The sequence below is a fragment of the Rutidosis leptorrhynchoides genome, chromosome 5 (assembly GCF_046630445.1).
Source record: "Rutidosis leptorrhynchoides isolate AG116_Rl617_1_P2 chromosome 5, CSIRO_AGI_Rlap_v1, whole genome shotgun sequence".
Lineage (NCBI taxonomy): Eukaryota > Viridiplantae > Streptophyta > Magnoliopsida > Asterales > Asteraceae > Rutidosis > Rutidosis leptorrhynchoides.
Genome location: NC_092337.1, coordinates 41,937,468 through 42,081,646, shown reverse-complemented (window position 1 = coordinate 42,081,646; position 144,179 = coordinate 41,937,468). Strand labels below are relative to the sequence as shown.

Below are 144,179 nucleotides of genomic sequence, written 5' to 3'. Positions count from 1 at the left end.
CCAGCAATTTCACTCCATGCGACTCGCATGGATTTGTGCCTCTGGCCATGCGAGTCGCATGGCCACCCTGGATTCAGCCAAATTGATTTGTTTTCTTCTTGTCGACGTAATATAATAATAATATATAATATAATATATAATTATATATAATTATATATATATTATATTATATTCTTGTGCATAGTAGACTAGATATTTTTGGTCCGTTACGTCGGGCGTTTCTTCTTGGCTCAGGTCCCGGTTCCGGATTTTCGGACGTCTTCGCGTATTATTTTATATCGTGTACTTTGCGTCTTGTAACTTGTACTCTTGTCATTTTGAGACGTTCCTCATCAATATTTTGAACCTTTTTAGTTGTATCTTGTACTTTTTAGCTCTTTGGACCTTTTTGTCTTCAATTTGTCGAATCTGCCTTTTGTCTTCACTTTTTAATATTTAAACGAATATTGCTTGTAAATTGAACAATACCAACTAAAATCTTGTCTTTCTTGGGGAATAATGCTATAAAATATATGTTCCTTTTTAGCCTTATCAATATCCCCACACTTGAGCGTTGCTTGTCCTCAAGCAATATTGTCTTGAAATACTAGAATCACTTCTTTATTCTTCACACTTTGTACATCAGTGATTTCTATACGGCGGTATAAACAATGGAAGTAACGATATGGTTTACAGTCCCACATGACTATAAAAATTTAGATCCATTAAGGAAATTGGATCTTTATGAAAACATTTGATCTTTTGAAAATTAAATCTAGTTTTTACCCTAGATAAGTTTTCCGGAATAACCCTTTACCGGTGTTTGCAAAATATTTTAGTGGGTTTGGTGGGTTTCAGATTTGAAAATTTTAGCTCAAAACTTGCGGTTTTGTGTCACCCACTTGCTAACCTTGTATTTGGAAAGCAACACGTCCAGTTTACTTGTCCCGTATATTACCTTTCGGTAAACTACCGTCCGGTTGTAAAGGAAAGCGTTGAACAAGCAACTATTAAGGCAATGTCCCGTGACATGCTTTTGATTATGGTCTATAACGTGTCGGACGCAATTACTATCCTTTGTAGGAGCAATAGTAAAGTTCACCCTTATAATTTTTTTTGGTCTGGCACAAGGTCCTGTCTTCGACCATGCTATGCAACCACCGTTCTTACGGTTGACACCCGATTTGGTTCAGGTGACCTAATGAATTCTAGGTGAATTCCTAGGATTTTACGTTCAATGGTAATGAACGTATTGAAAATGGGTTTTCAGAAAACAAATCGGTTTGTATTTTTGATCAAAATATTTTCTCGTTCAAGCTCGAGTTTAGATATCATTGAATTCCATGAGTTTGAATTCTCAATCTTTAAGGTCAATCTCAAGGATTGAGTAATATCAGGCTTAAAAGCTGATTTTTAATCTTTAAGGAGATTATCCTTTCTGGGGATCTGATTCATTAGTCTTATCCAGCTAATTTGCACGGTGCCTCCCCATTGTACGAGATAAATCCTTCTCATGGTTAGGATAAATCTGACCACTTGGCGACCCTGTTTAATGCTGAGGTCCGTGGATTTCCTGCTGATTTTAGTGATGACTTTTCTAGATTTTTCGTCAACCTACAGCTGGTCTGGACGACAACTTCATGACCTAAATCAAGAAGCGCGTGTCTTTTTCGGAAGACTTTACTTCCTTTTAAATGATGGAATTGATTCATCGTGTAGATCCATCTCTTCTTTTCTTTCATCGGGTAAAACAGTTTAGTTTAGTCCAAAGCAAAAGTATTTTCAGTTATTTGTTACAGATATATGTGACATATGTTTAAGATAACTTGGTAAATTTTCCCACACTTGGCTTTTATTTTCCTTTTTATCGTCCTCTATTCCATTTTAAATGAATTTTAACATTTTAGTTTGTTTCTCAATTTATGTCCTTTCCGAGGTAACAATAATTTCGGTGTTAAAACCTAGTTTTATCGTTCATAAATATGTATAAACATGATTTTAATTCATTTATTTGAAAATTTTGAAAAATTTTACTAGAATTGGGTAGTCAGTATATAAGACTAGGGCTGTTCTTTTTTATCAGAGAGCACTAGATTCTAATACAACTACTGCTTTACTAGTATTTTTAATGGTAACCAAGTGTATAAAGTAAAAATTTTTAAAATCCGAAAGAATTTAATCCCTTCCCACACTTAAGATCTTGCAATGCCCTCATTTGCAAGAAATTAGTAACAATTTAAATTATTGAGGGTGATTTGTGTGAAAATGATTAAATTTTACCAAAGTTTCCAAATATATTGGCGTTTGTTTGCTGAATGATAAATGGTGCACATCATTTGTTCATTCCGTCTTGTTGTTATTTCACATATATTTTGCATCTTGTCGTCAAAATTACTTGCTTTTGCTGAACTTAATGCCAGTCTTTGAAAATGCGTTGTTTTACCCTGTTTTGTGCATAAAATAGAATACATACAATACAAATATAATCATACATGTAATTTGAAATGGAACTTTGGCATCCCACTTTCAAACTATTAGAAAAATATTAGTACACAATAATAATAAGAATATCAAACATTACATAAACGTAATAAAATGTTAAGTGTTTAAAATAATAAAAATATAAATTACCAACTTATCTCTACTGATCAGGAGGTGGGTTAGGAGGAAAATTAGGATATGGATCCCAATTCATGTTCGCGTCCGGGTTCCATGGCTGATTATAGGTGAACTGGTATGCTGCGTCATAATCATATGAATCATAGGGTGGTCTCATTTCTGGCTGATGTGCGGGATAGTATGCGGGTCGGGTCGGATAATACATCTCGCCAGGCTGCAACTGGCTTATAATTTGGCGCTGATGATAATCCCATCGGCCATGCTCTCGTTGCCGGGAATGCTCGTAGTCATTCCGACGTTGCCATGCCTCGTACTGCATATGCCTATCATAGTTCGTCATGTATTCATCCTCCATACGAACGCCTAAATCAAGAGCAGTCTCCCGAACAACTCCTATAATGTTGTTCGCCTCCTCCATCTCGTCATCCGAACCTCTTTCTACCTGTCGCTGAGGTCCCTCGTATCGATATACCCGGCCACGTCTCATCAATAATACCCTTGCACCGTGATAAAGGTTTGAACTTATAGTTTCACCTTCGTCCTCTATTTCGTTCATTGGACCCCCTTGGTGCTTATCCACACCTAAATATTCTCCAATGAGAGTAATGAAAATGCCACCACCTATAATACTCCCCGATTTCATCCCCGAAACTACATTAGCGAGATAATAACCAACACAATAGGGAATGTTAACGAAACTCCTCGGGTCTCTAATACACTTGAGGTAGAACAAATCGTTTACGGTCAATTTCTCCTTATTCTTACCCCTTTGTGTAATTGTGTTTGCTAAGAATCTATTAATCACCCGGAGTTCAGCTCTGTCTATATCTAAGTATGTATGATTTCCACTGGCGTGAAATTCATTAAAGTGGGACATACGCCTCCAGACGGCGTTAATATCAAATTCCCTATCTATCCTTTCTCCTTGGGCAATCAGGCTATTACAGTCGGGGCTCAAAAGTTCAGCAGGGGTGTAAATCTGTAAGGCCCTGGCTAAATCTATCATGGACATTCTGTACATGCGTCCACCTAACAGAAATCTAATAAAGTTTCTATCATCTATCCTCCTAACATCACTGTTTAACTTAATAGTACTAAGTAATTCTATACACCATTCCCTATATATGGTTCTACGAATTGAAAATAGGCGCATCCAATCGTTAAACTGAGAATTACCATACCTTTGCACCAATAATTCCCGAATCGGTTCGGCAAGGTCAACTGTTTCCAAAGGTACCCAGTCAATTGCCCTTGGCATTTCAACAACCTTAAAGTAGAGAATGTGCATGTTCTTTTGATAATCTGGATACTCTATCCAACATCGATCAAATCTTAGATTTGGGTGTAACTGATCTTCATTAATGTCTAAGCTCAGAATCATTTGATGTGGAGCGAATTGACGAAACTGATTCATGAATAATTGATCTTGATCGTGATAAGGAATATGTTGCTCCTCATGTTCTTCTTCTTCTTGTTGCATATGTTGTTCTTGTTCATGAAACATTTCCGGTTCGGGCTCTGGTTGTCTGGACGATGATGCACCGTCCGTATCTGTATTTCTCTGCAAAACACATTAAACACAAAATTTGTGCATCCAAATATGCATTAGTGTTAGCAAAATAATAACTTGAAACAATTATGATGACATGTTCAATTCATAACACATTTTATACATATTTTCCTAAAAATAACAATTATATACTTTTACATACGAAAATGTGTACAATGTTTTATCACATTTAAACTCTTAAACATGTCAACAATAATTATTATAACAATTAAACACTTTGTTACATGGCATTCAAATCAAACTAGTGCTCATTTTCATATTTTTGTCAAGTCTACACTTTGTCAAATAAGCATATACGAAAAATGTACATCAAGTTCATAAGCATTTATCTCAAATAACATGCCAAAATAATCACTACTAGCAATGAAACAAGTTTCAAATGGCCTTTATATCAAATTATCCAAGTTCATGAATTTTTAGACTTAAAAAGTCTACTTTAATTCTCAAAAACATGTTTAGGCTCAAAGTTTGGATCAATTAACTACCTAAACATGTTACACTACTTAATTGAGCAACAATTCATGACAAAAATCGGCCATAACCTGTTTATATCAAAAAGCCCCAAATTGCTCAAGAACACAAACCCTAGATTCTTAAAAATTTGAAGTTTTTAGCTTCAATTCATGTTAAATAGCTTCTATCTAGGATATACATGCATAATATAACAACAATTTAGCTCTAATTACACCTAAATTTAACAAAATCAAAATATAAAATTTCTAGCTCAAGAACACAAAAATTCGAATTTAAAGAGATTAGGGGTGAAATCTTTACCTTTCTCCTGAAGGGGTTGAGACTACTGAATCTAGGCATAATTGTTGTGAAGTTTTGCAAGAAATTTGGTGAAAAATGATGAATTTTTGAGAGGGTTTTGGAGTAAGTTCGTGTTTGTGTATGTGTGTTGTGAAAAAGAGCAGCTCGACTGAATAAATTGATCCTGACCAGATTTCTTTATCCATGCGAGTCGCATGGCTTCCTGCCCATCCCCATGCGACTCGCATGGGGGTATTTTCCAGGTATATATATATATATTTTTTTTTTTTTATAAAAACCTTATACTTTTAAAACATAAAATTTAATAAAATTTTAAAAATTTTGTTTCTTTTTAAGACGAGGTTGTTTCGGGACGATGCCCTAGTCCGTCCCTCGACAAAATTTTAAAATTTTGTCATTTTCAAGCGATTGTTTTAAAAGCTTAGATTTTTGGATTTTTTTAATTTTTTTTGGCATACTTTAAATCAAAAAGATTAAAAATAATGATAATAAAAGTTCTCGTCCCTCCCTCGGGTAAAGCAATTTCGGTTCAAAGACCTAGTCTTCAACTTACGACGAATTTTAAAAATCATATTTTTAACTTAATGAGATAAAGTAAATTTTTGTTTTTAAATTCACACAATTATAAAATTCAAAATTAATATTAAAAAAAATCACACCAAACTTAAAATTTGAAATGCATAAAATTAAAAATTCATATTTTAAAAATTCACACTAAACTTAATTTAAAAATTCATAAATGCATATCAAACTTATATTAATTTTTCAAATATTTACAATTTTAAATATATTGTTTTTACAAAGTTTACAATATTAATTTAAGATTTAAATATTAATTTTAAAAACATGGTAAAAATAAAATTAAAAATCTTTTTGTCTTTTTATCCCACTTTAATCAATCAAATATTATCAAAAATATGCGCCCCTCTTTTCGGTAAAGTAATTTCGGTTCCAAGACCTAATTTAACTCATGACGAATTTTTGAAATATTTTGGGTTGATTGTTTAAAGATATTTATACCTTAAGAATAAACGTTAAATTTCGCAGTGATGTAATAAATTTTTGAATGATATCAATAATTTCGGTCGCCAAACCTAATTTTATTTAATACCAATTTAATACTTTTTAGCGAACAAATTAGCGTTTATTAACAAAAGGTTAAAAATAAAAATAAAAATAAAAACTGTACAGACATACCTGTGAAATAGATTTCTTAGTTATATGATCTATTATATTCATAAGATAGTCGGTTTAATTGATTTTCCATGGCTCCAAAGGCGTAACCTCGAGCATTCAGTGTCTTTTCTTCTAAACATATGAACGGTCCGTCTCTGCATAAAGTAACAAATTCGGTATTTGAATAGGTTTGATTATTTGAACATTTACCTCCATGTGACCATTTTCCGCATTTGTGACATCGTTCTAGGTGTCGTGCTCTTCTTTTCGCTGCGGATTTTGATTTTCCTTTACCAAATTGTAACTTATTATCTTCGCATCTGGATTCTTTTCTAACTCCGTCCATTCTTTCTCTGATTACTGATACTATTTCACTCGGTAGTATGTCATTATTACGTTTAGTGATCAAAGCGTGTAGCATTAGACCATGGTTTAGTTCACAGGCAGTCTTCATTACGTAAAAACCTAAAAAAAATAAAATTCAGAATGGGGGGAGAAGACTAGTTCTTTAGGGTCTGCTAGGGAAAGACCATACGTGTTCCATTTTCGAGAGCTACACGAAAACAGACAATCTAACTCTAACAGAAATACATATTATCCTTTAAAGACTTGATTCTCCCCACACTTAGTTAGCTGTGGTGTCGAAATTGTGATTAACTTCGTTGTCGACTTCCATCGGACCATGTATGTAATGTTTAACTCTGTGACCATTAACTTTAAATTCAATCCCATTTGAATTTATTAATTCTATCGTTCCGTATGGGAAAACTCTTTTGACTATGAATGGTCCAGACCATCTTGATTTCAATTTTCCAGGAAATAGCTTGAATCGTGAATTGAAAAGAAGAACTCTGTCTCCTTCTTTAAATTCTTTTGAACTTCTGATTCTTTTATCATGCCATTTCTTCGTTCTTTCTTTATAGATTAACGAATTTTCGTATGCTTCATGTCTTAATTCTTCTAATTCGTTTAGTTGACTTAATCGTAGACGTCCGGCTTCATGTAAATCAAGATTACATGTTTTCAAAGCCCAAAATGCTTTGTGTTCAATTTCTACTGGAAGATGACATGCTTTTCCATAAACAAGTCTAAAAGGTGTGGTTCCAATTGGAGTTTTGTAGGCTGTTCTAAAAGCCCAGAGTGCATCCTCCAATTTAATGGACCATTCCTTCGGATTTGATCCTACGGTTTTCTCTAGAATACGTTTTAAAGCTCGGTTGGTATTTTCAACTTGTCCACTTGTTTGTGGATGATATGCGGTGGAGATTTTATGAGTTACTCCATATCTTTTAAGAACTTTCTCAAGTTGATTATTACAGAAATGAGTACCCCGATCACTTATTAAAGCTTTCGGTGTTCCAAACCTTGCAAAAAGACGTTTTAAAAAGTTGACTACAACTCGTGCATCGTTAGTTGGGAGAGCTTGTGCTTCCGCCCATTTAGATACATAATCAATGGCTACGAGTATATATAGATTATTATGAGATTTTGGAAATGGACCCATAAAGTCAATACCCCAAATGTCAAATACTTCACATACTTGGATGACATTTTGTGGCATTTCATCACGTTGACTTATTTTTCCGGCCCTTTGACATGCATCACAGGATTTGCAAAGAAGGTGTGCGTCTTTGTAAATTGTAGGCCAATAGAATCCAGCTTCATAAACTTTTCTTGCTGTTAGTTGAGGCCCATAATGCCCTCCTGTTGGTCCTGTGTGACAATGGTTTAAAATTTTACTAGCTTCATCTCCAAACACACATCGGCGTATTATTCCATCGGGACAACTTTTAAACAGATGTGGATCTTCCCAGAAATAGTGTTTTATATCACTGAAGAATTTCTTTCGTCTTTGGTATGATAATCCTTTTTCAAGGAATCCACAAACTAAGTAGTTTGCATAGTCTGCAAACCATGGGATTTCTTTATAATCTATCTTCAATAGATATTCATCAGGAAAGTTGTCTTGTATGGCCGATTCATTTAGAACTTCTAATTCGGGATTTTCAAGACGAGAAAGATGATCAGCGGCGAGATTTTCTGCTCCTTTTTTATCTCGGATTTCAATATCAAACTCTTGTAAGAGTAAGATCCAACGGATTAATCTTGGTTTAGCATCTTGTTTTGAAAATAGGTATCTAAGAGCAGAATGGTCGGTATAGACCACCGTTTTTGCTAGAACGAGATATGATCGAAATTTGTCAAAAGCAAAGACAATAGCAAGGAGTTCTTTTTCAGTAGTTGTATAGTTCGTTTGTGCTCCTTGTAATGTCTTACTAGCATAATATATAGGTTGAAATCGTTTTTCAATCCTTTGTCCTAAAACGGCTCCCATTGCAAAATCACTTGCATCGCACATTAGTTCAAATGGTAGATTCCAATTTGGTGTTATCATGATCGGTGCATTAGTGAGTTTTTCTTTAAGAATATTAAAAGATTTGATACACTCATCTGAAAAGATGAATGGCGCATCCTTTTCTAGGAGTTTATTCATAGGAGTGGCAATTTTAGAAAAATCTTTTATGAAACGTCGGTAAAAACCGGCATGCCCTAGAAAACTCCTAACTCCTCTAACATTTGTGGGATGTGGAAGTTTAGCAATTACATCTACTTTAGCTCTATCCACTTCAATTCCTTCTTTTGAAATTTTATGTCCAAGAACGATGCCTTCTTTAACCATGAAATGGCATTTCTCCCAATTAAGTACTAGATTTGATTTTTGGCATCTAATTAGCATTCGTTCCAGATTAACTAGACATGATTTAAATGTATCACCGAAGACTGAAAAGTCATCCATGAAAACTTCCATGCATTCTTCTATCATGTCATGAAAAATCGCCATCATACACCTTTGAAAGGTTGCAGGGGCGTTACAAAGTCCAAATGGCATGCGTTTGTAAGCAAAAGTACCATAAGGGCACGTGAATGTGGTTTTCTCTTGATCTTCGGGTGCTATTGGAATTTGAAAATATCCGGAAAATCCATCTAGAAAACAATAGTAACTATTTCCGGCTAATCTTTCCAACATTTGATCTATGAAAGGTAAGGGAAAGTGATCTTTTCTGGTGGCGTCATTTAATTTTCTATAATCAATACATACACGCCATCCTGTTACAGTCCTAGTAGGAATAAGCTCATTTTTCTCATTTGTAATGACAGTCATGCCACCCTTCTTAGGGACGCATTGAACTGGGCTTACCCATGGACTATCAGAAATTGGATATATCAAACCTGCATCTAGCAGTTTAATAATCTCTTTCTTAACTACATCTTGCATATTAGGATTTAGTCTTCGTTGGCGTTGCACATACGTTTTATGACCTTCTTCCATAAGGATTTTATGTGTGCAATACGAAGGACTTATTCCTTTAATATCATGAATCTTCCATGCAATGGCTGGTTTATGAGCTTTCAACACAGAAATGAGTTGTGATTTCTCATTTTCAGTAAGAGAAGACGATATTATTACAGGTAATTCAGATTCACCATGTAAATAAGCGTATTCCAAATGGTTTGGAAGTGGCTTTAACTCTAATTTCGGAGGTTCTTCTATCGATGATTTATATCGATATCTGTCTTCTTCTTTTAGAATTTGAATTTCTTCTGTTGTTGGTTCATATCCATTAGCTATAAGTGTAGCTAACATTTCAGCTTCATCAATTGGTTCATTACCTTCTCCTAAAGAACATTCTCCTGTCCCTTGTAATTCTGGAAATTCTTCTAATAATTCTGCATGTGCATCTATAGTTTGAATATAATAACATGTATCATCTGCAGATTGTGGTTGTTGCATTGCTTTATCAACTGAAAAGGTAACACTCTCATCCTCTATACTTAGGGTCAGTTTCTTACCGAACACGTCTATCATTGCTTTAGCCGTGTTTAAGAATGGTCTTCCTAATATGAGAGGAACTTGAGAATCTTCTTCCATGTCCAGAACAACAAAGTCTACTGGAAATACTAAAGTACCAACTTTAACTAGCATGTTCTCCATTATCTCTCTAGGATATTTTATTGATCTATCGGCTAGTTGTATGCTTATTCTGGTTGGTTTCAATTCTCCAAGGTCTAGTTTAGCGTATAGTGAATACGGCATTAGATTTATACTAGCACCTAAGTCTGCCAATGCTTCTATTGAACTAAGACTACCCAGAAAACATGGAATTGTGAAACTTCCTGGATCAGATAATTTTTCTGGTATCTTATTCAACAGCACTGCTGAACAATTAGCATTCATAGTAACAGCCGAAAGTTCTTCCATTTTCTTTCTATTCGTGATTAGATCTTTCAAGAATTTAGCATACCTTGGCATTCCTGAAATCACATCAATGAAAGGAAGATTTACATTTATCTGTTTAAACATATCCAAGAATTTGGATTGCTCGGCTTCAAGTTTTTCCTTCTTCATTTTACTCGGATAAGGAAGTGGTGGTTGGTATGGTTTAACATAAGGCTTATCCTTAACTGTGTTATCTTCATTAACCTTTTCAACTACCGGTTCTTTTTCCTTATCTTGATCAGGTTGTGGTTCTTGTGGAGTAGGAATAGTTTCATCAGAAGTTACAGGTATTTCAGGTGGTTTAAGTGTTGTACCACTTCTTGTGGTAATAGCTTTAGCTGTTTCATTCCGGGGGTTAGCATTTGTATCACTAGGTAGACTTCCCGGTTTTCTTTCACCTATTAACCTTGCTAGGTTACTTACTTCTTGTTCTAGATTTTGAATAGAAGCTTGTTGATTTCTAAATGCTTGAGCATTTTGTTCATTGGTTTGTTTTTGAGATGTGAAAAACTGCGTTTGAGTTTCAACTAGCTTCGTCATCATATCTTCTAAATTTGGCTTTTTATCATCGGTTTGTTGTGGTGGTTTGTTTTGAAAATTAGGTCTTTGCTGATTATAAGTATTATTGGATACTTGTTGATTGCTAGGACCTTGTTGGTTGTTGTATGGAATATTTCGTATATAATTCTGGTTTTGATTGTAAATCGGTCTTGGCGGTTGATAATTATTCTGATAATTATTTCCAGGCCTTTGGTTTATGTATGAAATATTCTCTCTTTGTTCCATTGTTAATTCAATACTTAGACAATCTTTTGTCAAATGTGGTCCTCCACACTGCTCACAACTAATTCGTATTGAGTGAATATCTTTAGTCATCTTTTCCATTCGTCTCTCCACAGCATCTATCTTTGCGGAAATGGAATCTAAGTCATGGCTAGAATCGGCTCTAGCTGCTTTAGATGATCTAATGATATCTTTTTCTTGGTGCCACTCATGTGAGTGGGAAGCAGTGTTATCAATAATTTTGTAAGCATCAGTTTCGGTTTTCTTCATAATAGAACCACCAGCTGCTATATCTATATCTTTCCTTGTAGTGATGTCGCATCCTTGGTAGAATATTTGTACTATTTGACAGGTGTCTAAACCATGTTGCGGACATCCTCTTAACAACTTTCCATATCTAGTCCACGCCTCATATAGAGTTTCATTTGGCTTCTGTGTGAACGTAACAATTTCTGCTTGAAGTCTTACGGCTTTAGATGCAGGAAAGAATTGTTTAAGAAATTTGTCAATTAAAACGTCCCATGTATCGATCGCCCCTTCAGGTAACGATTCCAACCAATCTTTGGCTTCTCCCTTTAAAGTCCAGGGAAATAACATGAGATATATCTGTTCATCCTCCACTTCTCGTATTTTAAATAGTGTGCAGATCCTATTAAAGGTAGGTAGATGTTCATTTGGATCTTCCTTCGGTGCACCACTAAATTGGCATTGATTAGTCACCATGTGTAGAATTTGTCCTTTGATTTCATAATCTGGCGCATTAATGTCTGGATGAGTAATTGCGTGACCTTGGCCAGTGCGTTTAGCTCTCATTCGGTCTTCCATACTTAAAGGTTCCAGATTCTCCATAATTGAATTTGTTGAATCGGAATCACTAGATGATTCTGTTTTAATGGTTCGTTCCTCAACAATCTCTGTTTGAATGATTGGTGGTTCCGGAGGAAAGTTTAATGGTTCAGGATCTATGAACCGTTCCTGAATATTCTCTGGATTCTCAATTGTGAGGTCGGGTTCAAAAAATGGATTATCGGAAATTTGAACTGAAGTACTTGGTTGACTGGATGACGATTCTAAAGAAAAATCAACGGCGGTTATATTTGTTAAACGATGTCTTGATCGAGTTACAGGTGGTGAACGTACAAAAGGTGATGAACGTCTTGCTCGGTGCATTCACTGAATATCCTATTAGTTTTTAAAAGGAAAGAAAAATTATAATAAGTTATCCAATCAATAGACTTTTCTGATTTTGCCCACGTTTCGAATAGCCAAAAGATGCAGCAGAGGGGCAGGATTCGTTTGGTCTCAATATAATTGAGGACTGTTTGGCTCCAATAACCCGGTCCACGTACAAATCCAACTATTACTACGAACCAGAAAATTTTGATGTCTATCAATTTAACCACTCAAAATAAATTTTCGTAATTTTAAGAAATTTAGATAAGAAGTAGAAAAAATTCTAAGTCCTAAAAACTAGAATGGCGAGAAATAAGAAAGAAAAAGAGTTCATCGCAAAAGGTCGAAAAAGAAAAAATGGTTGAAAAATAAAAGGTGACGGAAAAATAAAAGAAACTTATAAAAACTTAAAAATACTTGACTAACCTAACCTTATTACTACAACTAACTTAAAATTATAATCGCAAATTGATATTACTAATTGGAATGATAATTGGTACATAGTAAAAAGGTCTAAAAATATTAAAGCTTACAGGAAAAACTAAATCCCAAATGGAAATAACTTAAAAAGAAAATAAAACTTAAAAAGGCGTCGCAAAATTCTAAAGCACCTAAATCTTAGTCTAAAGAAAAAGCACTTAAGGAATTCTACGGCAAAGCCTAAAAATCTAGGAGTAAAAATAACTATAGCAAAAACTAAGTTTAAAAATTAAATATGAGCTAAAAGATACAAATATTACGCTACAACGATTAAAAAGGGACAAAATATTAAAAGTTATAAAAAGTTATAAAAATATTAGATTTTATAAAAATATTATTTTTATATTTTTTTATATTATAGTATTAAGTAAATAAATAATAAAACTTAAACAAAAGTAAAAATAACTAAATAAATTAAAAACTTTAATTATAATAATAATAATAGTTTTAGGGTTTTAAATAATAATAATTAAATAATATACGTAATAAATGCGGAATTAGGGTTTGGATGTGGCCTGGTCAACCCCTTCATGCGAGTCGCATGGAATAAGGGGGTGGTTCATGCGAGTCGCATGGCCACCCTGAACTGGTTCAATTTGTCTGGTTCAAATGACAGGTCACGTAATTTATTTAATATTTATTTTTAAATTTCTGTTTTATATATAATATAAGATATAAATATATAATTTAAATAAAAACTTAATAAATTACTAAAATAAAATACAAATACTTTAATATTTTGTAAATAATAAAGAAAAACTTAAAATACACTTTAAAATATATATTTTTTTTTTTTCGATTTTAAAAGATTTTTTTTTTTACTTTTTTTTTTTTAAAACAAAAATATAAATTTTACAAAAACAAATTATAACTTAAAATTTAAAAATATGGCGTTTCGCTTCGGCGTTCCCCGGCAGCGGCGCCAAAAATACTTGATGTTTTAGCAGAGGGGTACGAAATAGTTTATATTTTACTAGGAAAACACTATTAAATACGATACAATTTTACACAAGATATTTATTTATTTATAGAATGGATATACTTAAACCTTGCTACAACACTTATAGGCAGTGTACCTAATCGTACAGTAGTGTAGTTTTTAGTAAGTCCGGTTCGTTCCACAGGGAAATCTTTAAACAAAGCTCAACGCTATATTAGTTTACTTTTATAAAAATACAAATATATATATAAGTAATATTATTATTATAAAGGGGGTTTTTACCGTTTAATGACCGGTTTGTCGATTTTAAGACTTTAGTCGCAGTTAAAACCTAATGTAAAATATAAAATAAATACAAGACTTAAATTAAAGCTTAAAGTAAATAACGATAATAAAATTGCGAATAAAAATGCGATAAAATAAAATTGCGATAATTAAAAAGTACGATAATTAAAAGTGCGATAAAATAAAATAAATAAAAGTGCGATAATTAGAAGTGCAATTAAATATAAAATAAAGGAAATTAAATATGAAATAAAAGAATTATGCTTATTTAAACTTCCGTAATCATGATGTTTGACGTGTTGATTTTAGTTTTATGCCCATGGGTTAATTGTCCTTTGTCCTGGATTATTCAATATGTCCGTCTGGTTTTTGTCCATAACAGTCCATCAGTCATAAATATAAAGTGCAAGTGTCCTTGTCAAATTATTATTATACCCGAAGATAAATATTCCAACTAATTGGGGATTCGAATTGTAACAAGGTTTTAATACTTTGTTTAATGAATACACCAGGTTATCGACTGCGTGTAAACCAAGGTTTTACTACTTTGTTAACAATTACACCAATTACCCTTGAATGTAATTTCACCCCTGTTTTAATTACTCTAGTGGCTATTAATCCATTCCCGTGTCCGGTTAAATGAACGATTATTCGTACATATAAATACCCCGCCCATCGTGTCCGATCGAGTGTATATGGTAATTTATAGGGACGCCCAATTGTAAATCTTTATATTAACATTAACAAACTTTCATTTAGTTAAACAAATATAAAGCCCATTAATAGCCCATAGTCTAATTTTCACAAGTGTCGTTCTTTTGTCCAAACCCTAATTATGGTACAAAGCCCAATTACCCAATTTTAGTAATTAGCCCAACATCATGATTACTTCGTTTTAAATAAGCATAATAATAACTTAGCTACGAGACATTAATGTAAAAAGGTTGAACATAACTTACAATGATTAAAAATAGCGTAGCGTTACACGGACAGAATTTCGACTTACACCCTTACAACATTCGCTAACATACCCTTATTATTAGAATTATAATTAAAATTAAAATATAAATTATAAATATAAATATAAATTTTACGTATGAAGAGGAAGAAAAAGATGATTAAAACTCGGCAGAAAACTGGCTTTATATAGGACCTGACCAGCAATTTCACTCCATGCGACTCGCATGGATTTGTGCCTCTGGCCATGCGAGTCGCATGGCCACCCTGGATTCAGCCAAATTGATTTGTTTTCTTCTTGCCGACGTAATATAATAATAATATATAATATAATATATAATTATATATAATTATATATATATTATATTATATTCTTGTGCATAGTAGACTAGATATTTTTGGTCCGTTGCGTCGGGCGTTTCTTCTTGGCTCAGGTCCCGGTTCCGGATTTTCGGACGTCTTCGCGTATTATTTTATATCGTGTACTTTGCGTCTTGTAACTTGTACTCTTGTCATTTTGAGACGTTCCTCATCAATATTTTGAACCTTTTTAGTTGTATCTTGTACTTTTTAGCTCTTTGGACCTTTTTGTCTTCAATTTGTCGAATCTGCCTTTTGTCTTCACTTTTTAATATTTAAACGAATATTGCTTGTAAATTGAACAATACCAACTAAAATCTTGTCTTTCTTGGGGAATAATGCTATAAAATATATGTTCCTTTTTAGCCTTATCATAAAACCATGTTGAGAAGGATGCTATCTAAGAATTACTCAAGAAAAACGGTAAATTTCTACACCTAAACACCATTTAATCCGAAATTTGGTGTTCTTGAGCTATTTTTTTTTTCCAATTTGATTTTGATGCTTTTTAGTGTAATTAGGCTTAAATTGTTTATGTATTATGCTTGTATAACCTAGATTGATGCTGTTTAACATGATTAGAAGCCTTAAACTTCAAATTTTGAATAATCTAGGGTTTATGTTCTTGAGCAAATTTGGGGCTTTTTGATATAAACAGGTTATGGCCGATTTTTGTCATGAATTGTTGCTAAATTGAGTAGTGTAACATGTCTAGGTAGTTAAATGATCCAAACTTTGAGCCTAAACATGATTTTGAGAATTAAAGTGGACTTTTTCAAGTCTAAAATTCATGAACTTGATTTTTGAAAGATAATGCCATTTGAGACTTGTTTAATTGCTAGTAATGATTATTTTGACATGTTATTTGAGTTGAATGCTTATGAACTTGGCGAACATTTTCGTATATGCTTATTTGAAAAAGTGTAGATTTGATAAAAATGTGAAAATGAGCTTAAGTTTGATATAAATTGATAATGTCATTATAATTATTTTGATTGATGATTTTGCTGACACTAATGCATATTTGGATGCACAAAAATTGTGTTTGATGTGTTTTGCAGAATGAAAGGGGTGAATCTTCATCCCAAGCCCGCAATGCTCCTGCTGAGAATTTGGAACAACAGGAGGTGGATAACTACTACAAGCAGGAGATACCTCATCCAGTCATGACCTTTTCCGATATGCACTTGGAAGAGTTGCACCCGAACCTGAGATTTGACAGACTTTGGATAGATTATCCAAAATATCAAAGGGGTTTGCATACTCTTCATTCTAAGGTTGTTGAGGTACCGAGGGTCATAGAATGGGGACCCTTAGAAGCTGTAGAATTGGCCGGGCCAATTAGGGAATTACTTGTACAGAGGTATGGTAATTCTTCTTTTAATGACTGGGTGCATTTATTCACCATACGTAGACCTGTATATAAAGTATGGTGTGAAGAATTGTTATGTAGTATAGAGTTGAATGATCGGGTAGCTAGTTTAACCGATCGTTCTTTTATTAGATTTTTGTTAGGCGGTTCGATGCGCCACATGTCTTTACTGGACATGGCTCAGGCTTTACGTATATATACGCCTGAGGAGTTAGCGTCTGCCGATTGTAGAGGATTGATACTAAACGGTAGAAAGATAGATGAAAATTTTGATACACACGGTGTGTGGAGTCAAATGACAAGCCATCACCGTTTCAAAGGGGGAAATTACTCTTATTTGGATATAGATAGAGCCGAATTAAGAGTAATACATAGGTTTTTAGCTAATTCGATTACACAAAGGGGTAAAAACAAAGAAAAGGTAAATGAACAAGATTTGTTTTACCATATGTGTATTCGAGACCCACAAAGCACTGTAAGTATACCATATTGTGTGGGTTATTATTTATCAGCTATGGTTCGGGGGATGCGACCACATAGCATAATAGGAGGTGGTATTTTTATTACTTTGATTGGTGAATATCTCGGTGTGGATATAAGTCGGGGGGGATTATTACTATAAGAGCCGGAACCCCGCGATACTATAGGTTTAAATGTATACCATGGTGCGAAAGTTTTGAAGAGGCGAAATAACGCCGCAGTACGATACCATGGTAGACATCCACAGGTGGAGAGAAACCAGCAGCAAGGTAATGTAGGAGGGGGGAATGAGATGCAAGAAATGCATAGGTTTATAGCTTCTCAGGAATACGAAAATGCTAGACAGAGAGCATTTGAAGATTGGCAAGTTCATCAGAACCAAATCATAGCTCATTGCCAACATATAGGTAGAAACTATATTCCTACACCGAAACCCATCTTCCCTCCTTGGTCTATAGAGATGCAGCCACCATATCCTACGTATGACCCTGCCGAAGCATTCTATAGCACTTATGGTTATGCCTGGAACCCCTATTGGCACCAATATCATCCTTAGTTTACTTATTTTTTTATTTTATTTTGTAATTTGTAATTATTGATACGTTTAATACTTTTGTTAATATTGTAATCATTTTTATATTTATCTAACTTTTATTCTTAGATTTTAATAATTTTTGAATGTGGGGTAATATACCAAACTTCAAAAATATGTATATATGTTTGCAGTTTATCTTATGTACACAACAGGGTAAAACAACGCATTTTCAAAGACTGACATTAAGTTCAGCAAAAGCAACTAATTTTGACGACAAGATGCAAAATATATGTGAAATAACAACAAGACGGAATGAACAAATGATGTGCACCATTTATCATTCAGCAAACAAACGCCAATATATTTGGGAACTTTGGTAAAATTTAATCATTTTCACACAAATCACCCTCAATAATTTAAATTGTTACTGATTTCTTGCAAATGAGGGCATTGCAAGATCTTAAGTGTGGGAAGGGGTTAAATTCTTTCGGATTTTAAAATTTTTATTTTATACACTTGATTACCATTAAAAATACTAGTAAAGCAGTAGTTGTATTAGAATCTAGTGCTCTCTGATAAAAAAGAACAGCCCTAGTCTTATATACTGACTACCCAATTCTAGTAAAAATTTTCAAAATTTTCAATTAAATGAATTCAAAATCATGTTTATACATATTTATGAACGATAAAACTAGGTTTTAACATCGAAATTATTGTTACCTCGGAAAGGACATAAATTAAGAAACAAACTAAAATGTTAAAATTCATTTAAAATGGAATAGAGGACGATAAAAAGGAAAATAAAAGCCAAGTGTGGGAAAATTTACCAAGTTATCTTAAACATATGTCACATATATCTGTAACAAATAACTGAAAATACTTTTGCTTTGGACTAAACTAAACTGTTTTTACCCGATGAAAGAAAAGAAGAGATGGATCTACATGATAAATCAATTCCATCATTAAAAGGAAGTAAAGTCTTCCGAAAAAGACACGCGCTTCTTGATTTAGGTCATGAAGTTGTCGTCCAGACCAGCTGTAGGTTGACGAAAAATCTAGAAAAGTCATCACTAAAATCAGCAGGAAATCCACGGACCTCAGCATTAAACAGGGTCGCCAAGTGGTCGGATTTATCCTAACCATGAGAAGGATTTATCTCGTACAATGGGGGGCACCATGCAAATTAGCTGGATAAGACTAATGAATCAGATCCCCAGAAAGGATAATCTCCTTAAAGATTAAAAATCAGCTTTTAAGACTGATATTACTCAATCCTAGAGATTGACCTTAAAGATTGAGAATTACAAACTCATGGAATTCAATGATATCTAAACTCGAGCTTGAACGAGAAAATATTTTGATCAAAATTACAAACCGATTTGTTTTCTGAAAACCCATTTTCAATGCGTTCATTACCATTGAACGTAAAATCCTAGGAATTCACCTGGAATTCATTAGGTCACCTGAACTAAATCGGGTGTCAACCGTAAGAACGGTAGTTGCATAGCATGGTCGAAGACAGGACCTTGTGCCAGACCGAAAAATTATAAGGGTGAGCTTTACTATTGCTCCTACCAAGGATAGTAATTGCGTCCGACACGTTATAGACCATAATTAAAAGTATGTCAGGGGACATTGCCTTAACAGTTGCTTGTTCAACGCTTTCCTTTACAACCGGACGGTAGTTTGCCGAAAGGTAATATACGGAACAAGTAAACTGGACGTGTTGCTTTCCAAATACAAGGTTAGCAAGTGGGTGACACAAAACCGCAAGTTTTGAGCTAAAATTTTCAAATCTAAAACCCACCAAACCCACAAAAATATTTTGCAAACACCGGTAAAGGGTTATTCCGGAAAACTTATCTAGGGTAAAAACTAGATTTAATTTTCAAAAGATCAAATGTTTTCATAAAGATCCAATTTCCTTAATGGATCTAAATTTTTATAGTCATGTGGGACTGTAAACCATATCGTTACTACCATTGTTTATACCGCCATATAAAAATCACTGATGTACAAAGTGTGAAGAATAAAGAAGTGATTCTAGTATTTCAAGACGATATTGCTTGAGGACAAGCAACGCTCAAGTGTGGGAATATTTGATAATGCTAAAAACGAACATATATTTCATAGCATTATTCCTCAAGAAAGAGAAGCTTTTAGTTGCAATTTACATGAAAACAAAATTACATATCCTTTATATCTAATCCATACACCAACGACCAAAAACACCTACAAACACTTTCATTCTTCAATTTTCTTCATCTAATTGATCTCTCTCAAGTTCTATCTTCAAGTTCTAAGTGTTCTTCATATATTCTACAAGTTCTAGTTACATAAAATCAAGAATACTTTCAAGTTTGCTAGCTCACTTTCAATCTTGTAAGGTGATCATCCAACCTCAAGAAATATTTGTTTCTTACAGTAGGTTATCATTCTAATACAAGGTAATAATCATATTCAAACTTTGATTCAATTTCTATAACTATAACAATCTTATTTCAAGTGATGATCTTACTTGAACTTGTTTTCGTGTCATGATCCTACTTCAAGAACTTTCAAGCCATCCAAGATCCTTTGAAGCTAGATCATTTCTTGTCACTTCCAGTAGGTTTACCTACTAAACTTGAGGTAGTAATGATGTTCATAATATCATTCGATTCATATATATAAAACTATCTTATTCAAAGGTTTAAACTTGTAATCACTAGAACATAGTTTAGTTAATTCTAAACTTGTTCGCAAACAAAAGTTAATCCTTCTAACTTGACTTTTAAAATTAACTAAACACATGTTCTATATCTATATGATATGCTAACTTAATGATTTAAAACCTGGAAACACGAAAAACACCGTAAAACCGGATTTACGCCGTCGTAGTAACACCGCGGGCTGTTTTGGGTTAGTTAATTAAAAACTATGATAAACTTTGATTTAAAAGTTTTTATTCTGAGAAAATGATTTTTATTATGAACATGAAACTATATCCAAAAATTATGGTTAAACTCAAAGTGGAAGTATGTTTTCTAAAATGGTCATCTAGACGTCGTTCTTTCGACTGAAATGACTACCTTTACAAAAACGACTTGTAACTTATTTTTCCGACTATAAACCTATACTTTTTCTGTTTAGATTCATAAAATAGAGTTCAATATGAAACCATAGCAATTTGATTCACTCAAAACGGATTTAAAATGAAGAAGTTATGGGTAAAACAAGATTGGATAATTTTTCTCATTTTAGCTACGTGAAAATTGGTAACAAATCTATTCCAACCATAACTTAATCAACTTGTATTATATATTATGTAATCTTGAGATACCATAGACACGTATACAATGTTTCGACCTATCATGTCGACACATCTATATATATTTCGGAACAACCATAGACACTCTATATGTGAATGTTGGAGTTAGCTATACAGGGTTGAGGTTGATTCCAAAATATATATAGTTTGAGTTGTGATCAATACTGAGATACGTATACACTGGGTCGTGGATTGATTCAAGATAATATTTATCGATTTATTTCTGTACATCTAACTGTGGACAACTAGTTGTAGGTTACTAACGAGGACAGCTGACTTAATAAACTTAAAACATCAAAATATATTAAAAGTGTTGTAAATATATTTTGAACATACTTTAATATACATGTATATATTGTTATAGGTTCGTGAATCAACAGTGGCCAAGTCTTACTTCCCGACGAAGTAAAAATCTGTGAAAGTGAGTTATAGTCCCACTTTTAAAATCTAATATTTTGGGATGAGAATACATGCAGGTTTTATAAATGATTTACAAAATAGACACAAGTACGTGAAACTACATTCTATGGTTGAATTATCGAAATCGAATATGCCCCTTTTTATTAAGTCTGGTAATCTAAGAATTAGGGAACAGACACCCTAATTGACGCGAATCCTAAAGATAGATCTATCGGGCCCAACAAGCCCCATCCAAAGTACCGGATGCTTTAGTACTTCGAAATTTATATCATATCCGAAGGGTGTCCCGGAATGATGGGGATATTCTTATATATGCATCTTGTTAATGTCGGTTACCAGGTGTTCACCATATGAATGATTTTTATCTCTATGTATGGGATGTGTATTGAAATATGAAATCTTGTGGTCTATTGTTACGATTTGATATATATAGGTTAAACCTATAACTCACCAACATTTTTGTTGACGTTTTAAGCATGTCTATTCTCAGGTGATTATTAAGAGCTTCCGCTGTCGCATACTTAAATAAGGACGAGATTTGGAGTCCATGCTTGTATGATATTGTGTAAAAACTGCATTCAAGAAACTTATTTTGTTGAAACATATTTGTATTGTAAACCATTATGTAATGGTCGTGTGTAAACAGGATATTTTAGATTATCATTATTTGATAATCTACGTAAAGCTTTTTAAACCTTTATTGATGAAATAAAGGTTATGGTTTGTTTTAAAATGAATGCAGTCTTTGAAAAACGTCTCATATAGAGGTCAAAACCTCGCAACGAAATCAATTAATATGGAACGTTTTTAATCAATAAGAACGGGACATTTCAGTTGGTATCCGAGCGTTGGTCTTAGAGAACCAGAATTTTGCATTAGTGTGTCTTATCGAGTTTGTTAGGATGCATTAGTGAGTCTGGACTTCGACCGTGTTTACTTGAAAAATGATTGCTTAACAAATTTTGTTGGAAACTATATATTTTTAACATGTGAATATTATGTGATATATTAATCTCTTAACGCGTTTGATATTATGTGATAGATGTCTACCTCTAGAACAAGTCCCATTGACTCACCTAATAATAATGAAGAGTCAAATGTAAATTGGAATGATTCGTGGACTGATTCACAAGTCCCCGAAGAGGAACCAGAAGAAGAGTCGGAACCGGAAGAAGAGTCGGAACCGGAAGAAGAGTCGGAACCGGAAGAAGAATCGGAACCGGATGAAGAAATAGAACCGGTGGGGGAAATAATAAAACGGTTAAGTAAAAGAAAATCCCCAACCAACCGACCAAGGTTAATTATGGTCAATGGTGTTTCCGCCAAGGAAGCAAAATATTGGGAGGATTACCAATTCTCCGATGAATCGGATTCCGACGAGAATTCCGATGATGTTATAGAAATTACCCCAACTGAATTTAAAAAGGCAAAAGAAAATAATAAGGGAAAGGGCATAAAAATAGAGAAATCTAATTCCAACCCCGATGAACTTTATATGTATCGTCAACCCCCGAAGTCCTTAAGTTGTAACAATGACCCGGGAACCTCTAAACCACCAGGTTTTTCTAAACCAATGTGGAAAATAACAGCTAGTATTAGGGGAACATCATATATCCCTAGAAACTTGGCAAAACGAACCAAAACCGAAGAAGAAGAAACAAGCGAGTCGGAATAAGATAGTTGTATTCGTGTGGTGTAATATATGTAATATAGTGTGCTTATGCTTTATGATATATGTAAAAATTGCTTGTATTAATAAGTATTTTTTTATGAATCTAACTCTTGTCTATTTTACAGTATAAAAACACAAAATGGATAGACAACCCAATATTTTAAGAGACCTACCCGGAGACATGATTGATGAAATCTTGTCTAGAGTCGGTCAGAATTCTTCGGCACAACTATTTAAGGCGAGATCAGTTTGTAAGACATTCGAAGAACGTTCCAAGAATGCCTTGGTTTATAAAAGGCTTTCGTTCGAAAGATGGGGGATATCACATTGGGAAATCCATAAGTTACGATGTGTTTACTTTGATGCATATATTGCGGGGAACCCAAATGCTATTTTACGCAATGGGTTAAGAAATTATTTAGACTCAATATATCCGAATATTGGACTTCGTGATTTAGAAAAGGCGGCTAACATGCAACATAAAGAAGCATGTTATGCTTACGGATTAGTAATGTTCGCTTCTCACCAAAGTGAGAACAAGAACATCGGCCTACAACTATTAAAAAAAACATTTCCACAAGTGACGGAGTCGGTAATTGGGGTAAGAAATGAGGTTTTTAGATTGTTACGGGACTGTTGGACATTACGTAACCCTCGTCCCTTTGACGACGTTACAACACACTGTCTTATCAACGACCATAACGGTTATGTTCCACAAGACCAAGGATGGGAAGTAATCCTAGTAAAACCAGAATGCATGACTTGTTTCTGGACGTATGAATTACGTGTCTTTATTGCCTTTGCTGAACGACTTGTGTACTAGCTAGAATTATCTTCACAACCATCTTGTATCAAATTTATTGTGTGCTATATTTCATGCTATATGTAAAATAAGCGGTATTGTAAGTTTGTAAAATATTGTGTAAAAGTTTGAACGCGAAATATTATTATAATCAGTTTTTCATATAGAATTGTAGTAGTTGAATTGTATATTAGCTACTAAGTATGAACTTAACGGGTAGGTACTACCCGAATTTAAACTTATAAAACGCTAATATGAATAAAAAGCTTTTATAAACGAGTTCATATTATGCTACGAAATACTACTAACTACTCTTAATATTCTGTATGATTAACTTGTTCCATTTAACTATTTTGAAGGAAATGGCACCGACTACTCGACACACCGTGAATATGAATGAAGAGGAATTCCGTACTTTTCTAGCTTCAAACATAGCAGCAGTACAGGCTGCGCTACATACCAACAATAACCTTGGATCTAGCAGTACAGGAAATCGTGTAGGATGCACCTACAAAGAATTCACTGCCTGCAAACCTTTGGAATTTGATGGAACCGAATGACCGATCGGATTGAAACGGTGGACCGAGAAGGTCGAATCGGTGTTTGCCATAAGTAAGTGTACTGAAGAGGACAAAGTGAAGTACGCTACGCATACCTTCACAGGTTCTGCGTTAACATGGTGGAATACCTATCTAGAGCAAGTGGGACAAGACGATGCGTACGCACTACCGTGGTCAGCATTCAAGCACTTGATGAACGAAAAGTACCGTCCCAGAACCGAGGTCAATAAGCTCAAGACAGAACTTAGAGGGTTACGAACCCAAGGATTTGATATTACCACGTATGAAAGACGATTCACAAAATTGTGCCTATTGTGTCCGGGAGCATTCGAAGATGAGGAAGAGAAGATCGACGCGTTTGTGAAAGGATTACCGGAAAGAATCCAAGAAGATATAAGTTCACACGAGCCCGCCTCCATACAACAGGCATGTAGAATGGCTCACAAACTAGTGAACCAGATTGAAGAAAGAATTAAAGAACAGACTACTGAAGAGGCCAATGTGAAGCAAGTCAAAAGAAAGTGGGAGGAAAACGGTGATAAGAATCACCAATACAATAACAACAGCAATTATAACAATAATCGCAACAACTATCCTAACAATCGCAACATCAATCGCAACTACAACAAACGGCCCAACAACAACAACAACAACAGCAACCACAACAATCATCTTAACAACAATAATAACCGCAACAACAACAACAACAACAACAATCAGAAGCAGCTATGCCAAAGGTGTGAAAAGTATCACTCGGGGTTCTGCACCAAATTTTGCAACAAGTGTAAAAGAAATGGTCATAGCGCGGCGAAGTGTGATGTCTACGGACCAGGGGTTAACAGAACGAAAGGAACAAATGGTGTCGGAACGAGTAATGGCGGAGCAAGTAGTGTCGGAGCAAGTTATGCCAATGTAGTTTGTTATAAATGTGGAAAATCGGGCCACATTATTAGAAATTGCCCGAACCAGGAGAACACGAATGGACAAGGCCGCGGAAGAGTTTTCAATATTAATGTGGCAGAGGCACAGGAAGACCCGAAGCTTGTTACGGGTACGTTTCTTATTGACAATAAATCTGCTTACGTTTTATTTGATTCGGGTGCGGATAGAAGCTATATGAGTAGAGATTTTTGTGCTAAATTAAGTTGTCCATTGACGCCTTTGGATAGTAAATTTTTACTCGAATTAGCAAATGGTAAATTAATTTCAGCAGATAATATATGTCGGAATCGAGAAATTAAACTGGTTAGCGAAACATTTAAGATTGATTTGATACCAGTAGAGTTAGGGAGTTTTGATGTGATAATCGGTATGGACTGGTTGAAAGAAGTGAAAGCAGAGATTGTTTGTTACAAAAATGCAATTCGCATTATACGAGAAAAAGGAAAACCCTTAATGGTGTACGGAGAAAAGGGCAACACGAAGCTACATCTTATTAGTAATTTGAAGGCACAAAAACTAATAAGAAAAGGTTGCTATGCTGTTCTAGCACACGTCGAGAAAGTACAAACTGAAGAAAAGAGCATCAATGATGTTCCCGTCGCAAAAGAATTTCCCGATGTATTTCCGAAAGAATTACCGGGATTACCCCCACATCGATCCGTTGAATTTCAAATAGATCTTGTACCAGGAGCTGCACCAATAGCTCGTGCTCCTTACAGACTCGCACCCAGCGAGATGAAAGAACTGCAAAGCCAATTACAAGAACTTTTAGAGCGTGGTTTCATTTTACCAAGCACATCACCGTGGGGAGCTCCTGTTTTGTTTGTCAAGAAGAAAGATGGTACATTCAGGTTGTGTATCGACTACCGAGAGTTGAACAAACTTACCATCAAGAACCGCTACCCACTACCGAGAATCGACGACTTATTTGATCAACTACAAGGCTCGTCTGTTTATTCAAAGATTGACTTACGTTCCGGGTATCATCAAATGCGGGTGAAAGAAGATGATATTCCAAAGACTGCTTTCAGAACACGTTACGGTCATTACGAGTTTATGGTCATGCCATTTGGTTTAACTAATGCACCAGCTGTGTTCATGGACCTTATGAACCGAGTGTGTGGACCATACCTTGACAAGTTTGTCATTGTTTTCATTGATGACATACTTATTTACTCAAAGAATGACCAAGAACACGGTGAACATTTGAGAAAGGTGTTAGAAGTATTGAGGAAGGAAGAATTGTACGCTAAGTTTTCAAAATGTGCATTTTGGTTGGAAGAAGTTCAATTCCTCGGTCACATAGTGAACAAAGAAGGTATTAAGGTGGATCCGGCAAAGATAGAAACTGTTGAAAAGTGGGAAACCCCGAAAACTCCGAAACACATACGCCAGTTTTTAGGACTAGCTGGTTACTACAGAAGGTTCATCCAAGACTTTTCCAGAATAGCAAAACCCTTGACTGCATTAACGCATAAAGGGAAGAAATTTGAATGGAATGATGAACAAGAGAAAGCGTTTCAGTTATTGAAGAAAAAGCTAACTACGGCACCTATATTGTCATTGCCTGAAGGGAATGATGATTTTGTGATTTATTGTGACACATCAAAGCAAGGTCTCGGTTGTGTATTAATGCAACGAACGAAGGTGATTGCTTATGCGTCTAGACAATTGAAGATTCACGAACAAAATTATACGACGCATGATTTGGAATTAGGCGCGGTTGTTTTTGCATTAAAGACTTGGAGGCACTACTTATATGGGGTCAAAAGTATTATATATACCGACCACAAAAGTCTTCAACACATATTTAATCAGAAACAACTGAATATGAGGCAGCGTAGGTGGATTGAATTATTGAATGATTACGACTTTGAGATTCGTTACCACCCGGGGAAGGCAAATGTGGTAGCCGATGCCTTGAGCAGGAAGGACAGAGAACCCATTCGAGTAAAATCTATGAATATAATGATTCATAATAACATTACTACTCAAATAAAGGAGGCACAACAAGGAGTTTTAAAAGAGGGAAATTTAAAGGATGAAATACCCAAAGGATCGGAGAAGCATCTTAATATTCGGGAAGACGGAACCCGGTATAGGGCTGAAAGGATTTGGGTACCAAAATTTGGAGATATGAGAGAAATGGTACTTAGAGAAGCTCATAAAACCAGATACTCAATACATCCTGGAACGGGGAAGATGTACAAGGATCTCAAGAAACATTTTTGGTGGCCGGGTATGAAAGCCGATGTTGCTAAATACGTAGGAGAATGTTTGACGTGTTCTAAGGTCAAAGCTGAGCATCAGAAACCATCAGGTCTACTTCAACAACCCGAAATCCCGGAATGGAAATGGGAAAACATTACCATGGATTTCATCACTAAATTGCCAAGGACTGCAAGTGGTTTTGATACTATTTGGGTAATAATTGATCGTCTCACCAAATCAGCACACTTCTTTCCAATAAGAGAAGATGACAAGATGGAGAAGTTAGCACGACTGTATTTGAAGGAAGTCGTCTCCAGACATGGAATACCAATCTCTATTATCTCTGATAGGGATGGTAGATTTATTTCAAGATTCTGGCAGACATTACAGCAAGCATTAGGAACTCGTTTAGACATGAGTACTGCCTATCATCCACAAACTGATGGGCAGAGCGAAAGGACGATACAAACGCTTGAATACATGCTACGAGCATGTGTTATTGATTTCGGAAACAGTTGGGATCGACATCTACCGTTAGCAGAATTTTCCTACAACAACAGCTACCATTCAAGCATTGAGATGGCACCGTTTGAAGCACTTTATGGTAGAAAGTGCAGGTCTCCGGTTTGTTGGAGTGAAGTGGGGGATAGACAGATTACGGGTCCGGAGATTATACAAGAAACTACCGAGAAGATCATCCAAATTCAACAACGGTTGAAAACCGCCCAAAGTCGACAAAAGAGCTACGCTAACATTAAAAGAAAAGATATAGAATTTGAAATTGGAGAGATGGTCATGCTTAAAGTTGCACCTTGGAAAGGCGTTGTTCGATTTGGTAAACGAGGGAAATTAAATCCAAGGTATATTGGACCATTCAAGATTATTGATCGTGTCGGACCAGTAGCTTACCGACTTGAGTTACCTCAACAACTCGCGGCTGTACATAACACTTTCCACGTCTCGAATTTGAAGAAATGTTTTGCTAAAGAAGATCTCACTATTTTGTTAGATGAAATCCAAATCAACGAAAAACTTCAATTCATCGAAGAACCCGTCGAAATAATGGATCGTGAGGTTAAAAGACTTAAGCAAAACAAGATACCAATTGTTAAGGTTCGATGGAATGCTCGTAGAGGACCCGAGTTCACCTGGGAGCGTGAAGATCAGATGAAGAAGAAATACCCGCATCTATTTCCAGAAGATTCGTCAACACCTTCAACAGCTTAAAATTTCGGGACGAAATTTATTTAACGGGTAGGTACTGTAGTGACCCGAACTTTTCCATGTTTATATATATTAATTGAGATTGATATTTACATGATTAAATGTTTCCAACATGTTAAGCAATCAAACTTGTTAAGACTTGATTAATTGAAATATGTTTCATATAGACAATTGACCACCCAAGTTGACCGGTGATTCACGAACGTTAAAACTTGTAAAAACTATATGATGACATATATATGGATATATATATAGTTAACATGATACTATGATAAGTAAACATATCATTAAGTATATTAACAATGAACTACATATGTAAAAACAAGACTACTAACTTAATGATTTTTAAACGAGACATATATGTAACGATTATCGTTGTAAAGACATTTAATGTATATATATCATATTAAGAGATATTCATACATGATAATATAATGATAATATAATAATTTAAAATCTCATTTGATATTATAAACCTTGGGTTAACAACATTTAACAAGATCGTTAACCTAAAGGTTTAAAAACAACACTTACATGTAACGACTAACGATGACTTAACGACTCAGTTAAAATGTATATACATGTAGTGTTTTAATATGTATTTATACACTTTTGAAAGACTTCAATACACTTATCAAAATACTTCTACTTAACAAAAATGCTTACAATTACATCCTCGTTCAGTTTCATCAACAATTCTACTCGTATGCACCCGTATTCGTACTCGTACAATACACAGCTTTTAGATGTATGTACTATTGGTATATACACTCCAATGATCAGCTCTTAGCAGCCCATGTGAGTCACCTAACACATGTGGGAACCATCATTTGGCAACTAGCATGAAATATCTCATAAAATTACAAAAATATGAGTAATCATTCATGACTTATTTACATGAAAACAAAATTACATATCCTTTATATCTAATCCATACACCAACGACCAAAAACACCTACAAACACTTTCATTCTTCAATTTTCTTCATCTAATTGATCTCTCTCAAGTTCTATCTTCAAGTTCTAAGTGTTCTTCATATATTCTACAAGTTCTAGTTACATAAAATCAAGAATACTTTCAAGTTTGCTAGCTCACTTTCAATCTTGTAAGGTGATCATCCAACCTCAAGAAATATTTGTTTCTTACAGTAGGTTATCATTCTAATACAAGGTAATAATCATATTCAAACTTTGATTCAATTTCTATAACTATAACAATCTTATTTCAAGTGATGATCTTACTTGAACTTGTTTTCGTGTCATGATCCTACTTCAAGAACTTTCAAGCCATCCAAGATCCTTTGAAGCTAGATCATTTCTTGTCACTTCCAGTAGGTTTACCTACTAAACTTGAGGTAGTAATGATGTTCATAACATCATTCGATTCATATATATAAAACTATCTTATTCAAAGGTTTAAACTTGTAATCACTAGAACATAGTTTAGTTAATTCTAAACTTGTTCGCAAACAAAAGTTAATCCTTCTAACTTGACTTTTAAAATTAACTAAACACATGTTCTATATCTATATGATATGCTAACTTAATGATTTAAAACCTGGAAACACGAAAAACACCGTAAAACCGGATTTACGCCGTCGTAGTAACACCGCGGGCTGTTTTGGGTTAGTTAATTAAAAACTATGATAAACTTTGATTTAAAAGTTGTTATTCTGAGAAAATGATTTTTATTATGAACATGAAACTATATCCAAAAATTATGGTTAAACTCAAAGTGGAAGTATGTTTTCTAAAATGGTCATCTAGACGTCGTTCTTTCGACTGAAATGACTACCTTTACAAAAACGACTTGTAACTTATTTTTCCGACTATAAACCTATACTTTTTCTGTTTAGATTCATAAAATAGAGTTCAATATGAAACCATAGCAATTTGATTCACTCAAAACGGATTTAAAATGAAGAAGTTATGGGTAAAACAAGATTGGATAATTTTTCTCATTTTAGCTACGTGAAAATTGGTAACAAATCTATTCCAACCATAACTTAATCAACTTGTATTGTATATTATGTAATCTTGAGATACCATAGACACGTATACAATGTTTCGACCTATCATGTCGACACATCTATATATATTTCGGAACAACCATAGACACTCTATATGTGAATGTTGGAGTTAGCTATACAGGGTTGAGGTTGATTCCAAAATATATATAGTTTGAGTTGTGATCAATACTGAGATACGTATACACTGGGTCGTGGATTGATTCAAGATAATATTTATCGATTTATTTCTGTACATCTAACTGTGGACAACTAGTTGTAGGTTACTAACGAGGACAGCTGACTTAATAAACTTAAAACATCAAAATATATTAAAAGTGTTGTAAATATATTTTGAACATACTTTAATATACATGTATATATTGTTATAGGTTCGTGAATCAACAGTGGCCAAGTCTTACTTCCCGACGAAGTAAAAATCTGTGAAAGTGAGTTATAGTCCCACTTTTAAAATCTAATATTTTGGGATGAGAATACATGCAGGTTTTATAAATGATTTACAAAATAGACACAAGTACGTGAAACTACATTCTATGGTTGAATTATCGAAATCGAATATTCCCCTTTTTATTAAGTCTGGTAATCTAAGAATTAGGAAACAGACACCCTAATTGACGCGAATCCTAAAGATAGATCTATCGGGCCCAACAAGCCCCATCCAAAGTACCGGATGCTTTAGTACTTCGAAATTTATATCATATCCGAAGGGTGTCCCGGAATGATGAGGATATTCTTATATATGCATCTTGTTAATGTCGGTTACCAGGTGTTCACCATATGAATGATTTTTATCTCTATGTATGGGATGTGTATTGAAATATGAAATCTTGTGGTCTATTGTTACGATTTGATATATATAGGTTAAACCTATAACTCACCAACATTTTTGTTGACGTTTTAAGCATGTCTATTCTCAGGTGATTATTAAGAGCTTCCGCTGTCGCATACTTAAATAAGGACGAGATTTGGAGTCCATGCTTGTATGATATTGTGTAAAAACTGCATTCAAGAAACTTATTTTGTTGAAACATATTTGTATTGTAAACCATTATGTAATGGTCGTGTGTAAACAGGATATTTTAGATTATCATTATTTGATAATCTACGTAAAGCTTTTTAAACCTTTATTGATGAAATAAAGGTTATGGTTTGTTTTAAAATGAATGCAGTCTTTGAAAAACGTCTCATATAGAGGTCAAAACCTCGCAACGAAATCAATTAATATGGAACGTTTTTAATCAATAAGAACGGGACATTTCAGATGCGGCGCTGGTGGCGGGTGAACGTTGACGATAACCGGCAGAGGTTGAGGGTGATCGGAATACCCGTCGACGGGATCTGTGTTTTTTTTTTCTTTTGATAGAGCAGAGGGAAAGAAAATGGGGAAGAGTGTTGAAGAAGGGTTAGAAAATCGCGAGGAGTGAAGAAGGGTTTTTGATGTGTCACGTGTAAGCTGGAAATGTGGGCCAGGTTGGATGGTAGTAGCCAATAATATGTTGACAAATAGGAGGATGGAGGGTGAGTGAATGGGTGTGTGATAAGTGGCAAAAAGTCACACGGTTTGTAAGGGGTAGGGATGTATATTGTATATGAGTGATGAGTGATTATTTCATTAAATTGTTAATTGTTAATATTAATATTTAATATTAATATTAATTAATTAATTAATTAATTACAACAACAACAAAATTCAATTTCACATGTGAGTGTATGGAGATGTGGAATGTAGACAATAATTTCTCTATCCTACAATCATTTCCAACCGTGTATGTGATATCATAGGCAGATAATGTACTTTTTGATGAAAAATGAGTTTTTGTCTGTGACTGTATTTGACATTCTTTAGTCCAAAATGTCAAATATTTGTAGGGTGATGCGGTAAAATATGACTGAAAATTGAGAAAAAAGGATAAATTAAATAAAAATTATAAAGTTGTCTTGAATTATGATTGGATTACATGAAAATCTCACGCTCACTCACACTTCGTCAATATACTGGCAAATGCTTTCATGTGTTAAAAACTCACGCTCCATTACATGTCGTTTCTTTCCGTCACATAGCTCAAAGTCATCTGGAGCTCATCTCACACGAAAATTTGACGCGATGATATGAATGGTATAAGAGAAGTCATTTTTTCACTCGGAGTGAAACACTCACGGTAGAGAAATGTTCACGGATAATAATTATTAACTAGTCCGGGTCCGGCCCGCACGATGCGGCGGGGACTTTCGGCCTGCGTATTCATATTTAACGTAGCTTTATGTATTTACAGAAGGAAAAACGCTCCATGTGTTAAGCGCTGTTGTTGGTATTGTCGTCTTTACTGTTTTTTAAAATCTGTCCGGTTCGAACGTAGTTAGTTTCGTTTTGTTGATAAAATTATTTTGAGTCTGAAGGTGCTGGCGAACAAAAATAACTCGCGGCGAGCATGAAGAAACGGGATGTCGTTGTTTTTAGCGTTTTTTTAAAAAGTGTCCGTTTCAAACGTACTTTTTATCGTTTCGTTCATAAAATTATTTCGAGTATGACACTCATGTCTAAAAAATTTAACTTGCGCCGAGCGGAAAGATACGGGATGTCGTTTTGTTTAGCGTTTTTTAAGAAGTGTCCGTTTCGCGTATAGTTAGTCCCGTTGGGTTCGTAAGATTTTTTCGAGTTGAACGGTGGTCTCGGAAAAATTTAACTCGCCCCGAGCGAGAAGATAGGGCCCGTTATAAATTTGGGTGGAATTTTTTTTTTTTTTTAATAAAATTATATATTTACACTTTTTACTCCTGAGAAAGTGTAAACTTGAGGGGCCGTTGAGTTGAACGGTGGTCTCGAAAAAATTTAACTCGCCCCGAGCGAGAAGATAGGGCCCGTTATAAATTTGAGTGAATTTTTTTTTTTTTGTTTTAATAAAATTATATATTTACAATTTTTACTCCTGAGAAAATGTAAACTTGAGGGGCTGTTGTGTAAATATAGCCGAAGTTGAGGGACCGGTTGTAATGTGAACGCGAAATCAAAACTACAGTCGATTATAACTAAAGCTACAAATGTTTCCACCACATTTAGTATACAAGGGTTACAAATGTTTCCACCACATATATAGTATATAAGGGTTAATTAAATAATAATTTATTAATTAATTATTAATTATTAGAGTAATTATTATTGTCATGTTTAGCCGCTTTGGTTATTCTGTTAAAATTTTTAAATTTTAGTCACTTCTCATTTCAAGACCAAACGGTGACGGAAACAAACCGGAGAAATCACAACAACACGATTGTAAAAAGGTCGAGTGCATACTGCGGTGATGAATGACAATCTCATACACTCAATCGACCGATCGAATTGAAATAACATCCGACAATGGAAGTCGAACTGAAACAGATATTGACAGATCTTCAAAATCTCAAGACTTCATTGCCGGATCCATCTCATTAAGCTTCCGTCGATCAGGTAACCTTTTTTTATATAATTCAACTAACCATTTTCCTTTAATCGCATGTATTATCTTCAATTGAAGTTGATTTTGTACTAGAAATGTTGCTCAATTCATATCGATGCTTACAAAACCTTTTTAATTATCCACTAATTGCATATATCCATCTAAAATTCGATCATCTCGTGTTGTTTTGTGCTACAGATGTTGCTTAAATCGTATCGTATATATCTTCAATTCGATCAACTTCTGTTGTTTTGTGCTAGAAATGCTACTCGTAATAAATTTGTATCGATGCTTACAAAACCATAATATATACATAAATATTAAATAATCTCTGAATTTTTAGATCTGTTAATCAGCTGATGAATGCTCATCTTGATCTGAAATAAAACATATGTAAACTAGTAACTAGTTAGTTTTGTTACTTGAGCTTGTATCAAGTGTAGCTGATATTACTGTAGTCAATGATACTTAAACTTATGATTCTGAAGTCATATCCATTAATTGACATAGTTGATGAAATTATTGGTAGTTAGATGCATCATTACATTATCTTTTGTTGTTATCGAATAAATGGCTCATACAGGCTTTTGAATTGGGAATTAATGGAAACTCGAATTAAGACATGTAACCGATTAGGAGTTATCAAACATTTTTAAGGTTGAAATGGTACGCGGCAAGTGTACTTTCAGCTTATTGTTGCATATATTTAGTTACTGTATATCAGATTGTTGTAAGTATCAATATTTATATATAGCGGTTACTCGTCAGCATTAACAGGATCATAATTTTGATCATGTGATGCATAGTTAGTTAGTTACATGAATGGAAGTGGACTAAACTTGACGTATGTGAGATGTATATTCATGTCAACGCTTATAAAATCAATCGGAAATGATCGGAAATATTACCTACAAGTTAAAAAACCAATTGATAAATGCAAGTCACTGAATTTGACTATTTCTTGCAACTTTTTCCGGCAACCTAATTTATTTACTATCATCGGAGCTTTACTCCGAATATAACAACGGTGCAAGGCTTCGAAACTTTCATTGCAAGTCTGACAAACAAATCTTTTCATAAAGTGAAAAATGGCACTGGAGTGGATATTGTTTTGAGCTGCGTGGATAATTACGAAGCCAGGATGGTTGTAAATCAGGTCAGACTGGTGCTATCTGAACTTTCCTTCATTGTCCACTTCAATTCTGCATAACTTTTATATATAGATAGCCGTTTTGTGTCTTCCGTTTTTGATGTTTTTACCTGGGGCATGAGGTATCTGGCATGCAGTCCTTTAGGTTGTGTACTTGTGTAATTACTAACTTAATTGGTCTTATTTTTACAGGCTTGCAATGAACTGAATCAAACTTGGATGGAATCTGGTATGTGACTGAATATGTCATTGGTTTGCCTCTTCATATGGAAATATTTCCTGTAATTGATGTAACATGGTTCATAATGTACTCATTTATTCGAAGTTACGACTTCTAAATTGCATATCTTTTGCTTTCTTATTTCAATCCAATTTTGGGCAGGTGTGTCTAACGATGCTGTTTCGGGTCATATACAGTTATTGATTCCTGGGTAAACTGCTTGTTTTGCTTGTGCGCCTCCTCTGGTTAGTGTAAATATATAAACGAACTTTACATGCTCATAAGACTTTGTTGAATTTCGCATCGTATAAGAGTCCAAATTTCACACAAAAGAATTTACACAATGAGGTAGCTAGGTGATGAGATGAACCAATCATTATACAAGTTTCTTTCTCTGTCTTATTTATCTCTTTTTATACTATTGGTTTATTTCATTGTGTGAATATATTGTTTAAAAAATGTATGGTTCAAACACTCCTCTTCTTTAATATAGCGTATACTCATCAGAGTTTAGGGTACTCATTGTAGCCAATATTGGAGGGTATTAATGTTGATTACTTTCCAAGATCAGTTCTTGATGCACCAGAGAACACCTGCTCACAAGTTTAGGTTGTCGCATTGTGGGTTGGTAAGCGTACACTTAAGCGTGAAGGAGTTTGTGCTGCATCTTTGCCTACTATCAAATGTTTTTTGTTTTTAATAGTTCTTGGAGGTCATTATAGGTGGTAATGTGGTATGGTCGTTTGGGTAACAGTGCATACTTTTTATTATATATAGTAAGGATCGAAATGGCTCTGGTTGAGTCGATGTTTATATAATAAGTATTTATGGGTCAAATATCTATAAATATATATATAAAAAAGGCAGTAGTCTATAACAGTGATATTGCTATAATGATTAATGATAAATATGAATATGAGATGATATAGGAAGTTTTTTATGCAGTAAATTACACTTGGGCACTTATAACCTGTTCCCTTTCAAGCTATTCTTTATTTTCTAAATTTTACACGTCTGTCCTGTTAGAGATAAAACATCAACCCGTTACCCGTTATTGATCCTTGCTCCGTTTTGAACTCTGATAATGTTCTCAATTTTTGAAACTATGATTAATCTAACTTTAATTTACATTCTTGTTATAACAAGCCCTTAAAAATTTTCATCTAACAACTTCTCACATTTAATCATTTTCTTTTATTCATACCTTGCAAAATCATTACTGACGAGGACTAGCGGTTAATTGGTACAACCGTACAAATATATTTAGAACGTGAATTCAATTATAATTATAACCTCTATTCCACAAATAATTAACCGGTTTATCTCGTAAACTTCAAACATAAATGGATTACCATTTAGTCGTTATTGTCCTGAATATTTGGCTCCATTACTCGAGTCACCAGCAAGCGTTGACTTATTGGCGACTTGACTATCGCTTAGAACCTAACTTTAACTTCAGACAGGTTTAAAATCCATGGAAATTTGATACTACCATTTTCATGGCGTCATACGTTTTTTTTTATTACTTTTATTATTAGTTTTTTTAACCTACTTATTGACCGGATGTCCATTCGGAAGCAATCTCTCTATCCATAGAACATTTAGAGAGAGGATTTTATATACTCTTGGGGTATTTCATTTTAAGTGGAGAAATGACTTCTCTTTATTCTTAGATAGGGTAAGGATTGACTACATTTTTTATTTTTTTTGGGAAAGGCAAGCCCCCCTCATACCCCACTTATATGGGATTGAGTTTTGTTTGTTGTCTTGAATATATTGGCAAGTCTTCGTTGCCGCAAAATACGTATTTGAAAGTGTGTTTATGTCAAAAAAAACAAATGGTTAGATTAATGCTTTATGTGTCAAATATTATAATTTTCTAATAATAACAGGTGAAACTGGCTAAGTGAGTCAATTGTACCCCAAGCAATATGAGTCGTTTTTTGCCTATTGGGTCACTGATCCCACCTATTGGGTCGCATACAGGCTGAAACCATCTTTGTGTATTTTATCTATGAAAATTGAACTTTTTCCAAACCGTTATGCTCTGGTTTTGGTTGCGATCTGTTGTGAGTAGTTTTAACAAGTCTAGTGGGTAAAAGGAAAAGGTTTTGCCAAAATGAATTTCGTCATATAAATCAAATGGTCTATAAAATTTTCATCGTATGCAAGCATCAAATCTTATCTTTATTGATGTTTTTCATAACGTTACTTGCTATTGCTATTTCATATAATAGCTATTTATGTAATTTAAAGAATAGGCTTCCAAACGCAGATGTGTACAGCAGCCAACGAGTTAAAAAAGAACTGCGGACATGGCAGATGATCTTAAAGATCTTAAAAGGAAACTCGAGGCTCTTAAGGTCGACTAGTCCTTTTTTTTCCCTTGTCAATTCACACATGAGTGATAACCGAAAAGAATTTTGACCAATTTTCGATTTTCATCTAGGAGTACCTGTCCTTCAAGTCGATATAAATTTCACGAACTTTGACCCTCTTTTTGTTTTCGCTATCCTTGTTTAGATTTTGCTCCAAAAACACCTTCCAACATTTTTGTTTTGGATATACAACATTTCCCATCATCTAGGAGGGTGTTTTGGACTGTTTTTACAAAATGGATTTTGCATTTTTATTGTAACGTCTTGAGTCCTAATTTGTGATCTGTCTCAATGTTGATGATTGGATTGAAAAGGAAATCATGGGTGAAGTTGTATATAAACTCTCAATAGTAACTAGTACAAAAATCTTTATTAATGTGTGATTAACTTTATATCTATAAGGATCTAAGTTCAAAGGGTATTCGTCTCTCCCGTATATCATGATTCAATGTTTAGGAACTGTCTCGTGTGAGCTAATTGTTAGAATGTGTAACTCAAGCATGCCTTATAAACCGAAAAGATATAAACAACTCAGTGCCTAAAAGCAAGATAGTAGTTCTGCGTTCTTAAGTTCTCTTTGGATGAAAAAATATAAAGATAGAGTGTGTTTGGACGAAATTAAATGAAGCTGGAGCTTGTGGGTGAAGTTGGAGCTTATGGCTATTTTGAAGCTGGAAGCTGTAGCTTATTGATTTTTGTATGTGTTTAGTAAAGTAGCTGGAGTTTATAGTTGTGAAATGACTCAAAATGACTTATATATAAAATGTAAAGTAATAAAATAAAGGGTATATTAGTAACTTTTCTATTAAAAGCTCTTCTTTTTTCAAGAAGCTATTTGAAAGAGCTTCTTTTTTAGATTTTTTTTCCATAAGCTCTACTTTTGATTGTTTACCAAACAAAGCTTATGACTTGTAGTTTATTAAAATCATAAGCTCGAGCTCCTCTAAACTTCCATAAACTCTCATAAGCTCATCGGCTAAACACACCCATAATGAATAAAAACTAATCACTCAACGTTGAAATAAAATCTAATTGTAATATCTCTACACAAAGCAAAATCTCCTAGAATTGTTATCATTTTGTTGAGGTATCCTAAAGTTCCAAAATCTCCCTTTAGAAGAAACTCGATTCTCTTCACATAAAAACTCCCACGAAAACCATTTCTCAATCATCCGATCAACGTCATGGACCACCACATTGGTCTCATTTCCGGCTCTTGCCAGAGCACCTGCCGTAAAAATAGAACCCATTCTCCCTGGTGACTCGAGCCCATCCCCACCAGGTCCATCCACAACGATCACGTCCCATTTCGTTGTTACCACTTCTTTGGGCAACCCAGTCAGTGCAAGCTTACATTTAGACATGATAGTTTCTATACCCAAACTCACGAAGCAACTTGAGTGTGATCTTTCGTACTTTAGCAACTTGTATGCATCTTTAGCGTATGTTTTGTACTCAATTTTGTAAACCCTGGTAGCGTTTAACACTCCCTTTGTTTTCTTTAAGATTTCGGGTCTGTTTTCTAAAAATACTGTGGTACCACCTCTGTTGATGTTATGTACCTTAAGGTACTCCTCTTCAAGACCGAAAAAAAGAACGTTACAGGGAGATTTTTTAGAAATTATATTGAACAAAAACCGGATCTCCTTTCTGGGGAGTAATTTTTTGATTGGATTTAGAGGGACTTTAGGTGCAGCTTTTGAGGATTCGTAGTTAAATGTATTTATAGCGATTCTATGTGATGAAAAAGATGAAGAACTGACAGTAAGTTTGAGTACTCTGAGAAGGGAGAGAGCTACTAGAACGAAAACAAGAGGAATGATCATTTTCCTTTTTGTAACCATAGTTTCAGTGTACTGGGCATTTTGGGTTTTATGAGTTATGTTAGGTTTTTCTTAACAGCTAAAGGATGATAAAGTGATTCACGGGGGTTATTGAAATTAAAAATGGTGTGTTTGTTGATATGTTCATTTTCAGGATTTAAATTGACTGCTAAGTAATAATTTTGCTTAGGTGGGAAGCATGTTATGTTGTCAACTACTGGGCATGATGTTAAGCTACTCACCAACCTGGTAATTTTGATATTGCATTTCTTATATAAGAAGTTAAGAACAAAAGAGATACACATTTTAAGTTTTTCAACTTCATCGCATCACATTTTTTTATATATGAAAGGGAAAATGTGATGCCTGAACAGGGAAAACTTTATCCGTTTACCAAATACTCCGTAAGAAACATGTGATCAGACTACACATTTTCACTCCCCTAGACTACAACTTATCTTATTGACTAAAACTGTAATCAAGTGTTTTCAAGCTAATAAGTTCATATTTCTGGGTCAGGTTCCTGCTCGAGCTAGCTTTACTCAACATATTTCTTAGTAATTTTTAAACGAGCATAGTTTTGCAAGATAATATCAAGCATTCAAGCTTAACCTAACATCTAAGAATGTAAAACCATCGAGTCAAGCTATTTAGACTCGCTTACAGCCCTGATCTCTTCTCAACAACATGAGCTTAACGGTGATATTAACTCTTGATCCAAACCAAGTTATGGCAACATAAATTTGTAAACTATTTAGCTAAGATGAAAAATCACTGTTGTAATATTGACTTTAATTTACACAGTTGCGAACAAACATTGAAATCCAAAACACAGCAATCCTCATCTGTAGTAATAGTAACGCTAAGAGTAACTATAGAAATGAACATACGATATGTTTAAGCAGATGTCAAGCACACCATTATTCATCTTATTCTCACCTTCATGCCTCAACAACCTTCACGGAACCTGTAATACGCGTCAAACATTCAACATTTTGGTCAGCAAAAATACTACTAAAACTTCAGGAGATAAAAAGTGGAGATATAGAGCAGTATTCACACACACACACACACACACACACACACACAAAGTAGAGTATGAAATTTACATGTAACCAAAATTAAAATTTACCCTATCTATGATCTATCATACAACCTATTTTGGGGAGCAAAAGACTGTTATAGCAAATGTTTTTAACATTCTATTAGTACCTAAGAGCACTCCCAGCGGGAGTCATCCTCAACATGTTTTAATTTCACCCTCACATTACACCAATGGCAGCAACTAGTTCTCATTTAGTCCTCGGATAACCCTCCAGTTCGTGTTATAACTTTTTTGAGAATGAAGTGCATGAATAAGTGGATTGTACTTTTGGCTATGATACTTATAAATTGGTTTAATTAACTAATATAATGGGTCCCCGTTTTATTGACAAAGTATGTCACGGCTTGCAGTGGTTCATTTCTCATTCAATTTTGGGAGCAAGTTTAAAGAGGGTTGACGTGGCGTTAATGTGAATGGTCTAAGCGGTTAAGTACCATCTTAAGTTTACTGCATGCTTTTAAAGGTTATAAAAATCCCTGCTTAAATCACTTAAGCAGCTGCCTTATCACTTCTCTAATAATACAACTTTTGCTACCCAAAAAACTCGTTCCAACCTTATGCATAAACTGCCTGTTCATATTGCTTGAACTCGTGATCATTTACACAACCAGTCATCCCATCAAACACAAAATAAAGACAACAATCTTGCCAATATCTTATAAGAAAATCACTTCGATTAGCAGATGAGTGTCAAACTCTAAATTTTATTCTAAAGAAACTACCATAAACTAAAAGTAACAGCCACCTTATTCAATCATCTATGTCACAACTTGCAAGCAATAGTTTCAATAACTTGTACCCCTTAGTCCTAAAAAAAGTATTCACCTTAATCGATCATTCGTTTCTTATACAAAAAAAAAAAAAATCAGTTAAATTTACGTTGAATATAAGTACAAATCACACATTCATCAAGCATATTTTGAATCAACAAAAATTGCTAAGGGTGCGTTTGATAAAACTGAATGATTAAGCACAAAATGGTTCAGAGATTCTGAATGACAATATCCTGTTTGATAATCATTTTGAAAGAATAATATGATGTAAATTACTTTATTAACATTTGACATGAATAAAAACTAAAATATCATTGTTTAATAAGTGTTTTGATTTTGATATAACTTAAAGAAAATATTACATAAAGCTGATGTGCTTAATGAATAAGAGAGAATTCCTGAATGGTTCAATGCTGAATTCAGCACCATTTATCATTCAGATGTCAGAAACAAACGCGCTGCGCTGAACCGTTCAATAAAGAGGTAAACAAACTCGCTCTAAAGTATCAGTTTTTTTGGGACGGAGGCAGTAGTCTTGTATTCCAATACAATGCTGTACTATTTTTTATTAATTTCTCCATTTTATGTTAAATTACACCGAAATAAATAGACGTACACGATTAACTAGAATTGGTAACAAATTGATAAAACAGAAGTAATACCCTAATTAAGAAGTGCCAACAATGATGTTATTAATAGGAATGAAGATCAATTTAACGAAGAAACCAACGAATCCCATCACAACGAAACCGATGGCAGTACGAGTCGCAACTTTAGTAAATTCTGCACAAATTAATAAGAAATATGGATGCAATTAGGTCAAACAATATACATATAAACATAAACATGCATATGCATAATATAATATATAATATATAATTAGAGAGAATTGTAAAATTGAGATGAAAAACAATAAGTAGAAAACCTTTGCGATCAGGTTTGTGGCATCTTTTGACAAGACGAGCGCTGTCTTTAGCGAAGTCTCTCAGTGGATCGATGACTGAATCAATTGCATCCATTTTTCGATTCCGGAAAATTGTAAAACTGTAATGATGGTGGAATTGTGTAGAACAAGTGTATATTCTGTTATAAAGCTGAATAGCTGATTACGGTTACGGAAGAAAGCTTATTATTGTATTACTGTATATATTATAATTATTAATTATAATTATAATTATAATTATAATTATAATTATAATTATAATTATAATTAAATTAATAAGGGTTAAATTTATAAATACCCTGTATACTTTTATTTTTTTCCAATAAAATCAATCATTTAGCAATTTTTTCTAATTTTAAATTTGACTACAAATATGTCATATGCTTTCATTTTTATTCCGAAATAGGTTATATAAAAAATAATTTGTTCTGATGTATCACCAGCGTCATTCTTCACAAAATTGCCACGTCAGCTCTTTTTTTATTCAGTTAATAAGTTAAATGCATTCATATTAGCACATTTTTTTTCGAACGGCAGAAATTTTATTAAAAAAACTAGCGAAAGCTAGAAAAAATAATACAAAGATTACAAAGAAGATACAAAATTACAAGGAAAATAATTGAGACTGTAACCAAAGATTCCAATTACATCTTGATTTATGGTGTCTCGCAAAAATCCAGTTGAAGCTTGAAACGACAATGCTATCTATCACATGGCATTTTCTGAAGGCTTGATCCTTGAACATAACGTTGTTCCACAGTCTCTAAAGGCTCCAAAGTGTTGTGTAAATGATGGTACTAATAATGAGACGTTTATGTCCTTGAATGGGGACTTCGTATACACAAGCCCACAAGTCTTCTATTGTGGCCCAAGAGGGAAGCAAGATGTTTATCCATTGCATAATCTTTGACCAAATTAACTTAATAATTGTGTCGCAGAGAAGGAACGAGTGAGGTTCTTTTGAAGTGTATAATTTACATTGGAATAAAAGTAATAAATATATATATATATAGCGTATTTATAGCTTTAACCCTATAATTAGCAATAACAATTAACACTAAATATTAAATACTAAATTTATTAGTTATTTTTATTAATTAATATTTATTATGATAGAGAATTAATCAAAATACATTTTTATAAAAGATGGTACAAGAATTTATACTTATTTTTTTAAAAAAATATGTATTTTTACCACCACTTGAACAAACTCGTCGAACACACTCAAATTCACCCGGTTCACACTCAAATTCGCCCAATTCACACTTCACACTTAGACTTGTTATGACCGTCTGTTAAACCCTGTGCATAAGGTCGAAATATTTTCCCTTAGTTCATCAACCTCGTAACCTCCTTGGCTCACAAAATGAGCGAACGATAGTGGTAATAATACATTTTCTTAAAAAAATTATAAATTATTATAACACATTTTAAATAAGTGTATTTTGATTAATTATATATTCAATCACCCTTCATTTTTTATTTTTTATATATAAAAAAGAAAATTTATATTATATCATTTTTTGTTAAAATATCTTAGAGGAGGTACGTTGGACAACATGTAATTTCTGTTACATGTGAATACCGGCCGAGTTAGTTGATACAAAACAGTTTTGTCACAAAAAATATAGAAGTAATTAGTGTGTCAAATTATCTGAGTTGATCCATATCTGAATCAACCAACTCACAAATAGGTTAATGGGTTCAAATTATCACGATTATCTTTTTTTTTTAATTATATTTTGTATGTTATTCTTTATCCATATAAAATAAATGGTTGCAGATGATGACTAACAAGATAGGGGAAACACATGATGAGATAGCAACCACTAGCTCCCGGTGCGACTTCATGAAAAGCAATCAAAGATAAGATCGAAGAGAATGAAACGCACGTAGTGGTTGCATCTTCGGCTGACTCTCGTTTAGAGGAAATTTGACCCTACCCACTTCTTTAGGCTCCCCACCTTAAATGTGCTGGGCTCTACTTCGCAAATGAAATTCATAAAAGCCCGTTGCAACCACCTTTTGAGGAAAGGCAGGGCACACATCACTTTCTTCTTCAATCTCTCATCTGGATAGAGTCCTATTCCTGCCATAACTGGACAATTCTCTTCTTTTTACGGGGCAGGGATAGTCAGGTCTCGAAGGGCCCTCACTCTAAAGGGTTGATGGCAACTATCCTGCTCTGTCAGAGATAATTGGAATGGAATTGGTGTGATTCTCTAGCTCTTTCTTTTGAGAAAATGAATTTCGAATAAAGGAAGGCGGTCGTGATAGGGAAAGGCCTTTCCTTATTACCAAGAAAGATAAAATGGGCCAAATCGCCTGCTAGAGAAGAAGCTCTTAGGGAATCGATCTAGACTAGATGAGATGCCGGTGCCATTAAACTAGCTGCCAGAACGAGTTCTAGAGATGAGGATCCAGGTAGTGAAGTCACCCTCGGGGGAAGAATCATTCCATTCACTTGTGAAACTGCTAAGAAGAATAGTGAAATGCCCCGTCCTAATCCATCTGGACGAAGTCTTCAACAGTTGGTCCCATTGCGAGGTTCTGACCTCTATATGCCATAAACGACTCCATGTAATATGAGCAAATGCACAGCGGAAGATTTCTTTCATACCTGAGAATAAACATGCTTTAAAGTGTCAACCAAAAGGTTGGTGAGTTCATAAGTTTATCATAAAACAATAAAATTCATCATTTTGATAGACCACAAGATTTAAATGCTGCATGGTACAAATGGGCCCGAATTCTATACCCACCTGTAATGTACATGCGATATCTTTTAAATACAGTACACATTTTTCGTGTATGAAATCCTTTTTAATAAATCATAGTTACCGTACACATCTTGTGCACAAAAATAACATACACATAACCTGTGTATAAAATCATTCTCTCGATATATAACATTCACATCAACTGATGGCAATCATCATGTCCACATAATTCAATGGTGGCAATTATCACGTCCACATAATTCAATGGTGGCAATTATCATGTCCACATAATTCAACAGTGGCAATTATCATGTCCACATAATTCAATAATAATCCGCAGAACTTCTGTCTGCACAATAATTCATTCGAGGAATGTTTTGCTTGTGTCTATCTCGTCAAACATTTATAAAAGCATTTCATGTATTCGCAGTTCAAAATATATTTCAAAAGCATTTAATAAAGCAGTTGTAAAAAACAGCGCATGTATTCTCAGTCCCAAAAATGTAAAGAGTAAAAGGGAGCAAATGAACTCACCTAATGTATTTTGTAGTAAAAATACATATGACGATATTGAACAAAAGTAGGGTTGGCTCCGAATTCATGAACCTATATCAAGTATATATATTAACACATATAATCGTAATCGAACAATTTATATATTATTAGTGATATAATTGTTATTTTAATAATTTATGTTTCGTTATTAAATTAATTAGATATATTTATTTTTATATACTTTAAATAGACAATTAATATTTATTACAAAATATTAATATAGTTATATTGTATGTCATAAATATATTTTTATATAGAAAATCTTTATTTGATATATTAATAATACTAATAATAATAATGATAAAAAATAATAATAATAATAATAAAAATATTGTTAATAAAAATGAAAATACTTATAATACTAATAATAATGATAATAAAAATGTTATATGTTAATACTTATATTAATAATAATAATAATTAATAATAATAATAATTAATAATAATAATAGTAATTACTAATAGTAAACAATACTACCTTAAAAAGGATAACAATTATGTCACAGGCAGGGCTCGAACTCAAGAACTCTCGTTTAAACACCTAGACGCTCAACTGCTGAGCCATTACTTTATTTCTGTTTTTAATCGCTTGATAATATATATAATACGTATGGAACTGTTTAACTTATATCATTATCATCAACAAAATTTCTCTTATCACCACCAAATCTCATCATCTATCATTATCATCTCGGATCCTTATAATCTATAATCATTAATACCGCAACACCATCATAATCATACTCGTATCACCTAAACGTTAGCATCACTGAATCATCATCATTAAATCAATTTGGCTCGATGGTTGTTGGGTTAATCGGCCCAATAATAGAAGTAACATAATCATGGCCCGATTGGAAAAAGGAATCATGGCAGCCCCATTTAGTTACTTAATCAAGCCCGTTAATCATAAGTGAACATGTCAGTTTGAGAAGAGTCCATTTTGATTAAAGAAGCAAAAATCGTGTTTTGATATGGAGATAAGGAAATTTCGAACGACATCATCAATACATCACCATTGGGTCATTATCCACTCATCATCAATCGTTATCATCCTTGTCATTCCCCACAATATCATCATTATCAAGTGTGGGTTATAAAGTAAAAAATAATAATGGTAGGACTTAAATGGGGTGTCGGTTTTCAACAGAAGTAAGAAATGCAACAATCGATTAACAATTAAAGGAAGCAGGAACAGACGTCAGAGCAACAGTAATGATCAGAGGTTGATTGCAGGCTGTTGGTTAGTAACAACAACGAAAAAGAAAATGGCAAATTCGATGAAGTAGCAAGTGGGTTTAATGAAGTGGTCGATGATGGATGATCGATGGTTGTCTTGGTCCGTAGCAGAAACTGAATAGCAACACAACAAGTCACAAGTATTCATGTGATGATGGTCTTGGGGTGTTTGAGTATGATGAAAGAGATGGCTGTCGAGCTAAACCAGAAAAACAGTAACACAATCACGGGTTATGGCGGTTTAATGAGTATGATGGCATAGTGATGTGATTTGCTGGAGGTTTGGATCTCGGTGACAGAAACAGGAGGACAAGACAGCGAACTTAACGAGTATAGCAGTAGTTACAGCTAGGTTCGATGGTGTTGTGGTTTGAGTTGCACGAGAAAACAGTAGCATCCTCATCGTTGTTACCGAAACAAAGAAGTATATATGTGGCCTGGTTCGTTGGTGATGGAGGCTGTCACAACAGCAACAAACATGATGGAGTTCAATGTAAATGGTCACGGTGGTGGAGGTGAGGAGGCTTGGGTTCAACAGAAACATAAAATGAGAAAAGATGGTGGATTTTGAGGTTCTTGAATAAGAAGAAAGAAACAAAGGTGATATTGAACCCATGGTGGTTCATGGGTGGCGACGGTTTGGGTGAAGATGGCCGGTGTAGGGTGGTGGAAGGTGGAGTGGAGAAGGAAAAGGGTGGAGTGGTGACGGGGTTCATAAAAATGGTAATGGTTCGATTCAGAAAGTGATTGTTTTTGGAGTTTTGATGGTGAAGGTGATACTTGATAAAATTTAGATGGAGTATTATATATATATGTGGGGAGATTTGCAAATAATATATTACGTATGTAAAAATAAAAATTGATAATCATATCATCTTGTGGACCAATAATAACATACATAAGATTAGTGATTTACAGTTGGTGAGTGTTAAATTGATAGGTGCATGAACTCTGGAATCATGAAAATAAAGTAATAATATTATATTATAATCTAATAATAAAACGCGTATAAGGAGGTTAGCAGCCATATCAATTGGCATTTCCTTACCGACACTAATATCTGGTACTCCGTTATTAATCAGTGGCGGATAAAAGTCTTCAGAAAAATCCCAGATTTTAATATTAATTATTTCAGTCTTTATGGTATAAAATTCGGTCATTAACTATTAAATAAAATTTACATTAATTATTCACTCCCAACCCTAAGTAAAAATATAAAAAGTCTTAAAATTCAACAATTGGTTTCTAAATATATTTTAAATAAGCCTATAATTTATATAACTCATTTTCAGATCCCCGTTTATTTTAAAATTACATTAGTTCGAATTTAACCTTTTGAATGATAAACGAGTGTTATTATTGTTTCCTAAATGAATTCAAAACTATTTATTTTCGAATCACATAAATATATATTAACTAACAATTTAATTATAAATTCAAATCATTAAATCATATAATACTTTATTTAATATCTCTAATTAATGTTATATATATATATATATATATATATATATATATATATATATATATATACCTATATATATATTAATACAAGCAATATATATATATATATATATATATATATATATATATATATATATATATATATATATATATACATATATATATATACATATTTACACGCAATGCGCAATGTTCGTGAATCGTCGAAAATATCCAAAGGTCAATTTCATACATGAACACAGTTTAAAGTTTTTGAGACTTCAATATTACAGACTTTGCTTATCGTGTCGGAATTCTATAAAGATTAAGTTTAAATTTAGTCAGAATTTCTCGGGTCGTCACAAATAGCTTTTCTCTGGCTTGCTTTTCCAAATAGCATTTTGGTCTGCGGTAATGTAATCGGGATTTTCAAAAAAAAAAAAAAAAAAAAAAAATCTATAAAAGCAAGAGATGGAAAGTTTTGTTCTAAATTCTGCCGTGTTCGGTGGACGTTCCCTTAGTTCTGCTCGCCATCAGGATACTTTAGTAAGCCGTTCAACTCGTGCTTCTTATAAGAAGTTTTCCTTCTACGGGGCTTTCTTTTGTGGTTACGATTTCAAATACATACCAAACTTTCAAGAGGAGGAAAATGTTTTATATGGCTGGAAAGTTACTAAACAGTATGATCCGAAGAGGAAATATGTATGGTCGTTATAATGCTGCTGCTGGTGATGGTCTAGGAGATGATGTTTTGAACCAAAATTTTGTTAACGACATGAATGCTTTCCCTTTTGATATTAGTATGAAATCAAAGCGGAACTTGAAAATGGGTATGAAATGAAAATGCCCTTTTTAATCACTTTAAAAAAAGCAGTGTCATTCCATACGACCCTTTCCAAGTTGTTCTTTGCTTTTATACTAACATATAAAGGGAAATCATTCATGTTGGTTAACAAAAATTTGGTCCAAAACGTCATCTTCCGTACCATCCACTTCAGTAACATTATAACGATCGTACATATTTCCTTTCAAATCATACTGTTTAGTAACTTCTGGGCTATATACAACATTTTTCATCACCATTAGATCACATTCTCTCCCTCCTTTTTTATTCTTTTCCTTTATTTTATATAGATAATAAATAACATACAAAATATAACATAAAAAAAAATATGCGTGGTAATCCCATACCTATCGTGACTTGATTGATTCAGATGGAGTTCAACTCAGATACTTTCAAGGACTAATTACTTATTTTTGCGACAAAACTGTATATGTATAAACCAACTCGGCCGGTATCCACAAGTACCAAAAATTACATGTTGCCTATGGATGGCAATGGTCACCCGATCCACCGGATATCCACCTGATTCACCCGTTTCGTGATGGATATGGATGAAAACAAATGGATATAAATACGAACATGGATGAACCTAAATGGATGTGGATGTGGATGAAAAGTTTCATCCATAGATATATCCATTAAAACCTGAAATACATATACAAATACATAAATATAAATATATGTTTACATATTTACTATTACAAATACATTTTCCCGTTAGATTTACATTTTAGTTTTAAACTTAGTAATAGAATACTCTATGATATATTAGAATACAACTTATAATAGAATTCTCCGTTGAAAATGCACTTTAATCTAGTTTCAAAATAAATGACTACATAAACATTAAATTTACTAACCTATCTATAACCCTCACAGTAGCATGTTAAAGAGACCGAGAGGAGAAAATTTAACACACAAGAAATAATTACTCTAAGCGAAAGTGAAGATATGAAAATATAAAATACCATTTTTATAGAGCCAACGAATTTCAATGTTCACACTAAACTCGTGGTAATGACCCTAACAACTTTTATGAACACGTCTATGTTGTTTGTTATATATATATATATATATATATATATATATATATATATATATATATATATATATATATATATATATATATATATATATATATATATATATATATGGGAAGGATCCCCTGAGAACTCAATCTCAGTGAGAACTCTGAGAACTCTCACGCGGGCGAACAAAAACCATGCAATTCGAACAAAAACTTCCGGGCTATATAATCGATTGATTTGACCTTCATAACATTCAAAAAATTAAAACGTATTCTTCCCCAAATCAAAAAGGATTAAAAGCACAACAATATTTTAGATCAAAACCTTCAAAGCTCAGATCTGAGTTCAAAACCTTCAAAGGTCGAACAATTTTTGTGTTCGAACAAAATTGAATTAAAACATCAATTGATTGATTTCAATGTTATTTCATGATTTCGTTACACTCGTAACAGTAACAGAAGGATAAAGAAAGAAGATAAGTTCATTATTATTTTTAATTTGAAGATGCAAGCTGTTGCATCTTTTTTTGTTCGAACTCATATTGTAGAACAAAAATTGTTCGACCAGACCCTTATTTGTTCGACCGTCCTAATTTTTGTTCGAATTTGTCATGTAGAACATGATGCACAACATAAACGTAGAACAAAAGTAAATTCTTGCATCTTTCAAAAATGTTCGAATTCAAAGAAAAATGTTCGACTATCCTTGTACATAGATGCATAGAGATGCATCTTAAAAAAAAAAGACAAAATTCAAAAAAAAAAAAAAAAATAACAAAATCACAAAAGATATATAGGATAAACAATAACATACCTGAATTGCACTGAATAGGTGACATGTGTCTATTTCTTCGCTCACAACTTTTGCACTCTTACGCTTCGATTTTGAAAATTGAGTAAAGTTGTTCAAAGTAGGAATATAATTGTAATTGTATTTGCTTGAATATTCAGTTTTGCATATCTCAGTTCTTGTTACATTTGGATGGAAGACTTCTTATACAAAAGAAGCTAAACGGCTATATGCCTAAATCACGGAAGAAGTATTCTACTTTTTGGAAAGTAAAAAAAAAAGCTGCTTTTGGATGTTAATGGGACATGATGAGTTGTAAACTCTGATCCCTAAAAGTAATTTTAATTTCTAACACTCCCCCGCAAGTTGAATAGTGGGGTTTCCGATGTTCAACTTGGAGAGTATTTCTCTAAAAAGTCTTCCGTTGACTGACTTGGTTAAGATATCTGCTAGTTGGTCTTCTGATCGGACGTGAGGTAAAGATATGATCTCGGCTTCTAATTTTTCCTTAATGAAGTGTCTGTCAATTTCTATATGTTTGGTTCGATCGTGTTGAACTGGATTTTCTGAAATCGCAATTGCTGCTTCGTTGTCACACATGATTTTGATCGAAGTATTAGGAGGAAAACCAATTTCTGTCAAAAGTTTCTTGATCCATAAGGCCTCGGTTACACCTCGTGAAATCCCCCGAAATTCAGCTTCAGCACTAGATAGGGCGACAACCTTTTGTTTCTTGCTTCTCCAAGTAACCAAATTTCCTCCAACAAAGGCAAAGTATCCGGATGTTGATTTTCTATCTCCCTTTTCTCCTCCGTAACCCGAATCGGTGAATATTTGTGTTTCTAGATGATTATTTTTCTTGAACAGGACTCCATCTTCTGCAGTGCCTTTTAGATACTTGATAATCCTCCATACTGCATCCATGTGGTGTTGTTGGGGTTGATGCATGAATTGACTAACAACTCCAACAGCATGTGATATATCTGGACGAGTGTGAGCTAGATAGATAAGTTTTCCCACGATCCTTTGATATTGACTTCGATCCGCTGCTTTGGCATCATCTTCTATATATAACCTTAGGTTTGGAATCATAGGAGTATCTGCGGGTTTGCAGTTGACCATTCCTGTTTCAGCAAGAAGGTCAAGTATATATTTCTTTTGACATATAAAAATCCCTCTTTTTGAACGTAAAACTTCGATTCCTAGAAAGTATTTAAGACCTCCTAGATCTTTCATTTCAAATTCTTTAAAAAGGTTAATTTTTAAGTTTGTAATTTTCTCTTGATCATTTCCTGTGATAATCATGTCGTCAACATAAATAATGAGACATGTGATAAGGTTCCCTCTTTTTTTTTAAAAATAAAGTATGGTCGGAATTACTTTGTTTAAAACCATAATTTTTCATAGCAATAGTAAAACGCCCAAACCAAGCCCGAGGGGATTGTTTTAAACCATAAAGAGATTTTTTAAGATGACAAACTTCCCTTTCTTTGAATTCTGATGTGAAACCGGGAGGACCTTCCATATAGACTTCTTCTTTGAGTTCTCCATGTAGGAAGGCATTTTTAACATCAAATTGGTGGAGTGGCCAGTCTTTGTTTGCGGCAACGGAGAAAAGGATTCTAATAGTGTCAATTTTTGCAACTGGTGAGAAAGTTTCTGAGTAATCAACGCCATAGGTTTGAGTGTACCCTTTGGCAACAAGCCGCGCTTTATATCTTTCGATGGATCCATCGGCTTTGTGTTTGATTGTGAATACCCATCGACATCCTACCGGTTTCTTTGATTCTGGAAGGACACATTTTACCCAAGTATTATTTACCTTGAGAGCCTCCATTTCATCTTCCATTGCTTTCCTCCAGTATGTTGATTTTAGAGCTTGTTCAACCGTTGCTGGGATTTCTTCAGAGTATAATGCGAAAGTGAACTTTGTTGCTTCTTTTGATAAATTTCCTCTAGCAATATTTGCCATTGGATATCTTGATTTTGAGACTGTTCTCTCAGGAGAGTATCTTCTGGGAGGAATCCCTCGGTTGATTCTTGGAGGAAGAACATATTGTTCCCGTTCTTGCTGTTGTGTTTCATTTTGTTGTGGTGTTTCGTTTTCAGGATATACTTGATCGCTATTTTCCTGTAAAATCTCTTCTAAATCCTCATGATTAGTTATATCAGGAGATTCGGTATTTACCTCTGTATGGTTGGGAAGATTATTAACCGTAGTACTGACTGGAGGAGGACTTTGTGGAGTGGTATGATGAGTCACTTCTTCAGATGATGGAATATCTAGCCAACTCACTGCGTCACCAGAGTCTGTCTCCCCCTGACTTGTGTGTTGGGTATAGAAGTATTCAGTCTCCAAAAAATCACAGTTCATTGTAGTGTACATGTGTTTCCTTTTTGGACTATAGCATCTATACCCCTTTTGATTTACCCCGTATCCCACAAATACACATTTTTCAGCACACGCATCTAATTTGGTTCGTTCTATTTTAGGAATGTGAACAAAAACCGTGCACCCAAATATTCGAGGTCTTAGGGTGAGATTAGATGGGGGTTTATAAAATTTAGTTAAGGTTTCAAGAGGGTTCTTAAGTTCTAAAGCTCTAGTTGGTAGTCTATTTACAAGATAGGTTGCGGTGGCAAGAGCTTCAGGCCAAAAAGACCTTGGAACATTAGATTCAATCATTAAAGCACGGGTTATTTCTAATAAAATACGATTTTTCCTTTCAGCTACCCCGTTTTGTTGAGGTGTGTGTGGACACGTAGTTTGATGAATAATACCCCTTTCTTCACAAAAAAGTTTCATTTGACTGTTGACAAATTCACCACCATTATCGGATCTTAAAACCTGTATTTTACTTTAGAATTGTGTTTGAACCATGTTGGAAAAAGTAGTAAATTTATCAAACACCTCGGATTTGTTAGTTAAAAAATATGTCCAAGTCATACGAGTACAGTCATCAATAAATAAAAGAAAATATCGAAAACTGTGCCCTCCATTAACCCTTGCGGGTCCCCATACATCGGAGTGAACTAAAGCAAAGGGACGTTCAGTCTTTGTATTACTAGTTTTAAACGAGTTTTGATGGCTTTTGGCCAAAATACAAGTTTCACACTCAATACTATTATTTGAAGAAAATAAATTAGGAAATAAAATGTGCAAATATCCAGCAGACGGATGACCAAGACGTCTATGCCACAACCATGCTTGTCTATCGGGAGTCCCGTGAGCTAGCATGATCCTACCATCTTTAGTGACCTCATCCACATAATACAGACCATCCCGTTCAGTACCACGCCCAATTATCTCCCCCGTTCTGATGTCCTGTAAGATACAGAATGTAGGGTGTAATAAGACGGTACAATTAAGTTCTTTTGTCACGTGACTAACAGACAGTAATTTATGGGAGAGATCGGGAACATAAAGGCAGTTTTTTAAATTTAAATTTGGTGAGATTTCAACTGTTCCCCCGCCCTTGACTTGTATAATACTGCCATTAGCGGTTTTAATTTTGGTTTTGTTTGGTTTCGTATTTATAATAATATCATTTTTATTAAAAGTCATAGTATCGGTGGCACCACAATCGATAATCCACTCATTACTTTTTGTTTTATTTGAAACAATGTTAATTGACGAAACGTTATTTTTAATTTTAAAATCTTTAGTTTTATTGAAAAAAGGTTTTATTTGTTTATTACCAACTATATTATTACAGGGACTATTTGTGTCAATAAATAAATTTGGGGAATTAAATTCGGTGGTGGGTGTTGAGTTCGTGACCGACACTCCTAACCCATCATACTCATCGACATATTTATCCCCACCCACTTTATTCAATTTGTTGGGTATGATTTTTAGGGATTTAATCCCTAATCCCAATCCCCTGTTACCTTCACCGGATGATGATGATGATGATGATGGTGGCTCGGCTGTGAATAAACCGAAACCACCTTGAGTGGTGGTGCCGGTTTCGTTATCCTCCTGTTTTCCCTTGGTTGTAGCCGTCGTTACCATCGAGGCTTTTCCCTTTCTGTGTCTATCAGCCCACCAATCGGGATATCCAATAACCTTGAAGCATTGTTCTCTGGTATGTCGTTTCATACCACACTTTGTACATTCAAGGTTGTCTTTATCTCGGGATGATGACGTGTAGTCTGACCGACGCTGATTTCTTGATAGCAAACCATGGCTGTCGAAATCCTTGGATTTTGATGCCGGTGCTACCAAGCCAGTGGCGATGCCGGATTGGGTAAGGACATCTGTTTTATTGTTAAATATATATTGGTGTGCATTTTCTTTTCGAATGGCAGCATAAGCCCTTTCGACAGTGGGTAAGGGATCGATTCTTAGTAGCTCACGTTTGATATTGTCATGTTTATAATCTAAAGCATTTAAGAATTGGAAAAGCTTTTGTTCTGACCTGATGTTATTATATTTGACAATATCATTCGGATGTTCCATGGGATTTGGATCCCTTATTTCGATTTCACCCCAGATTCCTTGTAATTTCAACCACAGTTCTTCAGTTGATTTACCTTCTTGCCTGATATTGTTGGCTTTAACATGTAAATCAAAGGTTTGGAGTTTGTCTTTACCAGAACTGTAGGTTGTGATGAGGGCATTCCATAAGGTTTTTGCTGTTGGAAACTGGGTCAGATTGCTTGCAATTTGTGGCTCTATGTTTTGAATAATCCATGAAAATACCACCAAGTCTTCCTGGTTCCACTTCTGGTTGTTGGTTTCTGGTGGATCTTCGGTTAAATGATTGAGGAGGGCCTCGGATTTACCTCCGATGGCAACCTTGATCATACGAGACCATAATGAATAATTTGAGTTGTTAAGGGTAACACTGATTTTTAAAGAATCATGATGCCTTTGTGATTGATTTTCATTGTTGGTTTGGAGAATTCTAGCCAATTGGCTAGTTAATTCTGTAATGAGTTGAGTTTGGCTGTCATGTTCTGCCATGATAACCACTCAAACGAAAAAAATAGGCAAATGATTTAAATTGCTGTGATTGAATGATTTAGATCATCAACACAAGCTCTGATGCCATGTTCAAAGTAGGAATATAATTGTAATTGTATTTGCTTGAATATTCAGTTTTGCATATCTCAGTTCTTGTTACATTTGGATGGAAGACTTCTTATACAAAAGAAGCTAAACGGCTATATGCCTAAATCACGGAAGAAGTATTCCACTTTTTGGAAAGTAAAAAAAAAGCTGCTTTTGGATGTTAATGGGACATGATGAGTTGTAAACTCTGATCCCTAAAAGTAATTTTAATTTCTAACAAAAGTAAGTGGAAACAAAAAGTTTTGTTGAAGCAGGAATCGGATGAAACAATTAGAAATGAAGTTTGATTTAATCCAATTTTATCAATTGTTCTCAATTCGATCTGACATAGCATGAGTTACTCCAGAGACCTCCATGGCTTGAGTGTGCGAACACATATGAACACGAGATAAAATTATGAAAATATGTAATTCTAGATCGAATCTAAAGGTTTGCAAACATTAGGATTCATGTAAGGATCATGAATCTGATAGCAATTCGTATTTAGAATCATCACGTGTAGATTTCAAATTTGTGAGTTCATGATGAACTTGAGAAGTCATGAACAGTAGCATGAATAAGATGATTCTATTTTGATTTGCTGATTTTGAATATGAGGATGGATGTAATAATTGATTTAAAGCGGCATAGAAAAAAGATATGAGTATGGATAAGAAGAAAATAGAAGTTGAGAGAATTAGGGACTGAGAAAATTTGATGATTTGGGGAATTTTTGTGTGGTTCTCAACTTGCATATGAAAAATTGTTCGACCATAGCCAAAAATGTTCGCCCGCCGATTTTTTTTGTTCGCCCACCAGAGTTCTCACGGTTCTCAATCCAAAAAAGTTCGCATTTTATCCCTCTACTATATATATATATATATATATATATATATATATATATATATATATATATATATAGTCAAAAGTTTAAACGAGAACTAAAAAAAGGGCGAGAACTGTGAGAACTATTAAATTACAAGGATTTTCACATGTGAGTAACTTGAATCGGATATAAATATGGATGTAGAGTAAAAGTGAAAAAAAAAAGTTTGAAAAAACCTTTAATTTAACTATATAATCATGTATATAATTTCTTGTTCACATGTGCAGGTGTGTTTGCGAACTTGCGAACATATTTCTATAATTCACAATTGAACATGTAATCTGTGGTTGTGAACATTTGTTTTGCAATTGTATGAACATTAGATAACAATAACAATTATATGTAATTTATTGAATATACATGCATATAAATCATGTACTTAAAAGGTTCTCGTAGTTTTCACTTTTTTGTGGTTCTTATTTAAACCTGCCCTTATATATATATTGTGATGACCAGTCCAAATTCATTTAGACGAATACATCATTCATCGATTTCACAGTGAGGTACTGACCTCTACATGATACGTTTTGTAAACATTGAATTCTTTTGAAAAGGCACACCATAAATGAATATCAAATTCTAAGGTTTTTGACATTTGATGATTTCTACATATAGACAATCACCGTAAATAATAGTTTACAATACTACATCCGTTGACAATGCAGTCAAAATAAGATACATGGTGATGATTTTGTGAATGCAACGTTTTCTCGAATAAAGCATGTATGACTCCATGCACATAGCTTGTATAACATATAAGCAAACAGCGGAAGACTTCTAGGAACCTGAGAATAAACATGCTTAAAAGTTTCAACACAAAGGTTGGTGAGTTCATAGTTTTAATGTTGCACATAATCTGTATATAAAGGTGGATCACAAGATTTCAGTTGTTTAATCCAGAAACGTTTATCAAAATATTCTACGAAATTGAGCACCCTGGTAACTAAACTTTAACGTTATTATAAGTACACATGTTTTAACATACATGCAACCAACATGTACAATACACGCAATCCAACGTGTATTAACCTCAAATAGCATATGTCTGTTTTATAGTTCAGGCTAGGGTTTCTATACCTGGAACAGACGGGGATGTCAAGCCCTATGGATCCATATATAACTACTCGCGCCCACCAGTTCTTATAACCGGCAGTTACTAGTTACCAAAGCTAAGGGATTTTCGGTTCAAACTCGGTGTAGAATTTAGTATGTACTTGTATCCATTGCGTTTAAAATAAAGTGCATGTATTCTCAGCCCAAAAATATAGATTGCAAAAGCAATTAAAAAAGGAGCAAATGAAACTCACCTTAGCAGCACATAAGGTCATTCACCGAATGTGGCCGAAATTCAGAATGCAAAATAACCGTAGATCTCAACCTAGAGAACATATTTTGGTCAATACATGTCTAACAAGCTAGGTCAGGTCATAGTGTATCACAATCCTAATGCTTGTAGTGACCCGAACTTTTCCATGTTTATATATATTAATTGAGATTGATATTTACATGACTAAATGTTTCCAACGTGTTAAGCAATCAAACTTGTTAAGACTTGATTAAATGAAATAAGTTTCATATAGACAACTGATCACCCAAGTTGACCGGCGATTCACGAACGTTACAAATTTGTAAAAACTACATGTTGTGGTATATATAGACATATATATATGGTTGACATGAGATTATGATGAGTAAGTATCTCACTAAGTATATTAACAATGTGTGATATACATAAGAAATGAGATTACTAAGTTAAGAAACTCAAAATGATATATATAACGATTATCGTTATGATAACGTCTACTAAATACATATGTATCATATTAAGATATTGATACACTATATTTAACATGATAAAATGATATTTAAATATATCATTAAGTGTGTTAACAATAAACTACATATGTAAAAACAAGACTACTAACTCAAGAATTACGAAACAAGACTTATATGTAACGATTATCGTTGTAACGATATTTTAATGTATATATCATATTAAGAGATATTCATACATCATAATATCATGATAATATAATAATTTAACATCTCATTTTATATAATAAACATTGGGTTAACAACATTAATTGAGATCGTTAACTTAAAGGTTTCAAAACAACACTTACATGTAACGACTAACGAAGACTTAACGACTCCATTAGAATGTATATACATGTTGTGTTTTGATATGTATTCTTACACTTTTTAAAGACTTCAAGACACATATCAAAGTACTTCTACTTAACAAAAATGCTTACAATTACATCCTCGTTCAGTTTCATCAACAATTCTACTCGTATGCACCCGTATTCGTACTCGTACAATACACAGCTTTTAGATGTATGTACTATTGGTATATACACTCCAATGATCAGCTCTTAGCAGCCCATGTGAGTCACCTAACACATGTGGGAACCATCATTTGGCAACTAGCATGAAATATCTCATAAAATTACAAAAATATTAGTAATCATTCATGACTTATTTACATGAAAACAAAATTACATATCCTTTATATCTAATCCATATACCAACGACCAAAAACACCTACAAACACTTTCATTCTTCAATTTTCTTCATATAATTGATCTCTCTCAAGTTCCATCTTCAAGTTCTAAGTGTTCTTCATAAATTCCATAAGTATAGTTTCATAAAAATCAAGAATACTTCCAAGTTTGCAAGTCTACTTCCAAGCTTTCTAATCCATTTCAAGTAATCATCTAAGATCAAGGAACCTTTGTTATTTAAAGTAGGTTATCTTTCTAATTCAAGGTAATATTCATATTCAAACTTTGATTCAATTTCTACAACTATAACAATCTTATTTCGAGTGAAAATCTTACTTGGACTGTTTTCGTGTCATGATTTTGCTTCAAGAACTTTCAAGCCATCCAAGGATCCTTTGAAGCTAGATCCATTTTTCTAATTTCCAGTAGTTTTATTCAGAAAACTTGAGGTAGTAATGATGTTCATAACATCATTTTATTCATACATATAAAGCTATCTTATTCGAAGGTTTAAACTTGTAATCACTAGAACATAATTTAGTTAATTCTAAACTTGTTCGCAAACAAAAGTTAATCCTTCTAACTTAACTTTTAAAATCAAATAAACACATGTTCTATATCTATATGATATGCTAACTTAATGATTTAAAACCTGAAAACACGATGAACACCATAAAATCGGATATACGCCGTCGTAGTGAAACCGGGGGCTGTTTTGGTTTGGATAATTAAAAACTATGATAAACTTTGATTTAAAAGTTGTTCTTCTGGGAAAATGATTTTTCATATGAACATGAAACTATATCCAAAAATCTTGGTTAAACTCAAAGTGAAAGTATGTTTTTCAAAATGGTCATCAAGATGTCGTTCTTTCGACGGTAATGACTACCTCTTTAGTAATTGACATGTAACTTAAATTTCCGACTATAAACCTGTACTTTTTCTGTTGGTATTCTTAAATTAGAGTTCAATATTAAACCATAGCAGTTTGATTCACTCAAAACGGATTTAAAATGAAGAAGTTATGGGTAAAACAAGAATGGATATTTTTGATATTTTTAGCTACGGGAAATGTTTAACAAATCTATACAAATCATATCCTAGCTAACTTATATTGTATTATACATGTATTCTAATATATTATGTAATCTTGGGATACCATAGACACGTATGCAAATGTTTTGACATATCATATCGACCCATTTATATATATTATTTGGAACAACCATAGACACTCTATATGCAGTAATGTTGGAGTTAGTTATACAGGGTTGAGGTTGATTCCAAAAATATATATACTTTGAGTTGTGATCTAGCCTGAGATGTGTATACACTGGGTCGTGGATTGATTCACGATAATATATATCGATTTATTTCTGTACATCTAACTGTGGACAACTAGTTGTAGGTTACTAACGAGGACAGCTGATTTAATACACTCAAATCTTTAAAACATAATAAATATGGTTGTAATTATATTTTGATCATACTTTGATATATATGTACATATTTGTATAGGTTCGTGAATCGATCCGTGGCCAAGTCTTATTTCCGAGGAAGAAAATATCTGTGAAAGTGAGTTATAGTCCCACTTTTAAAATCTAATATTTTTGGGATGAGAATACATGCAGGTTTTATAAATGATTTACAAAATAGACACAAGTACGCGAAACTACATTCTATGGTTGAATTATCGAAATCGAATATGCCCCTTTTTATTAAGTCTGGTAATCTAAGAATTAGGGAACAGGCACCCTAATTGACGCGAATCCTAAAGATAGATCTATTGGGCCTAACAAACCCCATCCAAAGTACCGGATGCTTTAGTACTTCGAAATTTATATCATATCCGAAGGGTGTCCCGGAATGATGGGGATATTCTTATATATGCATTTTGTTAATGTCGGTTACCAGGTGTTCACCATATGAATGATTTTTATCTCTATGTATGGGATGTGTATTGAAATATGAAATCTTGTGGTCTATTGTTACGATTTGATATATATAGGTTAAACCTATAACTCACCAACATTTTTGTTGACGTTTAAAGCATGTTTATTCTCAGGTGAATACTAAGAGCTTCCGCTGTTGCATACTAAAATAAGGACAAGATTTGGAGTCCATGTTTTTATGATATTTTGTAAAAACTGCATTCAAGATACATATGTTGATGTAATATATTTCTATTGTAAACCATTATGTAATGGTCGTGTGTAAACAGTATATTTTAGATTATCATTATTTGATAATCTATGTAATGTTTTTAAAACCTTTATTGATAAAATAAAGGTTATGGTTGTTTTAAAAATGAATGCAGTCTTTGAAAAACGTCTCATATAGAGGTCAAAACCTCGCAACGAAATCAATTAATATGGAACGTTTATAATCAATATGAACGGGACATTTCAGTTGGTATCCGAGCGTTGGTCTTAGAGAACAGAAAATTTGCATTAGTGTGTCTTATCGAGTTTGTTAGGATGCATTAGTGAGTCTGGTCTTCGACCGTGTTTTCTTTAAAAATGATTGCTTAACATTTTTGTTGGAAACTATATATTATTAACATGTAAATATTATGTGATATATTAATCTCTTAACATGTTTGATATTGTGTGATAGATGTCTACCTCTAGCACAAATCCCATTGACTCACCTAATAATAACGAAGAGTCGAATATATATTGGCAAGATTCACAAGTTCCCGAAGAACCGGAAGAAGAGGAAACGGAATCGGAAGAAGAGGAACCGGAAGAAGAGGAACCCGAAGAAGAGAAACCGGAAGAAGAAGAGGTTCCGGAGGGGGGAATAGTAGGAACCACAGAAAACCGGTCAAATAAAATAAAATCCTCAACCAATGGACCAAAGTTAATAATGGTCAATGGTGTTTCCGCTAAGAAAGCAAAATATTGGGAAAATTACCAATTTTTCGATGAATCGGATCCTGATGAGGATTCCGATGATGTTATAGAAATTACCCCGACCCAATTTAATGAGGTAAAAGAAAATAATAAGGAAAAGGCATCAAAATAGAGAAATCTGATTCCGACCCCGATGAACTTTATATGTACCGTCAACACCCGTATTTTCAATATCGTGACAATAACACGGGAACCTCTAAACCACCAGGTTTTTCTAAACCAATGTGGAAAACGACGACTCGTATTAGAGGAACATCATATATCCCTAGAAGATTAGGAAAAAGAACCAAGTTCGAAGAAGAAGAAACCAGTGATTCAGATTAGAGGGGTGTGAGCATGTTGTGTAATAAATGTATTGTAGTGTGCTTGTACTTTTATGTTCTATGTAAAAATTGCTTGTATTGTTTGTTATTACGAATCTAATCCTTGTCTATTTTACAGTATAAAAACAAAATGGACGTTAATGGTAGACAACCGAATATTTTAGAAGACCTACCAGAGGATATGATTAAGGAAATCTTGTCTAGAGTCGGTCAGAATTCATCAGCACATTTAGTTATGGCGAAATTAACTTGTCAAACATTTGAAAGACTTTCCAGAAATGCCTTAGTTTATAAAAGGCTTTCCTTTGATAGGTGGGGTATATCACATTGGGGAGACTTTAAGTTACGCCGTGTTTTCTTTAAAGCGTTAAATGCGGGGAACCCAAATGCAATTTTACGCTACGGGTTAAGAACCTATTTTGACTCAAAATATCCCAACATAGGATTTCGTAAATTAGAAAGAGCTTCTAACATGCAACATAAAGAAGCATGTTATGCTTACGGGTTAGTGATGTTCGCTTCTTACCAAAGTGAGAAAAAGAACATCGGATTGCAGCTTTTAAATAAAACTTTCCCACAAGTGACGGATTCAGTAGTTGGGGTGAGAAACAAGGTTTTTAGATTATTACGGGGCTGTTGGACATTACGAAACCCTCGTCCTTTTGACGACATTACAACATGTTGCCTAGCCAATGGTCATAACGGTTATTTTCCACAAGACCAAGGATGGGAAGTCGTCTTAGTAAAACCAGAATGCATAACTTGTTTCTCGACTTATGAATTACGTGTATTTATTTCCTTTACTGAACAACTTGCGTATTAACTAGATTTATCTTCAAAAACTGTCCTGTATCATAGTGTACTATATTTCATGTTATATGTAATATAGCGAAGTTGTAAGTTTGAAGAATATTTGTATGTGATATATTATTATAATCAGTTTTTCATATGGAATTGTAGTAGTTGAATTGTATATTAGCTACTAAGTATGAACTTAACGGGTAGGTAGTACCCTAATTTTAAACTTATAAAACGCTAATATGAAGAAAAAGCTTTTATAAATGAGTTCATATTATGCTACGAGATACTATTGACTACTCTTAATATTCTGTATAATTAACTTGTTTCATTTGACTATTTTAAAGGAAATGACACCGACTACTTGACACACCTTGAATATGAGCGAAGAGGAATTTCGTGCCTTTCTTGCTTCAAACATAGCCGCAGTACAGGCGTCGCTACATACCAACAATAACTCTGAATCTAGCAATACAGCTAACGGCTCAAGAAATCATGTAGGATGCTCCTACAAGGAATTCACTGTCTGCAAACCTTCAGAATTTGATGGGACTGAAGGACCAATCGGATTGAAACGGTGGACCGAGAAAGTTGAATCGGTGTTTGCCATAAGTAAGTGTGCTGAAGGAGACAAAGTGAGGTACGCTACGCATACCTTCACATGTATTGCGTTAACATGGTGGAATACCTATCTAGAGCAAGTGGGACAAGATGCTGCTTACGCGCTACCGTGGTCAGCATTCAAGCACTTGATGAACGAGAAGTACCGTCCCAGAACCGAGGTCAATAAGCTCAAGTCAGAACTTAGAGGGTTACGAACACAGGGATTCGATATTACTTCGTACGAAAGACGATTCATAGAATTGTGCCTATTGTGTCCGAGAGCGTTCGAAGATGAGGAAGAGAAGATCGAAGCGTTTGTGAAAGGGTTACCGGAGAGAATCCAAGAAAATATAAGTTCACACGAGCCTGCCTCTATACAAAAGGCATGTAATATGGCTCACAAACTAGTGAACCAGATTGATGGAAAAATTAAAGAACAGGCGGCCGAAGAGGCCAACGTGAAGCTAGTCAAAAGAAAGTGGGAGGAAAATGGTGATAAGAGTCACCAAAACAACAACAACTATCCCAACAATCGCAACATCAATCGCAACTACAACAAACGGCACAACAACAACAACAACTACAACAATCATCCCAACAACAATAACAACCGCAACAACAACAACAACAACAACAATCAGAAGCAGCTATGCCAAAGGTGTGAAAAGTATCACTCGGGGTTCTGCACCAAATTTTGCAACAAGTGTAAAATAAATGGTCATAGCGCGGCGAAGTGTGAGGTCTACGGACCAGGGGTTAACAGAACGAAAGGAACAAATGGTGTCAGAACGAGTAATGGCGGAGCAAGTAGTGTCGGAGCAAGTTATGCCAATGTAGTTTGTTATAAATGTGGAAAACCGGGCCACATTATTAGAAATTTCCCGAACCAGGAGAACACGAATGGACAAGGCCGCGGAAGAGTTTTCAATATTAATACGGCAGAGGCACAGGAAGACCCGGAGCTTGTTACGGGTACGTTTCTTATTGACAATAAATCTGCTTACGTTTTATTTGATTCGGGTGTAGATAGAAGCTATATGAGTAGAGATTTTTATGCTAAATTAAGTTGTCCATTGACGCCGTTGGATAGTAAATTTTTACTCGAATTAGCAAACGGTAAATTAATTTCAGCAGATTATATATGCCGGAATCGAGAAATTAAACTGGGTAGCGAAATATTTAAGATTGATTTGATACCAGTAGAGTTAGGGAGTTTTGATGTAATAGTTGGCATGGACTGGCTGAAGGAGATGAAAGCAGAGATCGTATGTTACAAAAATGCAATTCGCATTGTACGAGAAGAAGGAGAACCTTTAATGGTGTACGGAGAAAAGGGCAACACGAAGCTACATCTTATTAGTAATTTGAAGGCACAAAAACTAATAAGAAAAGGTCGCTATGCTGTTCTAGCACACGTCGAGAAAGTACAAACTGAAGAAAAGAGCATCAATGATGTTCCCGTCGCAAAAGAATTTTCCGATGTATTTCCGAAAGAATTACCGGGACTATCTCCACATCGATCTGTTGAATTTCAAATAGATCTTGTACCAGGAGCTGCACCAATAGCTCGTGCTCGTTACAGACTCACACCCAGCGAGATGAAAGACCTGCTAAGCCAACTGCAAGAACTATTAGAACGTGGTTTCATTCGACCAAGCACATCACCATGGGGAGCTCCCATTTTGTTTGTCAAGAAGAAGGATGGTATATTTAGGTTGTGTATTGACTACAGAGAGTTGAATAAACTTACCATCAAAAACCGTTATCCACTGCCGAGAATTGATGACTTATTTGATCAACTACAAGGCTCGTCGGTTTATTTGAAAATCGATTTACGTTCTGGATATCATCAAATGCGAGTAAAGGAGGATGATATTCCAAAAACTGCTTTTAGGACGCGTTATGGTCATTACGAGTTTATGGTTATGCCGTTTGGATTGACTAACGCACCAGCTGTGTTCATGGACCTTATGAACCGAGTGTGTGGGCCATATCTTGACAAGTTTGTCATTGTTTTCATCGATGACATACTTATTTACTCAAAGAATGATCAAGAGCACGAAGAACATTTGAGAAAAGTGCTAGAAGTATTGAGGAAAGAAAAACTGTACGCTAAGTTTTCAAAATGTGCATTTTGGTTGGAAGAAGTTCAATTCCTCGGTCACATAGTGAACAAAGAAGGTATCCAGGTGGACTCGGCAAAGATCGAAACCGTTGAAAAGTGGGAAACCCCAAAAACTCCGAAGCATATACGTCAATTTTTAGGATTGGCTGGTTACTACAGAAGATTCATCCAAGATTTCTCCAAAATAGCAAAACCCTTGACTGCATTAACGCATAAAGGGAAGAAATTTGAATGGAAGGATGAATAAAAGAAGGTGTGACGATCGCTCCAAATCCATATGGACGCATACGTCATTAATCAATTTCATTGCGAGGTATTTGACCTCTATATGATACGTTTTATAAACATTGCATTCTTTGGAAAAGGTATACCATAATGAATATTTAAATCCAAGGTTTTCGACATCTGATGATTTCTACATATAGACAATCACCGTAAATAATAGTTTACAATAATACTTCTGTTGACAATTGTGACGACCCGAAAATTTCCGGCCAAATTTAAACCTAACCTTTATATGTTTCCGACACGATAAGCAGAATTTGTAATGTTGAATCTCAAAAATTTTGGAACTACATTCATGTAATCAATTACCCTTTGACCGTGTTTGACGATTCACGAACAATTATGTGTATATAGATATGTATATATAATATATAATAACTGAAAACATTAACAAAGTATTTGATATATATGATACTTTACATGAACGTATTTGTTTCGATATATTTATCGACAGAATTAAGAGATAATATAAAATGATTGAATTATCAGATACATTATGATATGATTACGGGCCAATGTTATGAGGTCCACTGTGATTTAAGAAATCTATTCTTTTTGACAATATTCGGAAAATGGTAAAGTGATCTATAAGTAAGAACGTGGAGTGTAAATAACTTAGATGTTGCATATCGACAAGTTAAGTAACTCGACATTTTTCATTAAGATGATTTCATACGTTTATTAAACCTTTGAATTTTATCCCATGCTTCACCAACAGACTGTAATTTAAAAACTTGAAACCTATTATGAATATATATAATTCTACTTTTCTAAAATGTTTTATTTTTTTTTTTTTTTTTTTTTTTTTTTTTTTTTTTTTTTTGAAAGGCAATGTTAGTGGTTAGCTCACGAAGTTAATTCACGAAAATCCCCCCCCCCCCCCCGAGACTCGAACCCTGGTCTCCTCGAACACCATGTTAACATGGTGACCAATGAGGCAAAGCCCCATTGGCTTCTAAAATGTTTTATGATATAACGATTTAAATTAATATTAAATATATTTATACGCGTATTATATGTACATAGTTTTATACTTTTACTATACTTTAACTTTACCTTTACTTTACTTTTACTTTACTTTAACTTTAATAATTCACTTTAATAATTCATACTTTAATAATTCACTTTAATAATTCATACTTTAATAATTCATACTTTAATAATTCACTTTAATAATTTAAAAATCTATTATAAATAGAATTCAATAGGTTTTATTATTTCATAGAAACTTGAAAATATATTTCTCTAAACTCTCTCAATCGAATTACATATATATATTTACTTAGTATTATTTCAAGATATTATTAGTATACATAAAATACTACGACGGAGTTATATTCAGACGATTTCAAAATAAGTTTTCAAACGGGATAGAGCTAAGGAAATTATGGGTTATAGCTATGGAGGTTATGGATATTGTTCGAGGGTATTGCTCGTGAGGTCAACCTAACTTTTATCATTTTCGTTGCGTCTACGTACTTTCCTGCAATATTGAATCACAATATTGATACGTGAGCATTCATATCTTATCTTTTATATATTAATAGTGTATCCCTGACTAGTGCTCGAGTATATATGATTATGCATGTTTGTATGCTTAGTTTCGTCGTTAAATAGTTTATGATAAATCACGAATTTGATACATATGCTACTAAGATAAGGTATATGATATGCATGTCGTTGAAAAGCTAAAGAAAAATTAATAACTTTTCATTTAGAAATCGTGTGGGTTCGATGAACGGATTAAAAGATATGGTCAACTGAATTATTATTAATTTTAATATTATTATTAAAACGATTATTATAATTGTTATCAGTTGATGTTATTACTAAAATTATTTTTATTACTAAAAATTAATATTTTTATTGAAACTATCATTTTATTATTTTTATCATTATTATTATTATCAATATTATTTAATCAAATAAATATGTGTACAAAGATATTTTTACCACACGTAATATAATTACATTAATAATACATACCACTATATTTTTATGATATTAAGTGAATTTTATAAATTTTATTACTTGAGATATATAAAAGTATATTTTTATCATATATGAATTTAAATATAAATTTTTATTTATTAATAAATGACTTGTATTATTTAGTATAATAAGATCTGATAAATATATTTAAATATATAAAACGACTATATATAAGTTATATAATAAATATGTATAGATTTTGGAAGTCATTTTGGATCAAGTTGACTTTTGTTGACTTTTGCAGGTCGGTCTCGAGCATTAGGATTGTGATACACTACGACCTGACCTAAATTGTTAGACAGATATTGACCAACATATAAATATATATATACTTAATATAGGTTCATGAATCTGAGACAAACCCTGCACTTGTTCAGTGCCGTCATATACATAATTGCTACGAAATACAGTATTGTGAGTTTCATTTGCTCCCTTTTTAATTGCTTTTGCAATATATATTTTTGGGCTGAGAATACATGCGCTGTTTTATAAATGTTTTACGAAATAGACACAAGTACTAAAACTAATTCTACGTGGGTTTAAACCAGAAATATACCCTTAGCTTAGTAACATTAAACTACTTGTCTATGTACGGTAGGCGCGAATCCTAAAGATAGATCTATTGGGCCTGACAAACCCCATCCTTACTATGGGATGCTTTAGCACTTCGAGGTTATATTAAACACACCTGATCTGGTGTACTTCAGAGGGTAAAACATGAACGTTAAGGCTTGTTACCGGGTGCCTACAACTTATAGAATACTTTTATACACTTGCGAGTGTACATATATTTATAAACGGAAATCTTGTGGTCTATTAATATATTGAAATGATTGATATGATAAACCTATGAACTCACCAACCTTTTGGTTGACACTTTTAAGCATGTTTATTCTCAGGTATTAAAGAAATCTTCCGCTGTGCATTAGCTCATTTTAAGGATATTACCTGGAGTCATTCATGACATACTTTGAAAGACGTTGCATTCGAGTCGTTGAGTTCATCAAGATTAATATTAAGTCAATTATAGTTGGATGTAATATGAAATGGTATGCATGCCGTCAATTTTTGATGTAAAGAAAGTTTGTCTTTTAAAAACGAATGCAATGTTTGTAAAACGTATCATATAGAGGTCAAATACCTCGCGATGTAATCAACTATTGTGAATCGTTTATAATGTATATGAACGGATCCTTTCAGTTGGTATCAGAGCGGTGGTCTTAGCGAACCAGGTCTTGCATTAGTGTGTCTAACTGATAGTTGTTAAGATGCATTAGTGAGTCTGGACTTCGACCGTGTCTGCATGTCAAAAGTTTTGTTTATCATTTTTAGTCAGAAATCATCTACTTACCATCCTTAGGAAATTACCTGCTTATCATTCTTAGTCTAAACACGTCTTGCTGCATTGATTGCATGAATAGTGTATAGACAAAATTCATATCTTAGCGTATCTGCTAAATCATATCTTATCGTATCTATTACCGTAAACTTTGCCTGACATATTCCGTAAATTCCTCCGTAATCTATGAAATCTTTTGATCTATATATATATATAGATATTCTATGTAGTTAGAATACCACCCGATAGCCGGAAAATCATTTCGTATCAAAAAAATCCTTTATCAAATCGTACGAAATGGAATTCGTCATCAGTTCAAGTTCCTCGGATTCCGAAATGGAATCCCACTCAAGCTCCGAAAGTAGTGTGACTGGAATGGATCAACCAATCAGCCATCATCTATTCTGGATGAATTGGGGATGGGTTCGTAGCCTCCTTAAACATTGAAGACAAGAAGAAGGCGATCCTTTCCATCCACCACATTGCCCTCTTGGCAATGAACCTGAAGCACTTACCGGCGAACCTGTCCGAAACACCATTTTCTCTCTCATTTCCAGAGTATCTCGTCATGATTATATACTACACCAAATTCTAGATCTTATTTATCCGCTCGTCCGAACCGACAATCACCCCGGTGTAATAGAAGAAGTCAACGAGCTTCGCGCTCGGGTAGTGGCTTTGGAGAATATGGTGCAAAGGTTACAAACACCAGCAGCAGCACCAACAGCATAACCAGTACCACCATCAACAACATCAACAGTACCATTACCACCACCAACAACAACAACATCGCAAACCTCAACTTCACAATCTGTCCCACGAGCATCGACGTCATACGCCATGTAGATACCAAGGAATACCACAACGATGAAGTACTGATTCATAACTTCAATGGGAAAACATTCTACGACGATTATGTAATTTCTAAAGTTTAGAAATTATCTATGCTAGCCTTAACCATAAATCAAATAAGTTTAATTTAATATTAACTCATTAAATCTATATTATATCTGAAGAAATATACACATATATATTTCCATAAAGACTGTAATAAAATTCTTTTGTACAAAATATTAATTGTGAAATTTTTTTTAACGGGTAGGTAATACCCGAGAGATATATAAATTCACAATTAATATGTTACATTCTTCGAATCTGATTCAACAAATCATCCATTATACTCCCTACTTTCATAACAATATACATTCTTTTATAGAAATCAAAACAACCATACTCATTCAAAATCTAATTACATATTCTGATTTTGAAATCTAAGAATTCAATTCAAGATATAACCGAAATCATCACTCTTATATTTCTATATCTTTCAAAACTATACTTTGACTTCAAAACTGTCCTAGAACCTCATTTCTATTCATGGAACTCACAAAAATATTTGTATCATTCAAAATCTTAGAACATCATATGTATATTAACAATTACAATATGTGTTCAAACACTTCGAAATTATTAAAGACATGCGAGATGATGATCCAACCACACATTACCCACTGCCATGCACCTGAAAAGCTCTCAAAACTAAAGTTATAGTTTAACACGTATCCGTGTCAGATCCTTTGATATTTATTACCAAATATAATTTTTCAATCTCTTTCCAAAATAGACGGTTTTGTCATAGCTTCAACAAATCACCTTCATTTGTTTATACGAATAAACCTTATTATAACAATTACCCCTTCATCATTGTTACCGGAGAACCTTTCATATCTCGCCACATTAGCAGTAAACTTATCAAAAACTTCATTAACCTTTGACTTAAGCCTCTCCGAAAAGCCACTATACTTATTCATTAAAACCCCATCATGTACTCACCTACATCCTGTAACAATAATTATCACACCAACTACTGGGAATTAGCAATCAGTATTTTGAATTTCGCGACAATTTTACGTCAAAAGTTATATGTATACATATAACGTCTATCTCCTAGACTTACATACTTCGAATGTGAATTTTCTGAAAAACATCCCAAACTATGAAATAGTTCTCCGAAATTGGAAAAATGCTGATGAAGCAGCAAAAACTGTAAACGACTTTAACAGTCAAAAGTTTGATGATAAAGAATAGTATGGTGGTAAAGCTGAGAAAAAAAGAAGGTTTGAAACTGAAAAACGGATTGAGCAGACCATGAAGGAGGCTGTGGACAAATCACAAAGACTAAACCTACCTTCAAAGGATCTAAATGATTCAGAGTCTACTGAAATAGTTAGCAAACACCTTACTTCTTATTCTAAACCTTCACAGACAAATCTTCTTCATCATCCATCTATGTTAAGAATTCTAAGATATTATCGTATCTTTTATTATAAATATCTTCGATATTCCTGAAGATATTTTCACAACTATTCTTATCCAAAATCTTCTATCTATTCGTAATATCTGTGTTACAACATAAAAAGAAACTGTGTTAGTTTCTAAATTCTGAAGAAGAAAAAATTCGAATTTAAAATAGGAATGTTTTTGAAGTAGTATTGGGAACTGAAGCATGAGTTAGTATAATATAATGACACTTGATCAATGTGATTATATTACAGTAAGTCATACTGAGTTTCTAATGGAACGTGATGATTCACAGAACATACCGTCATCATGTACTATTTACACGACTCTTACATTCTACCCAATTTCCAAACATATTAAGAACATATCATCTTGATAGCTCTATATTTTTGGATATTCTGGTAATTTGCCAAATCAAGATCGTGCCATTACGATTTTCTTCTTGGAACATTAACTATGTTCATCCAAAAATTCATATCTACAAATTCTGGACCATTATCCGCTTGACTTAAGGTCGGGAAGAGAAAACGAAAGCATGAAGCTCCGAAATATAATGGAGAATATAAAGCCCGATAACAACCCCGAAATTACAAACCTTGTATATCAATGCGTATAGCAATATAAAGACACGGGAGGATGAAAAACACAATAACCCCAAGGTAATGGTAGAAGAAAATAACTTCCTCCGGTGGTAGATGAAAAAGAAGAATGACAGATATGAAAGTTAAGAGTATATCAAGAATCAATACTGGATGAAGCATATTAACGAATGCTTTAAAGTATGAATTGGGGAGAAAGACTAGAAGGTGTGAGCTGTGGAAATAAAGAAACGAAGGGGCGGATTTATAGTAAAATATCAGACAGAGAAATCGAGACAGATTATCGCATTTAATCAAATAAGATCCTGATTTCCTTAATCGCCAAAGAACCAAATCTTATTGCAAAGATTTTCTTTAAATTCCATGAATTCCGGAAATCAATCATAACTACGTCATCGGTTAAAACGAATATACGTTTACTCATTTCACTCTCTTGTGATAGCTTCACTTATACTCTTCGCGTAATCAAATTGTTTTATCTATATTACTCAATGATGATAAAACTCTATTTATCAACTCATATTCGTCATGAAAATATTTTTAAAGTTAGCCATGACGACCTCGATCAAATTTCGGGACGAAATTTCTTTAACGGGTAGGTACTGTGACGACTCGGAAATTTCTGACCAAATTTAAACCTAACCTTTATATGTTTCCGACACGATAAGCAGAATTTGTAATGTTGAATCTCAAAAAGTTTGGAACTACATTCATGTAATCAATTACCCTTTGACCGTGTTTGACGATTCATGAACAATTATGTGTATATAGATATGTATATATAATATATAATAACTGAAAACATTAACAAAGTATTTGATATATATGATACTTTACATGAACGTATTTGTTTCGATATATTTATCGACATAATTAAGAGATAATATCAAATAATTGAATTATCAGATACATTATGATATGATTACGGGCCAATGTTATGAGGTCCACTGTGATTTAAGAAATCTATTCTTTTTGACAATATTCGGAAAATGGTAAAGTGATCTATAAGTAAGAACGTGGAGTGTAAATAACTTAGATATTGGATATCGACAAGTTAAGTAACTCGACATTTTTCATTAAGATGATTTCATACGTTTATTAAACCTTTGGATTTTATCCCATGCTTCACTAACAGACTGTAATTTAAAAACTTGAAACCTATTATGAATATATATAATTCTACTTTTCTAAAATGTTTTATTATATAACGATTTAAATTAATATTAAATATATTTATACGCGTATTATACGTACATAGTTTTATACTTTTACTATACTTTAACTTTACCTTTACTTTACTTTTACTTTACTTTTACTTTACTTTAACTTTAATAATTTACTTTAATAATTCACTTTAATAATTCATACTTTAATAATTCACTTTAATAATTCATACTTTAATAATTCACTTTAATAATTTAAAAATCTATTATAAATAGAATTCAATAGGTTTTATTATTTCATAGAAACTTGAAAATATATTTCTCTAAACTCTCTCAATCGAATTACATATATATATTTACTTAGTATTATTTCAAGATATTATTAGTATACATAAAATACTACGACGGAGTTATATTCAGACGATTTCAAAATAAGTTTTCAAACGGGATAGAGCTAAGGAAATTATGGGTTATAGCTATGGAGGTTATGGATATTGTTCGAGGGTATTTCTCGTGAGGTCAACCTAACTTTTATCATTTTCGTTGCGTCTACGTACTTTCCTGCAATATTGAATCACAATATTGATACGTGAGCATTCATATCTTATCTTTTATATATTAATAGTGTATCCCTGACTAGTGCTCGAGTATATATGATTATGCATGTTTGTATGCTTAGTTTCATCATTAAATAGTTTATGATAAATCACGAATTTGATACATATGCTACTGAGATAAGGTATATGATATGCATGTCGTTGAAAAGCTAAAGAAAAATTAATAACTTTTCATTTAGAAATCGTGTGGGTTCGATGAACGAATTAAAAGATATGGTCAACTGAATTATTATTAATTTTAATATTATTATTAAAACGATTATTATAATTGTTATCAGTTGATGTTATTACTAAAATTATTTTTATTACTAAAAATTAATATTTTTATTGAAACTATCATTTTATTATTTTTATCATTATTATTATTATCAATATTATTTAATCAAATAAATATGCGTACAAAGATATTTTTACCACACGTAATATAATTACATTAATAATACATACCACTATATTTTTATGACATTAAGTGAATTTTATAAATTTTATTACTTGAGATATATAAAAGTATATTTTTATCATATATGAATTTAAATATAAATTTTTATTTATTAATAAATGACTTGTATTATTTAGTATAATAAGATCTGATAAATATATTTAAATATATAAAACGACTATATATAAGTTATATAATAAACATGTATAGATTTTGGAAGTCATTTTGGGTCAAGTTGACTTTTGTTGACTTTTGCATGTCGGTCTCGAGCATTAGGATTGTGATACACTACGACCTGACCTAAATTGTTAGACAGATATTGACCAACATATAAATATATATATACTTAATATAGGTTCATGAATCCGAGACAAACCCTGCACTTGTTCAGTGCCGTCATATACATAATTGCTACGAAATACAATATTGTGAGTTTCATTTGCTCCCTTTTTAATTGCTTTTGCAATATATATTTTTGGGCTGAGAATACATGCGCTGTTTTATAAATGTTTTACGAAATAGACACAAGTACTAAAACTAATTCTACGTGGGTTTAAACCAGAAATATACCCTTAGCTTGGTAACATTAAACTACTTGTCTATGTACGGTAGGCGCGAATCCTAAAGATAGATCTATTGGGCCTGACAAATCCCATCCTGACTATGGGATGCTTTAGTACTTCGAGGTTATATTAAACACACCTGATCTGGTGTACTTCAGAGGGTAAAACATGAACGGTAAGGCTTGTTACCGGGTGCCTACAACTTATAGAATACTTTTATACACTTGCGAGTGTACATATATTTATAAACAGAAATCTTGTGGTCTATTAATATATTGAAATGATTGATATGATAAACCTATGAACTCACCAACCTTTTGGTTGACACTTTTAAGCATGTTTATTCTCAGGTATTAAAGAAATCTTCCGCTGTGCATTAGCTCATTTTAAGGATATTACCTGGAGTCATTCATGACATACTTTGAAAGATGTTGCATTCGAGTCGTTGAGTTCATCAAGATTAATATTAAGTCAATTATAGTTGGATGTAATATGAAATGGTATGCATGCCGTCAATTTTTGATGTAAAGAAAGTTTGTCTTTTAAAAACGAATGCAATGTTTGTAAAACGTATCATATAGAGGTCAAATACCTCGCGATGTAATCAACTATTGTGAATCGTTTATAATGTATATGAACGGATCCTTTCAACAATGCAGTCAAAATAGATACATGATGATGGTTTTGTGAATGCAACGTTTTCTTGAATAAAGCATGTATGACTCCATGCACAAATCTTGTCTAACATATAAGCAAACAGCGGAAGACTTCTAGGGAACCTGAGAATAAACATGCTAACAAGTGTCAACATAAAGGTTGGTGAGTTCATAGTTTTAATGTTTCGCATAATCTGTGTATAAAGGTGGATCACAATATTTTAGTTGTTTCATCCAGAAACGTTTATCAAAGTATTCTAAGATATTGAGCACCCTGGTAACTAAACTTAACGTATATATAATTTATACCCTTTGTATAATCATCTTAATAATATATGCAAACCAACGTGTACGTTTCTCAAATAGCATACGTCCGTTAAAAGGCTAGTGCTCTAGCTCGAACGGGGATATCAAGCCCTATGGATCCATATACTACTACTCGCGCCCACCAGTTCTTATAACTGGCAGTTACTAGTTACCAAACTGTAACGACCCGTCAAAATCGCTATTGACGCGGCACGTTAATCATTGATTCCACAGTGAGGTTTTGACCTCTATATGATACGTTTTGATAAAATATTGCATTCATTAAAATAAGTGACTTTCTAAACATAGAAAGTTATAAACATGTGGGCGAGTGCTTAGGTATAAGCAAAACCCCAAAATACATAAGTCTTTAATTTACAGGTTGACATCACAGTCCAATTATTTATTACACAACGCAGTTTTATTTTGAATGCAATAAACTTTGTACAAAGCATGAGAGACTCCATGCAGGCAACAAGCACATCACAACAGAAGCATTCTAAGGACCTGAGAATAAAACATGCTAAAAAGTCAACACGAATGTTGGTGAGTTATAGGTTTAATTGCTCGAGTCATAAACATATATAAAGATAGACCACAAGATTTCATCAAAAGTTTATCAATAGATTCTACGTAACAGGGCACCCTGGTAACTAAACTTAATGCTATAGTGATAATTACCCCATTCGTTTTAATACACGCAAACTAACGTGTCTTAAACTCAAATAACATACGTCCGTTAAAAGGCTAGTGCTCTAGCTCGGACGGGGATGTCAAGCCCTATGGATCCATATACAATTATTCGCGCCCACCAGTCCATATCCTATGTACTGGCAGCTACTAGTTACCAAAGCTAAGGGATTTTCGGTTTAACTCAGTGTAGAATTTAGTATGTACTTGTGTCTTATCGCGTTTAAAATAAATTGCATATATTCTCAGCCCAAAAATATTTAAAGTATTTAAAAAGGGAGACTATAAACTCACAGTTCAATATTGAGACTCAATATTGTAGGCAAATTGCGTAGACGTAATGATGGTAGACGACTGTATGGTTGGCCTTGGATTCAAGAACAATACCCCGAACAATACCCAATATTTCCTTAGCTTAAAGTGGTTTAAAACCCGAATTAAAACACCCTCGAATATACTTTATTATTATTAAACTTAAATTTAAAATTATAATTATAATTTAAATATAAATTTTTATTACTGAAGAAAAAATATGTGATAATTCGTCGAGCAAAACAGGCGTATTTATATTACTTTTCCGTTTACTGTAGCTCATGCGATCGCATGAGTTTTCAGTGTTTTTGCCATGCGATCGCATGGCCGCCTTTTCTGTTTTTGTTTGCTAGTTCGTCGACATCAAATAGTGTTACTGTAGCAAATAGTGTTTTACTGTAGCAAATAATCTGCTCAATCGGATGCTCCCTTGTCCATTTGGTGTTATGAACAGGTGAGCTGGTTGTAGAACACACAGCATCTTGATCATCAGCTGGTTCAGATGAGTGAGCAGCAACAGAAGGTTGCTGATCAATATCAGTAGAATCAGTACCAGCTTGTGATCTCTCAGAACCAGCAGACCTAGGCTCATAGTGTTTTACAGCAACAAATAGTGTTTACTGTAGCAAATCACTGTAGCAAAGTCGTTTTCACTGTAGCACTGTAGCAAAATACGGTTTCACTGTAGCAAATAGGGTTTTACTGTAGGAAAGTCGTTTTTACTTGTACATATATATATACATACATATAATTGTTCATGAATCGTCGAGAGTAGTCAAAGGTAATTGTATATATGAAACAGTTCTAAAATTTTGAGACTCAATCTAACAGACTTTGTTTAACGTGCCAAAATAATAAATCATATAGAGAATTGGTTTAAATTAGTCGAAATTTTTCGGGTCATCACAGTACCTCCCCGTTAAAGAAAATTTCGTCCCGAAATTTTGAGTAGTACCTGTTTCATGAGCGATATCAGTGAACAAGTGTGGATACTTTTTCTTCATTTGATCTTCACGTTCCTAAGTAAACTCGGGTCCTCGTCTTGCGTTCCAACGAATCCTAACTATCGGTATTTTGCTTTGTTTTAATTGTTTGACCTCACGGTCCATGATTTCAACAGGTTCTTCGACAAAATGGAGTTTATCATTAATTCGTATTTCGTCAAGAGGAATTACGACATCCTCTTCAGCTAAACATTTCTTCAAATTTGACACGTGAAATGTGTCGTGAACACTACTAAGTTCTTGCGGTAGCTTTAATTGATAAGCAACTGCTCCAATTCTTTCGGTGATTTCAAAGGGCCCTACGTACCTAGGACTTAACTTTCCTGGTTTACCAAATCGTACAACGCCTTTCCAGGGTGACACTTTCAACATGACTTTGTCGCCCACTTGAAATTCTAGCGGTTTTCTTCTTACATCAGCATAACTCTTTTGGCGACTCATGGCCGTTTTCAATCGCTGTTGTATTTGAATGATCTTTTCGGTGGTTTCGTGAATAATTTCTGGTCCAGTAAGTTGTCTTTCTCCTACTTCACTCCAACATATAGGAGATCTGCACTTTCTACCGTAAAGTGCTTCAAATGGCTCTGCGTTGATGCTCGTATGATAGCTGTTATTGTATGAAAATTCTGCCAACGGTAAGTGTCGATCCCAACTGGTTCCAAAGTCAATCACGCTTGCCCGTAACATGTCTTCCAATGTTTGTATTGTTCTTTCACTTTGACCATCTGTCTGTGGGTGATAAGCGGTGCTCATATCTAATCGAGTTCCCAAGGTTTTTTTGTAATGACTGCCAGAAACGTGATGTGAATCGGGTATCGCGATCAGATATGATAGAGATGGGTACACCATGCCTGGAAACTACTTCCTTCAAATATAGGCGTGCTAATTTCTCCATACTGTCTGTCTCCTTTATTGGTAGAAAGTGAGCTGATTTAGTTAGACGATCAACTATCACCCAAATAGTATCATGACTACTTGCAGTCCTTGGCAATTTCGTAATGAAATCCATAGTTATTCTTTCCCATTTCCACTGCGGAATTTCTGGTTATTGCAGTAATCCTGACGGCTTTTGGTGCTCAGCTTTGACCTTTGCACACGTCAAACATTTGCTTACATAAGTAGCAATTTCTGTCTTCATATTAGGCCACCAATAAAACTTCTTGAGATCGTGGTACATTTTCCCGTTTCCTGGGTGAATTGAGTACCTCGTTTTGTGTGCTTCATCTAGTACTAGTTGCCTTAGATTAACATATTTTGGTACCCATATCCTATCAGCAAAATACAGGGTTCCATCGGCTTTTACCTCAAGCTGTTTTTCTAACCCTCTGCTCATTTCGCCTTTTTCATTTTCTTCTTTTAAAGCTTCTAACTGTGCTGCTTGAATTTGCTTTATGAGATCGGTACGAATTGTAATATTCAAAGCTCGGACCCTAAGAGGTTTTACTCTTTCTTTTCGACTTAGGGCATCAGCTACAACATTAGCCTTTCCGGGGTGGTAACGGATTTCACAATCGTAATCGTTTAACAACTCTACCCAGCGACGTTGTCTCATATTGAGTTGTTTTTGATCAAAAATATGCTGAAGACTCTTATGGTCAGTGTACACTGTACACTTGGTGCCATATAGATAGTGTCTCCATATTTTGAGTGCAAAAACTACAGCTCCAAGTTCCAAATCGTGTGTTGTATAGTTCTTTTCATGAATTTTTAGTTGTCGTGAGGCATATGCGATAACTTTTGTGCGTTGCATTAATACACATCCTAAACCTTGGCGCGAAGCGTCACAATAGATCACGAAATCATCATTTCCTTCTGGTAATGACAAAATGGGTGCAGACGTTAACTTCTTCTTTAACAACTGGAATGAGGATTCCTGTTCCGTGGACCAATCATACTTCTTTCCCTTTTGAGTCAATGAAGTTAAGGGTTTGGCGATTCTAGAGAAATCTTGAATGAATCTTCGGTAGTAACCAGCAAGACCTAAGAATTGGCGGATTTGTGTTGGAGTCTTCGGTGTTTCCCATTTACTAATGGCTTCGATCTTGGCAGGGTCAACTTTAATTCCATGTTTACTGACAACATGTCCCAAAAATTGTACTTCTTGTAACCAGAAATCACACTTCGAAAATTTTGCGTACAATTCTTCTTTCTTGAGTATCTCTAGTACCAATCTTAAGTGTTGCTCATGTTCTTCCTTGTTCTTCGAGTAAATCAATATGTCATCGATAAAAACAATGACAAATTTGTCTAAATACGGTCTACAGATGCAATTCATTAGATCCATGAATACTGCTGGAGCATTAGTCAATCCAAAAGGCATGACTAGAAACTCATAGTGACCGTAACGGGTTCTGAACGCGGTTTTAGGAACATCTTCTTCCTTCACTCTCAGTTGATGATATCCGGAGCGTAGATCAATCTTAGAATAAACACTTGATCCTTGCAATTGATCAAACAAATCATCAATCCTCAGTAATGGGTACCGATTCTTGATCGTTAATTTGTTTAATTCTCGGTAATCTATGCACATTCTCATAGATCCATCCTTCTTCTTGACGAACAGAATGGGAGCACCCCAAGGTGAAAAACTAGGACGAATAAATCCACGGTCCGATAATTCTTGCAACTGGTCTTGTAATTCTTGCATTTCTGAAGGTGCAAGTCTATATGGAGATCGGGCTACAGGTGCAGCTCCTGGTATGAGATCAATCTGGAATTCTACACATCTGTGTGGAGGTAGCCCAGGTAATTCTTCTGGAAATACTCCGGGATATTCTCTTACAACCGGCATGTCATTAATGTTTCTTTCTTCAGTATCGATCTTCTTTACATGTGCCAGAATAGCATAACAACCTTTTCTTATAAGTTTCTGGGCCTTCATACAGCTGATAAAGTTCAGCTTTGAGTTGCTCTTCTCCCCATAAATCATTAATGACGTTTCATCCTTACGAGGGATGCGGATTGCTTTCTCAGCGCAAACAACTTCCGCTCTTGTTTTGGACATCCAGTCCATGCCAACGATTAAGTCAAAACTTCCTAATTCTACGGGTATCAAATCGATTTTGAAGGTTTCACCAGCGAGATTCATTTCGCAACCATGGCAAATTTTATCGGCTTTTATCAGTTTACCATTAGCTAATTCAATAGTATATTTATCGTCTAAAGGTAATGATGCACATTTTAGTTTAAAACTAAAGTCTTTACACATATAACTTCTATCAGCACCCGTATCAAACATAATAGAAGCTAGTTGATTATTAACGGTAAACGTACCCGTGACAAGATTAGGATCCTCACGTGCTTTACTGGCACTAACATTAAATGCCCTCCCACGTGCGGGTTCTTTGTTCTTCTCCTTATCAGGGCATTGATTTATAAAGTGACCAGACTTCCCGCATCCAAAACATTTCTTGACATCGGTCAGTTTTGTCTTTACTTCAGAAACGGTGGCATAACAATCTTTCGCCACATGTCCTTTCTTGTTGCACTTATCACAGACCACTTGACAATAACCTGCATGATGTGTGTAACATCTTTTGCAGAACGGATGGGGTCCCTTATAGTTTGGACTTGCAGTTGCCCCATCTTGTTTACCTTTAAAAGTTTCTTGTTTCTTCAGGTGAGTACTTTTGCCCTTATAGTCTTCCCATTTCCTCTTTCCTTCAGTTGTCTTGACTTCGGTAATTGGTGCCTTAATCGAACTCTCTGTGATCTGGTCCATGAGTTGGTGTGCCATTGTCATGGCTTCCTGCATCGTATTCGGTTTGGACGATGTAACATTTCCTTTGATATTGATCGATAAACCGTCAATATACATTTCTATCTTTCGTTTCTCATTTGGCACCAATTCGGGGCACAACAAGGCTAGTTCCATGAAACGCTTTTCATAGTTATTGAGATTCGCGCCGATAACCTTCAGATTACGTAACTCAGATTCCATTTTTCTGATCTCGTTTCGAGGACAGTACTCCTCGATTAGCATCTTTTTCAGTTCTTCCCAACAGATATCATATGTCGTATCTATTCCTTCTGCTTTAGCATAATTGTTCCACCAAGTAAGTGCACCATCTTGCAACGTGCATGAAGCATACTTTGACTTGTCTCCGTTCGCACAATTACTGATTTTGAAAACGGACTCCATCTTTTCAAACCATCGGGTTAGACCGACTGGTCCCTCAGTTCCACTAAACGTCTGTGGTTTGCATCCTTGAAAAGTTTTGTATGAGCATCCGTTTCGTGAATTTGTGTTTACGGCTGCTGCTTTGGCTGCTGCTTCGGCTGTTGCTTTTGCTGCTTCGGTTGCAGTAATTCTTTCATTCACACGTTTCTCGACTAGTTGCTCAAACTCGGCATCCGACATTTGAGACATGTTTCTTCAATAAACACAACAGATATAATTTAATTTAATCATATAGAATATTATAGGTAAAATGAGTTGTCAATAGTTAATCGTAGCATATTAATAATATGAACCGATTATTATAAAAGCCTTTTCTTCTTATTAGCATTTTATAATTATTTCTAGGGTATTACCTACCCGTTAAGTTCATACATAATAGCTAGTACAAGGAATTAACTACTAAAATCCTAATAATATTCCACTATGAAAAATTATAGAGAGTTACTACATTATTATGTAATAATAATAATAAGAAGTAGTAATAATACAAATAATCATTCCATGCATTTATTATTAATAAACAAAAATAATAAAATACCATACAATACTGATATTTTACATATGCTTATTTTACATAACAAGATAGAGTAGCACACATAAGCAATAAAATAGCGCATGGAAGATTTATGGTTGCGAGGTCGTTCATTCAGAACTATCAGAAACTTCTTCCCATTTGGTTCTCTCTGCCAATTGTTTGTGTGCACATGGTCCGACAGACATTCTGGCAGTGTATTTTATTTTTAGTTGGGGTTTTGAGGTACCCGTTGCCTCAGTGGGTTTAATACAATAAGGGTGGTTACGGATCGAATGGTCCTGTTCTTTTTTAATAATTAAGGACATTTTATTATTGTGGTTGTTTTTATTATCTATAGCAAGTTGAAATTTCTCCTTAGTGATCTCTTTTATTTCATTAGCGAAATCCTCCTCCTTACTGATCTCGTCTGATGACGAACTGTCTGAGTCATGTGTAGGAGAATATGATGACGAACTGCAAGAATATGTACCGGTGGTCATGAACCGAAATCTGCCAGGCGTAATCGGCACAACCCGCCCGTCGGCGGTATATCTGGACCAATGTCCATATTTGTTTAGAAATGGACGATCCTCTTTTACTCCAGGGATCATGGGTCCATGCCAACGATACTGTGGCTCCGGAAAACTAAAGCTGGGTGGAGCTGGAACCTCCTCTGGGTTTACCGGGAGTTGAGATTCCCCGGCTAACACAATTTCTTCTTTAATAGGTATTGGAACGCCCTTTTCAGTTGTGGATAGAATAGATTCAGTGTCCGATTCCGAGTCGTACAAAATGATAGGATTAGAAGAAGTCATCTATCACATAATTGAAACAACAATTACGTTAGCATATAAATATATCACATATAATGTTTTTGACCAAATAATAAGCAAAAATCAGGAAAAACAGATATGGTCATAGTCCAGACTCACTAATGCATCCTAACAATTACCAGTTAAACACAATAATGTAATTTCTGGTTCCCTATGACCTCAGGCTCTGATACCAACTGTAACGACCCGTCAAAATCGCTATTGACGCGGCACGTTAATCATTGATTCCACAGTGAGGTTTTGACCTCTATATGATACGTTTTGATAAAATATTGCATTCATTAAAATAAGTGACTTTCTAAACATAGAAAGTTATAAACATGTGGGCGAGTGTTTAGGTATAAGCAAAACCCCGAAATACATAAGTCTTTAATTTACAGGTTGACATCACAGTCCAATTATTTATTACACAACGCAGTTTTATTTTGAATGCAATAAACGTTGTACAAAGCATGAGAGACTCCATGCAGGCAACAAGCACATCACAGCGGAAGCATTCTAAGGACCTGAGAATAAAACATGCTAAAAAGTCAACACGAATGTTGGTGAGTTATAGGTTTAATTGCTCGAGTCATAAACATATATAAAGATAGACCACAAGATTTCATCAAAAGTTTATCAATAGATTCTACGTAACAGAGCACCCTGGTAACTAAACTTAACGCTATAGTGATAATTACCCCATTCGTTTTAATATACGCAAACCAACGTGTCTTAAACTCAAATAACATACGTCCGTTAAAAGGCTAGTGCTCTAGCTCGGACGGGGATGTCAAGCCCTATGGATCCATATACAATTATTCGCGCCCACCAGTCCATATCCTATGTACTGGCAGCTACTAGTTACCAAAGCTAAGGGATTTTCGGTTTAACTCAGTGTAGAATTTAGTATGTACTTGTGTCTTATCGCGTTTAAAATAAATTGCATATATTCTCAGCCCAAAAATATTTAAAGTATTTAAAAAGGGAGACTATAAACTCACAGTTCAATATTGAGACTCAATATTGTAGGCAAATTGCGTAGACGTAATGATGGTAGACGACTGTATGGTTGGCCTTGAATTCAAGAACAATACCCCGAACAATACCCAATATTTCCTTAGCTTAAAGTGGTTTAAAACCCGAATTAAAACACCCTCGAATATACTTTATTATTATTAAACTTAAATTTAAAATTATAATTATAATTTAAATATAAATTTTTATTACTGAAGAAAAAATATGTGATAATTCGTCGAGCAAAACATGCGTATTTATATTACTTTTTCGTTTACTGTAGCTCATGCGATCGCATGAGTTTTCAGTGTTTTTGCCATGCGATCGCATGGGCGCCTTTTCTGTTTTTGTTTGCTAGTTCGTCGACATCAAATAGTGTTACTGTAGCAAATAGTGTTTTACTGTAGCAAATAATCTGCTCAATCGGATGCTCCCTTGTCCATTTGGTGTTATGAACAGGTGAGCTGGTTGTAGAACACACAGCATCTTGATCATCAGCTGGTTCAGATGAGTGAGCAGCAACAGAAGGTTGCTGATCAATATCAGTAGAATCAGTACCAGCTTGTGATCTCTCAGAACCAGCAGACCTAGGCTCATAGTGTTTTACAGCAACAAATAGTGTTTACTGTAGCAAATCACTGTAGCAAAGTCGTTTTCACTGTAGCACTGTAGCAAAATACGGTTTCACTGTAGCAAATAGGGTTTTACTGTAGGAAAGTCGTTTTTACTTGTACATATATATATACATACATATAATTATTCATGAATCGTCAAGAGTAGTCAAAGGTAATTGTATATATGAAACAGTTCTAAAATTTTGAGACTCAATCTAACAGACTTTGTTTAACGTGCCAAAATAATAAATCATATAGAGAATTGGTTTAAATTAGTCGAAATTTTTCGGGTCATCACACAAAGCTAAGGGATTTTCGGTTCAAACTCAGTGTAGAATTAAGTATGTACTTGTATCCATTGCGTTTAAAATAAAGTGCATGTATTCTCAGCCCAAAAATATAGATTGCAAAAGCAATTAAAAAGGGAGCAAATGAAACTCACCTTAGCAGCATATAAAGTCGTTCATCAAAATGTGACCGAAACTCGAATTACCAAATAACCGTAGATCTCAACCTAGAGAACATATGTTGGTCAATAAATGTCTATCAAGCTAGGTCAGGTCATAGTGTATCACAATCCTAATGCTCGAGATCGAGATACAAAAGTTATCCAAAGTCGTTTCGAAAAGTCAATTTTGACAATAGTTCAACAAAACAAGACGTACCTTATATAAGGATTCATTTACTCGGTTGGTAATATTCAAAAATTCAATTTATCAATCTTACAAACAAGTTTTTTAAATATTAATTGCAGATTCAAAAGCAATTCCAATTAACGTCAATTATAATTCAGTTGATCATATCTTTTAATCCGTTCATCGAAACTATTCGATATCTAAATGAAAAGTTATTGATTTTTCGCCAGCTTTTCAAAAACATGTATATCATATACGTTTTACCAGTAATATATGTATTTAATTCGTGATCTATTATAAACTGTTTAACGACAAAATTTAGCATACACGTATGTATAAATATATATACTCGAGCACTAGACATGGATACACAATTAATATATAAAAGATAAAATATGAGTGCTTACGTATCAATATTGAGATTCAATATTGTAGGAAAGTACGTAGACGTAACGGAGATGATAAACACTAGGTTTGATTCATAAATATACCCCCGAACATTACCCATAATTTTCTTAGCTCTATCCCGCTTGAAAACCCATTTTGAAAGTGACACGCTCAAGACCTCGTCGTAGTATTTTATGTATAATATTAATACTACTAATAATAATAAGATTAATAATAATATTAATCTTAATAATAATAATAATAATAATAATAATAATAATAATAATAATAAATACGGAGTAAAAACGAATATATGTCTGTGTGTGTTGAGCAAACTGGCCAATTTATAGAATGTTTCTAAATTCTGACTGCCATGCGATCGCATGGGTTTTATGCCTATTTCTCATGCGGTCGCATGGCCCCAAAATCCAGCTTACAATTTTTTTGTTTTCTTGTTTGTCGACATATTATTATATATATATAATATATATATAATTTATATTAATTATATATATATTATATTATATTCATGTACATAGTTGACTTTTAATTTTAGGTCCGTTGACTCGTACGTTGATACTCGACTCGTGTACCACTTTCGGTTTTTCGAACGTACTTTCGTACGTTTAGAAAACTAGCCATTTACGTTACGCGACGTGTACCCTTATTAATAATTTGACTTACTCATCAATAAATTACCTTATAAAAAATGTAACTCATAAAATTGAGCGTTGTGGTCATTTGCTTCTATAAATCAGTGACTCGTTGTTTATCAAAATATATTATTTTAAATCAGGACGTTTTTTTTAACTAAGTTAATATTATATTTTTGTAAATATATATATATATATATATATATATATATATATATATATATATATATATATATATATATAAAATATTTATACGTATATTTTCCAGTCCAATTATAATGGTTCGTGAATCATCAGGGTTTGATCAAGGTTAAATGAATGTATGAATACAGTTTACACTTCTTGAGATTCAACTTAACAAACTTTGCTTATCGTGTCGGAATAATATAAAGATAAAGTTTAAATTTGGTCAGAAATTTCCGGGTTGTCACAGTACCTACCCGTTAAAGAAATTTCGTCCCGAAATTTGATTGAGATGGTCATGGCTGACAATAAATACGTTTTCATGATGCATGCGAGCTGAAAATTAAAGTTTTATCATCAGCGAGTAATATAGATAAAACAATTTGGTTACGCGAAGAGTATAAATGAAGTTATCACAAAGGAGTGAAATGAGTAGGTAAAGTTTCGTCATATCTTTTGACGTAGACAGGTTGATTTCCAGAGTTCAATAGATTTGGAGAAGGTCTTAGTAATAAGATTTGATTCTTCGAAAAATCAAGAAAATTAGGATCCGCTTTAAATGCGATCATCTGTTTTGATTACTCTGTCGAATATTTCACTATAAATCCACCCCCTTCGTTTCCTTACTTTTACCATTCCTATACTCAATTTCCAAATTCAAAAGATTGTGAAAATGCTTAATCCAGTTCTGATCCTTGTCCTTATCCTTACTATCGCAATAATTATTCTCCTTTTCCAACTTTCGCCAGAGGAATCTGTTTACTTCTACTTTGCCCTTGGAGTTATAGTGCTTTTAATTCTCCCGTGTCTTTATGTTGCGATAAACATTGATATACACGGTTTGTAATTTATGTGTTGTTATCGGGATTTATATTCTCCCTTATATTTCAAAGTTCCTACTTCTGTGTTCTATAATTATTGTCATTCTCAGTTAATGCTCTCTTTTATTTGCTGCGATTTATACCCCAATTTCTATTTCGGAGTTTTGTCCCATCGTTTCTTCTTCTTGTGATTAAGTATTGCTTGTAATGCTCCAGAATTCGTAGATATGAATTTCGGAATGAACATTGTTAATGTTCTAAGAAGAAAATGGAAATGGCACGATCTTGATTTGTTAAATTACCAGAATACCCTGGAAAAGACCGAATCATCAAGAAAAAGTATTTTCTTGATATATTTAGAGATTAAATAGAATGAAAGAGTTATGTAACATGGTTCATGATGAGGGTGTGATCTGTGAACCTTTATCACGTTCCATTAGAAACTCAGCATGACTTACTGTAATATAATCACGTTGATCAAGTGTCATTATATTATACTAACTCATGCTTCAGTTCCCAACATTACTTCAAAACATCTATATTTTTTTTTTCGAATTTTTTAGATTTTAGAAACTAAAATAGTTTCTTTTATGATGTAACACAGATAGTGCAAAGAGATGAATGATTTCCGATAAGAATAGGTATGAAGATATCTCCAGAAATATCGAGGATATTTATAATGAAAGATACGATGATATCTTAGAATTTCTAATATCAGAGGATGATGCGGAAAATCTATCTGTGAAGGTTTAGAATAAGAAGTAAGGTTCTTACTAATGGTTTTAGCAGTCACTAAATCATTTGAATTCTTTGAAGGCAGGTTCAGTCTTTGTGATTTATCCACAGCCTCTTTCATATTTTACTCAGTCCGTTTTTCAGTTCCAAACCTTCTCTTTTTCTCAGCTTTACCACCATACTATTCTTTATCATCAAACTTTTGACTGTTAAGGTCGTTTACAGTTTTTGCTGCTTCATCAGCATTTTTCCAATTTCATAGAACTAGTTCATAGTTTGGGATGTTTTTCAGAAACTTCACATTCGAAGTATGTAAGTCTAGAAGATAGATGTTATCTATATATAACTGTTGTCGTAGAAAATGCTGCGAGATTCAAAATACTGATTGCTAATTCCCGGTTGTTGGTATGGCAATTATTGTTACAAGATGTGGATGAGTACATGATAGGGTTTCAATGAGTATAAGGATTTTTCGAAAGGTCAAGGATTAATAAAGTTGTTGGTAAATTTATTGCTAATGTGGTGGAACATGAAAGGTTCCCTAGTAACAAGAACGTATATGTCAAGGTTATAATAATGTTAATCTGAAAAGTCGAAGTTGACTGGTTGAAAGTGTGGTAAAACTGGATACTTTGAAAAGGGGATTGCAATATTATTTTCAGTAATAACAATGCTAAAGGATCTTTCACATTTTTGAAGTCAAAGTATAGCTTTGAAAGATGTAGAGATCTAAGAATGATGTCACCCGTTAAATCTTGACTTGGATTCTGATCCGTCAATATCAGAATATGTAATTGAATTTATATGGAAACGATTGTATATCGTTGTGAGCGTAGTTAATAATTTTTTTGAATCAAAGTTGAAGAATGTACAGTATAACATATTAATTGTAAACTTATATATTTCCCAGGAATTACCTACCCGTTAAAGATTTCACAAGTAATATTTTGTACAAAAGAATTTTCATTACAGTCATTATAAAAATATATCTATGTATATTTCTTCAGATGTAATACAGATTTAATGAGTTAATATCATATTAAGCTCATTTGATTTTTGGCTTGACTTAGAAATGATTAATCTCTAAAACATTAAAGATTACATAATCTTTGCGGAGTTTTTCACTAATGAAATCAACACTTCATTATTTATTCTTATTGATATTCCTCGGTGAAGGATGTTGGTGCTCATGGAACTCTTGCTAACTTCGCAAGGTACGAATGATGTTTTCTAGAAAGTTTCGAATACATCGAAGATGAAAGTATACAATCAAACATATAATTGAATAATATACTTAGTTTATTATGAAATGGAATTCATTGAGTTGAAACAGAGATTGTAGTTAACGATGGTTAAGTCGTTAACGAAGGATGTACATCATAGCATATTAGTAATATGAATTAACCGAGTAGTACCTACCAGTTAAGATTCACATGTAATAGCTTAGTACGAAAAGATTTATTTTGATTTCAAAATTCATATATATTAAATATACATAAAATTTCTTCAAAGGAAATGAGTTAATACTTCATCGGTTATTGTTGCTGGTATTTCTTGGTAACTACGGTGCATATGACGTTGATGCTCGAGGTACATATTGTGATGTTGAGGTGTGGGATGCGGATGTTGTTGTTGGTGGTGGTGATGGTACTGTTGGTGTTGTTGATGGTGGTACTGTTGCTGCCGGTGCTGCTGCTGGTGCTTGTAACCTTTGCACCACATTCTCCAAAGCCACTACCCGAGCGCGAAGCTCGTTGACTTCTTCTATTACACCAGGATGATTGTTGGTTGGAACGAGCTGATGAATAAGATCCAGAATCTGAGATAGTATATAATCATGACGAGATACTCTGGAAATGAGAGAGAAAATGGTGCTTCGGATAGGTTCACCGGTAAGTGCTTCAGGTTCTTCGCCAAGAGGGTAATGTGGTGGATGGAAGGGATCACCTTCTTCTTGTCTCCAATGACTACGTAGGCTACGAACCCATCCCCAATTCATCCAGAATAGATGATGGCTAATTGGTTGATCCATTCCGGTTACACTGTCTTCGGAGTTCAGGTGAATATCCATATCGGAATAGCTGTCGAAGTTTAAGGAATTTGAACTTGATACGTGATCCATCTTGTATAATTAGAGGGATGATTTTTGATATGAAATAGATTATAGAATTTAGATTGGTACTCTTCAACACATAATTTACATATGTATATATAATACCAAAATCCCGTAAATTACGGAGAAATTTTTGAAAGATATCAGGAAAAGTTTACAGTAACAGATATGCTAAGATATGAATTTTGTCGGTACACTATCTATGCAGTAAATGCAGTAAGACGTGTCTAGACTTAGGAATGATAAGCATGTAATTTCCGACAAGAAATGATAAGCAAAACTTTTAACATGCAGACACGGTCGAAGTCCAGACTTACTAATGCATCTTAACAACTATCAGTTAGACACACTCATGTAAGACCTGGTTCGCTAGGACCAACGCTCTGATACCAACTGTGACGATCGCTCCAAATCCATATGGACGAATACGTCATTCATCGATTTCATTGCGAGGTATTTGACCTCTATATGATACGATTTATAAACATTGCATTCTTTGGAAAAGGTATACCATAATGAATATTTAAATCCAAGGTTTTCGACATCTGATGATTTCTACATATAGACAATCACTGTAAATAATAGTTTACAATAATACTTCCGTTGACAATGCAGTCAAAATAGATACATGATGATGGTTTTGTGAATGCAACGTTTTCTTGAATAAAGCATGTATGACCCCATGCACAAATCTTGTCTAACATATAAGCAAACAGCGAAAGACTTCTAGGGAACCTGAGAATAAACATGCTAACAAGTTTCAACACAAAGGTTGGTGAGTTCATAGTTTTAATGTTTCGCATAATCTGTGTATAAAGGTGGATCACAAGATTTTAGTTGTTTCATCCAGAAACGTTTATCAAAGTATTCTACGAAATTGAGCACCCTGGTAACTAAACTTAACGTATATATAATTTATACCCTTTGTATAATCATCTTAATAATACACGCAAACCAACGTGTACGCTTCTCAAATAGCATACGTCCGTTAAAAGGCTAGTGCTCTAGCTCAGACGGGGATATCAAGCCCTATGGATCCATATACTACTACTCGCACCCACCAGTTCTTATAACTGGCAGTTACTAGTTACCAAAGCTAAGAGATTTTCGGTTCAAACTCAGTGTAGAATTAAGTATGTACTTGTATCCATTGCGTTTAAAATAAAGTGCATGTATTCTCAGTCCAAAAATATAGATTGCAAAAGCAATTAAAAAGGGAGCAAATGAAACTCACCTTAGCAGCATATAAAGTCGTTCATCAAAATGTGACCGAAACTCGGATTACCAAATAACCGTAGATCTCAACCTAGAGAACATATGTTGGTCAATAAATGTCTATCAAGCTAGGTCAAGTCATAGTGTATCACAATCCTAATGCTCGAGATCGACATACAAAAGTTATCCAAAGTCATTTCGAAAAGTCAATTTTGACAATAGTTCAACAAAACAAGACGTGCCTTATATAAGGATTCATTTACTCGGTTGGTAATATTCAAAAATCCAATTTATCAATCTTACAAACAAGTTATTTAAATATTAATTACAGATTCAAAAGCAATTCCAATTAACGTCAATTATAATTTAGTTGATCATATCTTTTAATCCGTTCATCGAAACTATTCGATATCTAAATGAAAAGTTATTGATTTTTTGTCAGCTTTTCAAAAACATGTATATCATATACCTTTTACCAGTAATATATATATTTAATTCGTGATCTATTATAAACTATTTAACGACGAAATTTAGCATACACGTATGTATAAATATATATACTCGAGCACTAGACATGGATACACAATTAATATATAAAAGATAAAATATGAGTGCTTATCTATCAATATTGAGATTCAATATTGTAGAAAAGTACGTAGACGTAACGGAGATGATAAACACTAGGTTTGATTCATAAATATACCCCCGAACATTACCCATAATTTCCTTAGCTCTATCCCGCTTGAAAACCCATTTTGAAAGTGACACGCTCAAGACCTCGTCGTAGTATTTTATGTATAATATTAATACTACTAATAATAATAAGATTAATAATAATATTAATCTTAATAATAATAATAATAATAATAATAAATACGGAGTAAAAATGAATATATGTCTGTGTGTGTTGAGCAAACTGACCAATTTATAGAATGTTTCTGAATTCTGACTGCCATGCGATCGCATGGGTTTTATGCCTATTTCTCATGCGGTCGCATGGCCCCAAAATCCAGCTCACAATTTTTTTGTTTTCTTGTTTGTCGACATATTATTATATATATATATATATATATATAATATATATAATTTATATTAATTATATTTATATTATATTATATTCATGTACATAGTTGACTTGTAATTTTAGGTCCGTTGACTCGTACGTTGATACTCGACTCGTGTACCACTTTCAGTTTTTCGAACGTACTTTCGTACGTTTAGAAAACTAGCCTTTTACGTTACGTGACGTGTACCCTTATTAATAATTTGACTTACTCATCAATAAATTACCTTATAAAAATGTAACTTATAAAATTGAGCGTTGTGGTCATTTGCTTCTATAAATCAGTGACTCGTTGTTTATCAAAATATATTATTTTAAATCATGACGTTTTTTTTTAAACTAAGTTAATATTATATTTTTGTAAACATATATATATATATATATATATATATATATATATATACGTATATTTTCCAATCCAATTATAATGGTTCGTGAATCGTCAGGGTATGGTCAAGGTTAAATGAATGTATGAATACAGTTTACACTTCTTGAGATTCAACTTAACAAACTTTGCTTATCGTGTCAGAATAATATAAAGATAAAGTTTAAATTTGGTCAGAAATTTCCGGGTTGTCACAGAAGGCGTTTCAGTTATTGAAGAAAAAGCTAACTACGGCACCTATATTGTCATTGCCTGAAGGGAATGATGATTTTGTGATTTATTGTGACACATCAAAGCAAGGTCTCGATTGTGTATTAATGCAACGAACGAAGGTGATTGCTTATGTGTCTAGACAATTGAAGATTCACGAGCAAAATTATACAACTCACGATTTGGAATTGGGTGCTGTTGTTTTTGCATTAAAGACTTGGAGGCATTATTTATATGGGATCAAAATTATTATATATACCGACCACAAAAGCCTCCAACATATATTTAATCAGAAGCAACTGAATATGAGACAACGCAGGTGGATTGAACTGTTGAATGATTATGATTTTGAGATTCGATACCACCCGGGGAAGGAGAATGTAGTAGCCGACGCTTTGAGTAGAAAGGACAGAGAACCTATACGGGTAAAAGCTATGAATATATTTATTCGTACCAACCTTACTACTCAAATAAAGGAGGCGCAACAGGGGGTTGTAAAAGAAGGAAAGTTGAAGAATGAGATACCCAAAGGATCAGAGAAACATCATAATATTCGGGGAGACAGAACCCGATATAGGGCTGATAGAATTTGGGTACCAAGGTTTGGAGATGTGAGGGAAATGGTACTTAAAGAAGCACATAAAACTAGATATTCAATACATCCCGGAGCGGGGAAGATGTATAAAGATCTCAAGAAACACTTTTGGTGGCCGGGTATGAAAGCCGATATTGCTAAATATGTAGGAGAATGTTTGACGTGTTCTAAGGTCAAAGCTGAACATCAGAAACCATCAGGTCTACTACAACAACCTGAAATCCTGGAATGGAAATGGGAAAACATTACCATGGATTTCATTACTAAATTGCCAAGGACTGCAAGTGGTTATGATACTATTTGGGTAATAGTTGATCGTCTCACCAAGTCAGCACACTTCCTGCCAATGAGAGAAGATGACAAAATGGAGAAGTTGGCGCGATTGTATTTGAAGGAGGTTGTCTCCGGACATGGAATACCCGTCTCTATTATCTCTGATAGGGATGGTAGATTTATTTCAAGGTTCTGGCAGACGTTGCAACAAGCATTGGGGACTCGTCTAGACATGAGTACTGCCTATCATCTACAAACTGATGGGCAGAGCGAAAGGACGATACAAACACTTGAAGACATGCTACGAGCATGTGTTATTGATTTCAGAAACAGTTGGGATCGACACCTACCGTTAGCAGAATTTTCCTACAACAACAGTTATCATTCTAGTATTGAGATGACGCCGTTTGAGGCACTTTATGGTAGAAAGTACAGGTCTCCGATTTGTTGGAATGAAGTGGGGGATAGACAGGTTACGGGTTCGGAGATAATACAAGAAACTACCGAGAAAATCATCCAAATTCAACAACGATTGAAAACCGCCCAGAGTCGACAAAAGAGCTACGCGGACAGTAAAAGAAAAGATATAGAGTTTGAAATTGGAGAAATGGTCATGCTTAAGGTTTCACCTTGGAAAGGCGTTGTTCAATTTGGTAAACGGGGGAAACTAAATCCAAGGTACATTGGACCATTCAAGATTATAGATCATGTCGGACCAGTAGCTTACCAACTAGAGCTACCTCAACAACTCGCGGCTGTACATAACACTTTCCACGTCTCGAATTTGAAGAAATGTTTTACTAAAGAAGATCTCACTATTCCGTTGGACGAAATCCAAATCAATGAAAAACTTCAATTCATTGAAGAACCCGTCGAAATAATGGATCGTGAGGTTAAGAGACTTAAGCAAAACAAGATACCGATTGTTAAGGTTCGATGGAATGCTCGTAGAGGACCCGAGTTCACTCTGGGAGCGTGAAGATCAAATGAAGAAGAAATACCCGCATCTATTTCCAGAAGATTCGTCAACACCTTCAACAGCTTCTCGGGACGAAATTTATTTAACTGGTAGGTACTGTAGTGACCCGAACTTTTCCATGTTTATATATATTAATTGAGATTGATATTTACCTGACTAAATGTTTTCAACGTGTTAAGCAATCAAACTTGTTAAGACTTGATTAAATGAAATAAGTTTCATATAGACAATTGATCACCCAAGTTGACCGGCGATTCACGAACGTTACAAATTTGTAAAAACTACATGTTGTGGTATATATAGACATATATATGGTTGACATGATATTATGATGAGTAAGTATCTCACTAAGTATATTAACAATGTGTGATATACATAATAAATGAGATTACTAAGTTAAGAAACTCGAAATGATATATATAACGATTATCGTTATGATAACGTCTACTAAATACATATGTATCATATTAAGATATTGATACACTATATTTAACATGATAAAATGATATTTAAATATATTATTAAGTGTGTTAACAATGAACTACATATGTAAAAACAAGACTACTAACTCAAGAATTATGAAACGAGACTTATATGTAACGATTATCGTTGTAATGATATTTTAATGTATATATCATATTAAGAGATATTCATACATCATAATATCATGATAATATAATAATTTAACATCTTATTTGATATAATAAACATTGGATTAACAACATTAATTGAGATCGTTAACTTAAAGGTTTCAAAACAACACTTACATGTAACGACTAACGAAGACTTAACGACTCCATTAGAATGTATATACATGTTGTGTTTTGATATGTATTCTTACACTTTTGAAAGAATTCAAGACATATATCAAAGTAATTCTACTTAACAAAAATGCTTACAATTACATCCTCGTTCAGTTTCATCAACAATTCTACTCGTATGCACCCGTATTCGTACTCGTACAATACACAGCTTTTAGATGTATGTACTATTGGTATATACACTCCAATGATCAGCTCTTAGCAGCCCATGTGAGTCACCTAACACATGTAGGAACCATCATTTGGCAACTAGCATGAAATATCTCATAAAATTACAAAAATATTAGTAATCATTCATGACTTATTTACATGAAAACAAAATTACATATCCTTTATATCTAATCCATATACCAACGACCAAAAACACCTACAAACACTTTAATTCTTTAATTTTCTTCATATAATTGATCTCTCTCAAGTTCCATCTTCAAATTCTAAGTGTTCTTCATAAATTCCATAAGTATAGTTTCATAAAAATCAAGAATACTTCCAAGTTTGCAAGTCTACTTCCAAGCTTTCTAATCCATTTCAAGTAATCATCTAAGATCAAGGAACCTTTGTTATTTAAAGTAGGTTATCTTTCTAATTCAAGGTAATATTCATATTCAAACTTTGATTCAATTTCTACAACTATAACAATCTTATTTCGAGTGAAAATCTTACTTGAACTGTTTTCGTGTCATGATTCTGCTTCAAGAACTTTCAAGCCATCCAAGGATCCTTTGAAGCTAGATCCATTTTTCTCATTTCCAGTAGTTTTATCCAGAAAACTTGAGGTAGTAATGATGTTCATAACATCATTCGATTCATACATATAAAGCTATCTTATTCGAAGGTTTAAACTTGTAATCACTAGAACATAGTTTAGTTAATTCTAAACTTATTCGCAAACAAAAGTTAATCCTTCTAACTTGACTTTTAAAATCAACTAAACACATGTTCTATATCTATATGATATGCTAACTTAATGATTTAAAACCTGAAAACACGATGAACACCATAAAATCGGATATACGCCGTCGTAGTGAAACCGGGGGCTGTTTTGGTTTGGATAATTAAAAACTATGATAAACTTTGATTTAAAAGTTGTTATTCTGGGAAAATGATTTTTCATATGAACATGAAACTATATCCAAAAATCTTGGTTAAACTCAAAGTGAAAGTATGTTTTTCAAAATGGTCATCAAGATGTCGTTCTTTCGACGGTAATGACTACCTCTTTAGTAATTGACATGTAACTTAAATTTCCGACTATAAACCTATACTTTTTATGTTGGGATTCTTAAATTAGAGTTCAATATGAAACCATAGCAATTTTATTCACTCAAAACGGATTTAAAATGAAGAAGTTATGGGTAAAACAAGAATGGATATTTTTGATATTTTTAGCTACGGGAAATGTTTAACAAATCTATACAAATCATATCCTAGATAACTTATATTGTATTATACATGTATTCTAATATATTATGTAATCTTGGGATACCATAGACACGTATGCAAATGTTTTGACATATCATATCGACCCATGTATATATATTATTTGGAACAACCATAGACACTCTATATGCAGTAATGTTGGAGTTAGCTATACAGGGTTGAGGTTGATTCCAAAAATATATATACTTTGAGTTGTGATCTAGCCTGAGACGTGTATACAATGGGTCGTGGATTGATTCAAGATAATATATATCGATTTATTTCTGTACATCTAACTGTGGACAACTAGTTGTAGGTTACTAACGAGGACAACTGACTTAATACACTCAAATCTTTAAAACATAATAAAAATGGTTGTAATTATATTTTGATCATACTTTGATATATATGTACATATTTGTATAGGTTCGTGAATCGATCCGTGGCCAAGTCTTATTTCCGAGGAAGAAAATATCTGTGAAAGTGAGTTATAGTCCCACTTTTAAAATCTAATATTTTTGGGATGAGAATACATGCAGGTTTTATAAATAATTTACAAAATAGACACAAGTACGTGAAACTACATTCTATGGTTGAATTATCGAAATCGAATATGCCCCTTTTTATTAAGTCTGGTAATATAAGAATTAGGGAACAGACACCCTAATTGACGCGAATCCTAAAGATAGATCTATTGGGCCTAACAAACCCCATCCAAAGTACCGGATGCTTTAGTACTTCGAAATTTATATCATATCCAAAGGGTGTCCCGGAATGATGGGGATATTCTGATATATGCATCTTGTTAATGTCGGTTACCAGGTGTTCACCATATGAATGATTTTTATCTCTATGTATGGGATGTGTATTGAAATATGAAATCTTGTGGTCTATTGTTACGATTTGACATATATAGGTTAAACCTATAACTCACCAACATTTTTGTTGACGTTTAAAGCATGTTTATTCTCAGGTGAATACTAAGAGCTTCCGATGTTGCATACTAAAATAAGAACAAGATTTGGAGTCCATGTTTGTATGATATTGTGTAAAAACTGCATTCAAGATACATATGTCGATGTAATATATTTCTATTGTAAACCATTATGTAATGGTCGTGTGTAAACAGTATATTTTAGATTATCATTATTTGATAATCTACGTAATGTTTTTAAAACCTTTATTGATAAAATAAAGGTTATGATTGTTTTAAAAATGAATGCAGTCTTTGAAAAACGTCTCATATAGAGGTCAAAACCTCGCAACGAAATCAATTAATATGGAATGTTTATAATCAATATGAACGGGACATTTCAATGCTCGAGACCGACATGCAGAAGTTAACAAAAGTCATCTCAAAAGTCAACCTGACCAAATATGATCTTTAAATCTATACATGTTTATTAACATAGTATAAGTCTTGATAATTGAACGAATTTATAGTTTATCAACCTCAAAATATTATTTATTTCAGGAGCTATATTATATTTGAATTATCATGGCAATCGAACATGATTTATTATTTCACATAGTTTTCCAATACTTGTAAAATCAGATTATAGTGTTTATAAAGCTTTAAAACATGATAAAACAGTCAACTTTGACAATTGTTCAACAAGACAAAACGTGCCTTATATAAAAATTCATTTACTCGATTAGTAATATCTAAAAATCCAATTTATCAATCTCATAGACAAGTTGTTTAAATATTAATTTACAGTTTCAAACACAATTTCAATTAACGTTAACCATAATTCAGTTGACTATATCTTTTAATCCGTTCATCGAAATCACGCGATTTCTAAATGAAAAGTTATTAATTTTTTGCCAGCTTTCCAATAACATGCATATCACATAACTTATATCAGTAGTATATGTATTAAATTCGCGATTCTTCATAAAACTATCTAACGACAAAATTTAGCATACAAGCATGTATAAACATATATACTCGAGCACTAGACATGGATACACTATTAATATATAAAAGATAAGATATGAATGCTCACATATCAATATTGTGATTCAATATTGTAGGAAAGTACGTAGACGCAACGTAGATGATAAACACTAGGTTTGACTTGCGAACAATACCCACGAACATTACCCATAACCTCCATAGCGCCTATAACCCATAGTTTCCTTAGCTTTGACTCATTCGAAAACTCGGTTTGAAATCATTTGGACATGACCTCGTCGTAGTATTTTATGTATAATACTAATAAAAATAACATTAATACTATTGATAATAATAATAAGATTAATAATATTATTAATCTTAATAATAATAATAATAATAATTATTATTATTATTATTATTATATATATATATATATATATATATATATATATATATATATATATATATATATATATATATATATATATATATATATATATATATATATATATATATTTTAGAGAGCAGAAGAGAAATAAGAGAATAGAGTGTGAAGAAATCGGCCAAACTGATCGAGCTTTATACACTTTTGCTGAATTCAAACCTCATGTGATCGCATAGGCGGAGCTACTCATAAGGTAAGGTGGGCACGTGACACCATCGAACTTTCCAGGAGTCCACATCCCTATGGCTCACGTAGTGTAAAAACTTTGAAAATTCAATGAGTGACCCCACAATTTAATAAGTGACCTTGCATACTTTTGGCTATTTATTACTCTTTTCACCTAAACCCCTAAAATTATCTTTATATTTCAAAAAACCCACTTAAACTTTTTAAATTTGCTTGTCTAATTATAATTTTACATTTAGGAAGATCGTATCTTTTATTTACTTAAGAAATATTGAAACAAATTATTATTAAGTAATATGATGTATTTTAAAAGAAACAAAAAACTAAGCATATTTACAATATTTAAATGAGCCTGCAATTTTATGAGATGTAATTTTTCTGACTTATGAATCAACTTATCATACTTTATGTGTATTTACTTATTTTTTTGACTTAGTTAACTTTAAATAGTTCCAACTTAAGCGAGATTTTCGATCGTGCTAGATTGATATTGAAACTAAAAAACACCGTTCATATCGTTTTGTTTATCGGTTATAAAAGTTCGCTTAGGTTTGGCCCATTGCAAACGCAACGAACAACTGAGAAGTGTGACACGGTATATTACGGTTTTAATTTGTGACACCATCCCTCTAAAATTCTGGCTTCGCCTCTGTGCGATCGCATGAGTCTGAAGGCATAATGTCATGCGATCGCATGGCCAGCTGGCACGCACCCAATATGTTTTGTTTTCTTGTTTGTCGACATATTATTATATATATAATATATATATATAATTTATATTAATTATATATATATATATATATATATATATTCATGTGCATAGTTGACTTGTAATTTTAGGTCCGATAATATGTACGTTGACGCTTGACTAATGCCCCGGTTCCGGTTTTTCGAACGTCCTTTCGTATGCTTAGAAAACTTGTACTTTACGTTTCGTGACTCGTACCTTTGCCAAAATATAGACTTACATTACCAATAACTATGTTACCCGAAGTGTATCTTGAACGTTCGAGTGTTTTGGTCATTTGCTTCTATAAATTAACGTCTTAATATATAATAATATTATTTTAAATCAAAACGTTTTATATCTAAGTTAATATTATATTTTATAACATTTGTAAAATATACATACATTTTCATTTTGAAATAGTGTTTTCATGTAGCAAAATGATTTTTACTGTAGCAAATAGTGGTTTTCGAAAACACTGTAGCTTTTCGGGTACTGTAGCAATTCGAAAATACTGTAGCAAATTAGTGTTTTACTTGTTCATCTTAAACGTTTTAGTTAACTTATCTAAATATCAATCGAATCAATAAACGAATGTTACTATCGTTTACTAAATAACTTGAAATTATATATATGTATGTATCTTTATTTAATATACATAAATCAGTTTTTAAATACACATTGTAAGTTATTTATAATTAATTTTAATAATTAATATTCCAACTTATTGTATATATATATATATATATATATATATATATATATATATATATATATATATACATGTATATATATATATATATACATGTATATATATATATATATACATGTATGTATATATATATATGTATATATATATATGTATATACATGTATGTGTATATATATATATATATATATGTGTATATATATATGTATATATATATATATATATATATATATATATATATATATATATATATATATATATATATATATATATATGTATATATGTGTATATATATATGTGTGTATTTATAATTAATTTTAAAAATTTTGAGAATCAATATTATAGACTTTGCTTATCTTGTCAAAATCATATAAAGATTAAGTTTTAAATTTGGTCGGAAATTTCTGGATCGTCAATTGAAATAATTATAACTTCAATTGACAAATAATAAATAAAACAACAAACATGAGTCCATAAAAAGTTTTTTAAATCGACCATTAAGAATAATATTTTATGTACATCTCTAATTGTATATGTTTTTAGTACAAAGTAATTTCGTTATGTCAAAATCTCAAACGAAGGAGAGCAGTTATACATCTAAATATGTATAAGATTATCAAATAACCATTTTAACTTCAATTGACAAATATGAGCTCATGCGTTTATATAATACATCTAAATATGTATAAGATTATCAAATAACCATTTTAATGAAATTTGTATAACACATTAAGTTATGAAATTTAATGATTCATTAGACGGAAATAACTGATAAACTGACACGTGGCAGAAATAATGGAGGAGTTGACACATTGTAAGAATTGATCAGGAGTTGACACGTAGAATTATTATCACGCGCTTTATAATATATATATATATATATATATATATATATATATATATATATATATATATATATATATATATATATATATATATATATATATATATGATCTAGAGAGAACCAAGGGTATGAGAGAACTCAGAAAACTCACAGACTGAACTCAATCTACGTGTAAATTGAGCTCAAATTGTATGCAAATTGAGCTTAATTTGTGTGCAGATTGAGCTTAATCTATGAATTCTATGGGTTCTCTTTCACTCTTAGTTTTCTCTGGATCCCTTCACTATATATATATATATATATATATATATATATATATATATATATATATATATATATATATATATATATAGTAGAGGGATTAAATGAGAACTTTTTTTGTGTGCAAACTAAAAAATACACTGAAAATCGAGTAAAAAAGGAAAATTCGAGCAAAAAAAGGGAAATTCGAGCAAAAATGGGACACGGCCGAACAAAAAAAAAGAAATTCGAGCAAAAAATGAGACAAGGGCGAACAAAAAAAAAATGATATTCGAACAAAAAAACGGTGGACGAACAATTTTGTGTTCTACATTTTTGATATTCGAACAAAAAAATGTAGAACACACGGGTAGTCGAACAAAAATGATGATATTCGAACAAAAATGTGTTTTACATTTTGAAATTCGAACAAAATTTTTTTTTTTTTTGCTCGACTATGAATTTTTTTTGTTCGTCCGTGTTTTTGATTTTTGCTCGATTTTCTTTTTTTGCTCGCCCGTGCACCTTTTTTGCTCGAATTTCAGCGTACTTAGTGTGTACTTAGAGTGTTTTTGGAGTTCCTAGAGTTCTCACACTAAAAAAGTTCTCACCGGATCCTCTCCCTATATATATATATATATATATATATATATATATATATATATATATATATATATATATAGACATAATTGATGAAATGGTCCATGTAGTTTGTACTAAAATGCAGATTAATCCATGTAGTTTTCTACTGATATGGTCCTCCTAGTTTGTCAATCTTACTGATGTAATCCCTTCTACCAATGGAAAATGTCATTTTATGTTGTCTCATTCCTCCCCCTTTATCTTTATCCCCTCAAAAAATCAAAACAAACCCTAATTATTTCATTTTCTTCACACTTTAATAACATGGTAAATCAAACCCACTAAAATGAAACAGAATCAAAACTCTTAAAATTAATATCAAAACCAAATCTAACCTCAAACTAAAACTAAAAATACAAACGCAATTTGATACAAACACGTTGGAAATTATTAAACAAAAATACAAACCTAATTTCATACAAATACATAGAAATTAATCTCAACCTTCATTAGATATAAAACATCTCTGCTGAAAGCCTGAAATAGTTCATGGTGAACAAACATCTTAATCAAAACCATGGTGAACAAAACTGAACATGAAGAAAATCATTAAGAAAACTCCAATGGTTTCAAGTTTCAACCTACGGTGGTTTCAACAATCACCCAAAGCGACCATCTCTTTTAAAAAACTTTCGTCGGAATATAAATTCCACCTAAATCTGTCTTTGCGAACCTGTGTTTACTATGGTGTTTGTGAATTAGTCTCAACATCAATTTTTGGAGATACGATCTTCGCCGAAGCAGTGAGAGAAAAAAGAAAACAAAGATGATGTTCGTCGGAAGGAGTTTGTTCGTTAAAGGGAGGTTGTTCAAATAGAGATGATGTTCGTCGGGTAAGAGAAACGGCCGAAACAACGAGAACTGAAATCTTGAAGTTCACTTGTTATTTCAGTGACCCTAGCAACACATTCTGACGTTAGCAGTGGCAGTGGTGGTTGAAACCACAAGAGGTGTTTTGACATTGGTGGTGTGGCTTTAGGGGTGACATCGGTGTTGGTGGTTGTTGACGTCAGTAGTGTGAAGAAAAAGGAGAAATAAGGGGCAAGGAAGAAATAAGGGGATTTGGGGTTTGCAATTTAGTACTGCACTTGTTTAGGGTGGTAGTTTGGAGTACAGGGGTTTAATAAATAAAAGGGAGAAAAAGAGAAATAGGGAGAAAAGGAGTAGAAAATGACTAAAACACCCTCGTGTGCCCATCGTGTGCTTCTTACATGCATCCATTTAACATGCATCCATTTAACATTCATCCATTTAGACGTCTCTTAGAAATAGACTGACAAACCACGAGGACAAATCAATAAAAAAAACACAGGGTCTAAATCAGCATTTTGGTACAAACAACAGGGACCATTTCAGCAATAATGTCATAAAGATACTAAATACTTCATTTTTCATATATCTCATTCTCAGTATAAGTCACAACAAAACCACATAATCCTTTAACATAAGACCTGTTTAGTTAGTAACATAAGATGCAACTTTAGCTCTCTAACCAACAGACCATAAAACATATCCTAGCCGTTTGACAGAAGCTGCGGTTCATGCTTTTAGATTCAAGCCATGCCTCCACTTGTGGCTGTGCGGATTATCTGAAACAAGGCTGCAAAAGAAAAACATAATTAGGTTAAAAGATTAGGCAACAAAAAAGAACCATTTATTAAGTCTAACCCCAACGAAGAGAATTTGGTGAGACATTTAATTTGATCTATTTAAACAAGAGTAAAACTTATGATCCCAATCCTAATTAAAACCCTAGGCCTTTGCCTTCATATGGGTCCATCCGTCCATATAAGTAAACTAGTACAGATTACAATGTGATCATGACATTTAGTCCAAGTAACAACCATTTAAAACTGTAACTAGCATATGTTTGAAAGGCAATTTACTGTAAACAACATGCACATACTAAAACTGCTTTGGGCAAAGTCTAAAAAAGAGAAGAACTTACAGGATCCTATCACAACAAATATGAAGAAACCGAGGACTATAGGTCCCACAGGGTAAGAGTCCTTTTTCTTTGTTGTGGTTTCAGGCACGGAACCACGTTTCTTGATGTTCTTCTCAAACCTCTCCACCTTTCTATCAGCTAAACGTTTGGAAGTTGTCTACATATACCCCAGCACATGATAATTCAGTTATCAATCAACAAAAAAAATCCCATTTAAAAGAAAATAAATAAAAGATTATGAACTTCAAATACTAAAAACGAAATAAACGTGCATCTCAGAACTTTCAATGCCTTTAAATTCTTTATCAACACACGTACATAACTACATAATCAACCTGCCTACCTGGAAAAGCACATTGGATAACCTAATTTTGGATTTTCACATGACTAGTGTTTTGAAAAGCATATCCCATATGCAAGTGGAAAATATTGTGCTTTCCCTTCATAAGTTAAATTGTCACAAATATCGACATCCGAAAAATAAATGTACAAAAGTAAGCCATTATATTAAATTGTTTGTATCAAATAGTTACACAGCATAAATCAGCAATCTTGGTGCTAACAAAGGTGAAAACTTGATTTAAAATCAGCATGAATTGCATGCTTTCCTGAGATAAAAGCAAACATAGTCAAGAATACAAATTGATCTTAGTATAAAAAGGGGACCAGTACACCTTTCTCCTTTAAGTTAATTAGCATAAAGCATTAGAATTTTCAAGAATTATTCTTAGTATATTGAATTCATGATGTGACATGATTAAAAAATGAAATAAAGCCCTCTATTCTATCCTTAAATTTGATAATCCTAAAATGTAATATTCATAAAAGTTCAGTATATGAGTATATCCTCAATAGAGCTCATTGTTTTTTATTTAAAAAAAAAGTCAATCAATTATATTTTTATTTCCATTTATTCAATTTATTACTAACAATTCATGATTAACTTCAATTTAACTCTAAAAGCAGAATAAAAAATTGGATACTAAGGTTCAATTTCAGATGTCACATGCTACCAAAAAAATACATATTAACAAAATGCATTATCACAGTGCAAAAGATATACTCAATACCTATATAAAAACCCTAACATAAATTACAAAAACCGTAAATTGAAATCATAATTTTATGAACAGATCAGATCTAACCAAAATTCACATGCAGATCATTCAAATTCAAATTCATTGAATGAAAGCCCTAACTCGACCAGATACAGTTACTGATTCCAAAACTATAAAAAAAAGGTTGTAGATCGAAATCGAAATTAACGTCATAAGAAAGAAAAAAAAAAAACAATTTAATAAAAATGAGGTAAGAATTGATTACCATTGTAGCTTTCGTGGATCTGATCTATAAAATTACGATCGATTGGGGGATAAATTAGAGAGAATTTAAGAAGTGCTTGATTATGGTTTGAGAAACCAGCGCCTGTTATTTGGAAATGGGAGCAAACATATACGGTGGACCTGCGTATTATACTTTGCATCTACTATGCAAAGAGCTGCAAACGACAGCGTATTGATGAAAATTGTTTTTATAATAATTTAAAGAAATACCCTTATTTATATGTCATTTTAGGTCTTTTAAAAATTGTTCCGTGAACTATTTTCCCGATTTTTAATACTTTTGTCATAGTGATGCAGAGACGGATCTTGAACGACTTTAGTGGGAGGGTCAAACTTATTTCAAAACTTATATAATATAAGAAAGATTCTAAAATCTTGGAGGGGCTATTATATTAATATTTATATTTTAGATCATAAAAAATAAAATTTACACTAACATTTACACTAAGAGAACAAATTTTTGAGGGGCCACTGTCCACCCCTGCCACCTCAAAGATCCGTCTCTGTAGTGATGTCTATTTTGTTGATGAGAGTTAGAGTACAAGGTGTCCGTGTCCATTTCGGTGTCTATTTTTCAGTGTCGAAAATGGAAGTCGAAATTGACTGACAGTGATATTGGTGGAGGTGTCCACAATATCCATTTCAGTGTCCATTTTATTATTTTTATATAATTTATTAATACTTTTTTATTATTAATTATTGCTTTTTATAGATTCTAAAAAAGAAAAAAGAAAAAAAAAACAAAATAAAAAAACCACAAAAACCACACCTGCAAAAACCACATCTTCTTCTTCTCTATTTTCACATCTTCTTCTCCCCTATTTTTCAATTTCCCAAACATGCAAAAACCACAAATTACCAGCACAAATAATAATTAAAACAACAAAAAAGAAAAAAAGAAAGAAAAAAAAAAGAGGCAACGGTCGTTTTTTTCACCGTCGCCTACGCAACAGTGTCGACCGACGGTGGGATCGACGGTGACGCGGTGTCGACCGACGGTGGTTGTCGGCGTCGATTTTGGACCGACGGCGAGAATTTTATTCGGACACCGAGAGCTCTTATGTTCCTGCCACGAATAACTTGTGTTATCCTTTCTATAGGAAAGGTAGAAGAAAAGAAACATAGAAACGAATAGGATCTAATTTCTATATTATTATTACTGGTTGTCAACTTTTCATATATGTTTAGGTTGCGCTAAAAAAAATGTTTAAAGCAATTACAAATATGTGAAATTATGTGTGTGGACGTGTAGTTCATCAATATGGATGCATCTGTTAATTTGTTAACTAAATCAAATGTTTGTCTTTGTAAAAATAATGAATCAATTAATTCGTTCCTAATTTGATCGGTAAAATATATGATTAACAGTGTTGTCTAATGATTTTAACTGAAGTTGAACGATGGAACATTGAGTATAACGAATAGAACCTTAAGTGGTTTATTTGTATTTTCTATCAATTAGGTGAATCTCTTAGAAAAAACAAATAAGATAAAAAAATAAATAAATTGTTATAATTCAGTAGGCTTATAACTACCTTTAGTGGTTCTTGACTGTAGAAGGTATATAGAGATAGAGATACTGTAAAACGGAGAAAACAAAGGCTGAACAAACGGTATGAGTAATTGGTTTTTTATTTATAGAAAAATGTACAATGAGAGTTTGGTGGCATTTGGAATCTAGAGAGAGAGAGTGTTTTTTGTTAACCAAAAAATACATACAATAAACTCTAACTCAACACACCTATTTATACTCAAAAAAATATACTATGCAATATCTATAATAATAATAAAATTATCATCCAATTATTACTTTTATAACACTCCCCTTTGGATGATAATTTTATTAGTGAATAACTAGTACTGCCTCGTTAAAAACCTTGCTAAAGAAAACCCTTTGGGATAAAACTTTAGCTAAGGGAAAAAGAGTGCAGCATAGAGTTGACTCCCCCTCAAGTAGGCAACGCCTGAGTTGTTACATCTTCTGAACATGCCTCATGCCAATATTATGAACGTGTGTTCTGAAAATAGCAGTTGGAAGTGCTTTGGTGAAAAGGTCAGCAGAGTTTTTGCTGGACTGAACATATCTCATTTCAATCTGGTTGTCCTTAATGAGATTTTGAGTGTATGAGAAGAATCTAGGGGGTATGTGTTTTGTTCGGTCACTTTTGATATACCCTTCTTTCATCTGTGTTATGCAAGCTACATTATCTTCATAGATAGTTGTTGAACTTTTATTGCGTTCTAGTCCACAAGAATCAGTAATGAGTTGTGTCATTGATCTCAACCAAAAACATTCCCGACTGGCTTCATGTAATGCAATTACTTCGGCATGATTTGATGATGTTGCAACAAGTGTTTGTTTTTGAGAACGCCATGATATTGCGGTACCTCCATTTAGGAATACATATCCATTTTGAGATTTAGCTTTATGTGGATCAGATAAATAACCTGCATCTGCATAACCAACCAAATCTTGTTTTGATTCGTTAGAATAAAATAATCCTAAATCAGTAGTTCCTCGAAGGTATCGAAATATGTGTTTGATCCCATTCCAGTGTCTTTTGGTAGGAGCTGAGCTGAACCTTGCCAACAAATTAACTGCAAAAGAAATGTCAGGTCTTGTACAATTTGTAAGATACATAAGAGCTCCAATTGCACTAAGATATGGTACTTCTGGTCCCAGGATATCTTCATGATCTTCACAGGGACGAAATGGATCAGTGTCAACATTAAGTGATCTAACAACCATAGGAGTACTTAATGGTTTTGCCTTGTCCATATTAAAACGTTTTAAAATCTTTTCAGTATATGTTGTTTGATGTACAAGTAAACCATTAGGCATATGTTCAATTTGTAAACCAAGGCAATACTTGGTTTTTCCGAGATCTTTCATTTCAAATTCTTTCTTTAGAAGTTGAATGGCTTCATGGATCTCTTTATTTGTACCTATGATATTAAGATCATCAACATAAACAGCTATGATCACATATCCGGATGTTGTTTTCTTAATGAAAACACATGGGCAAATAAGATTATTGGTATACCCTTTGCTTATCAAGTAATCACTTAATCGTTTATACCACATGCGACCCGATTGTTTCAACCCATATAAAGACCTTTGTAACTTGATTGAGTACATTTCTTTGGGTTTTGCATTGGTTGCTTCTGATACCTTAAATCCTTCAGGTATCTTCATATATATATCACTATCAAGTGATCCATAAAGATAAGCAGTCACAACATCCATGAGATGCATTTCTAAATTTTCAGAAACTGCCAGGCTGATTAAGTATCTAAAAGTAATTGCATCCATAACAGGAGAATAAGTTTCCTCATAATCAATTCCCGGTCTTTGAGAAAAACCTTGAGCTACAAGTCTAGCTTTATACCTTGTAACTTCATTTTTCTCATTTCTTTTTCGCACAAAAACCCATCTATATCCCACAGGTTTCACATCTTTAGGTGTGAGAATGATAGATCCGAAAACTTTTCTATTATTGAGTGATTCAAATTCAGCTCGTATTGCTCCTTTCCAATGATCCCAATCATGTCTATTTTGACATTCCATGACAGATTTTGGTTCTGGATCATCATCATCATTCATGATGTCATATGCAACATTATATGAAAATATCTCATCAAGATTTTTCATTTCATTTCGGTTCCATAATATTTTTGAATGTGCGTAATTGATTGAAAATTCCGTATTGACATCATCAATCTCCTCTGCAGAAGGAGTATTGATTTGTAGTTCTTCTTGAACACTTTCTTTTACCTCATTATCAGCTGATTTTCTTTTCCGAGGATTTTTATCTTTGGAACCAATTGGTCTCCCACGTTTCTGGCGTGGCAAAGACTCAAGAATAACATTATTGCCAGTTTTTGGAATTTCAATTCGAGCTGTAGCATTTGCTGCTGGTATATATGATTTAGTCACTCTTTTTGTATCTGTAAATGCATCAGGCAATTTATTTGCAAGTTCTTGCATATGCATTATTTTTTGAACTTCGATCTCGCATTCTTTTGTGCGAGGATCAAGATACATTAATTGAGGTTCACACCATGAAACATCATTTTCTTTATTTTTTATTTCTCCCCCTAATCTAGGGAATAATGTTTCATTAAAGTGACAATCAGCAAAACGTGCTGTAAAAACATCACCCGTCATGGGTTCAATATATCTTATTATTGAAGATGTTTCATATCCAACATATATTCCCATCCTTCTTTGAGGACCCATTTTAGTGCGTTGTGGTGGTGCGATAGGGACATAAACCGCACAACCAAATGTTCTAAGGTGGGAAATATTTGGCTGATGACCAAAAGCAAGTTGCAAAGGAGAATATGTATGACTTGCGCTTGGTCTAATGCGAATCAATGATGCAGCATGCAAAATTGCATGGCCCCATACAGATACTGGGAGTTTTGTTCGCATTATCAATGGTCTAGCTATTAGCTGCAATCGTTTAATTAATGATTCAGCTAAACCATTTTGTGTATGCACATGGGCAACGGGATGTTCAACAATAATCCCAATAGACATGCAAAAGTTATTAAATGCTTGAGACGTAAACTCACCGGCATTATCTAGTCTCACCCTTTTAATAGTATAATCAGGGAAATGTGCTCTCAATTTAATAATTTGAGCAAGAAATTTTGCAAATGCCATATTTCGACTTGATAATAGACAAACATGAGACCATCTACTAGATGCGTCTATTAGAACCATAAAATATCTAAATGGTCCACATGGTGGATGAATTGGTCCACATATATCACCTTGAATTCTTTCAAAAAACATTGGTGATTCTTTTTCAACCTTAAGAGGTGATGGTCTTATTATCAACTTTCCAAGTGAGCATGATGTACATGGGATAAGTGCATCATGAGGGATCCTTTGATCCGCCAATAGATGTCCATGTGTATTTTGTATTATTCTTTTCATCATTGTTGATCCTGGGTGACCTAATCTCTCATGCCACAAACTGATCATTACAGGATCACATAATTTTTCTTTAACTACCACATTTACTTCAGGTACATTTATATGTGTATAATGTAAACCAGAATGAAGTCTTGGTAGTTTTTCAATTACACGATTCTTATCAGTGATACTTAAATATTTTTCATTTTCTGTTGTCACTGACTGATAATCATATCCATTTTGGTATATGTCAGAGAAACTTAACAAATTTCTCTTTGACATGGGAGAAAATAAGGCATTATTTATCAGAAAATTCGTACCATTTGGTAACATGAATTTTGCCTTTCCCATTCCTTTTATTAAGTCCACAGGACCTGATATAGTATGTATAGTTCCTTCCGTTGCTTTCAAGTCTGTGAAATATTTTTTAGATTTGAGTATGGTGTGAGTGGCACCACTGTCTGCAATACAAATATCTCCACCATTTGACTGATTTTTTACTCCAGCAGTATACATCATGAACTTCAAAAAAAATATGAGAAACAAATAATGAGTATATAATTCATCAATATATTACATTCAAAACATGTTACAAACGATAGCACATAATAATGAAATATGTAGTAAACTAGATATGGTGCAGATTGAAAATCTACAACCATTTATTTAACGAGAACATATAATAGGATATATATATATATATATATATATATATATATATATATATATATATATATATATATATATATATATATATATATATATATATATATATATATATATATATATATATATAGATATTAGAAATTTATTCATTAAAGTAGTCACAAGTTGGCTCAGTGATTTTTGTATCAAGGTCATCCACAAGATTTGCTTCTTTTCCTTTTCCCTTTAGGGATTCTTGATACCGATTAACAGAATGCTGATTTGTTCGGCAGTTTTTAGACCAGTGGCCAATTTTACCACATCGGTAACAAGAATCTTCAACATTCTTTGAAGAGCCTTCTTCAACATTGTGATTTGTGGGATTGTATGGTGTTTGGATTTTATAATTTTGTGGATTATTATTTCTTTGTCCACAACCACGACCGCCACGACCACGACCACCACCACGACCATTACCATAAGGGTGATTTCGAACATAGTTATGATTTTTATTATTGTTATGGTAATTTCCATGATGATGGTTTTGGCCAATATGGCTACGACCTCTTCCACGCCCTCGTCCATGTGCATTTCTTCTTTTATTATTATTATTATTATTATTGTTAATAGCATTAGCTTCAGGAAATGCTAGCGCACCGGTAGGACGAGATTCTTGATTTTTCATCAGTAATTCTTTATTAACTTCTGCAACTAAGAGATAAGTTTGAAGTTTGGAAAAAATTTTATAATTCTGCAATCTTAAATTTTCTTGCACAGTTATATTTGCAGAATGCATTGTGGAGAAAGTTTTCTCCATCATATCAGCATCACTTATTTCTTGACCACAGAATTGAAGCTTTGAACGGATCTTGAACATGGCCGAGCTGTATTCACTTACCTTTTTGAAATCTTGGAACCTTAGATTTCTCCATTCTTCCCTCGCAGCTGGAAGTAATATTTCCTTTTGATTATCGAATCTACTCTTGATACTTTCCCATAAAACATGTGGATCTTTGATAGTGAGAAACATATGTTTTAAGGTGGTATCAATATGTTTGCGAATAAAAGCAATTGATTTTAATTTATCTTGATCGGAACAAGTATTATTTTCTTTTAAAGTTTCTAGAATACCCAATGATCCAAGATTTATTTCTACGTCCATAACCCATGATGTGTAGTTTGTTCCCGATACGTCTAAGGCATCAAACTCAAGCTTTGATAAGTTTGACATTTTCTATTTTCAGAAAGATGAACAACATAAATCATAATCATAATCATAATCATAATATTTTTTTTTTTCGTAGATGAATAACAACATGCAATTAGAATTAGTTTAGATTCATAAGTAGTAAACAAAGGAATAATGGTATGATTACAAATAATAAAATCATAAGGGAATATAGGTTCATATTATATTATATTATTAATGATATTATTATAATATATATTAAGTTATAATATATATTATTATAATATATTTTTCTTATTTTAACCTTTAAGATTTACTTTTAATAAAAATACAAACTACTTTTCTTATTTTAACTTTTAAGATTTACTTTTAATAAAAATACAAACTACTTTTTTTATTTTAACTTTTAAGATTTACTTTTAATAAAAATACAAACTATTTTTTTTTCTATTTTAACTTTTAAGATTTACTTTTAATAAAAATACAAACTACTTTTTTTATTTTAACTTTTAAGATTTACTTTTAATAAAAATACAAACTATTTTTTTTATTTTAACTTTTAAGATTATAAATTTAAGAATAAACATTAGTATGCATGAAATAAATAATGATTAATTGCATAAGTAATCATAAATGTTAGATAACATATAAAGACCCCATCGTATTCGTATTGATCGAAATTAATCTCGACCCATGGTACCGTGTTGTCAAATGACGTGTTGCGTACATAAAGTACCGTGTTGTCAAATGACGTGTTGCGTACAATCATGAGGTCTTATTAACATAAATATAAAATATAAATGTTAGTGAAGTTAATAAGAGTTAGATTACAGAAAATATAATTCAGGTGGTATAACCGACCATATATAACTTAAATAACATAAATATAAATGTTAGTGAACATAACTGTAAATGTTAGTATACATAAATAAATGTTAGATAACATAAATGTAAATGTTAGTATACATAAATAAATGTTAGATAACATAAATGTAAATTAGGCGACAGTGTCGACCATATATCATTTAGGTGGTATAACCGACCATATATTAGTTAGGTGGCAGAGCCAACCATATTTAGTATAAATGTTGAGATAATCGTGCTGATAACGTGTTTATAATTCAGTAGGCTTATAACTACCTTTAGTGGTTCTTGACTGTAGAAGGTATATAGAGATAGAGATACTGTAAAACGGAGAAAACAAAGGCTGAACAAAAGGTATGAGTAATTGGTTTTTTATTTATAGAAAAATGTACAATGAGAGTTTGGTGGCATTTAGAATCTAGAGAGAGAGAGTGTTTTTTGTTAACCAAAAAATACATACAATAAACTCTAACTTAAATAAATTTTTAAAAGAGAAGTGTGGGTTAAAAAAATATAAGAACATTATCGTGTAGGACTAGAAATGCATGTCAAGTAATAGTCAATGGCCAACTTTAGTAATCAACGACCACTTCTATCTTGAAATATATCATGACTTCATGCTAACGTCTAAATTTGACAAGTTGTTGGTCCAACTAATCTTATTCAACCACCAACTTTTCATTGTTATTTGGTAATATCAACTTATATGACTAGACAACTAGTAGTTGTTGAACCAAAACATCTATTATTACTCTCGAATCACACTAATCGGTTGATTATCTAGATGGCAAATGTGCACAGTTCAACATGTTTTAGCTGTAAAAGTCATACAAAAATCATCCAAAAATGGATCTCTCAATAAGTATCCATCTCTTAATCCAACTAATGGTGCGTTTGTTTACATCTTAATTGATTCAGCGCTAAATGTTGAACCATTCAACCAGTGGCGGATCTTGAACTTTACTACTGAGAGGGCGAAAATATTCCAATGTATTTTGGAAGGGCTAGTTATAATATTCTGGAAGGGCTAATATATAAAAGTTTTATTTTTTAAACCTGTATAATATTAAATTTCTACTAATAACGCAAAATACTGGGAGGGCTGGCACCCTTCCACGCCTCCCTTGAAGGTCCGCCTCTGCATTCAACATTCAATGCATTTGTTTCTGACCTCTGAATGACAAATAGTGTTGAACAGTTCAGTATTCAGTTCTGAACTATGAAGTCTCTATTGGTCTTATTCTTATTGTGCGCCTTGTGAAACTATCTCTTAATTATTAAACACCTAAATATTATGTATCAGGCGCTTTAATTTTATCAAGAACACTTATTATACAACAATGTTGTAGTTTTTATTCATTCCAAGTAATTTTACATCATTCACATTACTCGTTCAAAATGATTATCAAACAGGTTATTTTTATTCAGAAGCAACTTCATTCATTTGAATCATTCAGATTATGAATCATTCAACGCTAAATTATTTTATTTTATGAAACGCACCTTAAGCTTGCTTGCAAATATCAACTACAGGGTTGGGTTTATACAGAGATGACCAACTTATCATTCTAACAGCAACCACAAACTATTATCTTCTTTCTGATTACACTACGCATAGCAACACAAGTATCATGTCATTATTTGCATAAACTACACCCAACACATGGCCGCGATCCAATATTTCTCCAACCTCCTTTTTCTTCCTCCCAACCCACCATAAAGAAAGTCTTCGCGCAATTGAATTTCAGCTGCAATAATGATACACAAAGTTATTTGCTTTTCATGTAAAATGAGCTATTCACACAAGATCATGTCAAAGAATAATTATGAAAAGCAAACAACACGATGTAGTGCCATCCTTTACTCCATATTCATGCATTCTATACATTCATTTGGGGTAAATATAAAATTACCTTGCATTAAGCAAATATGATCTGATTAACTAATTTTCTTGAATATTGCAATAATCACTTTGTAATAAACACTTATCTTAATCTTAATCTTAATCTTAATCTTAATCTTATATCTTACAATAATCCTAAAGCAAATACATAGTTTCTACTCGTACAGAAAAATGAAGATTTCCTGAAAATAACTTCACATTTTCGAAGAGTCCCATATAAGAAAACAGAGATCTGTTAAGCAACATCACTTTTAAAACAACACCATAAGCAAAAATACAGGAAACTATAAAACATAACTTCACATTAGAACAAATAAGATGAATACATTCAAGAAAACAAACTTTCAGTAGTTATATCAAGTCAAGATATACAGCTCACATACGTTCAAATTTTGTACAGAAAGATAGAAACTTTAGAACAATACCACTAAAAAGTTCAAACTTTGACTATCACATATCAAGGTACCTCATGCTCATCAGAACAATGGCATTAACGGTAGCTCACAAAAGGTTCAAATTATGATTAGTTTAGAGGGAAAAATATCAAATTATATAAAAAACCCAATAATAAAAAGAGATTGATAGGCACACTAGAAACATAAACTTTTGCCTTACAAATCAACACAACAATGTAACTGAAAAAATTCACTTGTTAATTGGTATCCAGAAAAAAGATAAATTTGAAAACAACCCCTAAGAGAAAAAAGCCAAATTTAAACCTACATTATTCCCCAACAACCGAAATTCTGCAAAATTTGATATAAAATAAGGTTTTCACTTTTAACCAACAAAAAGGCAACAACTTTATCCAAAAGTAGTGATATTTCCAAATTCACTTTTGATAGATCCACACTTGTTTTACACTATTTTCCAGTAATACCCTTAAATAAATTCAAACATAAAAATTGTGCAACCCATCATTTAAGGGTATATTAGGTATTTCGTGTGGATCTATCAAATTAGTGAGTGGATATATCAACAATCTCCAAAATAATGCTAAAAAAGACAATCTTACCCTTGTCCGTCAATACTATCACCAGTCCCAAACGACCCATGATCATCTCTGGTCTGCCACTCCTGAGACGGCGGTCCATACGTTCCGATAACATCCACCTTCATATGTTTTAGCCTTTCGCTTGACCCGCCTGTTTGGTACCTCAAGGTCCTATGAACAAAGCTATATCTATCATGCTTGACCATTGGCTACTAATACAAGACCAACATCTTTGATGGTAATTACAGCTTCAATGAAACCTGCAACAACAACAACGGAAAAAAAAAACACTGAGATACTGAAATAAAGCCCATCAACCATTTTATCGGCCTAAAAGCCCTCAACAATAAAATAATAAAACAAACTTTGGGTATTAACAGTGATTAGTGATTTAATCGAAGTTAAAGAAAAATGACAACCACGAGGACGATCGGTAATTGGTGATAAATAAATCAATAGTTAGATAAGCCTCTCAGACCAAAGCAGAAGTAAAAATTGTTCATATATCTAGAAACTAAGAACAGAAAAGTTACCCAAAATATTCGGTCAGGTTTACTCAAGAATTTCAAGAGGTGGCAGTTCCAACCCATTTCAAGATAAACGTATGATTTGGGTAATGTTTTATCCCTAATGGATCCAGCGGGATAACTTCAGAGAGAATTGAAAGTCATCGGTTGAAAGTCACCTTAGTGTATTCAAAATGTATAACCTGAAACATCATTATATTTCAAGAATTATATCATTGATGTAATGTATGTTATTACAAATTTAAAACATTAATTATTTATAAAACTCAGAAAGGTAAGTTATGCGGGTTGGTTCAGCCCAACCCGCCCATTTAGCCATCTCCAAGAATTTCTTTTCATACTTGGGTATCCCATACCATTGACTTTCACCGAAGGTCAATTCTGAACATCTTGAGAATCCTGAAACAAGTTTAAATTAGCATGATATAAAACCAAATGTAAGCATAAACCAAAAGGAATAAAATGTTATAAGTTATTTCGTTTACCTGAAAAGCTGAATATGGAGTTATCTTCTTTGTCTTGATCTATATCAATTTTTTTGGCATTTTACTACTCCATATGTGCAATTTAATGCATCCTACACTTCCAATTTTTTAACATTTAATGATTTAATGATAGTCTTTTTATTTATTCTTAAGCTTGCTTCCTTTACATTTTAAAGGTATGACCTTAAGTTTGAAACACGCACATAAAATGCAATATGAAAGATTAATAAAAGGTTTAGAATATAGGCTAGTTGGTCAATAGAATTTAATATCTAAAATTTATGCAATTGTATAAATGGGCCATTATCTTAGGGATAGAAATTATGGCCCAACTATCTAAGAATGTGGCTAAAAAGCTTTAAAGGAATGGGTCAAAATTATTTTTAGCACCATGAACCTTCTAATATAATTCTTTTAAGTCATATCATTGATTGATTGATATTAAATTAAGACAAAATTACGCCATTAGTCCTTAATGTTTGTCCAAAGTTTCATGGATGAACCTAAAGTATTTTTTTGACGTGGATGACCCTAATGTTTAAAAGAGTTTCGTCGTTGGTCCATGAATAACAGACGTTATTTCCTTATCGTTAGTGTGCATCACGTGAGATGCACACGAGGGCTTTTAGTCATTTTACGTAACATACATTATTTACCCATTTTTAGTGTGCATCACGTAAGTGTGCATCGTTAATTCCCCATCTTAAGTCCATTCATGAAACTTTGGGTAAACATTAAGGACCAATGGCGTAATTTGTCTAAAATTAATAATATAATTGGACTCTAGACCACTACCTATTTTCAGTGAAAATACAAAGAAGAATGAGAAGTGTTACAAGTCAACCAACACAATTTTTTTCAACCATAGCAAATAGTAATACGCATGTACCCGTTACCCGACCTGCCCATTTTGACACCTCCATATTTTGTCTAGAAGTTCCATTCCATTCAGCATTTCTATTTATCAAGGAATTTTTGTTAACCAAAGAAATAATCAGAACCATAAATTTACCTGATAAAATATGAGAAAATATGGAACAATTCATAATTTGCCCAGATACTACTCTTTTTATGTCACTTTCCATCTAAATTTTGTAAATAAGGAGACCTTTATTAACAATTGGTAATTGGTAAGAGGTAATAACTGAGTTTCTCAAAAAGACTCCATATCTAAAATTTCTTTACAAAGATCTGTGGCCCACATCTTAATTGTATTCATAAAAGCTATGAACATAATGTATCAGAAGTTCAGAACCAAGATGGTCATATCTTCAAAATTTCCTTTTACTGATCAAATAGAAGTCGTATGAAACTATTTCTAAATCGAGCCCAGCAATCATCAAATACATAAAAAGGCTACAAATCGAATCAGGAATATTCAAGCAACCAATAGTCTCTCGTGTTATATCACATAAAGTCATAATGCAGCAAGCAGTAGAACAAAGGCAAGTAATAATATGATTATAAAGCTCATAGCAAGCAACCAAACCGGTGCATATTAGTAGTATATCTTTCCTAATTATTGTTTTTTGTCATTATCAAACATCTTTTATATACTCTGCATGTATTTTTCTATCTTTCATTGTAGGTTTCATAGTTACTATAAAGGAAAATAACAGATTGAATATGAACTTGTAACATAAGAAGCTAAGTATTGATGTCAACATATCATTTCACATGCAGGTTCCTATAAAACAAGCAGGAACAGAAAGTATGACATTCAAATGTAAGTCAAAGCGACAAAAGTCATCATCTGTAAAACTATCGCTTTTTCATGTATATAACATGTCTGCAGTTAGGGAAAAAAAACAAAAGAACGAAAAAAAAAGTTTTTACGGTAAGCAAAAAGTTAAGATAACCTTAACATGCTCAACCTGCCACAAAACTAGCTCCTTATAACATCTTCATGTTGCAGACATGGTTGAGTCCAAAATTGAAAATCTAACTTCCAACGCTATTCCGCATCTATCTGCTACCAACTTCTAAGTCATTAAAGTTTCGCCTTTTTCCTAGAATATGTTATAATCCCATTATTCTTGGTTCCCTTGGAATTTTCAACCTCTACTGAAATTACGTTCGGTTCGATTGTGGTCTGAAGGAGCTCTGATGGCAGTGCAGCAGGATCAAGCTCCAAGCACCCTTTCGGAACATTAACAGCTTCTTCATCTGTGAGCATATAAAACGGTACTTGATGAGACAATCGAAACATCTCCTCTTTAGGAATCATCTTCACTTTCGCCACGTCAGCATGTTGATAAAATAACGACTTAAAGCCGGAAACTTTAACCAACGGAGCTACCATTACCCCTTTTTCCTCATTATGATCATAATCATCAACGATAACCACCATGTCATATTTATGTATCGTTTCATCTGGAGTAAGCTCGTTCCATTTCGAAGACCAGTTCCTGTAAAGGGCCCACACATCACCTTTTCGAGGATAGATTTTAATAACCCCCTTTTTAGCCTTCGTCCAGTGAACTTTGTGCGAAAAAGAATTAAGTGACATATTAATTTCATGTTTTCCAACTCTATAATCTCCACTGGTTTTTGGAAACCCTGATGCAACCCAATTCACCGGTCCAATTTCAGCATTACTCTTCGAATTCAGCCAACTTATCTGCATCTTAAACGGTTTTACCGATATAACGTTATGAATCATTGCATAATATCGAGGCATACCGTCATCTTCGTCATAAGCAGCCCATATTTGGTTTTGAGCAAACGAACGTTCCGTTCTGTCCATATCAAAATCATGAAAATCGGGATCGGGAACACTCATTAATACTGATTCGGTGTCCTTTACGTCAACTTCATCTGCGTTTGTAGCATTTTCTAAATGCATATTTACATCTGTAAATTTGCTACTATTTACAACAATTTCTTCAGCAGTTATATTGGTTTTGCCGATTTTGGTTAGCTCGCCTTCTATTTTAATACCTTCATTTATCATACCTTCATTTATCGAAGCTTTATTATCTGCATTCCATTCGTCCAATTTCTTGCTAATTTCTTTCCTTGCTTTTGCCATCAACATATTACGAATTTCAGCTTGTGACAATTCCCTTGTACTATTTTTACGCTTACGATCTGTACAAACATTAACCGCAGAAGACTGTTCAGATACACGTTTTCTTTTAGCGATCAGTTCAGCTACTTTCGCTTCATGTCGGCTTTTGAACTGTCCGCTGATGTTAACAGACGCAGTGTTTAAAGACGTCCCCTGTTGAACGTTCACCTGATGGTTCGTTTTGTGATTCTGCTTGTTCGGGTGCAACGTTGAATGATTATTTGTGGGTGGACCCGGCTTCTCCGTAGCCCAAAACGGCTCACGACAACTAGGGCAAAGAATCTTATGGTTTAGGTACATTGTCGCGTACTCAAAGTGCATTCTGCATTTTGGACATGAAGTCCAAAATGTACTAACGTTTGGTGGCCGAGGGTTCGAGGTTTTCGTTTTCTGAGTTATATTAACAGGTTGATAAACGGGCCTCGGATTCCGTTTCTGGTCGTAAACTTTTCGTTTAGTTTTATCAGACAGTAACGTCCATGCTTCAGAAACGAGCTTAAAAGCACCTTCGGCTCCAACCGATTTATTTTTATCCGGATGAAGAGACAGAGCCAGTTTCCTATAACTCCTCCTAATTGTCTCGGTATCGCTTGTGGGTCCCACACCAAGAACACCATACCAATCTAATTCACCATTAATCTTCTTCTCTGAAGAAATGTAGACATCGAGAATTATCAACAGCTGTGAAAGACCTTCAAGACCAGAAAATAGCTTCTCGGCTTTTTGTGCGAACTTTTTTGCTCCCATGAAATCTTTTTCTAATAGCTGCGCCTCAGATATCTCTTTAGCCCGAAGAGCTTCATCTTTATTACATTCCATATTAACAATATCAACAATGTTTCATACCCAACCTCTGATTAGGCAAAGCCCTAAAATCGAAAAGAAACGGTACTATAAATTTATGCAACATCAATAAAAAAACATTATTTCAAAAGCGACAACGAAGACAAGCGTATTGCACACAAAGCAAGATTATGATCGACAACGCATGGTATGATTACGAAAGTAGACCTACATACAAACCAACATCCTATTTATAATCTCTATTTTGACGCCCTAACAAAAAAAAAAACACAAAATAGCCTATTGGAACTACCAAAGGGGATTACCAAAAAACATCGATATCAAAGCAATAATGTGTGAACGTCACAAATGAATCTAGTATACAGTTTCCATATGCAAGTCAGTACGTGAATCATCCAAACAGTAACGGCCATTAACGTAACAGCTCAATCACAAAAGATCCAAGTTTATTTGTATGATGAAACCAGTGTCAATAACTGTACACTAATATAATATCCTCATATAGATTCAAAACAGTAACGTGTTATTCGGAGTATAAAACTAATTTGAATTCATAACTAAGAGCATGCATGAACTTCCACAACTTTTCACTAAATTTGGGAAAAAATATCAATAATGTAAACTTGTAAATTGTAAAATTAGCTTCATTGATCATCAATTCATACATCACTATAATCATCTCAATCCATTCAACAGTGATTACTAACACTCATAAACCTAAATCAGCAAAAACCTAACACAATAAATTGTATTAAATTAAAATTGTAATCAAAATATCGAGATTTTTATTCTTAAACCCTAGAATGTACACAAACAATAAACATAGAATATTCAAACAGCATTAAACAATCAGCATTACAAATCAAGCAAAAAATCAAACGAACACAGATACACAGTATGTGAATATAAAATCTGCATCATAAATGATAATCATGCATATGCATATAGAGAAACATATACAACAAAAAATAAAAACTGATTGAGAATATATTACCTAAGATACTGAAGCAATCTAATCGCAAAATCGCCGACTAATCTGATATTTATTTTTGTGTTTGTAATTGTTTCTGATTAATGTGGATCATGCAAGATAAAATAAGTTTTCCCCTAAATTTTATATAAATACCTAAATGAATACACGATAGATAATATTCCGTATTATTTCTGTATAATTTATTATTTTTTTAATAACAATTAACAATTAATTAACAATAAGCAAAATCATTTATATGTTGCGAAATTGTGCAGTATAACTATCTGCCTATGTGGCATGTTGGTGAAAGAAAAATCATCAAGAGGTGTGTGTGTGTTTTGCTTTTGAAATTTTATTTATAATTTGAAAATTACAAGTAGTCTTTATACGCGTATTATTTATAGTATTAACATTAATAATTAACATATTTACCATTAGACAAAAATTATGAATAGTATCAGGGGTGTTTTCGCCTTTTCACCTTTTTTTTTCCCTTTTCCCTTCTTTCTTTCAAGTAACACCACACAAGCCCCCCACTTTGTTCAAAAATTAAAATCGACCCTATGAATAGTATTATAACAACCCTCACATTTTCATACTTGAATTGACTAATTTGCCCCTAGGGTTGTTATCCATACTTAATATACGATTAAATTCGATGTTGATTAAATATTTTTTTTTTGTCGACACGTTTTGTTAACCAAAGTTTATACTAATTATATAAAATAACTTTAGTTAATATTAATATTAATGTGTATTATATATAAAACTATATGTAACATAATTATTAATTAAATGATAAGTTATTTTAATCATTATTTATATTTTTAGCTTATAAAAAAAAGAAATAAGATTTTCTTTTCCTTCTTTTTATTTCATTTTTTCTTTCGGTTTACATAAAATAATATATAAATCGGATTAAATAGTTATAAATCATTAAAATTAGTAAAAATAATTTTTACAGATTCTATTAATCACATATAAGCTATTAAATTCAAAATATTAATATATATGTTATGCTATATATTTATTTTTATTTTTGTTTCGGTTAGTATATATATACTATAAATCAATAAAAATTAGTATATGTACTTAAAAACTGGAAAAAATATTTTCATAACTTTAAATTAACATAAAAAGAATATTAGAATTGAAATCAAAATTTATTTACTATTTTATACTATTTTATATATATATATTCTATATTTTAATCAAAACCGCTATATATATATATATATATATATATATATATATATATATATATATATATATATATATATATATATATATATATATATATAGATAAAATAGATATAAATGATATAAAATATTAAGATCAGTAAGGATTGTATAAAAATTAGTTGGAACTGTTAAGGAACATGTGAAAATGATTTTTAGAATTTTTGGAATATTATTTATATTTAATTACGAATTACTTATTAATTAAACACAAAAACTATGAAAAATTCGTAATAAAATATTAAACAGTAATAAAAATAATTATAATTTTTTTTTGAGATTATTATACTTTTATAAACAAGCGAAAATTATAAAAATTAAATAAATGGGTCGATTATTATTTAAATAGAATTTACTTTTTCATTATTCTAAACCGAGAGAAATAATAAAGAAAATATAAAATAAATACAAACGAGTATTAAATCTATTTTTATAAAATTTTTATATGATTAGTAGCATCACTAGATACTGTAAAAAAATATAAAAATTAATTTTAAATTGTTTTTTCTATTTATTTAATTATAGGCCGATTAGAATGGTTAAATAATTAGAAAACATTAAATAAATAATATTTTGATATAAAATTTGATTTAATAATTTTTATAACATTTTTACAGAATATAAAACCTGTAAAAAATATAAAATTATTTATTTAGGTCGATTTGATATTTATTACCTAATTAATTTTGATTTAATCTAAACCGAGAACATATGCAAAGAAAAATAGAAATAAATATAAAAACTTGGAAAAATTATTTTTGTAAATGTTTCTACTGATTCATATGCCTAACTAGAGTTATAAAAATTATGAACTTAATTTTTAGGTGACTAATGGAATTAATCAACAAATTAAATCGTATATGTATATAATTCGGCTAAACTAATTAAATACATATAAATACATTAATATTATATTGTTACTATTATTATAAAACATCAAAATAATACTTATAATAACTAATTAATTCCTTTCCCTATTATACATACATATACTTTATTAATTCATAAAATACAATAATATATATATAATAATAAACCTAAACGTATATACACTTAAATAAAGATAATCGAATTATTAATACGATAACAATAAACTTATTAATATCATATTATTAATACATAAACATGTCGTATTTCTATACGCACATAATGAGTGAAGGTTATGATCAAAAGATAACGTATGACTTATACGAACTCGCCGCTATTTACGGTAAAGTGGATGATGTCTGGGTTGCCATAATGGAAATAAGGTTTTGGATTAAACGAAAGGTTGTAGACTTATAGTCTAACTGAAAGTTCCTGACCCCCGGTTACATCTGGTCATCCCGACTTACTTAATAGCAACGAAGTTTGGACAAAGTTGTACAACGTCTTAATGTAGAGGATTATAACCCAAACTTTCTAAAACTATAAACCTGCTTTAAATGGAAACTTTTCAAAAGTAGAAACTCTTACTATAAATTGTCACTATTAATATAATCCTTATATTAATAAACATACTTTTTGTCTGTTAGAACATAACTTACTAAACGTTATATCTCTAGGTTGAGATCTCCGTTACTTACTTCCATCATTTCTTTTCTTTGTGGATTATCTTCAACTGCTATTTAAGGTGAACTTCATAGCCCCACTTTTTACTATTTCATAACTGTTTACAACTTGGGGTGAGACACGTGCCTGCTTTATAACTGTTTTACGCTTAGACACAAGTACTAAATTGTTAACTATGCTGTCATGCTTTGATTCATGCTAAATCCATACCGTAATATCGTTAATTGCTACGTTTAAATGCAAACTTAATTATTGTGAGTAGGCCTATTGAGAGTAACGTCTCTAACCATTCGACTTTTGGTCTTTGGTTACATAATAATGATTCCATGACACTGACAGTACAAGGTGTCATAGGGTAAACTTGTTTAGTAGCGATATTACAAACTGCAGCAACACTTTTAGATTGATATTTCTATATCAATCAACTTTAAACTAAATTTTGTGATCTATCATTATTATCAAAATTATTGTTTATGATAAACCTATGAACTCACCAACCTTTTGGTTGACACTTTTAAGCATGTTTTGTCTCAGGTACTTATATATTATGCTTCCGCTGTAGAACTTTGATGTACTTAGAAGTCAAGCCATGCACTGGGACCAGAGTTAACATCTGCGTCAATGTCGATTTTGACGGGGTGTTACAGTTGGTATCAGAGCGGTGGTTGTAGGGAACTAGGCAGTCTTAATGTGGATAACCCAGATTAATAGGGTGCATTAAAGTCTAGTCTACAGCCTGACCTATAACTTTAAGATATTATTACTTGCATTATACATATACATATCTCTTATTCTGTAACTCCGGGAGGAAACTCCCATTGTGATTCAAAATATTCTATAACTCACGCGAGTTATCTTTATAAACCTACCTTGGTTAAGGGAACCAAGGGATGTCACTCATGATTTCTGAGATTCTTGACATTCCTATGTCATCTATCATGGTTTTGTGTATTACATATGTATTACATGAAATGTTATCTATGATTTTTGAAATTTCTATGTTTGTTACTACTCATACTCAAACGTATATAACTCTCTATTATATTACGTATCTATGTGCCCTTATGCCTTTGTGCATTGGTTTGCGAACCGAAAAATGTCATTATTGACTCATAAAGATTCTCGATAACTCAAAGACATTATAATGTCATCACTATTCATATTCATTACTTTTAAATTTTTGTTTTCTCGTTATTTATGATCATTGAACTTTCTTGACGGGTGGCGTCTACGAAACTCTAGGATGGAAGGGTTTGGATTACCGATTTAAAGGATCCTATAGCTCAAGCCTCTAGACCTGAATAGGCCATTACGAATTGAAAGTCTTTAATCAAAAGTTTATCTGATTACACACTTATCATTTTTTTTCTCGACACGTCATACTGCAATTATTGCATACACGGTGTATAGATGAATCATATCTTATCATATCTATTATAGTGGATCTTATTTGGCGATATCCGCAATTTCCTCCATAATTTAAAAAATCCTTGTATTATATATATCTATGCATATTATGCATTGAGAATACATCAAACTATCATTTCCTATTACCAATCTTTTCATACCCAAAAATCTTTTCTGTGATCAAGTAAGATGGCATCTACGAATAGACCAAGTTCCTCTAGCTCCGAAGACAGCGTGACGGGAGCGCACCAACCGATCAACTACCGTGATTTCTTTAGAAAATGGGGATGGGTTCGCGAAATACTCACCCTATGGAGAAATGAAGAAGGTACTCCATATCACGAGCCGAACTTACCACCTAACGTCGGAGTACTCGATTCGCTTACCGGCGAACCTGTTCGCAACACTGTTTTCACTCTTTTCGCAAGGATTTTCCGCCTCGAAGGTCGACTCGATGTAGTTAAAGACAGTATTCGTCCTCTACTCCCGAATTCTAATCATATAGGATTATTAGAAGAAGTTAGAAGACTTCGAACTAAATATCAAGAATTGACAAACCTTACGGAAGAATGGGTAGAACTAATTCATAGACTTGAGCGTAAAGTAGAAACCCTGGAGGTGACGGTGTTCGATTTGGAATCTAGGCTCGCACCTACTACGCATGTACCACCATCAATACCAACAGCATCAGCAACACCACTAGCACCAGCATCATTCCCATCACCACAAGCTCCGTAAGCACCACAGACACTGAAGAGTACTGAGAATGATGAATTATGAAATATTAATTCATTACTTTCGGTTCACGATTAAAAGATATATGTATATATATATATTTATGTGTATCTCGAAATCGTAATAAAAAAAATCTTTTCATACTAAGCTATTATGCGAGAATCTTAACTGGTAGGTACTACTTGATTAATTCATATCACTAATATGCTATGATATACATCCTTCGTTAATGACTTAACAATCTTTATCTATAATCTCTGTTTCAACTCAATAAATTCCATTTCATAATAAACCAATGTATTATTCGAATACATGTTTGATTGTATACTTTCATTTTCGATGTACTCGAAACTTTTTAGAAAACATCATTCGTGCCTTGCGAAGTTCACAAGATTCCCTGAGCACCAACATCATACACCGAGGAATATCAATAACAATGAACGATGAAGTATTGATTCATAACTTCAATAAAGAAATATTCATCGACGATTATGTAATCTCTAAAGTTTTGGAGATTATTTATTCTCGTTTCAACCATAAATCAAATGAGTTTAATATTATATTAACTCATTAAATCCATGATTACATCTGAAGGAAAATATATATGTACGTATATTATCATAAAGATTGTAATTAAATATTCTGTTGTACAAACTGTTGTACAAACTGTTGATGGTGAAAATATTTTAACGGGTAGGTAATACCCGAGAAATATTTAAGTTCACAATTAGTAGGATACACCGTACATTCTTCAATTTTGATTCATAAATCGTTAACTATACTCACTGCCTTCACAGTGATCCACAATCATTTTCATACAAATTCAATTACATATTCTGATTTTACAAATCAGAATCCAAGTCAAGATTTTACAGGAGACATCACCCTTAGATCTCTACATCTTTCAAAATCATACTTTAAATTCAAACTATACTAGAACATCACTTTTATTCACAAAACTCATAAAGATATTCGTATCATTCAAGATTCACGACGATTTCATCATACGGATATTGACGATGACAACCTGCATTTAAATCCTTCAAAATTCTTGAAAACACCTCAACTAAGGAATAATCGAAACAATGAACCATTCACACAATACATACGAAGAATATATGCATATAGTTATGCACCTGGAGAACACTTGGAACCTAAGTAAAAGTTTAACACGTATCCGTGTCAGATCCTTTGGCATTTATTATTACTGAAAATAACTTTGCAATTCCTTTCCAAAATAGCCAATTTTGTCACACCTCCAGCAAAATTAATTTCGAATTTTCATTCGGATTAGCCTTATTATAATCTTGATATATACGTTGCCCTGTATGTCATTGTTACCGGGGAACCTTTTATATTCCACCACATTATCAGCCGATGTACCAGCAACTTCGTTACTCTTTGGCGAAAAGCCTCTCCAAAAAATCATTATATGTACTCATTGAAACCCCATCATCTACTCATTTGCATCTTGTAACGATAATTGCCATACCAATTACCAAGAATCGGCAATCAGTATTTCGAATCTCGCAGCGTTTCTACATCAACAATTATATGTATACATATAACATTTATCTCTTAGAATTATGATCTTCCATTTGGAAATTCTGAAAAGCACCCCAAACTACGAATTAGTTCTCCGAATTTTTGAAAAATTGCTGATGAAGCAACAAAAACTGTAAATGACCTTAACAGTCGAAAGTTTGATGATAAAGAATAATGTGTTGGCAAAGCTCAGAAAAAGAGAAGGTTTGGAACTGGAAAACGGATTAAACAAAATATGAAGAAGGCTGTGGACAAATCACAAAGACTAAACCTGCCTTCAAAGAATCCAAATGATTCAGTATCTACTGAAGTCATTAACGAATACCTTGCTCCTGACTCTAAACCTTTACGGATAAATCTTCTTCATCATCCTTCGATATTAGAAATTCTAAGATATCATCGTATCTTTCATTATAAATATCCTCGATATTTCTGAAGATATTTTCATAACTATTCTTATCTGAAATCATTTATCTCCTCGCGTTATCTGTATTACATCATAAAGGAAACTATTTAGTTTCTATATTCTGTAAACCTTCGAGTTTAAATTTGAATGTTTTTGAAGTAGTGTTGGGAATTGAAGCATGAGTTAGTATAATATAATGACACTTGATCAACGTGATTATATTACAGTAAGTCATGCTGAGTTTCTAATGGAACATGATAATTCACAGATCACACCGTCATCATGTGCTATGTTACACGACTCTTATATTCTACCTAATCGCTAAACATATCAAGAACATATTTTCTTGATAGTTCTATCTTTTACTTTGACTTCTGGTAATTTAACAAATCAAGATTGTCCTATTACAATTTCTTTCTAAGAACATTAGCTATGTTCGTTCGAAATTCATACCTACGAATTCTGGACCATTACTTGTTGTACTTAAAGTCGAGAAGTAAAAACAAAAGCATGAAGCTTCGAAATAGAAATAGGAGTATAAATCACAGCAAATGGGAGAGAGCATTAACTGTGAATAACGATACGGAAGCATGGAGCTCCGAAATATAAGGGAAAATATAAAACCCGATAACAACACATAAATTACAAACTGCGTATATCAATACATATAGCAACATAAATACACGGGAGAATTAAAAACACTATAACCCCAAGGTAATAGTAGAAGTAAACAGATTCCTCCGTTGGTAGATGAAAAAGAAGAATGACAGAAGCGATAGCCAGAAAATTATCCAGGATAAGAACTGGATTGAGCATTTTCACAATCTTTGAAAGTATGAATTGAGGAAGAAAGTATATAGGAGTAGTGAAAATAATGAAACGGAAGGGGTTAATTTATATTGGAAATATCGAACATAGTAATCGAGGCAGATTACAAATTTAATCAAAGAAAATCCCAATTTCCTTAATTATCAGAGAATCAAATCTTATACAGATTACGAAGATTTTCTTTAAATCACTTGAATTTCGAAAATCAACCGTGACTACGTCAAAAGTTAAAACAAATCTTTATTTTCCTCATTTCACTTTTTACGATAGCTTCACTCATACTCTTCACGTAATCGAATTGTTTTATTACTCAATAGTGATAAAGCTCTATTTTCCAACTCATATCCGTCATGAAAACATACTTATTGTCAACCATGACGATCTCTGTCAAATTTCGAGACGAAATTTCATTAACGGGTAGGTACTATAACAACCCTCACATTTTCATACTTGAATTGACTAATTTGCCCCTAGGGTTGTTATCCATACTTAATATACGATTAAATTCGATGTTGATTAAATATTTATTTTTTTTGTCGACACGTTTTGTTAACTAAAGTTTATACTAATTATATAAAATAACTTTAGTTAATATTAATATTAATGTGTATTATATATAAAACTATATGTAACATAATTATTAATTAAATGATAAGTTATTTTAATCATTATTTATATTTTTAGCTTATAAAAAAAAGATTTTCTTTTATAAATTAAATAATGAGCCCATGAATTTTGACTAAATATTTTCAAAACAAAAACTTATTAAAAATATTTTTAACATGTTTTTATTTATTTGTCAAAATTGGCACCTTTATTTTATTATATTTTTTTTCTTTTCACCAACCATTTTTACCTATAAATACCAACCTAAAACTAATATATTTTTTCACACAACCCCTAAATCTTTCTCTCCAAATTTTGAAGAAATTTGAGGTACTTTCTTTTCCTTCTTTTTATTTCATTTTTTCTTTCGGTTTACATAAAATAATATATAAATCGGATTAAATAGTTATAAATCATTAAAATTAGTAAAAATAATTTTTACAGATTCTATTAATCACATATAAGCTATTAAAGTTGAAATATTAATTTATATGTTGTGCTATATATTTATTTTTATTTTTGTTTCGGTTAGTATATATATACTATAAATTAATAAAAATTAGTATATGTACTTAAAAACTGGAAAAAATATTTTCATAACCTTAAATTAACATAAAAAGAATATTAGAATTGAAATCAAAATTTATTTACTATTATTTATATATATATATTCTATATTTTAATCAAAACCGCTATATATATATATATATATATATATATATATATATATATATATATATATATATATATATATATATATATATATATATATATAAAATAGATATAAATGATATAAAATATTAAGATCAGTAAGGATTGTATAAAAATTAGTTGAAACTGTTAAGGAACATGTGAAAATGATTTTTAGAATTTTTGGAATATTATTTATATTTAATTACAAATTACTTATTAATTAAACACAAAAACTATAAAAAAATCGTAATAAAATATTAAACAGTAATAAAAATAATTATAATTTTTTTTTGAGATTATTATACTTTTATAAACAAGTAAAAATTATAAAAATTAAATAAATGGGTCGATTATTATTTAAATAGAATTTACTTTTGCATTATTCTAAACTGAGAGAAATAATAAAGAAAATATAAAATAAATACAAACGTGTATTAAATATATTTTTATAAAAATTTTTATATGATTAGTAGCATCACTAGATACTGTAAAAAAATATAAAAATTAATTTTAAATGGTTTTTCCTATTTATTTAATTATAGGCCGATTAGAATGGTTAAATAATTAGAAAATATTAAATAAATAATATTTTGATATAAAATTTGATTTAATAATTTTTATAACATTTTTACAGAATATAAAACCTGTAAAAAAATATAAAATTATTTATTTAGGTCGATTTGATATTTATTACCTAATTAATTTTGATTTAATCTAAACCGAGAACATATGCAAAGAAAAATGGAAATAAATATAAAAACTTGGAAAAATTATTTTTGTAAATGTTTCTACTGATTCATATGCCTAACTAGAGTTATAAAAATTATGAACTTAATTTTTAGGTGACTAATGGAATTAATCAACAAATTAAATCGTATATGTATATAATTCGGCTAAACTAATTAAATACATATAAATACATTAATATTATATTGTTACTATTATTATAAAACATCAAAATAATACTTATAATAACTAATTAATTCCTTTCCCTATTATACATACATATACTTTATTAATTCATAAAATACAATAATATATATATAATAATAAACCTAAACTTATATACACTTAAATAAATAATAAAGATAATCGAATTATTAATACGATAACAATAAACTTATTAATATCATATTATTAATACATAAACATGTCGTATTTCTATACGCACATAATGGGTGAAGGTTATGATCAAAAGATAACGTATGACTTATACGAACTCACCGCTATTTACGGTAAAGTGGATGATGTCTAGGTTGCCATAATGGGAATAAGGTTTTGGATTAAACGAAAGGTTGTAGACTTATAGTCCAACTGAAAGTTCCTGACCCCCGGTTACATCTGGTCATCCCGACTTACTTAATAACAACGAAGTTTGGACAAAGTTGTACAACGTCTTAATGTAGAGGATTATAACCCAAACTTTCTAAAACTATAAACCTGCTTTAAATGGAAACTTTTTAAAAGTAGAAACTCTTACTATAAATTGTCACTATTAATATAATCCTTACATTAATAAACATACTTTTTGTCTGTTAGAACATAACTTACTAAACGTTATATCTCTAGGTTGAGATATCCGTTACTTACTTCCGTCATTTCTTTTCTTTGTGGATTATCTTCAACTGCTATTTAAGGTGAACTTCATAGCCCCACTTTTTACTATTTCATAACTGTTTACAACTTGGGTTGAGACACATGTTTGCTTTATAACTGTTTTATGCTTAGACACAAGTACTAAATTGTTAACTATGCTGTCATGCTTTGATTCATGCTAAATCCCTACCGTAATATCGTTAATTGCTACGTTTATATGCAAACTTAATTATTGTGAGTAGGCCTATTGAGAGTAACGTCTCTAACCATTCGACCGTTGGTCTTTGGTTACATAATAATGATTCCACTGAAATGTCCCGTTCTTATTGATTAAAAACGTTCCATATTAATTGATTTCGTTGCGAGGTTTTGACCTCTATATGAGACGTTTTTCAAAGACTGCATTCATTTTTAAAACAAACCATAACCTTTATTTCATAAATAAAGGTTTAAAATGCTTTACGTAGATTATCAAATAATGATAATCTAAAATATCCTGTTTACACACGACCATTACATAATGGTTTACAATACAAATATGTTACATCGAAATCAGTTTCTTGAATGCAGTTTTTACACAATATCATACAAACATGGACTCCAAATCTTGTCCTTATGTTAGTATGCAACAGCGGAAGCTCTTAATATTCACCTGAGAATAAACATGCTTTAAACGTCAACAAAAATGTTGGTGAGTTATAGGTTTAACCTATATATATCAAATCGTAACAATAGACCACAAGATTTCATATTTCAATACACATCCCATACATAGAGATAAAAATCATTCATATGGTGAACACCTGGTAACCGACAATAACAAGATGCATATATAAGAATATCCCCATCATTCCGGGACACCCTTCGGATATGATATAAATTTCGAAGTACTAAAGCATCCGGTACTTTGGATGGGGTTTGTTAGGCCCAATAGATCTATCTTTAGGATTCGCGTCAATTAGGGTGTCTGTTCCCTAATTCTTAGATTACCAGACTTAATAAAAAGGGGCATATTCGATTTCGATAATTCAACCATAGAATGTAGTTTCACGTACTTGTGTCTATTTTGTAAATCATTTATAAAACCTGCATGTATTCTCATCCCAAAAATATTAGATTTTAAAAGTGGGACTATAACTCACTTTCACAGATTTTTACTTCGTCGGGAAGTAAGACTTGGCCACTGTTGATTCACGAACCTATAACAATATATACATATATATTAAAGTATGTTCAAAATATATTTACAACACTTTTAATATATTTTGATGTTTTAAGTTTATTAAGTCAGCTGTCCTCGTTAGTAACCTATAACTAGTTGTCCACAGTTAGATGTACAAAAAATAAATCGATAAATATTATCTTGAATCAATCCACGACCCAGTGTATACGTATCTCAGTATTGATCACAACTCAAACTATATATATTTTGGAATCAACCTCAACCCTGTATAGCTAACTCCAACATTCACATATAGAGTGTCTATGGTTGTTCCGAAATATATATAGATGTGTCGACATGATAGGTCGAAACATTGTATACGTGTCTATGGTATCTCAAGATTACATAATATACAATACAAGTTGATTAAGTTATGGTTGGAATAGATTTGTTACCAATTTTCACGTAGCTAAAATGAGAAAAATTATCCAATCTTGTTTTACCCATAACTTCTTCATTTTAAATCCGTTTTGAGTGAATCAAATTGCTATGGTTTCATATTGAACTCTATTTTATGAATCTAAACAGAAAAAGTATAGGTTTATAGTCGGAAAAATAAGTTACAAGTCGTTTTTGTAAAGGTAGTCATTTCAGTCGAAAGAACGACGTCTAGATGACCATTTTAGAAAACATACTTCCACTTTGAGTTTAACCATAATTTTTGGATATAGTTTCATGTTCATAATAAAAATCATTTTCTCAGAATAACAACTTTTAAATCAAAGTTTATCATAGTTTTTAATTAACTAACCCAAAACAGCCCGCGGTGTTACTACGACGGCGTAAATCCGGTTTTACGGTGTTTTTCGTGTTTCCAGGTTTTAAATCATTAAGTTAGCATATCATATAGATATAGAACATGTGTTTAGTTGATTTTAAAAGTCAAGTTAGAAGGATTAACTTTTGTTTGCGAACAAGTTTAGAATTAACTAAACTATGTTCTAGTGATTACAAGTTTAAACCTTCGAATAAGATAGCTTTATATGTATGAATCGAATGATGTTATGAACATCATTACTACCTTAATTTCCTTGGATAAACCTACTGGAAAAGAGAAAAATGGATCTAGCTTCAATGGATCCTTGGATGGCTCGAAGTTCTTGAAGCAGAATCATGACACGAAAACAAGTTCAAGTAAGATCATCACTTGAAATAAGATTGTTATAGTTATAGAAATTGAACCAAAATTTGAATATGATTATTACCTTGTATTAGAATGATAACCTACTGTAAGAAACAAAGATTTCTTGAGGTTGGATGATCACCTTACAAGATTGGAAGTGAGCTAGCAAACTTGAAAGTATTCTTGATTTTATGAAACTAGAACTTTTGGAATTTATGAAGAACACTTAGAACTTGAAGATAGAACTTGAGAGAGATCAATTAGATGAATAAAATTGAAGAATGAAAGTGTTTGTAGGTGTTTTTGGTCGTTGGTGTATGGATTAGATATAAAGGATATGTTATTTTGTTTTCATGTAAATAAGTCATGAATGATTACTCATATTTTTGTAATTTTATGAGATATTTCATGCTAGTTGCCAAATGATGGTTCCCACATGTGTTAGGTGACTCACATGGGCTGCTAAGAGCTGATCATTGGAGTGTATATACCAATAGTACATACATCTAAAAGCTGTGTATTGTACGAGTACGAATACGGGTGCATACGAGTAGAATTGTTGATGAAACTGAACGAGGATGTAATTGTAAGCATTTTTGTTAAGTAGAAGTATTTTGATAAGTGTCTTGAAGTCTTTCAAAAGTGTATGAATACATATTAAAACACTACATGTATATACATTTTAACTGAGTCGTTAAGTCATCGTTAGTCGTTACATGTAAATGTTGTTTTGAAACCTTTAGGTTAACGATCTTGTTAAATGTTGTTAACCCAATGTTTATAATATCAAAAGAGATTTTAAATTATTATATTATCATGATATTATGATGTATGAATATCTCTTAATATGATATATATACATTAAATGTCGTTACAACGATAATCGTTACATATATGTCTCGTTTCAAAATCATTAAGTTAGTAGTCTTGTTTTTACATATGTAGTTCATTGTTAATATACTTAATGATATGTTTACTTATCATAATATCATGTTAACTATATATATAACCATATATATGTCATCATATAGTTTTTACAAGTTTTAACGTTCGTGAATCACCGGTCAACTTGGGTGGTCAATTGTCTATATGAAACCTATTTCAATTAATCAAGTCTTAACAAGTTTGATTGCTTAACATTTTGGAAACATTTAATCATGTAAATATCAATCTCAATTAATATATATAAACATGGAAAAGTTCGGGTCACTACAGTACCTACCCGTTAAATAAATTTCGTCCCGAAATTTTAAGCTGTTGAAGGTGTTGACGAATCTTCTGGAAATAGATGCGGGTATTTCTTCTTCATCTGATCTTCACGCTCCCAGGTGAACTCGGGTCCTCTACGAGCATTCCATCGAACCTTAACAATTGGTATCTTGTTTTGCTTAAGTCTTTTAACCTCACGATCCATTATTTCGACGGGTTCTTCGATGAATTGAAGTTTTTCGTTGATTTGGATTTCATCTAATGGAATAGTGAGATCTTCTTTAGCAAAACATTTCTTTAAATTCGAGACGTGGAAAGTGTTATGTACAGCCGCGAGTTGTTGAGGTAACTCTAGTCGGTAAGCTACTGGTCCGACACGATCAATAATCTTGAATGGTCCAATATACCTTGGATTTAATTTCCCTCGTTTACCAAATCGAACAACGCCTTTCCAAGGTGCAACTTTAAGCATGACCATCTCTCCAATTTCAAATTCTATATCTTTTCTTTTAATGTCAGCGTAGCTCTTTTGTCGACTTTGGGCGGTTTTCAACCGTTGTTGAATTTGGATGATCTTCTCGGTAGTTTCTTGTATAATCTCTGGACCCTTAATCTGTCTATCCCCCACTTCACTCCAACAAATCGGAGACCTGCACTTTCTACCATAAAGTGCTTCAAATGGCGCCATCTCAATGCTTGAATGGTAGCTGTTGTTGTAGGAAAATTCTGCTAATGGTAGATGTCGATCCCAACTGTTTCCGAAATCAATAACACATGCTCGTAGCATGTCTTCAAGCATTTGTATCGTCCTTTCGCTCTGCCCATCAGTTTGTGGATGATAGGCAGTACTCATGTCTAGACGAGTTCCTAATGCTTGCTGTAATGTCTGCCAGAATCTTGAAATAAATCTGCCATCCCTATCAGAGATAATAGAGATTGGTATTCCATGTCTGGAGACGACTTCCTTCAAATACAGTCGTGCTAACTTCTCCATCTTGTCATCTTCTCTTATTGGTAGGAAGTGTGTTGATTTGGTGAGACGATCAACTATTACCCAAATAGTATCAAAACCACTTGCAGTCCTTGGCAATTTAGTGATGAAATCCATTGTAATGTTTTCCCATTTCCATTCCGGGATTTCGGGTTGTTGAAGTAGACCTGATGGTTTTTGATGCTCAGCTTTGACCTTAGAACACGTCAAACATTCTCCTACATATTTAGCAACATCGGCTTTCATACCCGGCCACCAAAAATGTTTCTTGAGATCCTTGTACATCTTTCCCGTTCCAGGATGTATTGAGTATCTGGTTTTATGAGCTTCTCTAAGTACCATTTCTCTCATATCTCCAAATTTTGGTACCCAAATCCTTTCAGCCCTATACCGGGTTCCGTCTTCCCGAATATTAAGATGCTTCTCCGATCCTTTGGGTATTTCATCCTTTAAATTTCCCTCTTTTAAAACTCGTTGTTGCGCCTCCTTTATTTGAGTAGTAAGGTTATTATGAATCATTATATTCATAGATTTTACTCGAATGGGTTCTCTGTCCTTCCTGCTCAAGGCATCGGCTACCACATTTGCCTTCCCCGGGTGGTAACGAATCTCAAAGTCGTAATCATTCAATAATTCAATCCACCTACGCTGCCTCATATTCAGTTATTTCTGATTAAATATGTGTTGAAGACTTTTGTGGTCGGTATATATAATACTTTTGACCCCATATAAGTAGTGCCTCCAAGTCTTTAATGCAAAAACAACCGCGCCTAATTCCAAATCATGCGTCGTATAATTTTGTTCGTGAATCTTCAATTGTCTAGACGCATAAGCAATCACCTTCGTTCGTTGCATTAATACACAACCGAGACCTTGCTTTGATGCATCACAATAAATCACAAAATCATCATTCCCTTCAGGCAATGACAATATAGGTGCCGTAGTTAGCTTTTTCTTCAATAACTGAAACGCTTTCTCTTGTTCATCATTCCATTCAAATTTCTTCCCTTTATGCGTTAATGCAGTCAAGGGTTTTGCTATTCTGGAAAAGTCTTGGATGAACCTTCTGTAGTAACCAGCTAGTCCTAAAAACTGGCGTACGTGTTTCGGAGTTTTCGGGGTTTCCCACTTTTCAACAGTTTCTATCTTTGCTGGATCCACCTTAATACCTTCTTTGTTCACTATGTGACCGAGGAATTGAACTTCTTCCAACCAAAATGCACACTTTGAAAACTTAGCGTACAATTCTTCCTTCCTCAATACTTCTAACACCTTTCTCAAATGTTCACCGTGTTCTTGGTCATTCTTTGAGTAAATAAGTATGTCATCAATGAAAACAATGACAAACTTGTCAAGGTATGGTCCACACACTCTGTTCATAAGGTCCATGAACACAGCTGGTGCATTAGTTAAACCAAATGGCATGACCATAAACTCGTAATGACCGTAACGTGTTCTGAAAGCAGTCTTTGGAATATCATCTTCTTTCACCCGCATTTGATGATACCCGGAACGTAAGTCAATCTTTGAATAAACAGACGAGCCTTGTAGTTGATCAAATAAGTCGTCGATTCTCGGTAGTGGGTAGCGGTTCTTGATGGTAAGTTTGTTCAACTCTCGGTAGTCGATACACAACCTGAATGTACCATCTTTCTTCTTGACAAACAAAACAGGAGCTCCCCACGGTGATGTGCTTGGTCGAATGAAACCACGCTCTAAAAGTTCTTGTAATTGGCTTTGCAGTTCTTTCATCTCGCTGGGTGCAAGTCTGTAAGGAGCACGAGCTATTGGTGCAGCACCTGGTACAAGATCTATTTGAAATTCAACGGATCGATGTGGGGGTAATCCCGGTAATTCTTTCAGAAATACATCGGGAAATTCTTTTGCAATGGGAACATCATTGATGCTCTTTTCTTCAGTTTGTACTTTCTCGACGTGTGCTAGAACAGCATAGCAACCTTTTCTTATTAGTTTTTGTGCCTTCAAATTACTAATAAGATGTAGCTTCGTGTTGCCCTTTTCTCCGTACACCATTAAGGGTTTTCCTTTTTCTCGTATAATGCGGATTGCATTTTTGTAACAAACGATCTCCGCTTTCACTTCTTTCAACCAGTCCATACCGATTATCACATCAAAACTCCCTAACTCTACTGGTATCAAATCAATCTTAAATGTTTCGCTAACCAGTTTAATTTCTCGATTCCGACATATATTATCTGCTGAAATTAATTTACCATTTGCTAATTCGAGTAAAAATTTACTATCCAAAGGCGTCAATGGACAACTTAATTTAGCACAAAAATCTCTACTCATATAGCTTCTATCCGCACCCGAATCAAATAAAACGTAAGCAGATTTATTGTCAATAAGAAACGTACCCGTAACAAGCTCCGGGTCTTCCTGTGCCTCTACCGCATTAATATTGAAAACTCTTCCACGGCCTTGTCCATTCGTGTTCTCCTGGTTCGGGCAATTTCTAATAATGTGGCCTGGTTTTCCACATTTATAACAAACTACATTGGCATAACTTGCTCCGACACTACTTGCTCCGCCATTACTCGTTCCGACACCATTTGTTCCTTTCGTTCTATTAACCCCTGGTCCGTAGACCTCACACTTCGCCGCGCTATGACCATTTCTTTTACACTTGTTGCAAAATTTGGTGCAGAACCCCGAGTGATTCTTTTCACACCTTTGGCATAGCTGCTTCTGATTGTTGTTGTTGTTGCGGTTATTATTGTTGTTGGGATGATTGTTGTAGTTGCTGTTGTTGTTGTTGTTGTTGTTGGGCCGTTTGTTGTAGTTGCGATTGATGTTGCGATTGTTGGGATAATTGTTGCGATTATTGTTGTAATTACTGTTGTTGTTGTATTGGTGATTCTTATCACTGTTTTCCTCCCACTTTCTTTTGACTTGCTTCACATTGGCCTCTTCAGCAGTCTGTTCTTTAATTCTTTCTTCAATCTGGTTCACTAGTTTGTGAGCCATTCTACATGCCTGTTGTATGGAGGCGGGCTCGTGTGAACTTATATCTTCTTGGATTCTTTCCGGTAATCCTTTCACAAACGCGTCGATCTTCTCTTCCTCATCTTCGAATGCTCCCAGACACAATAGGCACAATTCTGTGAATCGTCTTTCGTACGTGGTAATATCAAATCCTTGGGTTCGTAACCCTCTAAGTTCTGTCTTGAGCTTATTGACCTCGGTTCTGGGACGGTACTTCTCGTTCATCAAGTGCTTGAATGCTGACCACGGTAGTGCGTACGCATCATCTTGTCCCACTTGCTCTAGATAGGTATTCCACCATGTTAACGCAGAACCTGTGAAGGTATGCGTAGCATACTTCACTTTGTCCTCTTCAGTACACTTACTTATGGCAAACACCGATTCAACCTTCTCGGTCCACCGTTTCAATCCGATCGGTCCTTCGGTTCCATCAAATTCCAAAGGTTTGCAGGCAGTGAATTCTTTGTAGGTGCATCCTACACGATTTCCTGTACTGCTAGATCCAAGGTTATTGTTGGTATGTAGCGCAGCCTGTACTGCGGCTATGTTTGAAGCTAGAAAAGTACGGAATTCCTCTTCATTCATATTCACGGTGTGTCGAGTAGTCGGTGCCATTTCCTTCAAAATAGTTAAATGGAACAAGTTAATCATACAGAATATTAAGAGTAGTTAATAGTATTTCGTAGCATAATATGAACTCATTTATAAAAGCTTTTTCTTCATATTAGCGTTTTATAAGTTTAAATTCGGGTAGTACCTACCCGTTAAGTTCATACTTAGTAGCTAATATACAATTCAACTACTACAATTCTATATGAAAAACTGATTATAATAATATTTCGCGTTCAAACTTTTATACAATATTTTACAAACTTACAATACCGCTTATTTTACATAAAGCATGAAATATAGCACACAATAACTTTGATACAATATAGTTGTGAAGACAATTCTAGCTAGTACACAAGTCGTTCAGCAAAGGCAATAAAGACACGTAATTCATACGTCCAGAAACAAGTCATGCATTCTGGTTTTACTAGGACTACTTCCCATCCTTGGTCTTGTGCAACATAACCGTTATGGCCGTTGATAAGACAGCGTGTTGTAACGTCATTGATAATGCTAAAAACGAACATATATTTCATAGCATTATTCCTCAAGAAAGACAAGCTTTTAGTTGCAATTGTTCTATTTACAAGTGATATTCGTTTAAATAATAAAAGGTGAAGACAAAAGACAGATTCGACGATTTGAAGACGCAAACGACCAAAAAGCTCAAAAGTACAAAAGACAATCAAAAAGGTTCCAATTATTGATAAGAAACGTCTCGAAATTACAAAAGTACAAGATTCAAAACGCAAAGTACAAGATATTAAATTGTACGCGAGGACGTTCGAAAATCCGGAACCGGGACCAAAGTCAACTCTTAACGCTCGACGCAACGGACTAAAAATTACAAGTTAACTATGTATATAAATATAATATAATATATAATTAATTATATTAATTATATATATATATTATATATATATATTAAAAACCGTCGGCAGCAAGAAACTCCAAGGGTGTGAGCTGTAAATACATCTCCGCGACTCGCGGAGTTTTAAGGGCATTTTGCCGCGAGTCGCGGAGCCTCAATTTTCAACTCTGGCTATAAAGCCAACCGAATTCTGATCAAATTTCATATCTTTTTCTTCCTCTTCATACGTAAAACTTATATATATATATATATATAATTTATATTTTAATTTTAATTTTAATTCTAATAATAAGGGTATGTTAGCGAATGTTGTAAGGGTGTAAGTCGAAATTCTGTCCGTGTAACGCTACGCTATTTTTAATCATTGTAAGTTATGTTCAACCTTTTTATATTAATGTCTCGTAGCTAAGTTATTATTATGCTTATTTAAAACGAAGTAATCATGATGTTGGGCTAATTACTAAAATTGGGTAATTGGGTTTTGTACCATAATTGGGGTTTGGATAAAAGAACGACACTTGTGGAAATTAGATTATGGGCTATTAATGAGCTTTATATTTGTTTAACTAAATGAAAGTTTGTTAATGTTAATATAAAGATTTACAATTGGGCGTCCCTATAAATTACCATATACACTCGATCGGACACGATGGGAGGGGTATTTATATGTACGAATAATCGTTCATTTAACCGGACACGGGAATGGAT

General features: G+C 33.0%; 5 protein-coding genes and 2 long non-coding RNA genes across 9 annotated transcripts; 1 reads left to right on the top strand and 6 right to left on the bottom strand.

Annotated features, from left to right (window-relative positions):
• Positions 1-34,171: 34,171 nt before the first annotated feature.
• Positions 34,172-36,520, top strand: LOC139850678 (ubiquitin-like modifier-activating enzyme 5). Of its 2 annotated transcripts, none has more exons than XM_071840235.1 (4): positions 34,172-34,374; positions 35,446-35,519; positions 35,706-35,742; positions 35,896-36,520. In XM_071840235.1, the coding sequence occupies exons 1-4, from the start codon at positions 34,233-34,235 to the stop codon at positions 35,946-35,948; spliced, it is 306 nt and encodes a 101-aa protein (XP_071696336.1). In that variant the 5' UTR covers positions 34,172-34,232; the 3' UTR covers positions 35,949-36,520. The 2 variants fall into 2 exon arrangements, with proteins under 2 accessions (XP_071696336.1, XP_071696337.1); XM_071840236.1 differs by having other exon boundaries at positions 35,706-35,794.
• A 2,634-nt stretch (positions 36,521-39,154) lies between these two features.
• Positions 39,155-39,955, bottom strand: LOC139848556 (arabinogalactan O-methyltransferase 2-like). Its single transcript, XM_071838283.1, has one exon. The coding sequence runs from the start codon at positions 39,953-39,955 to the stop codon at positions 39,155-39,157; it is 801 nt and encodes a 266-aa protein (XP_071694384.1).
• A 738-nt stretch (positions 39,956-40,693) lies between these two features.
• Positions 40,694-42,909, bottom strand: LOC139848046 (protein transport protein Sec61 subunit gamma-1). The gene is made up of 3 exons (XM_071837782.1): positions 42,738-42,909; positions 42,475-42,595; positions 40,694-40,901 (listed from the first exon to the last, which is right to left on the bottom strand). The coding sequence occupies exons 1-2, from the start codon at positions 42,829-42,831 to the stop codon at positions 42,480-42,482; spliced, it is 210 nt and encodes a 69-aa protein (XP_071693883.1). The 5' UTR covers positions 42,832-42,909; the 3' UTR covers positions 40,694-40,901; positions 42,475-42,479.
• Positions 42,910-57,976: 15,067 nt separating this feature from the next.
• LOC139847043 (uncharacterized) lies at positions 57,977-100,675 on the bottom strand. Its single transcript, XR_011759276.1, has 3 exons — positions 100,483-100,675; positions 58,623-58,693; positions 57,977-58,100 (listed from the first exon to the last, which is right to left on the bottom strand). It is a non-coding gene; the product is annotated as an uncharacterized lncRNA (long non-coding RNA).
• Positions 100,676-105,527: 4,852 nt separating this feature from the next.
• Positions 105,528-107,570, bottom strand: LOC139849722 (uncharacterized). Its single transcript, XM_071839350.1, has 3 exons — positions 107,437-107,570; positions 106,114-106,270; positions 105,528-105,765 (listed from the first exon to the last, which is right to left on the bottom strand). The coding sequence occupies exons 1-3, from the start codon at positions 107,437-107,439 to the stop codon at positions 105,719-105,721; spliced, it is 207 nt and encodes a 68-aa protein (XP_071695451.1). The 5' UTR covers positions 107,440-107,570; the 3' UTR covers positions 105,528-105,718.
• Positions 107,571-116,586: 9,016 nt separating this feature from the next.
• LOC139850417 (uncharacterized) lies at positions 116,587-120,307 on the bottom strand. 2 transcript variants are annotated; one of them, XR_011760026.1, is made up of 4 exons: positions 118,859-120,307; positions 118,509-118,684; positions 117,997-118,235; positions 116,587-116,826 (listed from the first exon to the last, which is right to left on the bottom strand). It is a non-coding gene; the product is annotated as an uncharacterized lncRNA (long non-coding RNA). The 2 variants fall into 2 exon arrangements; XR_011760025.1 differs by having other exon boundaries at positions 118,509-120,307.
• Positions 120,308-120,727: 420 nt separating this feature from the next.
• Positions 120,728-123,929, bottom strand: LOC139848147 (uncharacterized). Its single transcript, XM_071837879.1, has 2 exons — positions 123,856-123,929; positions 120,728-122,926 (listed from the first exon to the last, which is right to left on the bottom strand). The coding sequence occupies exon 2, from the start codon at positions 122,874-122,876 to the stop codon at positions 120,978-120,980; it is 1,899 nt and encodes a 632-aa protein (XP_071693980.1). The 5' UTR covers positions 122,877-122,926; positions 123,856-123,929; the 3' UTR covers positions 120,728-120,977.
• Between the last annotated feature and the right edge of the window lie 20,250 nt (positions 123,930-144,179).

Bases quoted from the DNA above. Each gene is read 5' to 3' on its own strand.
- LOC139850678 (XM_071840235.1), top strand. From the start codon at position 34,233: ATGACAATCTCATACACTCAATCGACCGATCGAATTGAAATAACATCC. The intron at 35,520-35,705 runs GTCAGACTGGTG...TTATTTTTACAG, and splicing joins CCAGGATGGTTGTAAATCAG to GCTTGCAATGAACTGAATCA. The intron at 35,743-35,895 runs GTATGTGACTGA...AATTTTGGGCAG, and splicing joins TCAAACTTGGATGGAATCTG to GTGTGTCTAACGATGCTGTT.
- LOC139848556 (XM_071838283.1), bottom strand. From the start codon at position 39,955: ATGGTTACAAAAAGGAAAATGATCATTCCTCTTGTTTTCGTTCTAGTA.
- LOC139849722 (XM_071839350.1), bottom strand. The intron at 105,766-106,113 runs GTAAGTTCTTCT...TTTCTTTTGCAG, and splicing joins ATTTGTTGTGATAGGATCCT to CCTTGTTTCAGATAATCCGC.
- LOC139848147 (XM_071837879.1), bottom strand. From the start codon at position 122,876: ATGGAATGTAATAAAGATGAAGCTCTTCGGGCTAAAGAGATATCTGAG.
- LOC139848046 (XM_071837782.1), bottom strand. From the start codon at position 42,831: ATGGATGCAATTGATTCAGTCATCGATCCACTGAGAGACTTCGCTAAA. The intron at 42,596-42,737 runs GTTTTCTACTTA...TAATTTGTGCAG, and splicing joins CCACAAACCTGATCGCAAAG to AATTTACTAAAGTTGCGACT.